General features: G+C 44.1%; 2 protein-coding genes across 2 annotated transcripts; one reads left to right on the forward strand and one right to left on the reverse strand.

Moving 5' to 3' along the window:
• The first annotated feature begins 307 nt into the window (after positions 1-307).
• TMEM200A (transmembrane protein 200A) lies at positions 308-75,672 on the forward strand. Its single transcript, XM_060239257.1, has 2 exons — positions 308-691; positions 72,952-75,672. The coding sequence occupies exon 2, from the start codon at positions 72,968-72,970 to the stop codon at positions 74,435-74,437; it is 1,470 nt and encodes a 489-aa protein (XP_060095240.1). The 5' UTR covers positions 308-691; positions 72,952-72,967; the 3' UTR covers positions 74,438-75,672.
• Positions 75,673-138,044: 62,372 nt separating this feature from the next.
• LOC132586689 (uncharacterized protein K02A2.6-like) lies at positions 138,045-138,761 on the reverse strand (the record flags this gene model as incomplete). The annotated part of the gene is made up of 1 exon (XM_060258744.1): positions 138,045-138,761. A coding segment is annotated over one exon (717 nt), but the record flags the coding sequence as incomplete, so codon positions are not given.
• Between the last annotated feature and the right edge of the window lie 5,418 nt (positions 138,762-144,179).

The raw sequence follows: 144,179 nt of genomic DNA on the forward strand, positions 1-144,179 counted from the left end.
CAGCATGAGCTTACTGCCCTTTCAGGGAAGGAACTAGGGACACGGAGTTGGAACAGGAGCGCAAGTTGATTGACGCCACCCCCACGGCTGTGCCCTCTACAAACTGAAGTGTCTTTTTAGCGTGCAGGGAAAGAGAAGCAGCAAGCACGCTGGTGGCTTCAGTGAGGCAGTGAAAACTTTTTCGGGCTTGTTGGTCCCGCCCCTCCCCCCTCCCCTTTCTCCCCCGCCTCTCGACAGACACCTCCCATTCGCAGCAGCTGAGGAGGTGCCCGCTGGCCCCGCCCCAGCAAGGAGGGACTTCCACCAATGGCACGGATGCTTTCCCCACGGATGAGCTGGAGGCTGCAACATCTGGCTGGAGGTTAAAGCAGCAACATTTTCCTGTGCATCTCAAGACTTTTGCTAAAGCCAGAAATAAATGCCCTCTTCTCCTGCCGCCTTCTGTTCTTGGCTCTCACTCTTTCTTTCTTTAGGTCTTTGCATGTGCCTTTCTCCTTCTGGCCCCATATCGGTGCCCCCTTTATGGCTTTCTGCCTGAGACCCTCTGAGAACGAGGAGGGGAAAGGATGAAGAGATGCGATGCCGATCTGGCTCACATTGAGCCTCTTTCTTTGCGGTGAAGGAGCCCAAGAAGCAGACCAGTCTTCTGAGAACACAAAAGGGATCGTGAGGCATCGCACGCTTGCTACAGGTAACTCAAAGGGGTAGGAGATGAGCACAGCCTCCCCTCATTGTCAACCTTTCCCAGGTATTCTTAAGGAAACCTAAAATGCCATCAGTAGGAAGATTAGATGAGCAGAAATTGACACGATCTCATAATTTCATGTGGATGGTAAAAACAACTCTTTGTTCTTCCTCACCCTTCCCTTGTATCTTATGTGTATTCCAATTGACACGTGTCAGAAAAAAGAGAAAGTCAGTGCAATAGGCTTCAATGGGGAAGGGGAAAGTGAAAAAAACAGCTCCTAAAATAGGGCACTGCTGCCTTCTAAATAGGGTTAGTTAAGCATGTTAAGAGTCTGCCTGTCTCTTTGCAGCTGCTACACCCTCTTTTGTTTGGCTCAGAGAATTCTGAAAGTCTTAGCAACAATTCACTACTCGCCTCAAGAAATGGAAAGGGGGGGAGTGCTGGTGTTCTCCCATGAGCAGTTCCTGTCTATTTTTAAAGGAGCTTCATTTTTTTACATTGAGGTTTTATGACTTCTTTTGCACAAAAAAAAACAAAACACACCACTGTGTTTGCTGAATATTTGTTTGAATGAGAGGGACAGATGGAAACCATCAAGGGGGGAGGTGTATTTCTCATTCCCATGATAGAAATGACGATCAACGGCAATCACTCTGGCCCTAAATCCTATTAGGATTGAAGGCTGAATTGTTAATTAAAAAACAGACGGTTGTGAGAAAAGTGTCATACTCACATGACCTGTTAACAAAGATGAACTAGTTACAATTTCCAGTGCCTTGTTCACTTTACAAAGAATTCAGTTCATATGCTGCTGTGTAGAACTGAGAAAGAGACTTTCCCAGGAGGAGATTGACAGTGCAATCCTAGATAGAGTTACACCCTTCTGATTCTAGTCTAGGGTATAAAATCGTTTCGGATTGCCAGGGAAATACCTGATCTGCTGACATACATGGCTTAGTCCTTGTAGGTTATTGTAGAAAAATTATCAATTTGTGTTTATTTAGGATCTATATAAACTATACTCTGCAGAGTGAAATTCCAAAAAAGAACTGACGGTGAAACAAACCATGAAATTCCAAATGGTAAATACTGTCTACGTGGAAGTTATCCAAGTGCCACTTTTCTGCAAGGAACTAGAGTTCCTTGGTGCATCTTTTTCAGCAGTAACCATTGCTCAATGGAACTCTACAACAATGGAAAGGGCATTTTACTCATATCTCTTTGACTTTACTGTTGATGGCCCACAGCCTACCTGTGCAGAGTTGAAACCCAGGTGTTGAAAGCTGGAGCTATCTTGCTCAATAACTCTTTTTTAAAACAAAACGAAGTAGTTATTCAGTAATGGAATGTAGTTTGATATGGTGTACGTAAAGCACTCTGATTCTCTGCCTGTGGTGCCCCCTTTTCTGTACTTAAAAAAGTCTAGTCTAGAAAGAAACAATCTACATTCATATTAAATAGAAGTCTGAGTAGTTGAATGATTTGGCAATAGTGCTGTATCTTGTTTCTAAACAGGAACATTTTAACATCCACACCAGGCTGTCAGTAACATTTCTTTTCCAGCAAAATACTTGTTAGAGGATAATTAAGAGGCAATTTGAGTAATTTAGTACATGAGTAACAATTAGTCTTTTGTCCTGAGCAGAAAGCTGTGTTCGTGTAGGGGAAATGCTAAAGTGCAGATATATAGTAATTTGGAGAAAAAATCGTATGTAATTTAGATTGTGTTGGCATAGAAACATATTTTACTTGTTGCGTCTTTGTTGGCATCAGTATGATTCAGATGAAAGTGCAATGTGGGAAATGGTATACTGACACAAACTCACTCTTCCCTTTATTTGTGGAAAGTCTGACCAAGTGAGGACTCTTCCTATCCCTGTATGTAGACCTTGGTTTTATGGAGGAAATCTGGAAAGAGGATGCAGCTTCCATTCCTGAGAACAACCTCTGTGTACTAATAGGTACACCTGTTCACAACAGCATTTCCTCTTTGACAGCCATCTCTTTTTCTCATAGACACACCTCTGTCATAGGCAGAGTTACACCATGGACAACAGTGGACTTAGAAGGGTGTAACTCTGCTTAGGATGGCATTTGACGTAGGAGCTGCCACTTGTGGATTGCCTCAATGCAACTCAATTCACTTGCTTCTCCCCCCCCCCCATTCTCTCTCTCTCTCTCATTCATTCCTTCCCTCTCTATCAAGTCCAGCTCCCCTCATTGTTAACGACTGGAAATGACAAAAATCCTTGGTCTTCATCCAAGAATACAAGGGCTAACTGATGTGACATCAAATAAAATTAAGACACCTTTTTGTAATGCAGCCATTGTCTTTTTCTTACATGGAGATCAGATTATGAAACAGTGGTTTTTGTGTGGCAAAATGCGAAACTTCCACTGTAGAATAGGTATATCAATATGAATTATCTCCTAATACCATTGGCACATATGGTCACTGCTGGAACCTTTATAAAGGTAAATTATAACTGCTGCTGCCAGTACTTACAATTGTGTGAGTTAGTAAAGGCAGTTGAACTTGGGAGGAGAAGTACAGGGAACTGTGCAGGGCATCCCTTGTTTAGACAGTATCACCTCAACAACAACAGGGATAGGATAGGTAAGGAATCACTGCATTTCCTGTGTAGCTTAAAGAAAATTGTGTCAAAGCACTCTTCATTTGACATGACTCTACAAGTATCTCTCTAGAGCGGTTCCATGCTAGAACTTTGGATGACCGTTTCAGAATTTTTCTCAACTCGTTTATTTAAAAGTATTCACTTTTGAACTAAAATATTTGTAACTGGCTGTCTAGGGAAATGTACAAATGTTCACTTCAACCCTGACCATGACTTGGAAGTCTGAAGATTTCTTACAGTATGTAGAAGCCAAACATCTCATAATCTCCATGCAGCATACAATAAAAACACAAGTCATCACTTGTGTCCAGCCTGTGAGTGACACAAGAAAGGAAGACAGAGGGAGATCATAAGTGGAAGAGAATCCAGCATCAAGATTGATGTAGGGCTGATTTCATTATCTTAAGCTGCATGTATTACTATAATAATTCCTGAGTAACATCCCTATAACATTTCAAGGCCTTAGCTGGATAGCCCAAGTTAGCTTGATCTCATAACATTTCAGAAGTTAAGCAGGGTCGGCCCTTGTTTGTATATGGATGGGAGACCACCAACAAAGATCAGTGCTATAATATGGAGGCAGGCAATGGCAAACCACCCCTGAATGTCTCTTGCCTTGAAAACTTTATTGGAATGCATGTCAGATTGATGGGGCTATGTTTATGGTGCCGGTTTCAATTTCTGGCAGCTCCAGATAAGAGTTGTACATAGAAAATGCTGGGAAAGATATCTCTCTGCTTAAGACCCTGGAGAACCAGCGTCATTCAGAGTTGATGATATTTATAACGTCACCTTCACATGGTCATAAAACTTATAATGTTGACACAACATCATGGTTTGAAAGCTTTCCTGTGTTCTATATTTAATACACAGCACAGGTCTAACAGATTAAGGGTGCCCTCAGTTGTGGAACGACAGCCAAGATTTCCTCTCTTTGTGACCTTTCTGTGTGGACTTGAAACATGGCATAGTCAAAAAGGAATCGTTCAGGTCTAGTTATCAAGGGAAAGCAGTTTCTTTATTAATTCAAACATCCTGCCTTTCTCTAGAGAGTAAGACAGCTAACAAAATGCTGATTCAACAGAAACAATAAACATCAAATGAACACAACGCCAACAATAAATTCATTTCATTTAGAAGCTCAGTGGATCAAAAGTAAGTAGCAGCCTCAGCAAAAAGACCTATAAGAGAGGATGGTCTCGCACACTTCCTCTGCCTTTATACAACCTGCATAAATATACCTTTTCTCAAAGGGAAAAGGCTATCCAGAGACATTTACATTTCAAGATGAACACTTGTTCTGACAGAGGTCAAAAGTATAACTTGCTGTGATCTTGTCAGTCTAAAAAATAGTATAATAAAATGCTGGGGGGAAATGTGTTCAAGAGAAAAAGTTCTTTCTTTCCACTCTATCTCATGTATAATTGCACAAATCTCTGTCATGTCCCCTCTTAGTCGTCTCTTTTCAAAATGGAAAAGTCTCCAACTCTTCAGCCTTTCCACATAGGAAAGGTGCTCCAACTCCTTGATCATGTTGGTTGCCTTCTTCTATATGTCTTCCAGTTCTGTAGGGTTTTTTTTTGAGATGTGATAAGCAGAACCGTACACAGTAGAAGTATTATAATATTGGCTATTTTATTTCAATCCCTTTTCTAATACTCCCCAGCATAGATTCCTTTTCGTTCCTGTGGCACACAGTGTTGACATTTTTATCAAGCTAGGATCAGCCTCAAGGTTGCTTTCCTTCTCAGTCTCAGTTGATTGGGATTTTTTTTTTTGTTGTTCTAATGTGCAGCAATTTTCACCTACATGGAACTTTATTTGCCACGTTGTTGCTTACCTACCCAATTTGTGGAGATCCTCCTACAGCTCTTCACAGTCAGCCTTGGTTTTCACCTTCTTGAATAATTTTGTGTCATTTGCATACTTGACCACTACCCTGCTCATCCCCACTTCCAGATAATTTATGAATGAAATAAATAAAACCAGTCATGGACCCCACTGCTTCCTTCCCTTTTTTGAGAGAACTGTTATTTATAACTGCTCTCTACTTCCCATCATTAACCAATTTTTAATCCATAAGAGGATTCATCTTCTTATCCCGTTACTGCCAAGTTTATGCAGAAATCTTTGGTGAGGAACGTGACCAAAGCCTTTTGAAAGCCCAAGTATTTAATGTTTCCCAGGTCACTGTTATCTAATTGTTCACTTTCTCAAACTCCAAAAGCAGGTGAGGCACAACTTCCCTTTGCAGAAGCCATGCTGATTTTTCCTCAGTAGGCTTTGTTCCTCATTTGTTCCTTGGACAGATGTTATGCTGCTGGCGTGTAATTTCCTGGTTCCCTTCTGGACTTCTTTTTTAATTTACAAATTATCCTTCTATAATGACTCAAAATTGCATTATGATATGTTTTGTAGCAGAATAAATTGCAGTTAAGGTAATTACAGTTAAGCAACTTGATGATTTAAAAATGTTTCATGAAATCAAGAATTTTTCAATTTTGACTACGCTAAAGATGCCCTTAACTAAGAAAATGCCCCTCTCTCTGCAATTAATTAAATCTGGAGAAGGTTAATGTGTTTCTTAAAAAGATGGTGGTTCTACTGTGTTTGATGAAGAACATATACATAACATTTTATCTGATACTTTTGAAAAATTTAAAAGCATTTATTGTATTGCTATTGAATTAAAAGCTGGTTCTGAAATACAACCATGTATACAGTTGTATGGGGTAATCTCACTGCAGTGCGTAGAACTTCACTTTCCCAAGTGTAGGTATAGTACTGAAAGCTCACATGACTCCATGATCAGAAATAGGCCAGCTTTAATTCCATTTATGGTGGCATAGCATCTTGTAGTATTCCCATTATGCAAACTTTTTGTATTGGCTGTGTTCCTGTACCTTTGTCAATATTTCTAATTTAAAAAGGTTAATATTTCCTGATATAGAGATGAAGTGCTTGGAAAATTGTTACCTGGTTAAGTTTTGTATGTCAATTGCGAGGTTTTTTAAAAAAAATAAGTTAAGGGCAGGATATATAGTTAAGGGTACAAGAGCAGGACGCCAACCTTAATGAAATATGTGTTCTTTGGGTGCAGTAGTAATGTAAAAACAGATGTTTTGCTGCATAATTCCATCTGAAAGGTTTATATAACATGATGAGTTTATCTTAAAAAGACAAGAAACATATTTTAAATTGCCTGAACCAATTTTTGGTCCCTAAATTAAATGGATGCTTCCAAAAATAACTTTAAATTCTGTGTCAAGTAAGATGATGCAGTCCAGCTTTCCTTATGAAATGTTCTCTACAAACTATTTTTTTCCACACTGTGGGATTTAATTTTATGGGTTTCTTTCAAAGGGGGATTTGAAAAACTGCTGCTACTAAACCACAAGGGTAACACCAGTCTAATGAATACAAGATGTTTTGCTTAGCTATTTTGCATGTATGAGAATAGGGAAAAGAGGAGCTCGCCAATACAAATCATTACTAGAAGTCAGGGGCACCCAGTAAAGTTGATGAGCAATAGATTCAGGATGGACAAAATGGGGATACTTCTTTACTCATTGTGTAATTAAATTATGGAATTCACTGCTGGTGGACATCATGATGGCCACAAGCATAAATGACTTTAAAAACGGATTAGACAGACACATGGAGGATACATCCACTGGCCATGATGACTCCATATTCAGAAGGAGTAAACAGCTCAATAACAGCTGTAGGAGGCAACATTAAGGGAGGCCTTGACCTCTCTTTCCTTTCTGTTGGCCCTCTAAGGCAGTGTATTGGGTTTTGTGTGAAACAGGATGCTGGACCACTGGTCTGATGTTGCAAGTCTCTTATGATCTTATATGGTTTAAAGTCTATTGGGTGGTATAGACAGCTATCTAAGAATGTGAGCAAGGAAGTTCTGAGTTCAAATCAGATCTCAGCCAGGAGCTCATTGTTGTAAAGAAGCTTGTACCTGCAATAATAGTACTGACGGGTACTTGGCTATTATTAATTTGTGTCCGTGTGTATAAAATGGGTTTTTTGGATTGTTTATATTAGTCTCCTGCTTGTCTCACACACACATCTACACACATGCACTCACACACTCTCTGTACATAAAACCTGAGGGAAAAGGAAAGGTCCCCTGTGCAAGCACCAGTCGTTTCCGACTCTGGGGTGACGTTGCTTTCACAATGTTTTCACGGCAGACTTTTTACGGGGTGGTTTGCCATTGCCTTCCCCAGTCTTTTACACTTTCCCCCCAGCAAGCTGGGTACTAATTTTACCGACCTCGGAAGGATGGATGGCTGAGTCAAGCTTGGGCCGGCTACCTGAATCCAGCTTCTGCCGGAATCGAACAGGCCGTGAGCAGATCACAATACTACAGTACTGCTGCTTTACCACTCTGCACCACGGGGCCTTTTTACATAATACCTGAGGGGGAGACTAATATAAACAATCCAAATACCCCATTATATCATCAGCAACTGCAAACAAATAAAATAAACACAGTTAAACACAGCAGCATCTTAAGTACAAATCCGCTCCCAAAGGTCTTCTGACATAAGTATATCAAAAATAAACATTTAGAAAAAGAGTTAAGAGTCCAGGTGGACTCCCTAATCATATAGCTTATGTGAACCACTTTGTACACCTGAAGGGCATTGCATAAGTGCCTGTTTTTATTATTAGCCCAAGGAAACTAGGAGGAAAAGATATGTTGTCCAGTGGGCTTCAACAAGCCAGTTAATGGTAAGAACTTATATACATGTTGCTTTCCTTGAGAGGAGGAATATGATGGGTAATTCCCACTTCATTTCCTAATGAAGGTTCTCCAGAAATTGTCTTTGGATGGGGGCGAACTTGTCTCTTGCTTGTAGCCTACATCTACATCAGTAGAATAGCCTCAGACTTCATACAGGGCTTGAACAAGTTAGGTGATTTTTCTTTATGACTCCATGGACAAGAGGCCCTTATTGATGTGGAGAAGTCCTTGCATTCTCTTATTCCACTCTGCTGAGTCATCTTATGCCTGCTCGCTGGATCTTTATTGAAGAAGGGTTTCCCCTTATCAGCCACTTATAACTTCACTTCACTTATAATAAAAGAAATAATCACTTGGCACCTGTGAATACAGCAAATGACACTCTTCAGCAGAGCCTTTTCTTATATTTAATCTTACTGGAAGGACATGTAGGAAACAAACAGAAGTCATATGTTGTGACACATAAGGAGTTGGAGGAGATTTAAATTGTTGTTGGTTTTCTAGAACTAGGATCCTGTGAGGAAAACTGAGTTAGGATTTCTGTTAAATAAAACTTTCTTGTCCCAGCGGAAATGGAGCAGTAGCAGTAGGATGCCCTTCCATGACCTGGTATGCAAATGAAAAACTATCACAGCCAAAATGAAAGCACTAATCAGGTAAAACAAAACCATAATTTAACATTCTGTCTTTTAAAAAAACTGACATCTCTTAGGTCCTGAAATGGCCTTCCTATTCAAACAGTTAAAGCTTTTGGTGAGAATTTTGAGAGCAACATAGTACTTTGCCAAATTTATACTTTTCCTTCAGGACCAAACAAATGGAATTTTAAAATGTTGTCCTTTTAACAACTCTGTGAGAAAGCTTAGGCAGAAAGAAACTGTGACTGAATGGGGATTTGAATTTAGGATTCCCAAATCCAAGTCCAGCTACACACCAGGCCAGCTGTGCAGTCCTAAAAAGAATTACACCCTTATAAACCCATTGATTTCAATGCGTTTAGGTGGGGTATAACTGTGTTGGATTGCATTGTAAGCCTCCTAGCAGGAATGAAAAGAACTATAAATGAATGCGTTCGATAAGCATTCTTTTTAACATGTGCAGTTTCTAGAGCCTGTATATTTCGGTTACCTTTGCTTGAAGAGTTAAATCAGATGCAAAAAACTAGCTGAACTGAGGGATTTTGAGTCAGGATAATACTCTGAGACATCAGCTACTGGCTGTTTACTCCAGGGAGTGTGATGAAGCTGAGTCAACTGGAATTGACGTATTTTTTGTGCTAAATGAACTCTGTGCTGGTAGGGTTCAGCAAAGGATGCATTATAGTGTGATGGAGTATCTGTCTTTTCCACTACCATTGCAAACTTTTCTTTGCTGCCTACTTAACTGCTGAGCTTGTTCTCCAGATACAGTATGTCTGCTTGCATCTGCTCTAATGTAGGATCGGGCCTTGTAAACATCCTAATTTTTCTGTTTGCTTGGAATTGCAAAAACATGGACATTATCAAGTATCAAACTGGTCACAATAAATAGTATCATCTCATATAGCAATGCCCATCCCAAAGTGGATTGAACTAAATCATCTTTCTACTTTATGTATTTGGCATGTATACCTGCTCACATAACATAAGAGAAGCCATGCTGGATCAGGCCAATGGCCTATCCAGTCCAACACTCTGTGTCACACAGTGGCCAAAAAACCCAGGCGTCATCAGGAGGTCCATCAGTGGGGCCAGGACACTAGAGGCCCTCCCACTGTGCCTGCCCAAGCACCAAGAATACAGTCAGTATAGTATAGCAATTAGAGGGATGGACGATGACAGAGAAGATCCAGGTTCAAATCTGTAATGTATGTGGACTCAAGTGAAGACTTTGGGTGTGCCTGCCGGGGTCATTGGAGCCATACGGACTAAGCTTGGGGACTTGGGAACAAAGGGCTGCAGGATCCAAATCTCTGCAGCCCTTGACCAATTACAAGCCCTCACCGGTTTGAATGACCCAATGATGTGCTAGCGCGGGAATCCAGAGATGTATATAAGTTGGGCTGGTAGGCCCCATCCTCAGACTTGTAATGTAGCCCTATCCTATAGTATGTCTATTAAAGAGTTTGTGATCACTGAACTGGTGACTCGGATTACAGATGCACGATTAACAAGGCGCTGCAGGGCCATGCCTACCCAGTTTTGGTGGTGAGCCATGTCCTAGCATCATTAGCGGGGGCAAAGATTTTTGAGAAACTGGACCTGGCACAGGCATACCAACAGTTCCCTGTGGATGCTGCCACAGCAGAGGCGCAAACAATAGTTACACACCGGGGGGCCTTCAGAGTAAAGCGCTTGTAGTTCAGGGTCAGTGTGGCTCCGGGAATCTTTCAGAACCTGATGGACTTCCTTATTAAAGGTATTCCCGAGGTCCAGCCGTTCTTCGACAATGTGCTGATAGCTGCCTCCACTGAAGAGAATTTCGCCAGCCACCTCCGGGCTGTGTTGCAGAGGTTCAACGGGGCAGGGTTGAACGTGAAATGGGAGAAATGTGTGTTGGGAGTGCCCCCTATTGATTTCCTGGGGCATATGGTGGATGCGAGCAGCATTCACCCAGCCCAGGATAAAATAAAGGCTATTTGTGATGCACCGGCACCCACCAACAAGGCGGAATTACAGTCCTTCTTGGGAATCCTCAGTTTCTACCAAGCATTCCTCCCCCACAAGGTGGCGATAGCAGAGCCCTTACACAGACTGTTGGACAAACGAGCACCATGGGTTTGTGGTCGCTGGCAAGCTGCTGCGTTCCAGGCTGTAAAGGACATTCTAACTTCCAACAGCTTGCTGGCACACTTTGATGAGAGGCTGCCCGTCGTTTTAGCGTGCGATGCTTTGCCCTATAGTGTTGGTGCTGTTCTGGTGCATGTACTACCGGATGGCCATGAGGTTCCGGTAGCATACTACTCGAGGACTCTACAGAAACCGGAGCGAAATTACACTCAGATAGACAAAGAGGGCCTGGCCATTGTGGCAGGGGTTTAAAAATTCCATGATTTCTTGTATGGCCGGCCCTTCACCATCTTGACAGACCACAAGACCCTACTGGGCCTGTTTGCCCCTGACCGCCAAACGCCCCAAATGCTTTCACTGCAGGTGTTGAGGTGGTCTGTTTTCCTCGTGGGGTACCAGTACAACCTTAAGTTCTGCCCAGGGAAGGTGATGGGCCATGCCAACGCCCTGAGCCATCTGCTGCTGCCCTCGACGGACCCAGATCCAGCCCCAGTGTTTCAGATCATGTCACTAGAGTCCCTCCCAGACCGCCTGGTGGATACCAAAGACATTGCCTGCTGTTCCTCGAAGGACAAAACTCTATCTCAAGTTCTGGACTGGGTGTGGAGGGTGTGGCCGGAAGGCCGGGTGGGCTCAGAATTCTCGGTATTTGTGTTTCGCAGGAACAAACTGTGTGTGCATAAAGAGTGTCTGTTGTGGGGAAGTAAGGTGGTTGTGCCCCCGGTACTTTGGCAGTGAGTCCTAACAGCCCCGCACGAGACTCACCCGGAAATCATGCGCATGAAGGTGCTAGCCCACAGTTATGTGTGGTGGCCCAGGATAGATGAAGCAATCAAATCCTGGGTGGCCAGATGTCAGCTATGCAAGGAGACCTGACCAGCGCTGCCCCGTGCCCCAGCAGAACATTGGGAGTCCACTCGCAACCCCTGGTCCCGTTTGCGCCTCGACTTTGCAGGGCCATTCCAGGGACAGGTATTCTTCATTATTGTGGACTCCTACTCTAAGTGGATGGAGGTAATTCCAGTAGCATCCACATCCACGTGGGCAGCACTAGGGGCCTTCCGCAGGATTTTTGCCACACATGGCCTCCCAGATACGTTGGTATTGGACAACGGGACGGCTTTCACCTCGGCTGAGTTCCAGGATTTCTGTGGCTGGAACTTAATAAAACACATACGGTCAGCCCCCTTTCATCCTGCCACCAATGGTCAAGCAGAGAGGATGGTGGAGGTCACGAAAGAAACACTCCACCGCATCATACATTGATAGTGGGAAGTCCGCTTAGCCGAGTGCCTCCTGGCACAACATTCCACCCCCAGCACTGCCACTAGCCACAGTCCAGCCGAGCTGCTCATGGGTTGGCTGCTGACTACCCTGCTTGACCGTATGCACCCAGACCAAGCTCCTGACCTACAAGAGGTGCTGGATGTGGTCCAGGTGCCCCAGGGGTTTGACACAGGGCACTTAGTGTTTGCTAAAAACTTTGGGGGTGGGCCAGCATGGATACCAGCACAGGACTCCAGATTATTGGGTGCCGTTATGTACGAAATTACATCTGAGGGGGGTTTCATGGTGAGGCGGCACATCGACCAATTACGGACACATGACTCACCTGGAGGGGAGGGGGATGAGGGCATCCAACAGCCATGCCAGACGCCGCATCGTATGAGCTGGAGGAAGCAGAAAGACCAGCAGCAACACCCCTGCCGGCACCCGATACAGCACTGTTCTACTTATTTGTTTTAGGGAATGGGAAAGTCTCCTGGCTCCACCCCCAAAGTCCCCAGATATTTTCTGAGTTGGACCTGGCAACCCTAGTGAATTCTCTTGATTCTTCCTGACAAAGCACTCATGGCAAAACACATAGGGGCTTTTTATGATAACAAACAAGTCACCTATCACCGGGCCTTTTATCCACTTCTCATCTGTAATCTTAATCTTGTTCACTGTTGACACATCCTTACACTTAAGGATCTTTTCTAGCTCTTTTATGGCTGCCCTTCCCAGTCTTAGTGCTCTTCTGATTTTTGGTTGCAGTCTCCCTTTTGGTCAATGATTCATCTAAGGAATAGAGAATCTTTAACAATTTCAATTTCTTCATTGTCAACCTTGTGTAATTCCCCAGTAGTCATTACTTTTGTATTCTTGATGTTTCGCTGTAATCTAGTTTTGGTTTTCTGTTTTAATCTTCAAGTCTTCACAGTTTTCTGCCAGCAATGTGGAATCATCTGGATATCTCAGATTGTTAATGTTCCTTCCACCAGTTTTCACTTCACTTTCATCTAAATCTGATTCAGTTTTCCTTATGAGATGTTCTCTATATAGACAGATAAGGAGATAAAAATACCTTCTTGTCTGACTCCTTTGTAAACAGAAAACCATTGTGCTTCTCTGTATTCTGTCCCAACAGTAGCCTCTTATCCAGAGTATAAGTTTCACATCAAGACAATCACAACCAATTATTTTAAAACCAACCATAACTTTTCATGATCTATGCAGCCAAAATCTATGAAACACAAGTTGATTTTCACCTGAAATGTTCTTGTATGCTCCAGTAGCCAATGCAAATTTGCAATATGATCTCTAGTGCCTCTTCTTTTTCTGAACTCAGCCTGAATGAAGTATACAAGGTATCAGACCTAACTGACTCATGGCTGTGGATCTCTTTAGCAATGCAAAGCTTGTTGTGATGGTAAATTTCTTTCAGACTATGCATAAAAGCCCTAAATATCTGTCATGCCAGCAAACTAATCCAGGCATTCTCAATTTTCTTAATAGGATTAGGATCACCAAAACAAGGAGGATACTTGTGGAAAAGTAACTCTCTTTTTGGATTGCTGTTGAATGCAGCCTTTACAGGCATATCTTTGCAAGAATGCAAAGGATTGGCTCAAGAGGTCCTTGTTTCAGATAATAAACCTACAGTTCTGAAAATATTGGGATGTAATTTCATTAGAAGACTTATTGTAGTTTGTCTGTGTTATATATTTTTAAAAGTTTGAACATCTTTAATAGCCAATTTCATCCAAGTTTCACATTAGTACATGTCAACTCTAATACACTTGAGAATAAAGGGAAGATGTTCTTTCATTTTTCTAATGAGAAAGTTTAGCATATTAACTCCAGAATCAGAACCATTAATCAAACAGTGTCATTAGTTACTTATAGATCAGTGCAGTTTTTAAATTTCAAAAAAAATAAAAAGCTGTTAGCAAAGATGGGTGTGTTTGGGTTCCATTGTTTCTATACATTAACATACTCTTCTTGGCTGAGTACAGACGGGCAGCTCTGCACACTTGGGAGGTGTCACAATTTGCGCTACCCTAAAATGTTTAGCCTGGAGAGGAGGTGGCTGAGAGGTGATACGATCATCATCTGCAAGTACTTGAAGGGCTACCATATAGAGGATGGTGTGGAATTGTTTTCTGTGGCCCCAGAAGGTAGGACCAGAACCAATGGGTTGAAATTAAATCAAAATAGTTTCTGGCTCAACATTAGGAAGAACTTCCTGACTATTAGAGCAGTTCCTCAGTGGCAAAGGTTCCTCAGGAGGTGGTGGCCTCTCCTTCCTTGGAGGATTTTAAACAGGCTAGTTGGCCATCTGACAGCAATGAGAATCCTGTGACTTTAGAGAGAGGTATTGTGAGTTTCCTGCATTGTGCAGGGGGTTGGGCTAGATGACCCCAGAGGTCCCTTCCAACTCTATGATTCTATGAAAACGGAACTGACAAATCCTGATCACACTCGCCCACGTGAGGCACCCGTATATCACATGAGGGGTGCTTTGGTGCATTCACACAGTTCTTGCATATCATCCCCTTAGTGCAGTTTGGGTTTCTTTTTTTCCTTACATTTTTAGTAGCACTCATGCACTCCATGGCAGCCATTTTTAAAAAAAGCCGCCCTGAGCCACTTGTGGGAAGGGCGGGATATAAATCCCGAATAAATAAAAATAAATAAATAAATAAGCGCCTAGAGCAGATTGGTGGATTCACATCACCAATCTGTCTGCTTGCACATACCTGCAGTCAGATGCCAGGAAATGTGGGAGGAGTGCAGCAGAAGACTTTGCTACCACTTCCCAACTGGTAGCTATTTCATCCATCTCAGAGGTGTTGGAGGACGGGGTGAGTGTTAGAGCAGAGCAGGTAGCGGCTGTGCCTGTCTGACCTTAACTTTTTGATCCACCTGGAGGAAGTACCTATGTCGGCTCAAATTGTCCATCTGAATTCAGCAATCTTAATCTGCAGTATTCCTACAGTGTGTAGGGGGAACATGTCTGCCCCAATCCAAATCTGAACAAGGCACACATATATGCTTCAACCAACCTAGCATCTGGAGGAAGAAACATGGATTATGTGCAATGGATTGGCTGTTTTAGTTTATTCCCGGTTTTCCAGTACTGGAAATGCATTGCTACATTAGCCAGCATCTTTTGACAATCTGAGATATGCATTGCTTGAGACTCTTAATGAGCTGCTCCTGCATTCCTAATAGATAATTTTGACCCTAGGCTATGAATATCTGTGTTGTGCCTAGCCTTTAGCTTTTTTCGTGCTCCTTTCTGTTCCCAGCAGCAACCCAGTCAATTTAGCCAGATAGGTTACCAATAATTTACCATGTGCTTATATGCATATAATGAAAAGTTACCACTAGGTGGATGGCTATCTGTATCTACCCTCTTGTAAGATTTCAACTTCAGATTCCACTATTTAGAACCCAAGAGTGGAACTGTATTCAAAGACATGTGTTGTATTTGCCAAACCTGATCTGTATGAATTATTCAACTCCCTGTTTCTCCATTTCCTTTGCTGTTATTTTCATTTCTATTCTTTTTTCAGTAAGTACATGCCCAGAATCTGAGTAGAATCTGAACATCTGCTGACCCATTGGCTGCAGCTTTGAGACTGTAGTAATTTAGTTATGTTTCTAAATTAGAGGGTTTTAACTGTTTCAATTTTTAAATTATTGGTTTTAACCATTGTATTACATCTTGGTTGTAATCTGCCCTGAGCCAGTTTGTGGGGTAGGGCAGAATAAAAATCTGCTAAATAAATAAAATAAAATAAATATAATTAAACAGGGTTTGGGGTCCATGATGCTCTCAAAGTTTCCCAGCCTGCTTCATTCTCTTTTTCTTTGTATGGCTTAGCAGGAATGAATTTTTAAAAATCCTAAATATTATTTCCTATCAGTGAGATCAGATCCTGTCAACACTTCTCTCTATGATCCAAGCAGGCCCTTGATGGGAGGGGAACTAGGTTGTCAACCTTTTTACCAGCTGCTTTTTATGTTCTTTTAATAACAGCTTGACATACAGATATCAGCAGGTGGATAATGCTTATCTCCATAAGCTTCAGCTGCTGATTCCTGCATACTAAGCTACTGTTGAAATAGACTGTGCTGGTTTTCTTTTACTGGACAGTTGGAAACCCGAGCTGAAAAAGCAGCTGTTAAATTGGTGCATCTCTTTTTCTAAGACAGAGGAAGGTGGTCATGAGATGACAGAAAGAGGAGGAGGAACTGATAGGGAATGATAGGGGAAAAGATGTACAGATGGAAGGATGAGCAGGTGAGTTTTTCTCTTTTTTAGCCAATTGCATAAACCTGTTGCCAACCCACAGGCAGGATATCCAATTTTTGAACTGCCCTTGGGGCTGTGTTTTTAACCATAGCTTGAGGTAAAGCAATTAGCTGGTGATAACATTTTCCTCCATTGCCTGAAAAACTTCACAAGCTCATTCCTGCTTTCACAGTTACACAGTTACAGAAGAACAGTTGAGAAGCTGGCAGTTCTTCCCACACTACATTTGGTGCCTCCAAGTATCCTTAATGTGACGATAACAACAGTTGCATACATGCAGGAACGTGAACATAAATGCACTTTGATGGCCTTTTTGGGAAACTAAGGGCCAACTACCATGTGTATTTGGAGGGGAGCAAGCTGCCAGTTTTTGAAGCAAATTGCACATTGTTATAAGCAACATTTGGGGGCAGCAGCATGGCTTGCAAAGAGACAAGCAACAGTGTGTTTTTAAAAACCTATGCCAAATTGTAGATCACCATGTACACATTCCTCCAGTGAAATGCAACCCAAGCCATCCATCCTCCCATTTATAGTGTCTTCTTATGTCAACTTTACATACATTTTAGGTGATGAAACAGAGTCTATTCACCTGTACAGTTTCTCATTCACACTTTAGACTCCCTTGTGAGGCACTTTTGTTGTTGTCCATGGCTGCTGGAATTATTCAAAAACCTGCCGTCTTTGAGAAAATGGTGGTAGAAAGTGTGTGATCAAGGCACAGCTAACATAGGGTGACAACATGCCCGTTTTCAAGACAAGAGGTAAACACAGGTAGCTTGTAATTGCTTGACTCTGAGTAGCAACCCTGGACTTCCTTGGTGGTCTCCTATTGAAGTACTAACCAGAGTCAACCTGCCTAGTCTGATGATATTGGACTATCCTGGGCCAAATAGTGGTAAAAAAATTCCACTGTTGAGGCTTTTCTCTGTAACAGTACACTCATTCTGCAGAAAAGCTGCATCTGTAGACTTTCTACCTGCAGTGCATCAGTTAAAGCCACAGCACTCCTCTCAAGAAAGATGTGACAGCTACCAGTGGTCTCCTAGATTAGTTGTCTGTCTGTATAAACCTGCTCATAAGCAAAAGGCTTTAGTAACAAAAGATTTGCCATTGAGGGCTCCAGTATATTTTTCATTAAGCCAGCACAGCATGATGCCTGCCAGATACATCTTGCAACTCTTACTTTAGGGTCTGTTTCTAGGACAGCCAGATGTTAAGGAGGATGGAATGACTGTACTAAGGGTGTGCAAAAAAACAACCCTGGTATTTTCTGGGTTTGGATATACTGAACAACAAAAAAAATAGGCATTTCCCAATATTCCTGAATCCCAATTAGGGATTATAGGGACCATTATTGTCAATGGTCTCCATAGGGTATAATGGAAAATCTATCCAGGGGTATCTGGGGCTCTGACAGTCTTTTTAGGTAGAAGCATCAAATTTGCAGCATAGCTGTTGGTGTCCCTCCTAAGCCCACCCCCCAGTTTAAAAAGAGTGAAATGCCAGGTGTTTAAAGGACTCCAAAACAATCTCAAATGTTTTCAGGATTTTTCAGGCTCAACCATTTTGAATAACTGAAAAATTCCCAAAGAAAAATTCAGCTGAAAGAATATTCAGACAATACCAATAAGGTATTCTTTCGGGTATTTTTTCAGCTCAGAGTCAAGCAAATGCACACCCTTAGCCTGTATGGCAGAAATGACTACAGTAATTGTTTTTCTCTTCCTACATAGCAAGCTGTACCTGCATTTTTCCACACAGGTGTTGAAGCTACAGAAACCCTAGAATCCTGCTTTTGTGTAGAAAAAGGCCAGCAGGAACTCATTTGCATATCAGGCCAGACCCTGTGACCTCACCATTGTTTCACATAGGTTTTTTTTGTAGGAAAAGCCCAGTAGGAGGTCATTTGCATATTAGGTCACACCCCCTGACGCCAAGCCAGCTGGAACTGCATTCCTGTGCGCTCCTGCTCAAAAAAAGCCCTGGTTATGTCTAATTTAGAAATGTTCACTTTGGGATTCAGACATAATACACTAACCTGCTCATACTGCCAGTAAATAGATTTATCTCCACCTACTAAGAAACGTAGTTTAAATATTACAGAGTAGGCTATATTTATGTGCAAAAATATAGGAAATGTTACTTTTACATGAAAAAAACATCAACCTACAGAAGTGCTGAGAGCCCTTGAATCCCTGTGTCGGCGAGACAGCAGGTCAGCCACCGATGGTCGACCGTATCGAACCCCATCGATAGGTCCAACAACATCAGTACTGCTGAGCCGCCTGGATCCAGATGCCGCTGGAGGTCATCCACCAGGGCAACCGGCACTGTCTCCGTCCCATGGCCTGGGCGAAAGCCGGACTGGTGAGGGTCTAGGATGGAAGCGTCATCCAGAAAACTCTGTAACTGTAGCACTACTGCTCTCAATAATTTTACCCAAAAAGGGTAAATTCGAGACCAGCCAGTAATGTGCTAATTCGGCTGGGTCTAATTTTTTTTTCAAGAGAGGGCGAACCACAGCCTCTTTAAGAGGCATTGGAAAACGCCCTTCCATGAGGGATTTATTTACGATATCCTGTATAGGATATCTAAGCTCCCTCTGGCAAGCTTTAATTAGCCAGGGGGGGCAAGGGTCCAGATCACAAGTTGTTGGGTGTACGGTAGAGAGGATTCTATCAACTTCCTCCAGGCTGAGTGTATCAAAGCGATCCAGAGCTGAACCAGAAAACAGGCACAGGGCCTCAAGTTCACATACTGTCTCCAATGTGGCGGGGCCGGGGAGGTCGTGGCGGAGTGACGAGATTTTATCTACAAAAAAGTTTGCAAAAGCCTCACAGCCGATCTCCAGTTCCCTAAAATTTGGCCTGCCTTGTGGCAGTTTTGTAAGGGTCTGAATTGTGTTAAACAATTGTGCTGGGTGCAAAAAGCCCTGGACATAACCCAGGTGTTAACCCAAATGAGGTCAAAACTGATGGAGAAGTAGATAAAACAAGCCATTTCATGAGTGTGTCTAAATTTGACAACCACAAAAATGGGTGATTTTTTTAAAAAAACCCACCTGTTCTAAGGACAGTCAGTCACCTATTGCCACACATCATGATGCTGTGATGGTGCAGAGCTGATTGCAATGCTGCTATTGTTATTCATCAAGCAGTGTACTAAGTGGCATATGGAACACCATGTACGTAGAGTCTCTACCCAAGGGGTTTATAATCTCTATTAGGCAGACAAGACAGCAACAGCAGAGGGCCTCAGGGACTGACAGTGAATGGTGAGAAATTAAATAGGGATGCAGAAGGTCAGGTTGCTGTGGTGCTTAACATGTGCCTGAGGTACAGTCTCCTGACTGTTTAACCTGTGCTGGTGCATTAATTCTTCCAGTAAGGCTGTTCCCGTTGGTTTTAATTATGCAAGCGAATCCTGTGTGCAGTTACGCGGGAGTAAGTCTCATGGAATGTGGTGGAAATTACTTTGAGATAAACATGCCTAGAAGCAGGCTGCTTGCTGTAAAATAAAGAAATCTCATTTTGTTTGTTTGGGTTTTCTGTTGGCTTTTCCAATAGCAATATCTTCTGTGTGATAATTCTTTGCTTGGCATTCTGGGAACCTTCTATTATTTGTGTGTATGTGGTCAATACAAAACTAGCATGTTAGTCTGCAACAGGCTGCAGCATAAAATACAGGCAAGTGTCTTATTTTCTCTTGGCAATTCTAAACCAACAGTTATTCTCTTTACATAAATGCAACTCTCCTCTCTCACATTAGTTACATTTTTTAGTAATTTATATAAATTCTTATAAGACTGATAGTCCCATTCCACATTTTAGGAATGCCAGCCTCCAGATGGGACCTGGGGATTCTATGGAATTACAAGTCATCTCCAGACTAGAGAGATCAGTTCCTCTGGAGAAAATGGATGCTTTGAAGGGTAGTCTCTGTGGCTCCCCCCACCCCCAAATCTCCAGGAGTTTCCCAATCTGGATCTGACAACCCAACCTACCCATCCTTTTCAGTGGTCAGGGAGGACCTGGCAACTGTATCATGTATTAACAATGTATTCATAACCATTAATGTGTACAGAGGAATTTGGGGTTCTCAAGCAAACAGCTGGGGAATTATAACAATGGATAATGTTGCAATGAAAGGCACTAGCTGGTAATCTGATCAAAGGGGATATTTAATTGGATTTTAATCAGAATTCCAGAAGGGTGTGAATGCTAATGAAATTGTTTCCCTTCAGTTCTTCTAAACAACAAATGTTTATTCAAGTAAAACTGTCATCTTCATTGAGTGTCCTCAAAATACATTTTGCATTAGGATACTGTGAATTTTTTTTAACTTGAGAGGTTAAAACCTAAACACACCACCAACATTGCATGTCAGTTCTGGGTATTTAGGATTAAATCCCTCTTTGAATTATAACACCAAAGTAAGAGAGGAGAGGAGAGTCTATTCTTGTGAGCTATTCTATGGGTTCCAGGGCTCTGCAAGTTATTGATGGATCTTATTTTGGCAATTTAATTTATGGCTGGGCCAATACAAGCTCTTGCTCCTCCCCTTTCTCCTTCTTGGTCTTGCTCTATAATTTGTTTAAGCCAGGATGGTGCATGCGTGCACACACAGTGCCAGCAGAATAGTGGACTGAAAGAAGTCCGTGTTTCAACTATGAATTTAAAACTACAACCACAAGCAAGCAAGAAACAACAAGCAAATAGGCTTCCAATTGTTAAGCAGTTCTCTCTCCACTAGCTGATCTTCTGCTTACTTCTAGACTCCAGCCTGCAGGTAAGAATCCTTAAATACCCATGTGCAGAGAGGACAGCACTAGAATGTCTTGGCTGGGAAAGATTGGGCTCCTGGGATGAAGACATTGCCCGTCCTGTTTTCAGTTATCCCTTTTGACACCATTGCATGTTCCATGGTGGCTTTTTAAAGGACAAGGGAATCTTGAATGGCCAGAGTTGTACAGGTCAGGTGGGTAGACCTTGGAGAACTACCTCCTTAGGGTAACATTAGCCAACATTGATATACTAACCAGAATTTTTTTTTCTACTTAATAACTTGTTTCAGATATTGCATCACAAATTAATAATTTTAAAAAACGAAATGAAGTGAACTCATGTTCTAACAGTATTCCAGCACCGACTAGCCTGACCTTGGCTCCAGTTCTGGTGTCAAATCTTTGCATTTCTTTATTGGAAATATACCATACCCTTTGTGATATCTGTATTAAATAATCTGATTGCAATTTGCATAGTTTCTCTTGTATGGATGTAAGTGGTAATCATGGGAACTCTACATTAAATCTGTAGAACAAGATTAATGGAAATGAGCTGGTAAGATTTTCCTTCTTATGAATCTTTCTTGCAAAATACATATAATACTTTAATTTGAATAAGATTTTTTCTATCTGTATTCTTCCATGTAAAATCCCTCTGCAGAAAACTGTTGTATAGGATTTGGGTCAGTTTTCTTAGGTATATTGGGGACAGGATGATCCCATTCTTTTTCCTTAAGAACATAAGAGAAGCCATGTTGGATCAGGCCAATGGCCCATCCAATCCAACACTCTGTGTCACACAGTGGCCAATATATCTCTGTGTGTATACATACATACATACATACATACATATATATATATATATATACATACATATACACACACATACACACACATATATACTGGGCTAATAGCCACTGATGGACCTCTGCTCCATATTTTTATCCAAGCCCTTCTTAAAGTTGGCTATGCTTGTAGCCACCACCACCTCCTGTGGCAGTGAATTCCACATGTTAATCAACCTTTGGATGAAGTAGTACTTCCTTTTATCCGTTTTAACCTGACTGCTCAGCAATTTCATCGAATGCCCACGAGTTCTTGTATTGCAAGAAAGAGAGAAAAGCACTTCTTTCTCTACTTTCTCCATCCCATGCATAAACTTGTAAACCTCTATCATGCCACCCCGCAGTTGACGTTTCTCCAAGCTAAAGAGCTCCAAGCATTTTAACCTTTCTTCATAGGGAAAGTGTTCCAAACCTTTAATCATTCTAGTTGCCCTTTTCTGCACTTTTTCCAATGCTACAATATCCTTTTTGAGATGCGGTGACCAGAATTGTACACAGTATTCCAAATGAGACCGCACCATTAATTTATACAGGGGCATTATGATACTGGCTGATATGTTTTCAATTCCCTTCCTAATAATTCCCAGCATGGCGTTGGCCTTTTTTATTGCAATTGCACACAGTCTTGATATTAGCAGTGAGTTATCAACCACGACCCCAAGATCTCTCTTGGTCAGTCTCTGCAAGTTCCCAACCCATCAACTTGTATTTGTAGCTGGGATTCTTGGCCCCAATGTGCATTACTTTGCACTTGGCCACACTGAACCTCATCTGCCACATTGACGCCCACTCACCCAGCCTCAACAGATCCCTTTGGAGTGCCTCACAATCCCCTCTGGTTCTCACCACCCTGAACAATTTAGTGTAATCAGCAAACTTGGCCACTTCACTGCTTACTCCCAACTCCAGATCATTAATGAACAAGTTAAAGAGCATGGGACCCAGTACTGAGCCCTGCAGCACCCCACTGCTTACCGTCCTCCACTGTGAAGACTGCCCATTTATACTCACTCTCTGCTTCCTATTAATTAGCCAGTTTTTGATCCACAAGAGGACCTGTCCTTTTACTCCATGACTCTCGAGCTTACTAAGGAGCCTTTGATGAGGAACTTTATCAAAAGCTTTCTGGAAGTCAAGGTAAACAACATCTTTGTCCACATGTTTGTTCACCCCCTCAAAGAACTGTAACAGGTTAGTGAGGCAAGATCTTCCCAAACAGAACCCATGCTGAGTATTCCTCAGTAACTTGTGTTCATCAATGTGCCTACTCATTCTGTCCTTTATAATGGTTTCTACAAACTTTCTCAGTATTGAAGACAGACTGACTGGCCTGTAATTTCCCGGATCTCCTCTGGAACCCTTTTTAAAGATGGGGGTGACATTTGCTACCTTCCAGTCCTCAGGAACAGAGGCAGATATCAATGAAAGATTACATATTTTTGTCAGGAGATCCACAAGTTCAACTTTGAGTTCTTTCAGAACTTTTGGATGTATACCATCCAGACCTGGTGACTTATTAGTTTTTAATTCATCAATCAGTTGTAAGACCTCCTCTCTTGTCACCTCAATTTGACTCAGATCTTTCAACACCCTTTCCAAAATTAGTGGTTCTGGAGTGGGCAAACACTTCTCATCTTCCACAGTGAAGACTGAGGCAAAAAATGCATTCAGCTTCTCAGCCATTTCCCTATCTTCCTTCAGTAATCCTTTGACCCCATGGTCATCCAAGGGCCGCACTGCCTCCCTGGCTGGTTTCCTGCTTCTAATATATTTGAATAAATGTTTATTGTTGGTCTTTCTGTTTTTTGCAATATACTCCTCATACTCCCATTTTGCCTGCCTGATCAAGGTCTTGCATTTGATTTGCCACAGCCTGTGTTCCCTTTTATTAATCTCACTTGGACTAGCTTTCCACCGCTTAAAGGAGTCCTTCTTACCTTTTACAGCTTCCATTAGTTTGTTCGTTAACCATGCAGGCCTTTTCTTATACCTGTTTGTGCCTTTCCTAACTTGTGGTAGATATTTTATCTGAGCTTCTAGGACTGTAGTTTTAAATAGCCTCCAAGCTTCCCCAAGGGTTTTGACTGTATTTACCTTTCCTTTCAGTTTCCTCTTCACATGCCTACTCAGAGAAATTACCCCTTTTAAAGTTAAACATGGTTGTGCTGGTCTTTTGGGGCAACTCCCTATTTATACAAATGGTGAAATCAATAACGTTATGGCCATTGCTCCCAAGCGATGTGATCACTTTTACATCTCTCACCAAGTCTTGGGCATTACTTAGGACCAAATCCATGATCGCCCCACCCCTGGTAGGTTCTGTGACCATCTGCTCCATAGCACAGTCATTGAGAGCATCTAGAAACTCAATCTCTTTCTCTCGACCTGAACACATATTGACCCAATCAATCTGCGGGTAGTTAAAATCACCCATTACGACACAGTTTTTACGTTTAGCCGCTATCTTTAATCCTTCCATCATATTATAATCATCCTCTATCTTTTGATTTGGTGGGCGATAACAAACTCCCATAGTTAAATTTCCTTTTGGGCCCTGTATTTCAACCCAAAGCATTTCTAGAAGGGAATCTAATTCTTTGACCTCAGTCTTACTGGGACTGTATACCCTGTCTGACATACAGAGCCATCCCACCTCCATCCCTTCCCAACCTGTCCTTCCAATATAACTTATATCCAGGAATCACTGTGTCCCACTGATTCTCTTCATTCCACCAAGTTTCTGAAATTCCCACAATGTCTATGTTTTCCCCCAACACTAAACATTCCAATTTTACCAATTTTACTTCGAACACTTCTAGCATTTGTATACAAACATCTATAATTTCCCAGGCAAGTTAGGCCCGCAACCTTCCTCCTGCTGCCTCGAGACTTTGGCAGACACTCCATACTGTTTGTTACCATCTCAGTGGACAACTCTGATCCATTACACAGTAGAAAAGTAACAGCTAACGCTTCATCTCTTTGAGATGAGTCCTCCCGAACCAGAGACATTTCATCTCCTGTCGGCTTTCCCTCAAGATTTAGTTTAAAAACTGCTCTGCCACCTTTTTGATTTTAAGCACCAGCAGCTCGGTTCCATCTGGGGACAAGTGGAGACCGTCTCTTTTGTACAGCTTCCGCTTGTTCCAGAAAGCATCCCAGTGCCTAACAAACTTAAACCCTTCCTCCCCACACCATTGTCTCATCCACACATTGAGACTTCTAATTTGTGCCTGTCTCTCAAGCCCTGCACGTGAAACAGGTAGCACTTCTGAGAAGGCTACCTTGGAGGTCCTGGCCTTAAGTTTCCTGCCTAGCAGCCTAAATTTTTCCTCCAGGACCTCACGACTGCATTTCCCCACATCATTGGTGCCAACATGAACCATGACCACTGGCTCCTCCCCAGCACTGTCTATCAGCCTATCTACAACACGCGTAATGTCCACTACCTTCACACCAGGCAGGCAAGTCACCATACGGTCAGTATGCGGTTTTGCCACCCAGCTGTCTACTTGCCTAAGGATCGAATCACCAACTACCAAGACCCACCCCCCTTGCTCCCTGCCCAAGGATGGTTCCTTGGTGCGAAAGGATTCCCGCTCACCAACTGAAGAAGCTGTCCCTTCTGAGGTCACATTCCCCTTATCCTCAGCACGGTGCCCTGTTCCCTCTTGACCCTCATGCTCCCTGGCAGCAACAGGGCTGCTACGTTCAGAGTGGGGCTCATATAATACGTCCCCGAGAGTCTTCTCCGAGTGCCTAACTGATTGTCTCTGCTTCTCCAGGTCAGTTACCTTGGCCTCAAGGGTACGAACTTGTTCCCTGAGTACCAGGAGCTCCTTGCATCGAGCACACACCTAAGACTTCTGTCCTGTGGGCAGATAGTCATACATGTGACACTCAGTGCAAAACACTGGAAAGTCCCCACTCCGCTGCTGGCATTCTACCTTCATGATAGCTTTTTTAAAATATACAGTCCCCTTTTAAATTCTGTTTGTTTATGTGGCTCTCCTTCTTGAGGATCTATTTATCTTATTGGGAACACAATAAGGATCCGGGTTCCTGGTCCTTACACAGCCCCCAGGCTAAGAATCACAGGCCAAGAGCCCTTCAGCTCGCGCCTCTGGCAAGGCTCAGCTTAATAATGCAAAGAGGGTGGGACCTCAGTCTGCCCCAGGAACACAGCCACTCCTAATCAATCAGCAACAATCACCTTCAGCCCACTCTAACCAAACAAACAGCAGTTCCCCAGCAACCACAAACTCAGAATTTTCAGCAATCACACAGTCACACAAATTCAGAAATTCTCAGCAATTCCTCCAGCTGTTTAGAAAGCCAAACCTCACCCTTATAGCACTTTTTATCTGCTCTCTCTCAAAGCTCTCAGCCTCTGGCAAGGTGCAGCTTAAAAATTGATTTTGTACAGGCCCGTAGTGGTATAAGAATATTCATGCAACATGTGCAGTACAATACTAAATGGAGTTGCGCCCTTCTAAGCCCATTGACTTCAGTGAAAATAGAAATGTCTAACTGTGTTTAGGGTTGGACTATAATTCCTATAAATAAAATCAATAAAATCCATTGCAAGTCACTGTCACTCTAGTGTCTTTCAGCATAAGGCAAACATAAATTGATGAAAAAGACTCAGGTCCTGTGTGTGTACTAGGAATAAAATTGAGATTTTCGTTTACTCGCTGACCTGCACTTCAGTTCTGTAATAGGGCTAAGAATGTTTCAGGGCCCTTTCATGTAGAACAGCTGTTCTGTAGATTCTGCTTTAACTATTTCACATGTTTATTTGTTATTATGAGCTCATAGTATGCTTGCAGAGGTGATGTCCTTGTGTGCAGCAGCTCACCATGAGCACCACAGAAGTGTTAGGCTGGTCAGTGAAAATATTTCTTTAAGACCATTTGGTGTGATTTGAATTGCTTGAAGCACATATGTTGCACATTGCATGTAACAGCTACCGTATATAACTATTTAGCACAGACTACAGGTAGGGTAGTGTATCTGTAATGTGTTAACGTCCTCAGAACACATTGAGATCATATGACTTCAGATTTAGGGAGTTGATATCTTTCTTCTATATGATGTTTCTTTATATATATATGATGTTTCTTTATATATATATGACCAGGAGTGGTGGTCTTCTTGCTTGTGTAAATGGCTTTTCACAGTAAGTGTAGGTATACTCAGAAGAACTTCCTTTTCCCAGGATGCTCCTGGCTGTGTTTTACAGTTTCAGTCAGTGAGCATGGAAAGCTCCTGTTTGGAGATACTTCGGAAGAAATAGGAGGTAGCTGCCATCACAGCGCAATCTGTGGTCCCAAGCTGGAACTTCTGTGGGTATTCTAGGCCAAATGGGGAAATGAATCAGAAGTATCATTGTTATCTAGTGATGGCAGAAGAAGTGGCTAGACAAAATTGAATGTAAAATAACTTGTAGTTTGGGACAGCTGTTGCCTGTCCCAGTTATCTTTGAATATCACTGCCACTTTTGTGTATACACTGTATTGTCAGCAAAACACATAGGAGGAGACACAAACAGACCTAGCTCTGTTAGATTTTCTGTGGGGCTGTTCACACATTCAGTTAGATAATGGGAGGGAGGGCTCTTCAGTGATGCCAGTGCTTAAGATTCCATCCATTCAGACAGGGGCAATAGATGTAACTCACATCACCTGTCCAACCCCACCATGGAAACAAAAAACTTTCAGGAAGAAAAGACTATGGAAAAATGTAGGTAGTGTAATGAAATTAAAAAAGAGAACTATCTTTGGAAAATATATTCAAAAGGTGTTCGCAGGGAGCTTAGGGAGAAAGTGGCACATTAAGATAACGATTGCCTTCATTATACTACACATGAAAGCAGAATGTGCATGCTGTCTGACTTTTCTTTAAGGGACTGGAAGGGTTTCATTTTCCTTCAGTCTGTCTTGCTCACACTGTGCAGAAGGTCCCTAAGTGGAGCACATCTCTTCTTTTCTGGCAGACCATTAACAATAGTTACATTATCTTAAAATACTTAAGGCAGAAAAGCTGCTGCTTTTATGAGGGAGGACAGCATGTAGTCCTGCTATGATGTTTTCCATAAGTTTCAACAGGTTTAAAAATAAGCATTTTAGAGCCCTGCTGCTTTTTTCCCAAAAAATTATTTTCTTGCATTCATATTTGGCTTACTAGATACACCTGTTTGCATTTTTTTTTTGAATAATTTCTATCCCACTGCCTTTACCAAAGATGCTCAAAGTGGCCTACAGGTAATTTACAGGCAATATACACAATAATCATATAACAGAAACTTCACCTTTAAAAATATCACCAAAAAGCCTGGGCAAACAAGTTTTCATTTAGCTGGCTGCAGTGTATCTTTAGGGCTTTTGCAAATATATCAGGGGATCCAGTGTTTGAATCAGGAACCTTGCACCCTAAGGTTGAACCATGGCTAACCAGAACTATCTCGGCTCACCTCTCAGAGGTTGCTTCAAGCACACAAAGGAATAGGCAGTTTGGGCAAAATACTATGATAAAGGACTGTGCATTAGATCAGTGAGTCATGGAGCCAACTAGAGAAAATATGACCATATTCTGAATCCTGAGTTGTGCCCAGGATCTGGCATGAGATGCAAATGTTGCTGAACCTGTTGGAAACAGGCACCACATACAGATCAGTTGGAGAAAGAGAGTGTCATCATCTTATTAATAACTGTGGGCAGGGCCGGCTTGCCCACTAGGCAAACTTGGTGGTTGCCTAGAGAGCTGAGAGGAGGGGGGCACCAAATTGGGCTCCCCCCTCCCGGTGCCCGTGACAACCACCTACTTTGCCTGCCTGCCTTCCCCCCCACTGTGCCCCCCCACCGTGGCCTGCCTTCTCTCGCTCCCCAGTGCTGCAATGTAGCTGCGCTCTGTTCCCCCCCCCCCCCAGGACTCTGCAGCTGGGCCCTACCAGCTTCATTGTGACTGGCATGCCATCTAATACTTTGATGCCCATGTGGGAGAAGACTTTGCTCCCCCTCACTTCCGGTTCCAGGAAGGAGGGGGGAGAAGCCTTCTCCTGCGTGAGCTTCAAAGCAATAGATGGCACACTGGCCACATTAAAGCTGGTAGGGCCTAGCCTCGGTGCACCGCAGCTCAATGTGCTCGGGGGGGGGGCAACAGCACAGCTGTATTGCAGCGCCAGGGAGGGAGGGAAGGTGGGGGTGGTGGGGAGCCGAGCCTCATTGCACAGGGGGAGCCGCTGGAGTGCAGTGCTGTATTGCAGCACTGCGAGGGCCAGGGGGGGCAGTGGGTAGGAAGCTTGCCTAGGGTGCTATGCGCCCTCAGGCTGGCACTGACTGCAGGTCTCCAGAAGACCTGCCCCAGCTATTATAAACGGTATGGGAGACAAGTAGGATTGCCCCCAGGTCCCAGCACAGGATCTCCCAGTTTCGGGGGCTTCTCCTTGCCACAGATTAGCTGGCCTGTGAAGGAAACTCCTCCCTTAAACAGGGACATTGCATGGGGGATGCTCTGGTTTTGGTTTAACCATAGAATTTGCCCTAAAACCAGAGCATCACCTGTGTGATGTCCCCAATGCAATGACATCACTTCTGGGTGATATCATCAAATCAAGGTTGTTGTGTGACATCTCTGCCCAACCCTAGAATGCCCCTCCAAATTCCCCTGCTGAATGGGTGAGGAGACTTGACAACCCTAGAGACAAGACAGATTAATTTTTGCAAATGCATGATTCAGTAACCAAGGGGTAAGGCAGAATTCTCCCTGCACCATCATCTGAGATCTGCCTATGAAGTAGGGTTCAAGCCACTGTCTTCCAGGCAGTCTGAGGATACCATGGTTGATAGTATGGAAAGCCTAGAATGAAAACCAGGTCAAAATAGATGGAAAGCCTAGACTGAAAACCAGATTGAAATTGATCCCAGTAATCCATATAATCTAGATATACTTGAATCTGAGATGCCGCCATGCTTTAAGCACCCTACCCCAAAAGGAGAAGTTAGAGAATGTCCAAAAGTTATTTAGGATCCAAAAAATGTTTTTAAGGCAATGGCTTTACAATAGCCATTAATGAGTCATTGACATGCTCTGCCCATTTGGCTAGTCTTTCTCTTGTCCGTTTTCACCAGCCAGGACAGGCAAGGGTGGAGTAAACAAATGGCAGGTCTCTCTTTTTCATTTACAGCTTCAGGATGCCTTGACTGAAAAGTAGCCATATGAACATGACAAGTGGAAACCTCAGGAACATTAATCACATTGGTTATAAAAGGAGAGTTCAGGTCAGATCAAATATAATTGATTGTATCTGCAAAGTGCTTTGCAAATTGGTTACAGTGATTCATTAACTCCTCTTGGGACCATGATATAAAAGGTCCCCTTAGCCCTCAGAACCACTACTAGATGAAATTAAGCAGATGCAAGAATGGCAGAAGAGTATAGTTTCTTTGTTACAATTTTCATCACACAGGAGGCTCTAAAAATTACTTTTGCCTGTGCCCACTTACTATCCAGAAGAGTTTTCTTCCACATTTGCTCTTATGATTATTTCTGTCATATCACAGATAGTTAATTGGTTAAAAAAAGGAAGCAGTGTGGGTAATAAACAGAAAAATTCCACAATAGAGAAAGATAAGCAGTGGGGTCTCCAAAGGGTCTGTATTAGGTTGGGTGCTATTTATCTTAAAATTATCTGAAGAAAGAAACAAGGAAGAACAAGGACTGGTTTGATGAGAACAATCAAGAGATCCAAGATTTACTGGCGAAAAAGAGATCTGCCTACCAAGCACATCTTACTCAGCCCTCCTGTCCTGGGAAAAAAGCAACCTTTCGCGCTGTATGTAGCAACCTCCAGGGCAAGCTTCGAGACATTCAGAACGAGTGGTGGACCAAGCTTGCTGAGAGAACCCAGCTGTGTGCAGACACTGGTGATTTAAGAGGGTTCTACGAAGCCCTGAAGGCAGTATATGGTCCATCATATCAGACTCAGAGTCCCTTGCGTAGTGCAGACGGCCAAGTGCTCCTCACAGACAAGGCATCCATATCGAAACGGTGGTCGGAGTATTTTCAGGTTCTCTTCAGTGCCAACCGCGTAGTTCAAGATTCAGCAATTCACCTCACCCCACTTCAACCAGTGAAAACAGAGTTGGATGAGATCCCCACTCTAGAAGAGACTGTTAAAGCCATCAAGCAACTGAAAAGTGGCAAGGCAGCAGGAGTTGATGGAATCCCACCAGAGATCTGGAAGCATGGGGGCACAGTACTACATAGCACACTTCACAAAGTACTTGTCACCTGCTGGGAACAAGGCAAACTACCACAGGACTTTCGCGATGCAATCATCATCACTCTACACAAGAACAAAGGAGAAAAGTCAGACTGCTCCAACTACCGGGGGATAACCCTGCTCTCCATCGCAGGCAAAATCCTTGCCAGAATACTCCTGAACAGACTGGTGCCCGCCATTGCAGAAGAACTCCTCCCAGAGAGCCAGTGCGGCTTCAGAGCTAACAGGAGCACCACCGAAATGGTATTTGTTCTAAGGCAGCTCCAAGAGAAATGCAGGGAACAGAACAAGGCTCTGTATGTGACTTTTGTCGACCTTACCAAAGCTTTCGATACCGTTAGCAGGAAAGGCCTGTGGCAAATCTTGGAACGTTTAGGATGTCCCCCAAGGTTCCTCAGCATGATCATCCAGCTACATGAAGACCAGCGAGGCCAAGTCAGACACTGCAACGACCTCTCGGAGACCTTCCCAATAGGCACAGGTGTAAAGCAAGGCTGCGTTCTCGCGCCAACTCTCTTTACGATCTTCTTTAGCATGATGCTTCAAAGAGCCGCAGTAGATCTAGATGATGACGATGGTGTCTACATCCGCTATCGCACCGATGGCAGCCTGTTCAACCTGAGGCGACTAAAGGCCCACTCCAAGACAATGGAAAAACTTATCCGAGAGCTACTGTTTGCTGATGATGCTGCACTCGTCTCCCACTCGGTATCAGCTCTGCAGCATATGACGTCCTGCTTTGCAGAGGCTGCCAAGCTATTCGGTCTAGAAGTTAGTCTGAAGAAGACAGAAGTTCTCCACCAGCCTGCACCCCAGGAAGATTATCACCCTTCCTGCATCACTGTGGGTGAATCAGTTCTGAAGACAGTCCAGCAGTTCAGCTACCTGGGGTGCATCATCTCCTCAGATGCTAAGATCGACAAGGAGATTGACAACAGGCTGGCAAAGGCAAACCGTGCATTTGGCCGACTGCACAAAAGAGTGTGGAGCAACAAGCATCTGAAAAAAAGCACAAAGATCAATGTTTACAAAGCGGTTGTGATGACAACCCTAATCTACGGCTCCGAATCGTGGGTTTTATACCGTCATCACCTGCGACTCCTTGAGCGCTTTCATCAGCGCTGCCTTCGCACCATCCTCAACATCCACTGGAGTGACTTTGTGACCAACACTGAAGTTCTCAAGCGGGCAGAGGTTACCAGCATCGAAGCACTGCTGTTGAAGACGCAGCTGCGCTGGGCAGGGCATATTTCTAGGATGGAAAACCACTGCCTTCCCAAGATTGCCCTGTATGGCGAACTCTCCACCGGCCATCGAAATAGAGGGGCACCAAAGAAGAGGTACAAGGACTCCTTGAAGAAATCCCTTGGCACCTGTCGCATCAACCATCACCAGTGGTCTGACCTAGCCTCAGATCGCAAAGCATGGAGGCACACCATCCACCAGGCTGTCTCTTCTTTTGAGAACGCACGCATAGCTGGTCTTGAGGACAAAAGGAGATTGAGGAAGAATCGCACTGCTACAGCACCAACCCCAAATCAGACTTTTCCCTGCAGCCACTGTGGCCGGACCTGCCTGTCCCGCATTGGTCTTGTCAGCCACCAGCGAGCCTGCAGCAGACGTGGACTATTGCACCCTTCTTAAATCTTCGTTCGCGAAGCCAAGCCGAGAGAGAGAGAGATCTGAAGAAAGTGTAAGCAGTAAGATAGCCAATTCATGGATAAAACCATAGCAGAGAGCAAGCAGACTGAAGAAAAAAAAGAACTTGAAAACTGGGTCAATGGGCAACAAAACTGCAAATGAGATTTAGTGTAAGTAAGTGAAAAGTAATGTTCATTAGGGCATAAATCTAAACTATGTACATACATCTAATGAGGTCTAAACTGGCTGTTGCTACCCAGTAGACGTAGCTCGAGATCATAATGGGTAGCTCAACAAAAGTGCTAACTTAGTTTACAGCCTCAGAGACAAAGGCGAATTTCCTCTTTATTATTAGGAATGAGATTCAGAATAAAGCAGCCACCATCATAAAGTGTTTATATAAACTTGTGTTAGAGATACATAGGGAATATAGTGTCTATCTTGAATTTTCCCACCTGAAAAAGAATATTATAGCACTAGAAAAGGAGAGGGCAACCAAAATTATTTTGGAACACCTTCCTTACCAAGTGAGGTGGTTTAGAAAAAAAGATATCAAAGGAACCTGGGTTGTGTGAATGAAGGAAATATGACAGAAATTATGCATGACTTGAAGAAAGACTATTTGCCTTCTCACATACACATTAATTCAGTATTTGCAGTTTGTTGGTCTTTTGTCTCTTTGTTAACTTTAGCTTTTGTATATTACTGGTAGCAAGCTTAAGAATATAGCTTTCTGTCCTTGGCTATAAATAAGAACCTACTAGCCCCAACATCCATTCCAGACCTTTATGCAAAATATCATCCTGTGACCTAGACAGGAAACAGAGTTTGAATTCTGGCTAGAGTCTTCTGTTTTGGATTTTCAGAATGCCCTGTACTGTCACTGTATTTGTTTAGTTAGTTATATGCAAAACAAATACTAGCCATAATAGGGAGATGTGTTTGCAGATTTTTACTGCCCTTTGCTTCTTTTTGCACCTAGAGTTGCCACTTCCTAATGGGAAAGATGCAAGTGACAAGGTAAATAAGGAGCAATTATAATTTAATAAGTAAACCCCAGTGCATTTCAGCTGTCTTCATCAGAAGAATTTATGCGCTAATTAGATAGCCACAAAATTGCATTTCTGTCTAATGTCATCCTGTGATCATCAGTTATGTTTGGAGACACAAGTCTTCTACATACGGTATATTAGAATGAGATGTAACTGTTCAATAAATTTCCTGATGAAGTCAGGTGACATGTTAGTTACTTGTAAAATTATATACTTTACACCCTTGTGTCTTTTCCATTTTTGGAACTACTGCCTTTTATCTGATCTTTAAGCATGGCAAATTATTGATAGCCTAACCATTCAGTGTTTCAGGATATAGAATGAGTAGGCCTCAAGACCTCCCATGCTGCAGACTGCTCGGCAGCATCCAGATAGTCTGGATATATTCATTTATACAGATACACATTGCTTTTTCAAAGCTGCTGCCTCACCACCACCCACCTGCCACCACCTCCAATTTTAAAAAGGTACATGGTTTTTATTTTCAAGGTGTGAAATTTTAAAATTGAGACTTACTACTTTGATGTTTCAGTGATTCATCTGACACCATCACTTAGTGTTCACCAGTGAACCTAGGTGACTAAGCCTGCGATCAGTTCTTGCAGTCACTTCATGATAGAAGCTGCCTACTCTGCTTTGCAGGTACAAAAAGTAGGCACCATATCTTCTATAGGCTTACTTAAAAGATGCATCCAATTATTCATGCGGAGGGAGAGGTGTGAAGTGTGACTGATTCTGTGCTTTGTGAGTAGGTCACTTAAATAATCTAACCAAGACTCTGGGAATAGGTTTTGTGGTGACTGGAAAGATTTAGGTTACAGATGGGCTATGCAAAGACAAAAGCTGTAATACAAATACATTTTTATTAGATCCCAGTGAGTAGCCTTGTTGGTCTGAAGCAGCAGAACAAAGTTCTGCTTATACCCAGAATTATACTTTGTTGGTCTTAAAGGTGCCACTGGGCTCAAACTTTACATTACTTATTACTAAAGCACAGCATGGCTATTACTCTATAGTCAAAGATGCTACTGTTTAGTTGCCCAGCAGCTGCTGAATTTTCATATTCAAAAAGTCAAGGAACTCACCTTTGTTTTTAAGTGGAGAAGTGCAATGAAGGTACGTTTGCACAGCTATCATGTTCATGTCAGAGTTTTTAGCATCCTTGTTTATTTCTAGACTATATAATGTTTTATTATTCAAATGTCTAACATGCTTGACCTTAAATCCAAGGAAGCATACATAACATAATTCATTTAATATGATCATAAAGATCTATATAGAGGTTTTTTAAAAAAGATGCTTCTAGTTAAAAGCAAACCCCAACTCTGAAATATAGTACATCTTAGATCTCAAGTCGAGGTGGGGGAGACTCAGATGGAACCCTTCAAGCATTCCAGGCCATGAAAGGTTTTTAGAATTGCCTGCAACATGAACTGAGCTCATTAGCAAATGGAAAGCCTGTGGGACTAGCAGAAATTGAAAATATTCTCAATGCTTGGTTATCAATTGGGCAGCCACCTTCTGCACAAGCTGAAGTTTCTGAGTTATTTTCAAGGAATCTCCACTTAGAATGCACTGTAGTAATCAAGTGTCGAAGTCACTGTTTGCTTATTTCAGTTATTAAATTTGGTCATTTTTTTTTTACTATTTGAATTTTTTTTTTACTATTTTGGTTTGAATCCAGTTAGGTGTTTTGCTCAGTCTCAGCCTAATCTCATTATTATAGCCCTGTTCTACGACTACATGGCTTTTGTCTTTGCAGATCCCATGATTCCAAACAATTTTTATATCAAGGTTCACAGAGCTCTAAAAATTCCACCAAAATAATATGGTCATTTTCAAGTTATGGTCATTATGACATTATTATTGCTTCAGAGATGAGGCAGGTGGCAACCAGAGACAGGACTTTTCCAGCAGTGGCACCTCGCTTATTGGAAAGCCCTTGCCCTTGAGGCTCAACTGATTCCTGTCCTCCTCTCTTTTAGGCACCAGGTAGGGTTGCCAAGTCCAATTCAAGAAATATCTGGGGACTTTGGGGGTGGAGCCAGGAGACTTTGGGGGTGGAGCCAGGAGACATTAGGGGTGGAGCCAAGATCAAGGCTGTGACAAGCATAATTGAACTCCAAAGGTAGTTCTGGCCATCACTTTTAAAGGGACGGCACACCTTTTCAATTCCTTCCTTCCATAGGAAATAATGAAGGATAGGAGCACCTTCTTTTGGGGCTCATAGAATTGGACCCCCTGGTCCAATCTTTTTGAAACTTGGGGGGGTATTTTGGGGAGAGGCACTAGATGCTATACTGAAAATTTGGTGCCTCTACCCCAAAAAACAGCCCCACCAGAGTCCCAGATACCCGTGTATCAATTCTCCATGATTTTCTATGGGAATAAATCTCCATAGGGAATAACAGAGCTCCCAGCAGACATTTCCCTCCCCTCCCCCCGCTTTCTGACAAACCAGGGGATCTCCTGCCCCCACCTGAGGATTGGCAACCCTAGCACCAGGCCAAATTGTTCCTATTCTGTCACACTTTCAATTAAGAGGTTGATTTTTACCACTGTTTTAGTCTGATTTAGTGGGAGTGCTGCTGCATTTATATTTGGCAGAACCCCTTGAGGAAACTTGATGTGAAATGCATAGGGGTATTAATTTCCCACTGCACCATTGTTTTTTCCTCATCTCTTTGCTCCCTTTTAGGCACCAGGCCAAATGGTTTTTATTCACCCAGGCTTTCAATTAAGGGGCTGATTTTTTACACTGGTTTAGTCTGGATACTGTCAATGATCCATGTTTTCATGCTGGATTTTCATGGTTTTATTATTTTGTAAGCTGCCTCTGGCAGGTTTCTGAAAAGGCAGCATATTTTTTTTCTAAATAAATAAATATCCCAAATAGTAATTTTACATCTAAGAATAAGTACAACAAAAAATGATGATACACACACATTTTAAAAAAAAATACGCTTGCTGTTGCTTTCTATCAGGCCTTTATTTTTTTGTTTCAGATGCTGTTTTTGGAAATGAAGACAAGACTGATTAACATTCATTCAGGCACAATATTCTCACCTTAACAAAAATGCTATCTACTTTTTTAGATTTACAAGATTATGCATGGGATGGAGAAAGTAGAGAAAGAAGTACTTTTCTCCCTTTCTCACAATACAAGAACTCCTGGGCATTCAATGAAATTGCTTAGTAATCAGGTTAAAACGGATAAAAGGAAGTACTTCTTCACCCAAAGGGTGATTAATATGTGGAATTCACTGCCACAGGAGGTGGTGGCGGCTACAAGCATAACCAGCTTCAAGAGGGGGTTAGATAAAAATATGGAGCAGAGGTCCATCAGTGGCTATTAGCTACAGTGTGTATATATATATGTGTGTGTGTGTGTGTGTATAAATAATTTTTTTGGCCACTGTATGACACAAAGTGTTGGACTGGATGGGCCATTGGCCTGATTCAACATGGCTTCTCTTATGTTCTTATGTTTGCCTTTTAAATCTGGAATGGCTGTTTGCTTTTCCCTGTCGGTGATTTTGGAAAACAAACATGATAAAATTGTGGTTACTTTTATAGTGTAACAAAGTTCCCTCTGTATGTTCTCCTCAGTAAACACTACAGTGTATCACAATAAAAAAGGAGGTATATTTCACAAGGTGTCTCTGTTTTATGTCAGCAAGGAGGAAAGTGTGAATGTAAGGACTGAGGATGAGACCCTTTCATATCATCTGGTGACTGGAGAAAGCTTTCTCTGTTTTCTGTAGGGTTGCCAAGTCCAATTTAAGAAATATCTGGGGACTTTGGGGGTGGAGCCAGGAGACTTTGGGGGTGGAGCCAGGAGACATTAGGGGTGGAGCCAAGATCAAGGCTGTGACAAACATAATTGAACTGCAAAGGGAGTTTTGGCCCTTGCATTTAAAGGGATGGCACACTTTTTCAATTCCTCCCTTCCATAGGAAATAATGAAGGATAGGGGCACCTTCTTTTGGGGCTCATAGAATTGGACCCCCTGGTCCAATCTTTTTGAAACTTGGGGGTTATTTTGGGGAGAGGCACTAGATGCTATACTGAAAATTTGGTGCCTCTACCTCAAAAAACAGCCCCCCCCCGAGCCCCAGATACCCGTGGATCAATTCTCTATGATTTGCCTTGTAGTTAGCAACATTTTGCTCACTTCCCTCCCCCCCCCCTTTCCATATTCATCACCTTACATTTTAAATATGGTTTTTCTTTTTATGAATTTGGTGTTATCATGGTAACTTTGCACCCATGGACAAAACCTTCTTTTGGACTCCCCAAGGAAGGTCACTAAGAAAATCCAGGCGTTCTTAATATGTAGAAGAGTCTTTCAAGAGGCAGAAAAGATTGTTTAGTTTCCAGGGGAGGGAGGGAAGGGAAGGGAGTGAGTGAAGGGGAGCGGGGCCAATCACCTTCCTGGCTGGGCTTGGCAACATTCAAGGGCGGGCCGTCGGAGACCTTCGGGGTGGAGTCTTGGGGAGGGGGCGTCAGGATCCAGCCAGCCAGCCGTGCTGCCAGCAAGGAAGAGGCTCTGTCTGGCGGTAGGGTCTTCTCAGGAGGAGAGAGGGGGGGGCTGCCCAGGGAAGGGGTTGGGAGCGCGCTAGGACGGGGGCTGCTGCGCTTCTCCTGAGCTCTGGCGCCTTTGCCTTCCCCCCACCCCGACAGCTCCCTCCCTCCCGTCCCCTGCCCTCTTTGCCATTTGGGTTCGCCCTCCAGAGCGCCCCCCTCCGGCTGGTCTTGAGGAGAAGCGGGAGTCGCCCTCTCCCGTGGCTGGCTGCGCTCCACTCTGAAGAGTCTCAAAGCAGCTCACAATCACCTTTCCCTTCCTCCCCCACAACAGAGACCCTTACACTTAAGAGATCTGCACACTTAACCACTACACCAAACTGGCAGGGACTCCTTGGGAGGAGAGAGAGGGACTGCCTCTTTGGCGGCGGGCTGGCCAGGGGCGCTCCTGCTGGGCCATGTGTGTTTGTGTGCTGCCCTTCTCCGGTCCGGAGCTCCTGCACGTTGGCCTCCCCCGCCCCCACCGTGAAGGCTCCCTCCCTCCCGTTCCCTTCCCTCCTTGCCTTTTGGGGCCTTCTTGACCGAGAGGCCAGCGGGCTCCTGAGCGCCCCTCCAGCTGGCCTGGGGGAAAGGAAAGGGGGGGTTGCCCTTTGTGGCCGGCGGGGCCTTGGAGCGCAGCAGGGCGTGGAGGGGGGAGGAGCCAGCCAGCAAGTGCCCGGGCCATGCTGCGCTCAAGGCACAGCCTGTGCCTGGTGGTAGGGTCTCCTCGGGAGAAGCGAGAGGGGCTCCCTCCCGCACCGTTTCCTGAGGAATGGCTTGGGGTAGGGTTGCCGTTTCCCCCTTCTCCCCCCGCTTCCATTTTTTGGGGGAGCGGGAGAAGAGGGTGGAAATCCTGGGGTCCCCCGCCAGGGCAAGAGGGTTGGGACCCCTAGTTTTCTGGGGAAAGAGGTAGGGACTTTCCACCTCAAGGGAAGGGAAGATAATGACTCAGGGGAAAACATGTGAGGTAATAATAGATGATCTCTGAGCAGTAGTAAAGCACTTTTTCTATTCCCCAAGGGATCTATAAATCACTTTGCACCTCCACATTAGCTTCCAGGCTGCTGTGTCTTAAGGCAGTCACAGTTTTTGTTGCAAATACAAAGATCTCATCGGAGTGTATACCTTTTCTGCTCCAGGGCAACAGCAACAATAATAACCTTTTTCGCACACAGCTTACCTCGCAGTCACAATCCTGTTCCCTCCGCAGCATCTGTCGGATTTCCCACCATCTGAGCCGGAGTTACAGGAAGTGCCGCGGCTTTTGCATAGCAAACGTAAACTGGGTTTTAGCGGTTTACGTTTGCTACGCAAAAGCTGTGGCATTTCCTGTAACTTTGGCACAGATGGTGGGAAATCCGACCAGATGCTGCAGAGGGAACAGGATTGTGACTGCGAGGTGAGCTGTGTGCAAAAACGGTCAATATCAGAAATCAGGAGCTTTTTCAAACAACACACAGAAAATCCACAGACAAATCTTTGCTTTTTTCATAATTAACTGGACTTGATCTGTTCAAAAAGGAAGTACACTGTGGTGTTCTTTGTAAAGACAAAGCGAAATACTTGTAGTGGGAATTACTGGCCTAGTAATTGACAAATAGTCAATAAGGATTGATTTGAGCTTGTCCGATGATTTTTAAAAATCAAATGGCTAGCCACATGCTGGGAAAGTGCAGTAAATAAGGGATTCTGATTCACTTCCCAATTGCCTGGAGATGATTTCTAGTACCTGTGGTGGTAATGAGGGGGGTTGTTCATGACAACCTGGGCAACAAATGATGGCTGTTACTTTTCAAACTCTTCTTAAGAGCTTCCCAGAGGCTACAGGATGCTGGAAACAGATTACTGAATGGAGAATCCAGCAGAGACCTTGTGTAAGAGTGGATGTCAATTACTGATTCTTTGCTCCTTATGTTGTGAGAATGCTTAAAGAATTCATAAAGAGGATTCATAAAGAGAATCCATAAAGAATTCTCTCTTTATGGATTTGTTTCTCAGATTCCCTCTAATGTCATCTCAGATTTCCCCAAATTAATTTTCTCCCAAATTATTTTTTCTTCCAGATGCACCCTTCTAAAAATCCATCCTTCCAAATCCTTACTATCCCTTCTGCTTCATCCCTATTCAATAAGAGTAGATTCCCCCCACCCCAATTTGGTCATGGCAGCTATGCTTCTCCTTTTGGTGTGCACTGAAGATGCAGCAAGCAGTGTGATCCTCTGCACCTTTGATAGCTCTCCCAAATCCATTTTAATTGTAGAGGCAGAAGAGCAAAAGCACAAAGTTTTTTTTTTAATGGGTAGCTGCTGTTCAAAGATCAGCTGCCTGCCATGATGAACCCTCTTTCCTCTACTGTTCAGGACACTTCTATGATCCATGGCAGAACACTGGACCAATGCTGAGCATCAAATCATAAAAGGAGGCAGGAAGCAAATCCCTGCACCAGCATCTCGAGGCTTACAGCCTATTATATTCTATAACAGTAGGATTTGGTTTTATTATTCACTTAGGTAGGTAGCCCACAAACACTGCATATTTTGAACTTCTGGTTTCTAGCCCCCCACCCCCACTCCAACAGCATTAGAAGGCACTTGACAAGAAGACAATCTGGTTTGGTTCTAAAGGTTATTGTTCATTTACTAGCTTTTAAAATAAGCAAGTGATTAATAGGCAGGAATAGGCTTGCTAATCCCCAGTCCCAGCGGGAGTTCTCCCTCTTTCTCAGGCTCCTTCCCACCCCCAGTCAGCTGGCTAGCAGGGGGAAGCCCTGCCCCCACACCCACCATGTGCCTTTCGAACCTCTGCAGGCTTTAGTCTCCAATTGGAAAGGCTTCCTCTTGGGATGGTGTGTCTGTGTTACTTTGAAGAAATTGGCAGCAACTTGTGAGTAGAGATGCCAATCCCTCACTTCAGAGTCACCAGAAACGGGGGTGGGGGGGGGAGGGAAATGTCTGCTGGGCACTTCATTATTCCCTATGTGGAGATCGATTCTCATATGGTATAATGGGGAATTGATCTGGAGGTATGGGGTGCTCTGGGGGGTGGCTGTTTTTTGAGATAGAGGCACCAAATTTTCAGTATAGCATCTAGTGCCTCTCCCCAAAATACCCTCCCAAGTTTCAGAACGATTGGATCTGGGGGTCCAATTCTATGAGCCCCCAAAAAAGGTGCCCCTTCATTATTTCTTATGGAAGGAAGACATTTTAAAAGGTGTGCTGTCCCTTTAAATGTGATGGCCAGAACTCCCTTGGAGTTCAATTATGCTTGTCACACCCTTGCTCCTGGCTCTGCCCCCAGTGTCTCCTGGCTCCACCCCCAAAGTCCCCAGATATTTATTGGATTGGACTTGGCAACCCTAGGCAGACACAACAAACAGTAGCATTCTGATGGACAGATTGCATTCTGCATGGAATGGAAAACCTGCAGAAACCTTAATGACTTGGTCTGGTGTTGTGCATTTGTTTTCTAGCAAAAATTGCCTGCCCATGTCCTAGTTTAATAAAGTATTGTGCAAGACTGGCGTCCCAGAGAAATAAAAGCCAAGAGCCCTGATTCAGAGAACTATGGGAGTCAGAGAGTGGGGAGCTTAGGGCTTTTGAACCCCATTAGGGTTTCTCATTTCCTGACCCCCATATCAAATTAACAGTAGAAGGAGTTTCCTACGCAGAGCTAATGCCAATTAGCTGGATAGAAAAGGACCACGAGTGCAAGTCTAAGAGATACCTACTTCTATTGTTATCTTGACTTTAAAAAAAGATAAAAGAAAGCAATGTGATAGGCTCTCCTTGAACAGCTGCTGTGTTGAAGGTGTGGGCATGCAACTGAATGTGGACATTTTTCGTCCCCCACAACAGCTTGTTCTCCCCCAGCAGGTTTGCACAGGACAACGTGTTTCTGTCTGGAAACTGTTCACAGTGGGCTAATATTGGCAAACATTCCATCCATATGCCACAGGATCTCTACCCCTTCACAAGTAGCTCCACACCATATATTTTTCTTCTCTCTTACCTTGGGAAATGCAAAATACTTAGTATCCTTAAGGTTAATGACCTGATTTAACATTTCATATGCATTGTTAATATTAATATCAGCAAATTAATAGAATTTTACACACACTGAGAGGTGCAGGGAGAGAGATCCTCTCCCTCCTTTTGCACCCCAGTGGTGCAAAGGCAGGGAGATAGCCCCCACTGCCCGCACTTCTCAGGAGACTCGGAGAGGCATGGGGAGGGGAGATCCTCTCCTTGCAGCTTGCACCTCTTGGAAAACTCCTGAGAGGCACGGGGACTCCGAGAGGCAGCCACTGGGTAGCTGCCTCATGGAGTCACATGGGGATAGGCTTCCCAACCCTCCCGCCCTGACGGGGGATGCCAGGATTTCCACCCTCTTCCCCCGCTCCCCCAAAAAATGGAAGCGGGGGGAGAGGGGGAAACGGCGCCGAGCTGCCGGATCCTGGAGCCGGTGAGGCCGCCGCTGCCACCCCCTCCCCGCCCACCGCAGTTTCTCCTCCGAGATGGGCCCAGGCTGAGCCCATCTCGGAGGAGCAGCCAAGAGGCGGCAGCAGCGCAGGGGAAGGCGAGGCAGGCCAGGAGCATGGCGAGCCGCAAATCCGGGCCCTTCTAGGACCCGGACTTGCGGCTCGCCACGCTCCCGGCCCGCCTCCACCCCCCCCCCTCCGCTTCCGTCCCAGAGGCAGAGCGGGCGAGGCGGCTGCGGCGCGGCTGCCTCTTCTCTGCTTGCCGTGGCTGCTCCCATCTCGGAGGAACAGCCACGGCGAGCGGAGAAGAGGCCGTCGCGCCGCTGCCGCCTCTACTCTGCTCACCGTGCCTGCTCCTCCAAGATGGGCTCAGGCTGAGCCCATCTCAGAGGAGCAGCCATGGCGAGCGGAGCAGAGGCTGCAGCTGCGGGGCGGCTCGCCACACTCCCCTGCGCCGTTCCCCCCTCCCCCCTAGCTCCACCCCAGTGTCTCCTGGCTCCACCCCAACGTCTCCTGGCTCCACCCCCAAAGTCCCCAGATATTTCTGGGGTTGGATTTGGCAACCCTACGTGGGGAGCGCCCAATTTGGCGTCCCCAATCTGCCCGCATCCTAGTAGTAGCAGGGCTGACCCTGGTTGTGGTCTAATATGCAAATGAGTTCCTGCTGGGCTTTTTCTAAAAAAAAAAAGTCCTGTTAAAGTGACTTGGCCCCTGCATAGCTTAAAAGCCCATCACTACCGTGGTTTTCCAGCATCTTACATTCTAATAGCAAACTTGGCCAAATCTAAGGATGCTTAAATTTGCTGTCTGGTGCTGTGAACAGGCAAAAGGGAAAAACCATATATATATATATATATGATTTTTCTCTTTTGCCTGTTCAAAGTACACAGCACAGCACCAGCCTGTTCAACACCTCCATATATATATATATCCCTAGGTCTGGCAGCTATCACTGAGTGACCTGGTTTGCATGAATCAACTTGGCCTAGCTGTTTGCTGCTGTTCAGCATCATCCATCCTATGAAAACCAGTTAGAAATTCAGAGTACGGTCTGGGAGACCCAGGTTCAGATAGGCTTGCCAGGCCCAAAGTCCCAGTGGAGGATCCCCCAATTTTGCAAGCTCCTCCCTGCCACCAGCAAGATGGCCAGCACGGGGAAGCCCTGCCCCAACAGTCACAATGTGCCTTTCTATCTTGGAAGGCTTAGAAGAAGCTTGGAAACTTGGAAGGTGTGTGCCTTTAAATCTCAGTAGGAGCAAGGCTGCTGGATTGGGGCTGGGTGAGCCAGCAAGGCCACACGGTTGTGAGTCTGTGAAGCTTTGCGAAAGGAAGAGAAGCCAGTACAGTTCCTCCACTTGTTTTACATTCCTTTCAGAAGTTTTTTGCATAGTAATGAGTAAAGTAGAACCTTTCATTTCCTGTTTTAGTCTGAAGAAGTTGGTAGAAGTTGGGTAAATTGCCCCAATGAGATCACAGTGCTTTTGTCCCCATTGTGGGGAAAGACAAGGTATAAATGAAGAATATAAATAAATATAGCTGAAGATGGGAGGTAGAGAAAAGGTAGGTTGGTGAATGACTAAGAAGGAGAGAAAGGCAGGGAAAGGGGAAAGGATATTGTAGCTGCCAGGAGGAGGAAAAGAGAAATAATGTAGGGAACAGAATACTGGGGGAAGTGCCCAACAAGTTCCCTACCCTACCATGCAGATGGCCCTGGCCCAGCAGCTGATACACAACTTTACCATAGTTTTCCTAGGTAGAGCCTGCTGGTGGAGGGAAAGCTCAAGGCAGAGGAGCAGGAAAAGGTAGGTTGGCTATTGGATGGGAAAAGAAAAAAACAGAAAAGTGGAGAGGCTGTGGGTCCTTTCAGGAAAGGGACAGAAGAAATAGTGGAAGAAAGGCAATGAGATACTCCCCACAAGTCTTCGTGATTTTCCACTTGTAATCTCTAAAGTCAACCCAGTGCTCTCTTAAATAAGCCATCTGTGCATCAAGGAAGGACCATAAAGGGTAGGCCTTCACCTTTTGAATACTCTTCCTCTGAAAACTGATTGCCCAAATACATAGCCTCAAAGCGGTGTATGATGTTCTTTATTCAGACTTGCTTGTAGAGGATGAAAATAGAGAAGAATAGGGGAAATTTAGCCTATTCCCACTCTCAGATTTTTGAACTAGAACTGGCTCCAGTTAACAGAATATGAAAATATTAAAGTTGTGAAAGGGTTAGTATGAAGCTGATTCAGTTTGCCAGTTACAAAAAATGATTGCAGCTTATCTGCTTTTCATATGCAGGAAGGACAGAGTTGGTCTTTTTTGGCAGGGGGGGGGGGTGAGACTGGTGTTAATAGTTCCTTCAAATATAATAGCATTGCTCTTTCATGATTGTTGGAAAAATTCTGCAGCTGCACACATTAGCATCTTATCTGTTATAATCTTGATGATGGGAAGTGTTTTATAAGAGAGCATTTGGTTCCTTATTTGGTTTGCTATTCTTTCCCCATGAGAGCAGATGTTCAGACAGAATGCATGCGACCTGTAATGAAGCAGTGGATTTCATGCCAAATGGTTTGCAGATGTTATCTATTTGGATTTATCCTTGAATGCTGTCATTTTGATAATGATAAACAACATTCAAAGGTTGTGGGGAAGGTTTTCCCTTTTGCATTATTGAAAACCTGTTGTGAAATATTTAAAGTGAAATATTTAAATACATTAGTTATGAAGTCTTAATCACTGACACAAGTGCAGCTGACAACAAACATTAACCATAAAACTATACAAATTAGCTAAAACTTCAAAAGGATAAAATGTTCCATAAATGTTGAAAAAAAGCCTGTAATTGATATGACTGTCAAAAGAGTTGTAATGTTACTGCAGTAACCAATATTAAAGAATAGAGCATAGAGCTAGATTCCCTCTTTGTCATACAACAAAATGCTGTATAATAATATGTACTTTGGCTATTGACTGTGAGGCATTTGCAAATTATTTCACAAAGAAAGTCCTGCTGTCACTCTGCCAGGACCTCCCAATCACAATTGAGATAGTAGGGGAACTGGAAGCCCATTGTCCATCTTCAGGTCCAGTGCTGGACCGTTTGAATTGACTCTTCTGTGAAGAATCAACAAGATCCTGGCAGCTGTGAGGCCTCCCACTTGCCTCCTCATCCCATGCCATCCTGGCTGGTGAAAGCCTGCGGGGATAGCATTTGAGTCTCCCTGGGAGAAATCATCAATGTGTCCCTTTCCTCAGGGACATTCCCAGTAGGACTGAAGGATGCAGTGGTACATCTGCTTTTAAAAAACAAACGTTGTTAGACCTAGTGGCTTTACCTAACTACAGCCCAGTTTCAAACTTACTGTTCCTGGTAAAGGTAGTTGACAGGGTGGTGGGTGAACAGCTCCAGGTTTTCTTGTTTGATACTTCTATTCTTGATCCATTAGAGTCCGGTTTCTGCCCTGGCCATGGGACTGGCTGCCCTCACAGTTGACCTCTGGAGACAGCTGTTATTGTTAGACCGTATAACAGTGTTCAACATGGTCAACTATGACCTTATGACCCACTGCTTGTTGACATAGAAGTTTGAGGGACTGCTCTACAATGGTTTTCCTCCTTTCTCCATAGTCAAGGACAGAGGGTGGTGCTCAGTGAGGAGGTCTTCCCATGATACCACTGGAATGTGGGGTGCCACAAGGGGCTATCCTCTTGCCAATGCTGTTGGTCTGGGAGTTTGGGCTGGATTGCCATCAATATGCTAATGACACCCAGCTCTATCTGCGGTTGGATGGCTGCCCTAACTCTGCCCCAGAAAATTTGGACAGGACTCTGGCGGCTGTGGCTGGGTGGTTACAGCAGAGTTGATTGAAGCTAAATTCTTCATTGCAGGATGGTTGCTGTTAAACTGGTTGAAGCTTAATCCAACTGAGGTTCTGTACCTGAGCCCAGGGGGGGCTTAGATCAGACATCCGTCTCCCCACCCTGGATGGTGCTCCTCTTGTGCCATCCAAGAAAGTGAGGAGCTTGGGCATGACACTGGATGTCTCCCTTTCAATGGAGGCCCAGGTCACAGAAGTTGCATGATCTGCATTTCATCATCTTCGGCAGGTCAAACAGCTAGTGCCCTATCTGACCCCTCATGACTTAGCTACAGCGGTCCATGCAATGGTCACTTCCAGGTTGGACTACTATAACTCGCTTTATGCAGGCTTGCCTTTGGGGCTGATCTGGAAACTCCAGCTGGTGCAAAATGCGGCAGAATGGCTGGTAACTGGATTGCCTCTACGGGCAAGCAGTCAGCCGATGCTGTGCAGATTGCACTGGTTACCAATTGAGTACCAAATCCGCTTCAAGGTTTTAGTACTGACATTTAAAGCCTTACGCGGCCTGGGACCGACATACCTGCAGGACCGCCTCTCCCCATACGAGCCTCGAAGATTGCTGCGATCAGCCAACCAACACCTACTGGCCATCCCTAGCTCAAGGGATGTCTGACTTACCTCCCTAGCCCAAGGGACTTACTTACCAGCCTGGTGGAATCAACTCCCTGTGGAGATCCGGGCCCTACTGGATTTGCTGCCATTTTGTAGGGCCTGCAAGACAGAGCAGTTTCGCCAGGCCTTCGGTTGAGGCAAGCGAACGTCCTCTCATTCCACTGTCTTTACCATCTATTACCCTCCCCCACAATGGGCTAGAAAACTATAACGAGCCAAAATAATGTATTTTTTTCACCTGAAATATGTACCTGCCCACCTGTGGATATTTTTGAGTTATGTTTTTACTTATATATTATTATTGTACTTTAACTGTTTTATTATGACTGTGATCCGCCCTGTGCCCACATGGAAAAGGGCAGAATATAAATTAACCAAATAAAATAAAATAAATAAATTAGATTTCTATTGTGCAAATGAAGATTTGATGATCTGTTCAAGCAGATAAATACCTATTTATTTAAATTTTAATGTAATGCTTTTACAGTTTGCTCAGAGCAGTTTTCATAAATTGTCTATAAAGCTGCATACAATAAAACATGCCCTCACCATTTTTACAAATTCCAAAATACAATCAACATATTTACTAGGACCAAAATTAGCTGCAATCCTAAGAACACTGTCTTGGAACTAGACACCATTGAATAATGTTTAGAGTGGACCTGCTTATTTTGCTCTTGAAAATACTCAAGTGTCCTTTTAACAATTCTGCTCACATCTTTTATTAAACACCAGCAGAGATGACACTTCACACACTTCCTTTGGCAGACCATTTCTTGGGACTGGTGCTGACATCAAAGGAAGCTCTTGTTCAGGCAAAACAATTGTAAGTTGGAAGAACTGTGGAGTACAGTCGGCCATGAGCAGAGGGTAAGTGCCTTTTTAAAGCTGCCTAGAGGAAACAGGTCCAGATGGCTCAAGCAAGAAAACCAACACAAATACTACTGATGAAGCCAAAACAAGCTCACTGTGCTAAGCTGGCCAAGACATCAGTGGATGAGATCTGTCTAACAGCCCGACTCCCAACACATATTTTGAAATTTATAACCAAATGCTTTGTGTATTTCTGATTATACTTATGTGTTCCCTTTAAATGGCTTTTGCAAAGCCGCATAGCTTGTGAGTGATGGCCAAGCAGCAACTTCACCCATGTGAACGTGGGTAAAGTCATCACTCACCTTCACTCTACACAAAGGCCATTTAAATTTTAAATGTCTTTTTTATAGACCCAATGGACCACAACCCAATCTGTTAAACATGGAGGTTTCTGGTCCGGGTGCCCATAAACCCCTTGGACATTGAACCTCCATGGTCTGGGTTTTTTTCCTATTACTAGTACTACTTCTACTAGTAATACATTATTACTAGTAATTACTAGTAATACATGAGTACTTTTCTACTACTACTACTACTAGTAGTAGTAATACATTATACGATCTGATCTTCACACAGTCCAGTCCTCTCACTTCCCCTCCCCCCAATGTCCCATTTGTGAGCTCTTGAATGTGCATTTGTTTCTTCAATTTCAGGAGGGGGAGCCTTTGTCAACCATAACCATAGCAGTCAAGTTCCTTACTTGAGAAATCTCAGTTGCTTCTGTGGCATTACAGTAGAAGAATACATAGTATATCATCATAAAAGCCAAACATATGCTTGACATATGTTTATAACATTATCTTCCCCTTTTATCTAGAAAGCTGTTTCTGTAGGGGTGATTGAGATCAGAACAACAATAAGATACTTAATCTTTTCCCATTTTCTTACGATTTCCAAATGTGCCATTTAGATTGCACTGTCCAAAAGCTGCTTGGGACAGGAGTGATTGATTGATTGATTGATTGTATTGCTATCCCACCCTCCTCCACAAGCAGGCTCCGGATGGGTTACAACAGAATAAAACAGTTAAAAACATCACAGAATACTAAATTAAAACCAAGAAACCCCCACATAACATAATCCACAAAATGGCAGTTACAGTTCAATGAGAACTCCTGCATATGTGCCCAAGATGGACCAGAATGGTGGGCAAGTTTACATAACCACCATCAGTAGCACAGTTGAATTAGTGCAGGGGGGAAAGCAGTCAGGGAAAGGGTTAAACACTTCTCCCTCTGTTTGTCTCAGATCTCAAAAGACCTGGAAGTGATGCCATACCTCTCTAGGAATCACTGGAAACTCTTTGGTAAAATCACAGAATTTCAGGCGATTCCTAGAGAGGACTGACTTCATAGGACTTCTGGGTTTTACCTGGAAGTGTTGTCACACTGTCAACCCAACAGCATTTTTAAAAAATAGCACTAGCACTTGGAGCAGTGAAGGAAACAGGACCCAAGAGCTGTAGTCATGTCATATGTTCCAGAAAATGTCCCCCTAAGGTTGCCAATCCCCAGGTGGGGGCAGGGGATCCCCCGGTTTGGAGGCCCTCCTCCCGCTTCAGGGTCGTCAGAAAGCAGGGGGAGGGGAGGGAAATGTCTGCTGGGGACTCTGTTATTCCCTAGGGAGATTTATTCCCATAGAAAATAATGGAGAATTGATCTGCGGGTATCTGGGGCTCTGGGGGGGGGGCTGTTTTGGGGGGTAGAGGCACCAAATTTTCAGTATAGCATCTAGTGCCTCTCCCCAAAATACCCCCCAAGTTTCAAAAAAGATTGGACCAGGGGGTCCAATTCTATGAGCCCCAAAAGAAGGTGCCCCTATCCTTCATTATTTCTTGTGGAAGGAAGGAATTGAAAAGGTGCCGTCCCTTTAAATGTGATGGCCAGAACTCCCTTTGGAGTTCAATGATGCCTGTCACAGCCTTGATCTTGGTTCCACCCCTAATGTCTCCTGGCTCCACCCCCAAAGTCCCCAGATATTTCTTGAATTGGACTTGGCAACCCTATGTCCCCCACCCCCAAAAGACTGTATTGGAAATGGATTCATATTTTAGTCAAGGACAACACCCATTGTGCAGATATTGATCTCCTTTGTTTTGAAAATATGAACTTTATCTCAATTTAATCAATTGCCTAACAAGAGTGTGTTGCTACTTCACAGTGTTGTCTTAAACTGTCTTCCCAGGACAGGAACAAGTTTTATTTTATCCGTTATGTTTTTATGATGACCATCTAAAGCCAGAAAAATAGTGGCATGGTGTGACTTATGGAAAATTTATTGCACAGCCCAATCTTTTGTATACAAAAAACCAAACAACAAAAACAGGAGTTAAGTTGAGCATACAGAAAATCCCTAGAAGCTGGCAGCATCAAACAGAAGTAGGGGAGGAAAGGACTGAAATGTTAACAAATTTTGCCAAGATATAATGGGGTTTAAAAGAGTTGTAAAAATTTAGGCGTGATCCACATATAAAACAGTTGCTAAAACATACCTGAAGACAGGGATATTATCTTGGGCTGAGGATTCTATGAAGAGTAAGAAGCACTCTGGGAAATATGAAATGAACAAAAGCAACAAGAAGTAACTATGCTATTTCTAGGTTACTAGTAATTTCTTTTTCTTGTCCTGGAGCTCAAGCCATCATACTGGCAGACTGCCAGATTTTTTTACCAAACTCTCCCCCAATGGTAGGTAATGGACATTCTGAGCCCGCTTCGGCGGGGGAGGGCAGGATATAAGAATAAATTTATTATTATTATTGTTGTTGTTGTTGTTGTTGTTGATGCAGCTGGAATATGACAATAGCATCCTGGTGGAAGGACATGGCATGTTGTTGTCACTCAGGTTCCAAGTCAAGGCCAAACAAGGTTTATTTTTAATAAGCAAAACATATCCAGTATTGGCACAGCACTCACTGATGGCTAGGGTTGCCAAGTACAATTAAAGAAAAATCTGGGGACTTTGGGGGCGGAGCCAGGAGACATTGGGGGTGGAGCCAGGAACAAGGATGTGACAAGCATAATTGAACTCCAAGGGAGTTCTGGCCATCACATTTAAAGGGACAGCACACCTTTTTAAATGCCTTTATTCCATAGGAAATAATTAAGGATAGGGGCACCATCTTTTGGGGCTCATAGAATTGGACCCCCTGGTCCAATCGATTTGAAACTTGGGGGGTATTTTGGGGAGAGGCACTAGATGCTGTACTGAAAATCTGGTGCCTCTACCTCAAAACATAGCCCCCCAGAGCCCCCAATACGCACAGAACAATTCCCTATGGAAATAGTTCTCCATAGGGAATAATGGAGTGCCCAGTAGACATTTCCCCCCCCCACGCTTTCTAAAGGGGGGGAGGGCCTCCAAACCAGGGAATCCCTGCCCCCTCCCTCTCACACACACACAAATACTTACTAGATCTTCTTCCGGAGAACTCTACTTGCTGTGAAAACGAAAGGAAAAAAAGGGAGGGGCTGTTCTCCGAAGCCCTTCCTGTTTCCTGCTTCCTGCCCAGCCTTAAGGGGGCACACATTTTACAAACGACTCAGGAGCTCTACAACAATATGAAGCCTACACGTATGTTCTCCCCCCCTCCACACCCCACCCCCCCGCTTCCCAATTTTTAAAGAGCGGGAGATGAGGCTGCGAACCCAGGAGTCCCCCGCCAGGGCGGGGGGGGGGTTGGGAAGCCTACTGATGGCCAAAGTGGACATGTTGGAGATTAGAGAACTTTGTAGAAAGCAAATATTAAAGTCTCTTATATTACACATAAACAAAACTTTATATATTAAATACTAAACCCCCTTTGAAGTACTGATAAGAATATGGGTGAGAGGGAAGCTGGGTTTGATCACTGAAACTCTCCAAAATTGAAGGATTAAATCCACTCTCCCCTCCATAATTTGAATGAAGGCTACACACACTTGCAGCTTGCCATTTACAATAGAATGAATAGCTGTTTTAGCCTTGCATCAATGTGGGTTCCGGCTTCTTGTGCTTTGAAAATCCACTGTCCAGTAAGCAGTGTTCACAACTCTTATTTTGCTGGCAACACATACAGAAGAAGACCACCTAGGATTGCCAATCCCCAATTGGGTTAAATTAGTGCACAGAGAGAGGTCACTTTAAGGATACAGACTGAAACAACCAAAATGGTTATAGTGACCAAATAACTATGTATATTCATTGAATACAGTCCATAGGAAATGTAAATATACAATTCCCACACAATACAATTCCAACAAAGGAGTCCTGACGTGCAGGGATATAACTTGGTTGCTCCTACTTCAATCTTCTAGCATTGGGTGCTCCATAAATTACATTCTTACAAAAGGTACAACGCTCTGAATAATTCTGCAACACCTCACAAGGTACAATGCTCTAAATGGTTCTGCAACAATGTTTCTATTTTCCTTCAGAATCTCCAATGGATAAATGGGACAAAAAAGTCTCCGAAATAATTTCAAACCAGCACTTCACAGTTGGGGGCAGGGGATCCCCTGGTTTGGAGGCCCTCCCCCTGCTTCAGGGTTATCAGTAAGAGGCGGGGGGTTGAATGACTGCTGGACACTCCATTATACCCTATGGAGACTGGTCCCCATGCGGTATAATGGAGAATCAATCTGTGGGTATCTGAGGCACTGTTTTTTGAGGTAGAGGCACCAAATTTTCAGCATAGCATCTGGTTTCACCCCCCATTTAAAAAAGGTTGGACCAGGGGTCCAATTCTATGAGACCCAAAAGAAGGTGCCCCTATCCTCCATTATTTCCAAATTTCCAAAAGGAAGGCATTTAAAAGGAGCATGGTCCCTTTAACTATGGTGGCCAGAACTCAGTTTGGAGTTCAGTCATTCTTGTAACAACCTTTCTCCTGGATCCACCCCCAAAGCCTCCTGGCTGTACCCCCCAGATATTTCCTGAGTCAGACATGGCAGCCCTACATCACACATAACAATAGCTACATCCTTCAAAAAGTACATAAACAGCATCAGCACACTGGAACTCCAGCTGTGTGAGGATTAGAAATTGCTTAACCAAAAAGCTGTCTTCTTCTAATGCACCATGATGTGTTTTCAGTTGCAACCTCCTTGGCAAAAATGTGGAAATTTCAGAAGCAGGGGACATTGCTTGACTTTAGTTCTGAGAGTTTATCTTTGCTGTCTTTAAAGCGCAACACAATTTACATTCTTCATAAAAATTCTCTTCCTGACTTAGAGGTGAGTTTCCAGATAAATTTTCAGGACTCAATAGACAGCATTTCCTTTTATGGCATTTGAATATTTGGAGATGTATTCTCTAAAGTGAAGCTATGTGTAACTTAATTCACATATAGCACGAGTCATGTATATTGTGTAATTTCTAAATGCAAAGCAACTTCACTTTATATATATTAGCTGCAAAAAGTTTCTGACTTCTGGAAATATGGTTTCCTTTTCTTAGTCTCTCTGTTTTTTCAGTGTGCAAACCATTAAATTATGTAGGTTGATATATGCATTTTTGTTTCATGGGTCCAACTGAAATTATCAGGAGATGTCAAAAACAGTGTCCAGTAATTCCTAGATGTTCAGCTTTGTTTATTCATTTCCTTTTCCTTCTGTAGTAATCATATATCATTTACTGCTACTTTAAGAATGGGCATTTATTCTTGCTGAGTACTGTTTTCTAAATAAAGGAGGACAACTTGTTTGCTATAAAGGGATGTTTTGAAAATATGCTATGAGTTAGAAAGCCACAACCAATCCTCATATTTTATTTAAAAGTTTGCATTAAAACTGGAGATGAGCTGTGCTATTTGTGTACTGCTGAATGTAGGAGAATTCAGAATGTTTTGGAAACTAAGAGTGACCTAGTTTTGCTGCTTTCATCACTGGGATGAGCCACCCAATTTACTACTATAGTAAAAATAATGATACCTATAGTTTCCAGCATTCCACTGCATGCTGGTATGACTAAGAATTGGAATCCAGAATGAGTATATGGAGGTAGGAGTAAGCTTGGTTCTCTTGTACTCAAACCATTGGTTGTACACAGGACATAGAGTATGTTTAGCTGCCACTCCAGTGCTATCCCAGAAAATAATTGTTTTTCTTTCTTTCATGTAAGTTAATGGTTGCAATTCACTTCTGTGTAACTTCACTGCAACAGTGCAGTGCTTTTTGACATAAGTGAATTGCAACCATTAACTTATATGTAAGAAAGAAAAAAGAATTCTTCCCCCAACCCTGGTGCTAGGTGACCTGGCCATTTCACTGTTGGGCTGCTCTCACATAGATACAGGCTGCAATCAAACACACTAATGGTGTGATCCTAGGGATGCTTTCTGCAAGTAAGTCCCATTGAATAAACAGTAGTAGGATTCAGAGTAGACCTGTTTAGGATTGCTGTCTAAATAATGCACTTTCGATCCACTTTCAGTGCAATTTCCAACCGCATTTCACTGTGTGGACTGGCAAAATCCATTTGGAAAGTGCATTGAAAGTTGATTAAAAGTGCATTATTTAGTGTTTGTGATTGCATCCATAATATTTGTCTGTGCACAGAGACACCTTGCACTTGGGGATGCTTTCAGCATATGAGCACTCCACACATGCTATGCACAATCATTCTGCCTAGTAAATATGCACATAAGAAAGAAAAACAACCAGCCAGAGAAATTGCGGGGAAGGGTTGTTTCAGTCATTGCACTGCTTCAGTTAAATCTGGAATATATGACTGAGCTCAATGGTAATTATACTGCAAGGATCCACAGTAGTGCTTGGTAATAACTTATTTTCTGCTACCCAGCTATAAAGTCCCATCCATCACAATGTTACCTCTAACAATAGCATAATTTCTAGCCTAAGCAGGCATTATGCTGATGGTATATTTTTTTGCACTTATTTTAGTTTTGAAGCAGTACAGATGTGGATAGTTGCAAATATTCACTGTCAGCCAAACCTTCCTGGCAAGGTTGTTATGAGGAAAAATGGAGGGTTTTTTAAAAAAAAGTTTTATTCAGTAATTCAGCTCAGGAGTTACAAAGTATAGCACATGCCAAACAATCAGTAATTGCAAACATGATATGTAATATAACAGAATAATGTCCAAAAATACACAGGAGCAGTTCATATCTCCATGGATAGGGAAGGGACAGAAGGAAACATTAAGTTGACAAGATAAAATCTGGAAGATTAGGCCAAAATTTACTTAATATCAGGTGCCATTTCTCAACTAGGTCTATTCGAAACCTAGAATACCTGTGCTAAAGGATAGTATTTTTAATTTTGTCAAAGGTACAATATTCCCATCATTTGGATCGCCATTGCTGAATGGTAAGGATAATTTTTTTCCCAGTGTGAAGCCATGAGTGCTTTGGCAGCATTGTCATAACAAGTTCCTTATGGACTTTAGGACTCATTTTATCTTCCCGCATATTAAAAAGGATTGTTTCAAGTGTTTTTGGAACTTCATACCCCTTATGCTCTTTAATTTGTTCAACAGAACTTCTGGATTTCTGCACATTCCACCAGCTGTGGATGTAGGTGCCCCTTTTACCACAAGGTTTCCTGCAGGTTGGAGGACAGGATAAGGAGGCATGTGGGAGTGTGACTGGGGTTAAGTACAATCTAGAAATGAGTTTGAAGTTTAAAAGCTGTGTGTTGATACTGCGTATCATGGTGTGCTTCAAATTTGTGCCCATTGTGCATCAGACAGTTCCTTTCTGATGTCCGAATGCCAGGCTTTTTGACAAAATAACAATAGCGTTGTTTGGTTCCATCGGCAGCTTGTAAATTTTAGATGTGAGTCCCTTACTAGGAAGGTTGAATGATATGAGCTTTGAGGTTCTTCTGCTGCCTCTTTCCCCAAACCTAATGTATTAAAGGGATTCACAGAATCATAATCATAGAGTTGGAAGGGGCCTCTAGGGTCATCTAGTCCAACCCTTGCACAATACAAGAAACCCACAGATACCTCTCCCTAAATTCACAGGATCTTTATTGCTGTCAGATGGCCATCTAACATCTGTTTAAAAACCTCCAAGGAAGGAGAGCCCACCACCTCCTGAGGAAGCCTGTTCCACTGAGGATTGAAAATAGTCTGCTGTGGCAGCATGGATTTACTCCCCAGAGTGAAAAATATTGCTATGACTAGTATGTTGGTGATACGATTGCCAGCTCCAGGTTGGGAAATACCTAGAGATTTTGGGAGAGAAGCTTGAGGAGGGTGCAGTTTGAGAAGGAGAGGGACTTTAGTCGGATATAATGCCATAGAGTCCACCTTCCAAAGCAGGCATTTCATCCAGATGAACTGATCTCTGTTGCCTGGAGATCAGTTGTAACATCCACAGATCTCTCCAGCCACCACCTGTTAAGTTCAAGCACAGAAAATGAAAACTGTGCAAATTTTCATTCAACAATAATATTGAATGAATTTTTTTAAAAAACACCTTATTGTGTACTGAATGATTATTGATAGAAAAATAAACAAAGAACTACTGTAAACAACAATGTTGCAAATGAAGGGCAACTACAATTCAAAGCCAAAAATCAATCCACAGAAATCAATCCAAACACACTTATCACCATTACTCTGTATCACACAAAGAACATCAGAACATTAGTCCATATATCCACCTGGGATCACAGCACTGCTGAATATTCCAAGATTTTCATTTCATGCAGAATTTCAGTTAGAAGGTGACCCAATGTATATTGGTCCCAGTCTCTTGCAGGCAAACTAGTTAATAATGGCTACATTTCACCATGGCATTATCTAAGTTGGTGAATGTTTTTTGTGGAATGGTCTGAAGTTTGGAACAGCTAGGGCTTTTTTTAGCAGAAACGCACAGGAACATAGTTCCGGCTGGCTTGGTGTCTGGGGTGTGTGGCCTAATATGTAAATGAGTTCATGTTGGGCTTTTTCTACCAAAAAAGCCGTAGGAACAGCTATTAATTTTCATGCACCTTTGTTATGATGGAACTATATTCATCCTCTCCAAAGTTTGCCTCTGCCTATCTCTATAAGTCAAATGCTGATTTAGAAAAAGGGGGGGGGGGAGAGGGGGGGGATACTGATTTAGGCTGATAGTGCAGTTCTCCAGTATGTAGCTCAGGAAATGTTTCCTGTACTATAAAATGTAAACATTTCAGATGAGAGACAAAATTTTCTAACCACATTCCAGGATTCTTTTCTGTTTATAATACAGATGGGTTTCTGTTGCAACAGGATACTGTTGCACTAATGAAAGCACTTATGTATAAATGGAATTTGCAGTGTCTGGTATTATGAAATGATCCCTTTTAAGGGTTATGGAGGACATTTCTCTCATGTCTTTCATTGTTTTCTGATGGTGTCTGTATCTTCTCTGTTCTGAATAATTCTGTCTCGAGTTCATGGACAGATTTCTGTATTACAGAAAAACATACAGCTAGTTTTTGTTTGTTCAACCCTTCTGTTATTTCCAAACATCTTAGACTTGGATAATTATTTTTTAAATTCATTTCAGAGACAAAGCTGAGATAGTAGTGGAAGGGGGGAACCAAATGAAAACTACAGAAGTGTAAAAATTATGACACAATTCAGAATTTTTAAGCAGTTGAACTGAGGCTGCTTTAAAGAATTGTACGAAAATACAATTCATTTTTAATCAAATATCGTTGCTAAGGAATTCACCAAGATTACAACTAAACTGCATGATTGTTTTAATCTATCAAATATCCAGACTATCAGTAAGCATTAAAATCCTGTTTTAAAATGGAATGGCTCAGATCCTAATTCCTTAAAGCTGGGCTTGTAATTCCATGAATCTTTTATAGGGTGTTATTCAGCAGAATTTACCTGCTGATATTTCAGTGGAAGCCAACATGTCCTGTTCTCAGCACTTAAAAGCTTGTTGAATGCAATATACACCAGAAGCAAGCAAATGGAAACAAGCAGCAAAATCATGTCTTTTTTCTGATTGTATAAGACCAAACATGATCTCAGGTTTTACAGTTACTACCAGATCATCGCATTATGATCTAAGTGGGGATGCCAAATGTGAATCACCTCTGAAGCTGGTTTGCTAGCACAGTCCTTGTGAAACCACTGTTTGTCAGTTATGTTCAAATGATGAAATTATGGCATCTGAGGATTCTGCTAGGAGGCTAGCAAGGAGGCAAGATAGGTAAAGCAAGGGCTCAATTCAGATGGCAGACTTCACCATAAGTTAAAATGTGCTTTAAACTGGTTTGTCGTTGGGCTTGTATGCATGCCACACTCACTGTCCCCCCTTGGTATGGAGCATGGTGAAGGGATCCTGGTAAGAAACTAACTCCAGCTACCTATGATGTATGAATGCAGGATACCCAGAACTGGATTTTGTGTCAGTGACCACGATCCTAAACCAGGATCAGATTCAAGAAGAGCTGTAGCTAAAGATCACTCAAGCCTGTCAAATGACAGTGACCTATCTGTGCTGTTCTGTTATGTGAAATATTCACTCTAGAGCTGAAGGGTATTTCTGCTGATTCCAGCTTCCTGCTGCAGACACTGCTTGTGACCTTCCTTGGGGTCCTCTGTGCCGTAGGAGCAGTGCTTCATACAAGATCAGTGGGCAGCTATGTGAGGGACGAGGCAAGAAATTTTCATTCTCTCACTGGAAAATTTCGTCTGGATCCAACCCATTAGATAATAAGGACCAACTATGGTTTTCCTTGTCAAATGTACACTCACTGGCATATCCATTTTGTTGCTGTGCAATGTGAGAGAGATGTGTGAGTTCAATTCAGTGTAAAAGGCAAAATATTCTTATAGTGAATGGGAAGGGGAGGGAGGGAGCAATGGGAAGGGGAAGTGCATGACTTCCACTAACTCTATGACTTCTATCCAAACAGTTTATCAAAAGGCCTCTCTCTTAATGATTGATGCACAGCCTTTCATTAAAAATGGTACAGAAGTCTGTACAACTGCTTATGGAGTACAATGCAGGCTGACCCATCTTCTTGTACAACAATTGCTAGCAGATGATGCCAGAATAAATCCCACACTTGTATGTGGGCCCACCTTGCTTTCTGTTTGTGTCTGTGCAACAGCTAGGACTGCTTTAAGCAATTCATACTGCCTTATATAGAGCCTTGACTTCCTGAAAGTGAATTTGAATGAATGCAAAGCACGCAAGTGAGCAGCTTGTAAGTTACAGGCTTTATTTTTTAAAAAATGTAAACATGTGCTAGTGGTGATTATTAGTATACTTAACTTGGCCATAAAACATTCTGACATTTAAAGGAATGGCAAAGAGAAACTCCTAATAAAGGGTAGTTGAATAGCAGACAAATGGGGAGTCTGTAGCTGGTTGCCAAGGTGTGTTCTTCGGTTGACCCAGTTCTGTTTATTCTGTCACAATAATATTGGTGTCTGTATTACTAAGAAGGCTAATAATATAAATTGTGCTTCTTCTGGCATTGCTGTTCCTGCTTAGAAAGAGCTATTATTATTGCTCTTTATGTCACTGTATTGTACTGCCAATCTGTCTACCTCTCTACTCCTCCTCTGCTCATTTGCTGTGAATATAGTTCTTGAGTTTTGAAGTGCATTGTGAGTTCCCATTTTTAAAGCAAGATTAAAGGATTTCTGTAATAGCAAGCAATTGCCCTCTTAGCAAAGAAGGCGGTTGCAGCTTCAGCAGCAGCCCCCCCCCAAAAAAAACCCCTTTCCCTTTCAAACACTTCTTGCATAAGAAGGGGAAACGTTATTTTCTCAGTGATCTAATTGGCCTATAAAGGCAATGTTGCTAAAAGATTTCTAGCCACAGAAAATGATCTTTTTGAACATTTTAAATTTTTGTTTTGATTCTTTCAGGCAAAACATTGGAAACAGATTGCAATGTGAAAATCAGGATAAAGAAACCAAAGATTATATCTCAAAATAGAAACAAGAGTGACAGTATAAACAGTTTAGGATAGTATGTAGCCCAGCTTGGACTTCTTACAGAATGGTTTTATATTGTTTTTGTCTATTTGCCTTGCCCAGATAACAGCTAAATAGTAAAACCAGCATTCTGTGGGCTCTGAAATGTGATTTTAGCTACAGGCAGGATTGGCTACTTTGGAACAGAATCTTTTTATAGTTACAGAGCTGCTTAACATCATGGTATGGAACTTAGCACCAAAACTGTTTAAAAAATTTGTTCAATATTTAAAGTGCAATTGTTAATTTTAATTGATCTTACTGTAATTGTTTTTATTGTATGGTTTTATTGTTTTATTGTGGATTTAATGTCGTTGTTAGCCACCCTGAGCCTGCTTCGGTGGGGAGGGCGGGATCTAAATGTGAAAAATAAATAAATAAATAGTTGATATGTGGGGATAGATGCAACAAAGGAAAGTGTTAGAAAGTAGAAGAGTCACAACATTTTTAGGTTTCAGAGCGGTAACACGCTATGGACTTTCATTTGCCAAAAGAGAAGATACAGGGTGCTTTCACTCTTTGCAAGCGGATTTTGTTATTCTTGCACATTAAAAATCCAGTTGCAAAGTGCATTATTTAAGTTCTGCACTAGATCTTTAATCCTGGTTCAGCCCTGTTTCCAAACTGTTATTCTACACTTGAATCATGGAATCATAGAAATCAACTCTAGGAGTTTATGATTCTATGATTCTAGAGTAGAAAATCAGTTTGGGGACAGTGCTGAACCAGGATTAAAGGTCTAGTGAGGAATAGTGTGTATGAATGCACCCACAGTGAAATTTTCCTGAAGGTCGCTCTTTGACCTTTTGATCTTGTCTTCCACTCTGAGATGAGCAGAGCCTAGTTTGGGCAACTCAGATCCAGGAACAGAACTCTCACTTTATTGAACTTCTCTAAATAGCTCCTCTATAGTGGCTCAAGTTGGATTTTGAACATGGTGCTGAGCAAGCATGGATGTGTAAAAAAACCCTTCCTGACATGCTCAGTATGAACAAGGGTCTTGGCCCTGCTGTTTGCTCTGATACAAGAAACATATGCTACTCTTAGCTGTCCATGTTAAGAGCCATTTTCTTCTTTGAAGTTCATACTCACAGGACAATGGAGGTGTGGTCCACAGATGGCCCTTGCAGAAATTAACCCTGTCAGCAAAGATATTTAGACAAGGTCAATAATGTCAGTTCTCATTTGAAACTGTCATTCTAACAGCAAGGTCACAAGAATTCCAGTATGAAGTAGTCTGGTACAGAGCGAGGGATTCCCATTGCTCCCAGCAGTTATGTATAATTTGGACAGAGCATACAGACCAGAATTTGCATGTCCTTGCCCTCAAAGTTCAACCCCCTTGGCAAAATGTAGTGCCCTTATCATGAGAATTAAGACTGGGCCATATCCAATGCCACCACTGCTAAGCTTTTTGTCATTTCCCACATGCCACTCATGATCTGACCTGCACACAGGGATGAATGCAAAGGAGGACTCAGATGGACACATGAGCTGGAGCTCTGTTTGCTTCCTCACTCTCAGTTTTCTGACCATGGCAAAATTCTCAGCACCTGTCATCACATAGAAGCAAATGGTGCACGTTCACTTCTGTGTTTAAAGAGAACGAAGCTGGGATTGCTAAGACTGCAGATGCTGAGGCTAAAGTTTGCTAAATTAACTGACAAATAACCCTGTTGTTTGTCACACTTCTCCTTAGCTATTTTCATACAAATGAACACTTAACTACATAATATCATATACCTATATGTGAAAATATTTTTCAAAGATGCAAAAAGAGTACTGGAAGGTAAGATAGAAATCTGCCTTATATAAATCTGTATAGAAGAATATAAAAGACTGCATGACTGGAACCATCAAGTTGCATCAATTCTCAGTTGTGACTACTGACTAGGGTTGCCAAGTCCAATTCAAGAAATATCTGGGGACTTTGGGGGTGGAGTCAGGAGACATTGGGGGCGGAGTCAGGAGCAAGGGTGTGACAAGCATAATTGAACTTCAAGGGAGTTCTGGCCATCACGTTTAAAGGGATTGCACATCTTTTAAATCTCTTCCCTCCATAGGAAATAATGAAGGATAGGGGAACCTTCTTTTGGGGCTCATAGAATTGGACCTCCTGGTCCAATCTTTTTGAAACTTGGGGGTATTTTGGGGAGAGGTACTGGATGCTATGCTGCAACTCTGGTGCCTCTACCTCAAAAAACAGCCCCCCCCCCAAGCCCCAGATACCCTCAGATCAATTCTCCATTATTTCCTATGAGAATAAGTGTCCATAGGGAATAATAGGGTCCCCTCCCCTCCCCCTGTTTTCTCTCTCTCACTCACACACACGCTTAACTGTCTGTGGTGCAAGTGGGCAGCCGTGTTGGTCTGAAGCAGTAGAACAAAGCAGGAGTCTCTGCTGCCTCCACAACGAGGTCTGGAAAGTACAGGGGCTACGCTGCTCTTTTACACACACACTCACTTGTCCGAAATGAAAGCAAAACAAACGCAGGGGCTGCACTCTCATGAGGTATGCTGTTGCTAACCCTTCCCCATGAAGTACTTCCTGCTCCAATTTAAAGGCACACACACATTTTAAAACCGGACATGTTTGCAGGTCCTGCCCAAGATCTAGAGGTACATGGTGGCTGTGGGGGAGCTGGATGGGGGCTGGGGGAAGCCTGTAAAACTGGAGAATCCCCCGCTGGGACCTGGGGATTGGGAAGCCTACTACTGACTACTTTTAGGATGATAAATTCCTTTTACAATTACAGCTGAAATGTTTCATGGCTGATTTCCAGTACAGCGATATTGTCCTGAGAAAGAACTTTGGATCTAGTGAAAGCTGAGGCGGGGGCAAGGGAGAGCTCAGGGATGATCCCAGGGCTTTTTTTTTTTTTTAGCAGGAACGCACTGAAGCACTGTTCCGGCTTGTTTGGCATCAGGGGGTATGGCCTAATATGAAAATGAGTACCTGCCGGGCTTTTTCTACAAAAAAGCCCTGTGTGAAACAATTGTGATGTCAGTGGTGTGGCCTAATATGCAAATGAGTTCTACAAAAAAAAGTCCTGGATAATCCTATCTATTCTTTTCATCCCACCCTTACTCATGGCAGCACACATCGTAGGCTGAGAGAAAGGGCTTGGCTTAAAGTCATTCAGTGAGTTTTTATGACTGAGTGGGGGTCTAAGTGTCCAGGCATCTTCATTTGTTGTTCTGCACTGTAACCACTATACTGTGTGGGCCCACAACACAGTTGACTAGGAGCAAACAACAAGAACAGATAAAGGAAAGAAGATAATGCTAGGATGATAAGACAGAGGAGCTCCAAAAGTAGACAAGTCAGCCAACATACTTTTAACAATTCAGTGTTCTCATATTGAGAAATAATGCCTGAGCCATATCCAAAGCCACCGCTGCTAAGCCGGATAAGCAAAAAAAAAAAAAATTGGTGCCAGCTATGATAGCCTGGATTGCATAAAAGGCACCAATAGAGGTTCTGATGAGGGTTGGCCATTGTTATTTGTATTTGGATGGGAGACCAAGGAATTGTATACAGAGGAAGGCAAGGGAAACCACCTCTCCTTGAAACCCCTATGGGAGGGGTGTCAAACATGCAGTTTGGGGGCCTAATCAGGCCCCCGGAGGGCTCCTATCAGGCTCCTGAGCAACTGGTTATCATCTGCTTCCTTCTCTCTCTTTCTTGTTTCCTTCTGCATAACAGCTTGCTTTGCCAGGCTTCCTCAATTGCACAGAAGCTACAGAGCAAAACCTCTGTTTTCTCCATTGGCTGAGGCTCCTCCCTTGGGGAGGAAGGGGGAGGAATAGCTTGCTTTGCCAGGCTCTCTCAATCGCACAGCAGAGCTACTGAGCCAAGCCTCTCTTCCTTCTATTGGCTGAGGTCCCTCCCCTCAATCCCTGGGGAAGGATCCAGTTCCCTGGATCCCATGGAAGAAATACAAAGAAAGCACCTTTAAGACCAATGAGTGCTAACATTTTAAGCATGTTCTAAGTTTTTAAAAATATATATTTGTTTTTGTACCATATAAAAATGTATATCTCTGCTACCTAATCTTAAATAGGTGCACACATGGCTTGGCCTGAGATGGCTCAGCCCAACCCGACATGGCCCGACCCCTCAAGGTCTCATTTATGTCAGATCCAGCCCTCATAACAAATGAGCTCGACACCCCTGCTTTATGGGGTCACCATAAGTGAATTGATGGCATTTTCACACACACACACAGAGGTGTAAAGAATTTCACTGCAGGGGACAGAAGATAGGATATGAAAGGTCCTCAGTAAGTATTATACAGTGATAATGCTTTTGTGGGCTTAGTAGAAAAATCTCAGACTCCAGGTTTGTTTATTAAGTTGCAGTAAAATAGCATGTGATAGGAGTATAGATTATAAGAATATAAGACTGGATTTAAATGTTTCAGTAAATACATTCAGAAGTGGGGGCAGCACTGATTATTGTTGCCTCTAATTAGCACACAACCAAGTATTATAAAAATGAGCCAAGTTCTTCAGCCTACGAAGATGAAAATGTACTTTGTCACATAATTCAGAGTTCTAGCATTACAATCCAATTCTATGTATACTCTCCTGGGAAAGGAAGCTCCCTCAACTTCAGACAAAGTTTCTACCTTGGTTAAGAGTGGTGGACTCTAATCTGGAAAACTAGGTTTGATTCCCCACTCCTCCACATGAAGCCAGCTGGGGGACCTTGAGTCAGTCACAGCTCTCTCAGCCCCACCTACCTCACAGGGTGTCTGTTGTGGGGAGAGGAAGATGATTGTAAACCATTCCAAGACTATTTTGGGTAGTGACGGGTGGGGTATAAAACCAATTCTTATTCTTCTTCCCTGATTTCAGTAGACCTTTCTTCTAGGCATAACCTTGGAACACTTCTCTTCTCGCTAGTTTGTCATCTACTCCTTCATAATCAGAAGGCAAAAAGTAAGAACACAGTAGCAATTTAAAAGAGTACCAATTTAAAAGGGGGAAAGAATACTTAATAATATACATGTATATGAAGTGAGAAACTAACAGACCATCCAACTCCTGTGGTTCCAGATCTTGTTAAATGTAATTGTCTGTGGGTGAGAAGAAAGCAATACTGAATGGGAAAATTATACTAAAGAAACCTTTTGAATTCAGGCCTTATGCATGAAAATAACACTGTAATTTTCTTTCCACCTACACTTTGCCCTTATCTGTCCTGTTCTCTGTTTAACTTTTATTGTGCATACTGTATACACAGTATTTTTTAAAAAAATTAGACCTTCATAAAACTGAGCTTGCTGAAAGCAGAGCAAGAGATAGGCTAAAGAAAGAGACACACCCTTGCAGCCCCAGAACATAACCTACATTTGAATAAAGTTTTGGCTAGCAGTGCTAAAGAAAAGATGAACAGAACTTCAGAATTGCTTGCAACCCAAAATATCTAAGTAAACATAATAGGACAATAAATTATGAGCATTTGCTTGCCAGAGAGAGGAGAGGTGAATACTGATATACCACATTCACCATGAATGTAAGATGATTCCCCTCTTTAAAAAGGAGGTTATACATAAAAAAAGCACATGACCCTGAATTTAAAATGACCCCTTCTTTTTGAGAGCCAGTTTGGTGTAGTGGTTAAGTGCGTTGACTCATATCTGGGAGAACCGGGTTTGATTCCTCACTCCTCCACTTGCACCTGCTGGAATGGCCTTGGGTCAGCCATAGCTCTGGCAGAGATTGTCCTTGAAAAGGCAGCTGCTGTGAGAGCCCTCTCAGCCCTACTCACCTCACAGGGTGTTTTTTGTGGGGGAGGAAGATAAAGGAGATTGTGAGCCTCTCTGAGATTCGGAGTGGAGGGTGGAATATAAATCCAATATCATCTTCATTATCTTCTTCTTCTTTTAAAAAGGTAGCAGTATAAACACAATTTTATTACAATATATAATAAATAATGTAGACCACAGGAGAAATATTACTTTCAGTTTTTGCACCTCTTTACATGGCAACTGTTCACAATTCGTACTGGATCCCACAGTTTCAAATGTAAAAAGGTTTTTTATCTCCCCTCCCCAGTTGAACTACTAGACAAAGACTCAGATAAATTGACCAACTGGCAGTGCAATAAACAGAATTTCATCCTTCTAAATCCATGGAAATCAGTAGGCTTAAAGGGATGTAACTCATTAGGGACATTTAGATTTTAGTCCAGGAGCACCTTAGAGACCAAAAAGAGTTCCAGGGTGTGAGCTTTCAAGATGTCAAAACTCCATCAGACATAGAATCGAATCTAGCTGTTCAACTGCAGACCCTCATGGTGACCACCTGAAGCTATTTCTTTAGGCATGCACTGTTAATCCTGCCCCCTTCCCCCCCTCTGCCAGTTCACAATGCTTTCTATAGACTAGGAAGTCACACTTTTGCAACAGATAGTTTTGTATCTCCAATCTAGCAGGATGTTTAAAATTAACCACTTTCCTTATCCTTCCCTATCTACAATGCCCACAGACTCATAATAATAAGAAGATGATATTGGATTTATATCCTGCCCTATACTCTGAATCTCAGCGCGATCACAATCTACTTTACCTCCCCCCCCCCCCACAACAGACAGCCGGTGAGGTGGGTGGGGCTGAGAGGGCTCTTACAGCAGCTGCCCTTTCAAGGACAACTCCTACAAGAGCTATGGCTGACTCGAGGCCATTCCAGCAGGAGGAGTGGGGAATCGAACCCAGATAAGAGTTCATGCACTTAACCACTACACCAAACTGGCTACTGCTAATGTGTGACTCATTAATGTGCTACTTGTATCCCCAGAATTGAACCCAAACCATATAACTAAGTTTATTGTTCCTGTTTGACCCTTGAGAATACCAGTTGTTTCTCTTTCTCTTTCTTGGGACAAAAAGAATCCAGCTACTAGACATCTTTGGCCTGAAGCATAGGGGAAGAAGCAAAAGCTGGTGTGAAGTACTAGTCTTAGTCAGAAACATGGGTCAGTAGAGGTGGAAAATCACCTCCATCATTCCCACAGCTTCTTAACATTTAGAAACTGAAGTTTCTAAAGGTAATCAATGACTCCACCAGACTCCTCTCTTGTCTTGAAACTCAAAGCAGATAGAAAAGATAGTACTTGCAGACTCAGCTTTGCTTTCACAGGCTTTCCTCTTTGCTGGTGAATCATCTCCCATACTCAGTATATCTATATGCATGAGTGGAAGACACACACTCCCCTTTCTAGGAAGCCAAAAAAGTTAAAGCAACGTCATCTTCCTCTTGTGTAAATATGGTACTTGTGCTGCAAAGAGAAGCTTTCCAGTTTACTTGAAGACAAAACGTGAATATTTAGAGCTCAGAAAGTTTATTGTGGAGAGCATCAAAGTATTCTCTGAAATACTGTGGATGTATACTGCGTGGCCCCGTGGCACAGAGTGGTAAAGCTGCAGTACTGCAGTCAAACTCTCTGCTCATGAACTGAGTTTGATCCCAGCAGAAGCTGGGTTCAGGTAGTCAGCTCGAGGTTGACTCAGCCTTCCATCCTTCTGAGGTCAGAAAAATGAGTACCCAGCTTGCTGGGGGGAAAGTGTAGATGACTGGGGAAGGCAATGGCAAACCACCCTGTAAAAAGTCTGCTGTGAAATGTTGTGATGCAACGTCACCCCAGAGTCGGAAATGACAGAGTCGGAAATCAGACCATTGGTCCATCTGGATTAGTACCGTCTACTGCAACTGGCAGCAGTCTTTAAGAACTTGGGCAGAGAATGGACATTCCCATTGCTATTTGATATTCTTATATCAAACCAGAGACCTCCTGTATGCAAAGTATGCCGATTCCGCTAAGCCTCAACACCTATGCATTTTATGTTTGCTATTGCATACCCCAGTTAATTGCTGGTTGGTGTACTTGTGTTGCAGCATGAAATATTCATTGGCCCTGATATATCATAGTAGGCATTTCTGTGGCTCTCTTATTTTAGTTCTGTTTAGTTATTTTTTCAGAAACTCAGTAAATATGCAACATGTGTACCAAGTTCTGATTCTGTGCCCCTACTGTGAGGCTGTCCAGCAGCAGTAAACTTGTTCTTATGTGACTGCTGCCATGGCAACATGATGTACCACCATTCCTACTGAGAGGTCTGTAGGCTCAATGTTGGAGCTTTCTTGTTGCTAAGCAGCTATAATACTTGCTCCAGGCTGGATTTGTTGCATCTTAACAGATCATGAACAGCAACATCATATCCACCTCACTGAAACTACTATATTTTAGAACTTTACAAATAAATTTGGTTTTTATCCATGTGAAAATATTATACATATGTGTGTATGCACATATATGTAGTGTGTGTGTGTCTTCATTTTGCTTTTTGCATTATGTTTATCACAGGACAGAATACAAAGGCAACTGCTATTTAAAATGGGAGGCTGACCATGGTCCAAGTATAATTTGGTGGTGGGGAGAAGGTATGTACTTTCCCTACATTCACAATCTCATCCAATGATAAAAACAGATTAGGGACTGGCATTCAGCCAGTGGTTCAGTTAGGTAATTTTAGTCTTTTGTTAGGCTGCTTTCACACATGTTGGATAATGCACTTTCAATGTACTTTAGTGATCATTTGCAAGTGGCTTTTTGTGTGTGGAACAGGAAAATCCACTTGTAGATGATCAATGAAGTGCATCTATTTTTATTTTATTTATTCAAAACATTTACTAGCTGCCTGTCTCCCTTGTGGAACTCAAGGTTTTTTACAAGGTCTATAAAATACATAAAATAGAATACATAAAATACATTTTAAAAATTAAAATCACAATTTAGGACTGCTGGTAACTTAATCAAATTAGATCCTGGGTAAAACAGTCTTCAGCTGCCTACTAAAGATCAAAAGTGAGGGGGCCTGGAGAGGTTGTCACTGAAAGACCCTCTTTTGTAAACACCCCCCCCCCAAAAAATGGGCTTCTTTGATTGATGGGACAGTCAGGTGGGCCTTTCCCCATAATCTTAATTCCCAGGCAGGTCTGCAGATCCATCCCTTAAGTGCATGCTGTAGCCATCTGCATGATGCTGATCACAAAAGGAAGAGCTCTGCAGCTGCTACTGCTCCATCTACTGCATAGGGCCCTTATCCTGCAGGCCAATGGGTTCCATGGTTGCTTGGCCAGCTGATCAACAGAGCACAGTGGGGAAGCTGCCAGGCACCCCAAACCACAGTTGTGCCCTTGGGAGTGGGAAGCAGAGGACACCCTGGCAAAGGAGTGTGCTAATATCCCAGTATGCGGCTGCCAGTACCCCTCCCCCCCCCTGCTTTATAGGCAGCTTTTCTGGGTACACTTCCTTGAAAGTATGCCTAGAGTTGCCAGCTCCCCCCAAAGAGGTGGGAATCTCACAGTACCAGCCCCCATCCCTCACTACCAATCAGCTGGATGGTGGGGGAACTTACCAAGAGAGAGAGGAAGGTTCAGGCGATTTCACCAGTAATGTGGTGACAGCACTTCTGATGCACTGATGCTTTGGTATTAGGGCAAAACTCCATGGTAGAAGCCGTTTTTACCATAGAGTTTTTGCCAAAATACCAGTGTTGTGCAATGTCACAGAGTGATGACATCACTCACTATGCATGCTGGAAGTGACACCACTTCTCTCCTGGTAAATCCACCCCCATCTCCTGGGTTGCCGGAAGGGATGCAAACTACAACAAATACCATGAATAAATAATAAAAACTGCATTCATATACAATCTCAAACGTCATACCAAATATATCGAAAATTGTCTGAGTATGTTTCATAAATTTACAGTAACAAGAAACGTATAGAACACCAAGTGAATTCACCACAATTTGTATATATAGATAGATACTCATCCAGTCTTTACAAAGGGCACATATGTTCATCTTTGAAAACATAAGTTGATTAGTAGCGTGCATAAAGCTTTGATCATGAAAAAGTGCTTGCGCAGATAATTTCAAGTATGGGCAGATCGGACTCCTCATTGCCACCTCTAACGAGCCCTGCCAGCTTACATAGATGCACCATTTCCAATATTTTAGCAAAAAGGGGTCCAAGCAGTACTACATATACACCATCTAGAACAGAATTCAAAAAAAGGCTTTCTATATAAAGAATAGCAATAGCTTAATTTGAACAATTACACAATTTCACTAGCAAGCACATGCCTTCAGAGTGTATCGTCTCAGTAACCAAGCATAATGCTCAAATATTTAAACACACAGCTTCGCTAATTAATTGCACCTGTTATAACATTTAAAGCCATACAGAAGTCAGAATATATAGCAGAACAGGCCAAACTCATAATTATTTTAGAAACAATTCTTTTACAGAAACATGTTTACAAGAAAGCAAGTGTAGTCAATGGAGTTATTTAAATCCCTGGCTGCTAGTGACTGTAAACAAAAAATCCAGTATGTCCCTTCTCTTGATTTTTTTGGTATGTCCTGTGATCTTCCATGCTGTCCAGAATATTTAAATAACACTATGAACTGCATATCCTCAAGAGAATAATTTGTCTCAGCATAATGGGCAGCCAGCAGTGCCTCCATATTTTTGGACAGAAACATAAAATGACATAGATGACATTAGAAGAGTTACAGTTACTGAAAGATTTCAATGGCACATTAAATTTTAAAGCTGGAGGTTCAAAAACTTTAGTTCCAATAGCTAACAAACATATCAGGCAGCCATCAGTGCCCAACCACAGTAGGTGTAGACTGTAACTCTTCTAATGTCATCTGTGATTTTATGTTCCTAGCCAAAAATGTACATGGGTAGTACCACACAACCAGTGAAAGTCAGAATATTGGAACATTGTTCAAGAATTAGACTAAAAAATGTGGATCTCTGAGAGTCTTCTGTACCACATGCCTTGCCTTCCAAACTATGGGGAGCCCTGGCTGAGATTTCTGTAGTGCTGCATGGGAGGGGGCTATGATTGGGTGTGGGCAAGGGAGATTAGCTGCTGCTGTGGAGGGGGTGATTGGTTAGTGCTGTGGTCAGAATCCGGTGCTCCACCAGAACTTTTGGGTGGGATTGTGTGTGGGGTGTGTGTGAGTGTGTGCTTGGCCTGTCCAACTGTATGGGTGCCCATGGGCTACACCATGGTTTTTTACCTTTCAGTGCTTGGGGTGGTCATTCCCTGGCTGGGGTGGCTTAGGGAGCTGACTAACTCCTGCCATGACCTTGGTTAACCCCTTTCTCTGCTTACACCACACATTGCCACATCAGCCTGGGGCAGAGATCTCAAGAGATGTACTGGCAGAGCACCTTGTTGGGTCCCTGGGTGCTTTCACCACCACCTTGGATTGTGCTGTACATGTCCCGCGTTTTTGAACCAAGTGCAGCAGAAATTTTTTTGGTATACTACCAACTGGAGAAGACACCTTGTGTGGTTTGTGTGTGTGTGTGTGTGGTTTTACTTTGTTTAAAAATATCCCACAATATAAATAAAACTATTAGACCAGGTATGGCTGACAAGCAGTAAGCCTACTAGCAAGATAGCAAATACTTGCTCAGCAGTCTGTTGTAGAGTAAGGGATAGTCCAAACAGCCTCTCAGCTATGTATTGTGCAATGTAAGTTGTGAGTGATCATAAAGGTTTTCCTATAAAAATAAGTTAATTCTGATTTAGCTAAGGCAATTTCCCCCCACCATAGAAATAGCCATTGCAGAGCAACATAGAGCAAGTGGATGATGACCTACATATAAGCACCTGAAGTGCATGCACAGTGAACAGATGGCTGCTGCTGTTGGCACTGACAGTGCCAATAATATGCTAGGGAATGCAATTAATGGATCCAGGTGTGCCCTTCTCCACTCACGTGTTTGTTGAGCAGACAGTTCTAACCATCTGCTAAGCCCAGGAAATCCTTGCAAAAAGTTATGCGTGCATAGGTGTTTATGAAGACCTCTGGATCAAATGGCTCAGTCTAGCCTGATATGTACTGCTCTTCACAGTTCTTCAGAAGAGTAATGCGAAAATATGCAAAGTCTTTTCAGTTATTAATTCCCCATTCCAGATACATTAGTAATGACCAAGCATTTACACAGTGGTGCAGCCCAATAACTCTTAACTGCATTGAAAGTACATTTACTGCTGTCTGAAACTTACAACTGGAGATAACAATACAATGCAGTACAAGAGTCAGTTTGGTGTAGTGGTGATGAGCCGTGGACTCTAATCTGGAGAACCAAGTTTGATTCCCCACTCCTCCCCCTGAGGCCAGCTGGGTGACCTCGGGTCAGTCACAATTCTCCTAGAGCTGTTCTCTCAAGATCAGTTCTCTCAAAGTTCTTTCAACGCCACCTAATCCCAGGGTGTCTGGTGGGGGGGAGAGAAGGGAAGAAGACTGTACGCTGCTCTGAAACGGAGTAAAGGGCGGGGTATAAATCCAAACCTTTTTCTTCCTTAATCAATTTCAAACAAATATTTTACGGATGTAATGGAGAACACTAGTTTAGTTATACTTTTATGGGGCTTGTGGGCTGGAAGGCAGGTCACAAATGTATAAATAAAAAAGTAAATAATATTGAATTCCTGCTAAAGGCTTTTTATAACTTTTGTCATTTTTTCTCCCAAACCCAGACCAATAAACAAAACTATGATAGCAACTGGTGGAGTTATAACAGGACTGGCTGCCTTAAAAAGGCAAGACTCTGCCAGATCTCAGCATCACCTAAACCTGACAGCCTCACCTGCTGCTGAAGAACCAAAGCCAGTCAAGCGCCGACCCCGGGCAGATGTAGTCGTTGTTCGTGGCAAAATCCGACTTTATTCCCCATCAGGATTTTTCCTTGTTCTAGGTGTGCTCATTGCCTTCCTGGGGATTGCTATGGCAATCCTTGGATACTGGCCTCAAAAGGATCCTTTTCTAGAGCCCGGAAACAGCTTGTCACTAAATGAGACTCAAGTAATAGAAAGAGGAATTATCATTCGTTTCTTTGAACAGCATTTACACTCCGATAAGATGAAAATGCTGGGGCCTTTCACTATGGGGATTGGAATCTTTATTTTCATTTGTGCAAATGCTATGCTCCACGAGAACCGCGACAAGGAGACAAAAATCATACACATGAGAGACATCTATTCCACTGTCATTGACATACATACTCTGAGGATCACTGAACAAAAGCAGCTCAATGTAGCTTACACAGGCTTTGTGGGAGAGCCTGAAATCAAGCACAGTGGAAACTCCTGTGCTTCACGGCTGGCTGCCAATACAATTGCACCTTTCTCAAATTTTGCAAGCAACTTTCGAGTGGACAGCAATCCTGAGGAAGATGAAATATCCGTGAGTGACAGAAAAAATGCCACTCATCTTTTACCCCCTTTGCTGACTGAGCGTTCTGGGTCAGTCTTTGGCCTGTATGCTCACCCTGGGAAAGTAAAGGAGGATAGGAACAGTGGCTCTCTGAAATGTGAAACAAAGTCTATTGTGTCATCCTCCATTAATGCTTTTACATTACCTGTAATTAAACTAAATAACTGTGTTATTGATGAACCCAGTATAGACAACATCTCTGAGGATTCTGCAAGCACCAGAGGCCAGCCTAGAAATTTATCCATGGACTCTCTAGCTGTCCCATTAACTGATACCAATGACCATTACAAACCTGCCTGTGGGCTGCTACCAAGGAACAATTTATATGGAGACTCTTTGCCCACTCAGTCCAAATCATCCATGACTCTTGGGCCTAGTACTGGAAAGCTTTTATCACCTGGTGCAGCCAGAAAGCAGTTTGGATCAAACACATCTTTGCATCTTTTATCTGCACATTCAAAATCCCTAGACTTAGATAGGGGACCCTCAACCCTCACTGTCCAAGTGGAACAAAGAAAACATCCCAGTTGGCCAAGACTGGATCGGAACAACAGTAAAGGTTATATGAAACTAGAAAACAAAGAGGATCCAATGGACCGGCTGCTTGTACCACCAGCCTCAGGCAAGAAGGACTTCACCAATAAAGAGAAGCTTCTTATGATTTCCAGATCTCATAATAATTTAAGTTTTGAACATGATGAGTTTTTGAGTAACAATCTAAAGCGTGGAACCTCTGAGACAAGGTTTTGACAGTCAGTTAATCAAGTGTTTGCCAGTATTTTTTTTAAAGGAAACAATATTGACAGGTGACTTTTTTGGTCTTTTTTCTCTGTTCCAGTGAAACTGGTGCAAATCTGTTTTTACCAGATGTTTCTATCAGATTAAAATTGCCTTGTGTTAGCAAAGGTTGTTTCCACCTCTGCAATGCCAAGTGTTTAATGTCAAGCAGCTTGTTCATCCAAACACCTAACAGTAGCATAATGCCGACTAGATGGTTTTTGTGCTGAGAGGATGGCTTGAGAATTGATGTCTTCTTGATTGACAATTGCAATACTGTACATTATTGCCACTAAACATGTATGGGTGCCTCAGATCCTGTTTCCAACTAGTCTCATTGTTCTTTTGTTTCTGCTTCAGCATGCTGTCCTCCATTACTACAAGATTACAATAAGAGCTGCCTGGATAAGCTTCTGTGTTCAGATCTATCAATGATAGCAACTTTTTGGCAATAGTACTTTTAGTTGGAGATAGAGAGGGATTTAAGGTTTCCAGTGGGAAAGCAAAATTTAATCCTTCTATTCTATATTAAAAACAACTTTTGAAGCTGTTTAGAAGTTTGCCATGAAATATGAGGTTGTGCTGTCTGAGAAACAGGTGTCCAAATCTCCTTTAGGAGTGAGGAATTAGTTGTCTGGCTCTCCAGATCCAGGCAATAATGTAGATAAGATCTTGGAAATCTTTCTCTTGTGCAATTGAAACAAATATAGAATTAAGTGGTATCTATATGTAGTAGCAACTTGTATTTATTCCAGTAGTACTCCAGTACTTGCACACAACAGGATCACAATAGGTCATGCCTATTGGATAGTATTTGATTTTTAAAAACAAATATTTATTAAATTTTAATGAAAAAAGAGTAAACTAAAAACCTGTTTTGCTGTCATTGATAATGTTAAATACGGATGTCATGTTGAGTAGTTCTGTTTTGATAATGATGCAAGGGCAAGAGAATGAAATTAATGGGGAATCTGGGGAGATGAGCTGTGGAACTGAGGAGAGACACGTGACTAAGGCCCAGTTCTAGCCAACAAGAACACTTTCTAATAAAATGGGCTTTTTAACTGTCATGGTGTAGTGCTTAGAATGTTGGACTCGGGGGACCCAGGTTCAGATCCGCACTCTGCCATGGAAGCTCGCTGGATGACCTTAGGCCATTCACACTGTCTCAGCCTAACCTACCTCACAGAGTTGTTGTGAGATATAATGGAAGAGAGGAAAATTATGTAAGCCCCTTTGGGTCTCCATTGGGGAAATGTTCGGCATAAATGAAGTGAATAAATAAATAAATATTTAAGAATTAATAAAGGCCCTGAACGGAAGAGAGGTGGGATATAAATGAAGTGAATAAATGAATAAATAAATGTTTAGAATGTATTAGGAATTAATAATGGAGTGGAATATGGTAGAATTATACCTATTAGTTCAGATCCGTTTTGAGTGTTGGTTTGTATAGGGCTGTTTAACACAGAACTACCTGTCAGGACTGGGATCACAGGAAAGTCAAACAGTACATTTTAAAAAGAGATGTGTAAAGAAGGGGAATTCTTCTTATACAACAGTTGCTAATTAACACCTTTTGCTGATGATGGTACAGAGTGAAATTGCAAACACTGCAGTTTAGCAGCTGTGCCAGTGTTAAATATGAAGTTGCTGTGGACCATATTTTGATTATTATGAAATAATTTAATAAAGAAATAAACAATATTATGAATGCCGCAAAGATGATGACCTGAAAATCAAGCATATGTCCTCCAAACAGGTCACCAGGGAAGAAAGCTATGACAAAGAAATTAATAATTTGAATTGGTTGACTCAGAAAGTTCCTTGTGTTTCATGCAGACCCTGCTCTCATTGGCAGTCCACTGTAGTCCAGTCCACCTTGTGGCTTCACCAATAGGATCATCCTATTATGGTCATTTTAGCAGTTGTTTCATATTCTTACTTAAATAACTCAGGAATTATTTTAATAGCTTATCCCAAAATAATCAGTTATGTCAAAATGTTATACTTCAGTTGATGATAAAATAATAAAAAAAACTTTTGTACTGATTTCAACTTTCATATCCTACCAATGCAATGTTTCTGTTTCCAATAGCATTATTTGCCCAGTGAATTAAGGCATAGTGTTAGACTTTCAAGCCTATAGTAACAAAGTTGGCTAAATATTTTGCTATGAAGCTTTTAATAACTTTCTGGTTGGTGTTCTGAATACATTTGTTATTTTTGCTAAATAAAAACCAAATGTATAATTTGCGTGTACTTTTTTAGTATTTAGCAATGCTGCTAATTATCATTTCATGAGGGTTAAGGAGAAGCTCATTTTTCTTGACCAGGGGCAAACTGGCCACTTAACTTTCAGGGAACATTCCCAGTGCGCCACTGCTCTAGAGGACCACTGGTGGGCAGGAATAAGCAGAGGCAAGCCCCAGCAACTTCAGGGGCACTTGGCCTTCACTGCTTCCATCTGGGGGATGATGCAGTGAGTGAGCTAATGCCTACTGTCAGCCCCACTAAGCTGAATGACCCTGCAGTGTTATCTTCTTTGAGAGATAACCTTGAGAACTCTCTGAATACTGAATATGCATGTATTTGACCTAACTGAAGATAGAGTGCAATTCTAAAAACACTTTTTGTTAAGTAATATTGAATGCACCTGAGGAGGATTCTGAGTAGCCCTGCTTAGGCTTGCTCTCTGGTTGTGCAACCTGAAACAGAGTTATAACCCATCTAAGACCATTTGCTAAAACATTTTATGCTGCCTTTCCACTCAACTTAGAGTTGCCAAGGCAATCAAAACATTAAAAGCGGCTTTAAAATATGTATAAAAAAACAAATAAAAGCAACAATTAAGCATTGTTACTCTGATTAGGCTTTTACTGATTAGTCTGCATCTGTCTCCAACTCATCTCATAGTTCTATTTTTACTGATTCCAAAAATATAGGCAAAACTGGCAATTGTGGTCACTAAGGGGGGAAGAGAGGAGACTTTTGAGGCAACTGCCTGTTGGACTGAAGAACTTCCAGTCTCCCATTCTAGCTTCTCTTATAGATTCTTCAAAGTCCAACTGCCCACAATCAGGTAAAAAAGGGGACACACTTTGATTAAAGGGTTGGTTGCATGCAAGCTATGTGCTTCCTAAAGGTCTCTGTTTTCATAAGCTGCTAGAACACAGCTATAATTATTTATATGGTAGTAGAGATCTCTTTTTGTAGATACTTGACAGATAAGACACAAAAGGTGATGAATAACAAATATTTATTTAACTGAAAATAAAGTATTTAACAGGATAAGGATCTTGTGTGGAAACGCTTCAGTATATTAAGTAAACTGCTTCTCAGCTTCACCCCCTAGTAGGTTACAAGCTTCCTCCAATGAGAGTAATCACTTTGTAACTAACCTCAGTTATGATGAATGAACCCTGAATAGGGATGTCAAGTCCAATTCAAGAAATATCTAGGGACTCTGGGAGTGGAGCCAGGAAACTTTGGGGGTGGAGCCAGGAACAAGCATAATTGAACTCCAAGGGAGTTCTGGCCATCACATTTAAAGGGACACCACACCTTTTTAAATGCCTTCCTTCCATAGGAAATAATGAAGGCTAGGGGCACCTTCTTTGGGGGCTCATAGAATCAGACCCCCTGGTCCAATCGTTTTGAAACTTGGAGGGTATTTCAAGGAGAGGCACTAAATACTATACTGAAAATTTGGTGCCTCTACCTCAAAAAAACAGCCCCCCCCCCGAGCCCCTGATACCAGCGGATCAATTCCCTATTATTTCCTATGGGAATCATTCTCCATAGGGAATAATTGCCCAGTAGACATTTCCCTCCCCACCCCGCCGCTTTCTGACAACCCTAAGGCGGGGGGGAGGGCCTCCAAACCTAGGGATTGGCAACCCTCTCTCTCTCACTCACACACACACACACACACACACACACTTACCAAACCTGGGGATTGGTAACCCTCTCTTTCTCACTCACACACACACACACACCGGTTGGTTCCTCCACAAGGACATCTGAAAAGAACAGGGGCTACGCTGCTCTCTCTCTCTCTCACACACACACACACACACACACACTTAGGTCCTCTGAAACAAAAGCAAAACAAACCAAGGGACTGTATTGCTGACCCTTCCCATGAAGTACTTCCTTCTCAACTTCAAAGGCACACAGACATACACACATTTTGAAATGGACCTGTTTGCAGGTTTCTAAACCTGCCGGAGATCTAGAGCTGCATGGTGGCTGTGGGGGCGGGGCTTTTCTCGCCGGCCAGCTGTCTGGGGGCAGGGGGAAGCCTGTAAAAACCTGGGGACTCCCTGCTGGGACCTGGGGATTGGGAAGCCTAACCCTGAAAAGAGATTTCATTTCCCTTCCTCAAGGCAAATTACCTCAACTGACAAGGTTTCACTGACTGGAACCTAATACCACAATGACTGTGAGGAAAAGCCCCCTTACAGAACATCGTGATTACCAGCTTGGTTGCCAGAGCACCTGGAGAAGTGACTCGCACACATCTGGCCAGAGAGTGTGGGTAAACCTATCCAGGGGCAAAAGGGACTTATGCAGTACTAGCATAAGTACTAGCCATAACGCTACAAAGGCGCTCTAGACCGGTACAAGAGTGCCCACCAGGAGATCGGCTTCCTGTCATTCCGTATGACATCCATCCCAGCATTGGAGCGAAGGAAACTGTGCAGCCAGGAGCTATCCAGGCGAACAGTTATGAAGTTCTGACCATGGAATCCACTGTGGAGGGCTAACACCACACAGCCATCTTCCTACCAGGCTCGACTCCATTCCAGTGAAGCGGACAGCTCACATACACACCAGATGTCACCTTTGGCCTACAAGCAATCTACCCACCCCAGGAGTGGTTAATTATCCAACCACCACTTTCTTTGTTTAACGGAACTCTAGACAAAGACTGGTGCCCAGGAGAAGGCAGAAGAAGAGGAAGACTATCTTCAGCCAGAGTCAAGTTCCTTTGTACAAACTGGGTGTTACCTAGGCCATGATTTGACTCTCTATTGTCACCCTTTTAGATAAGTCTATTTAGTCTTAAGTATTCCCCACCCAGTAATCACTTCTATTATTCTCCCCAACTTCCCCCCTGGTCCATTTCAACCTGAAAGTTCTCTCAGACAAGTCCATGGGTCAAGAGCGGGCACCCAATTAGGTGCCGCCAATGAACTTTCTATTGGTTGTCACAGTAGTCCAGCCCTTATGGTCGCTGCAAAACCTCCCCTTTTCGTGAGGTCATGCACCAGCTGACCACCTTTCTCCTCCCTCATACCTCCCATCCCCTAAGGGCTCAAGAGAATCCTTATAATCTGTGGACTAGCTACCCACAGGTGTGCTTCAAGCAGTATCCCAACTTCCGCTGCATAGATCCATCCCTGATTCTTGATGAGTTTCGGGTCCTTCTCCCACTTCCTCGCTTGTTGTCATTGGAGCCTTCCTTGAAGACTACGATAGGTAAATATCGCCCTGTTTGTCTACCCATGTGTTCCCCTATCTATCTATATTTCCTAGGACTGAATGTGTGATTTTATGAGTATTTTATCTTGTATGGAAGCCTATATTTTTTCTTAATAAATTTTAATTGATTTTACTAAATTAGAGTCCCTAATATTCTTAAGCATTACTTTTCTGGACGGTTAATCTTGTATACACAGATAAAAGATCCTGAGTGAGCCAGGTGCCCACCTGGCTAATTCCCCAACCTCGTTTTGAGGGCATTTTGGCTTACATGACAACCTTCTTCCCAGGTTCAAAGTTGTTCTTTTTACACCTGTCTACAGAATCTGTACATACAAGTTAGGTATGCTGGGCCTTTAACAGGATGTTTATTTTATTAAGCTCACTTCTGGTTGGACTTTGATGGTATTTAAATGCATTCTGAGCCTGCAAAACCCTCCTCAAACCTCATCCGTGGTTTGTGAAGTTCAGGGAGGATTGATGGGAGGCACTCCTCAACCCCTGGTTTGGGAATCACGAACTGCCTTGGTTCATGCTCAAACTATGGTTTGTGGTTTGGTTCATGCCCATGCCTAGTTCAGAGCCCTGGAGGAGAGGTGGGACTTTGGGGGGAATGATTGCCACAGCAATCTTATACTAAACTCATCTCACCCAGCCTTGTCATTTATTTTGGACATTTCTATATGCCCATATAGTTTGTAAAAGAAATCAAAGAGGCCTACTAAACATAAGGACAACAATGAATGTCACATTTAAAAAATTCAATGTACTAAAATAAAAAATACATTTCTATAATAAAAAACCCACAGCGGCCACTAATATGCCCATTACAAATCATATGATAATTTATGTTTATAATCTGTATTATATATGAAATTTTAATAAAAGTTATTTATTGTTAAATCGGTCCACCCAACATACTCCTGCATAAATAGAAACTATGGAAGAAAACGAATCAGGAAGAGGCTTTCTAGCAGGAAAGGGACTTCCTATAGCCAATTATATCTTTTGCCAAACACTCCAGGAACTTGAGCCAAATACTTTGGAAGGGATCTCATGCCAGCTCTGCTATGCAATTCATCTATTTTATATTTGTGTTTCATTTGTAGAAACACTTTTCTGCATTGCACTGAAAAATATTTGGATTCCTCAGGGGAAGAATTTTGTATCTCATTTACCAGTATTCCTTTTCAGACCTTTCAGCCCTCTTTAAAAAAAAGCTCAACACTACCAGGTTAATCTGACAGTCTTTTAATACCTGTTGATCCAGGCTAGTTAGCTTGATACATAATTAATGGGTGCTTTTCATATCTGTTAACCTCTATTCTATATTGGCACTTTAAAAAAAATGTGGTTTTAATGATGGATGTCACTTTGTGTCCCATATATGATATAGATATTTTAAATAAACACCAGATTAGTATAGTCTGCTGTATAATTTATTATTAATTATTTTAATAATTAATTTATTATTAATAATTATATTTATTATCCTTTTGAAGCATTTATATTTGGCTTTTCCAAACTTATTCAACATGGATTGTAAAGAATTCATTAATACTTTTAAAGTTGAATAAATGCTTTTATTGAAAGAGCATGAGCTTTTGAAAGCAATTGAGTACATCATATACTCGAGTGAAAGTAAACTGGTACATGCTGCTAAGGAGTACCAGTAGAAGAAGAAGAAGAAGAAGAAGAAGATATTGGATTTCTATCCCGCCCTCCACTCCTAAGAGTCTCAGAGCGGCTCACAATCTCCTTTACCTTCCTCCCCCACAACAGACACCCTGTGAGGTGGGTGGGGCTGGAGAGGGCTCTCACAGCAGCTGCCCTTTCAAGGACAACCTCTGCCAGAGCTATGGCGGACCCAAGGCCATGCTAGCAGGTGCAAGTGGAGGAGTGGGGAATCAAACCCGGTTCTCCCAGATAAGAGTCCGCACACTTAACCACTACACCAAACTGGCTCTCCAGTGAGAAACGGCTGGTGCTTTGTATCTTCTGCTTCTAGTGTCCCGAAGAGTACTGGTTGTTGCAGATACTGGAGTGGATTAGTGAGTTGGTATGGCAGACAGAGAGAGAGAATACAAAAAGAGAGAGAGAGAATACAAAAAGAGTCTGTGTCCAGAATGGACCAGTCTGGATAGTAAGAAGCCTGGAATTTCATTGGGTCTAATCTGGTGCATGTCAATACTTTGAAAAAATGGGGAAATAAAGCAGAGTCTCTGTGAATTGCTAAATTGATTTGTACACACCATTCTCTTCCTCTATAATTTTAGGAAGAAGATAATTTATTATTCCATCATCCTGAGGTGAAGTATTACTTTTGTTTGTGTCCTCTTCATTGTGCTTCTTTGCACTCAAAAAAGCAAGTTACCTATGCTATGAACAGTATACTAGATGATTTAGGTGGTCACCTATGAATGCTATCACAATCCTCAGAAGCAAAATTAGATACTTCTAATAAGTTTTTAAAAGAAAGATTGCCATGGTTTTACTTTGCCTGTTTTTGAAAGTTCACACTTCCAGCATCTTGAACATTAATGTTTGGTCTTGGCATCTTTTAAAAAACTTTGTTCTAGAAATCAGATAAACACACACATAACCCTTTGATAATAGTTCAAATTTATGTCATAAAGAAGAAGAAGATGATGATGATATTGGATTTATATCCCGCCCTCCACTCCGAAGAGTCTCAGAGCGGCTCACAATCTCCTTTACCTTCCTCCCCCACAACAGACACCCTGTGAGGTGGGTGGGGCTGGAGAGGGCTCTCACAGCAGCTGCCCTTTCGAGGACAACCTCTGCCAGAGCTATGGCTGACCCAAGGCCATTCTAGCAGGTGCAAGTGGAGGAGTGGGGAATCAAACGCGGTTCTCCCAGATAAGAGTCCGCACACTTAACCACTACACCAAACTGGCTCTCCATAGCTGTATTAGCTCTCTCTCCTTTTGTATATGGAGTCCATTACAATTTGCAGAAGCTAAAGTCAATCCATTTAGCAGAATAATTTGACAATGAATTATTTCTAGTCACAAAAGTGATATTCCCTTTTTGTTCAACTAGACCAATAAAAGATGACAATTTTGATACCACCAAAAGCCTTACCCTTTAAAATTCCTACTGTGCTTTAATATTTGCCTACAGTTTTGCACACAGACTATTAAAATGTGTGGACTTTAATCAGCTTTAAATTGATTGACTTTTATTTCATTGTACATTTTACCAATTGCTCTATACAAAAGCGAGTGATAGAAACAACTGCTTTACATAAGATTGAGGTTGTTGTGATATGTCTTTGATATAACCTTTATTAATTTATTTCTTCAAAGTTAAAAATCTTGGAACCCCTATTTAAAGTTATATATATATATATATATATATATATATATATATATATATATATATATATATATATATATATATATATATATATATATATATATATATATATATATATATAACTTTAGATAGGAGTTCCAAGATTATTTAGCTTCTTTCCAGAGCCTCTGATATTTGCAGTCATTTTAATAGATGGGGGAATACAAACTGAACAGTGGATTACAAGTGATTAATCCATTGATCAATGACGCAATAGACCTAATCTTACAGAGATGATATACAGCTGCATAGTTCAAACTTTATGCAGGGGCTTATTTGATAAATTGTTTGCCATGCACACTAAAAAAAAAGAGAATAATTTTGTCCATAGAAAGCCAGCATATCAGGGGAAAGCCTAGGTTAGAACACTTACCCCTTGCATGTACTTTTCAATATGGATAGGTCTTTAAAAGAGCATGCAGTTGTGAGCCCCTCATCTGTACCCAAGAGCCCCATGGTGCAGAGTGTTAAAGCTGCAGTACTGCAGTCCTAAGCTCTGCTCATGACCTGAGTTCGATCCCCGGAGGTTGACTCAGCCTTCCATCCTTCCGAGGTCAGTAAAATGAGTACCCAGCTTGCTGAGGGGAAAGTGTAGATGTCTGGGGAAGGTAATGGCAAACCACCCCATAAAAAGTCTGCCGTGAAAACGTTGTGACAGCAATGTCACCCCAGAGTCGGAAACGACTGGTGCTTGCACAGGGGACCTTTCCTTTCCTTTCATCTGTACCCAGAAGCCACATAGCCTACACTTAATTATCACCTCAGTGAAAACTGTGTCATTGTCTCCCAAGTGATAAGTAGCTGGAGGGGAGAGGTCTCTTATAGTGTTAATGTAGCTTCAGACAGTAATTGAATGAATTCCCCAAGTATTGAAAGGAACAGGGTAGACAGAAGGGTGCCTGAACACCATTGGCTGAACTGTCCCAATAATACGGAGAAGTCTTCAGTCTTTCCAGACTAGTGACCTACATTTAACCCCTAAGCTGAAACCATTGGATCACTGAGCTGCAACCACATGACACGAAATCATGTGCTATCCCAATTATATGACAAGAAGAAAGAGAATCAGTGGTCTTCAGCATTTTCAGACCAGCCGTCTTCAAATCTTCCAGACCAGTGACCTAATTTGAACCCCTAAGTCAGGGGTGGGGAACCTTTTTTCTTCTAAGGGCCATTTGGATATTTATAACATAATTTATGGGCTATACAAAATTATCAGCTTAAAAAACAGTGCTCTGCCGAGGGAGAACAATTCAGGGAAGTAAAATTAATGTAAATAATTGTTTTTCTATTTGAAGTAATGTGAGGAAAGCTTAATATGGCACACACACACACCCTGACCTGCCACCCTAGGCAAATGCCTAGGTCCAGGGCTTTTTTGTAGAAAAATCCTGGCAGGAACTCATTAACATATTAGACCACATCCCCTAATATTAGCATATTAGGTCACACCTTCATTAGCATATTAGCTAATATACCATTTGGTATAATCAAGTGCAAACTGAACTGGTGGTAGCTCCCACCAGCCAGGCCCCAGGGGAAGCTGCTGCACAGCATGGCTGGGCCCCACGATCTTCTCCGGCCAGCCGGGCCCCGGGGAGCCACCACATGGCTTGGCTCAGTCCAGCAATCCCTGAGGGCCAGACCAAGTGATCTCAAGGGCTGTAAACGGCCCTCAGGCAGTGTTCCTCACCCCTGCCCTAAGTGAAAGCATGGGATTGCTAAACTACAACCACATGACAGGAAGTCATGTTTCTCTCAGAATGTTTGGTGTAGTGGTTAAGAGTGGTAGACTCTAATCTGGAGAACTGGGTTCAATTCCCCACTCCTCCGCATGAAACCAGCTGGGTGACCTAGGATCAGTCACAGTTCTTTCAGAGCTCTCTTAGACCCTGAAAACAAATCTAGCTTGCCACTAGCATAAAGCTAAGAGCTAAAACTTGCAGCTGCCAGACAATCTTAGGGCCTCCTGGCTATTCTACACACAATGCGATACAATAATTAATTAATTAACTACATACAACTGTAGAAGACATGTTGCTGTGCCCTCTGTACATCTGCACTAAGAGCAGATCCTTCCAAAAAGCAACAAAGAATATGGTTGATATGTAGGGGCTCATGACCAAAAGATGGGGTTCTGTGATCTGCCTAAGAGTCATAACCTATGGAGTACATCCAGATGAGTTAGTCAGGTTAGTTGGTTACTGCAAAATAGTAGAGAGTCCAGTAGCACCTTCAAAGCTAACTAATTTTATTGTAGCATAAGCTTTTGAGAAACACAGCTCTCTTTGTCAGATGCAACCCATGGACTGAAGGCCACAATTTTGACAAGCACAGTGGATCTCTTTGGTGGAATTTACTGAACGTGCTGATAGAAGCAGAGGTTTAGGAAAGAAAATGGCACAGTGACCCATTAAGGCAATATCCTGTATGAAGCCAAGCTGAAAGAAGCAGCAGCACGAAGGCATTATAGTATAAGGAGAACGTAGAGGCAAGTCTGAATGAGGAATGGGAGATGAGAAGGCACTGTGAACAGAAAAGAAAGGTGAAAATGACTAGAACCCGGAGAACTGAGGAGAACCGAAGTTGATTCAAGTAATTTGCCAGATCATGCTGTTTTTCTTGTTACTCTTGTTTTCTGAGTAATTTTGTTTTCCAATAGAAAAACTTTGTTAAGCACTTCTAAACAGTGAGTCAATGTTATCTTTTAACTACTCCCCCTGCAAAAAAAAAAACAACTAATGGAAATAGTTTTTAAAAAATTACTATTCATTTGGCTCTTATGGAAATAATTTCAAGCATTCCTTAGAAATAGCATGTTCATCATGTTTCAGTGTTGTGATGACCATTGACCAGTGTTATTAGCATCTAATTTTTTCAGTCATGAAGTCAATTTGAGTGAGCAAAGAATGTCACATGATTTGGGATACAGGTTCATCCTCAAAGTGAGGTATAATTAATAAAACACACACATACACACCAAGACTTCATAAGTTTAACAGAGAGATCACTCTGATACACTGCACGTGAATTATATCCTTGCCAGTCATTAGGCATTATCTGAACATCAACAGGAAGTGGTAGTTTATCAGTGATGAGTATTCCTACAAAATGGGAAGCATTCCAGAAGGACATGATCAGGCCTCAGATTCAGCAGGAGCTCACAGGAACATAGCTCCTGAATCTTTCTGAGGGTTCCCCCTCCTCCTCCCCACCTTGTCCATTGAACAGTAGGTGCAGCTGCATAACAATCCCTGGATGAGCTCCACCACCTATTTTTCTACAAAGCGACCCCTGGACATGATTACAAAAAAGCATTGCCATTGAGCCAAAAAACCCTCATAAAACTTCCCTCTCACTGTACCTTTGCTGAAAAGAAAGACTTTGAGAGGCCAATTGTCCTTGAAATATGCATTCTTTTTGATCAGTAAATAAAGATTTGGAAACCAATTTTGAATTTGAAACAGCCAATGGACATGTGAGCCTCTGTGGTGTCACTGGAGTTGGCAAGGGGTGACATATCCTCTAAGGTCTCACTAGTTTGGGCTTCAACGGGCCTCAGTTCTGAGAAACAGTTCCAATCACCTATGCCAGGGGTGGCCAATGGTAGCTCTCCAGATGTTTTTTGCCTACAATTCCCATCAGCCCCAGCCATTGGCCATGCTAGCTGGGGCTGATGGGAGTTGTAGGCAAAAAACATCTGGAGAGCTACCGTTGGCCACCCCTGATTATGCTCTTCTGTCAGAACTCAAGAACTTCAAACGGATCCCATACTCAGTTACAAAGCTAGGATTTTATTGAAGAGAACTAGGTGCTGGAAAAGGCAAGATAACAGTAATGGCGAGAGCCAGCATCAGCTTGATTTTATACACGTAAAGCAAACATCTCACAAAGCCACAATTCACATTGTAGGGCGCAGCTGTCTTCTCACCATCACTATCAGTAGAGAGGATGCCTCCCTACTCCGAAGGCCATGCTGTTCGGCTTCAAAGGGCCCCAGTGTGAGAATGTGCAGAGACAAGACATAATTCATTCTACAGCCCCAAATATTTTGGATACCAGTGGGGCAAGGTTAATTACTACTCAGGCACTCTGGGTTAAGCAGAGGTTACAACATGGAGTCAGTTTGGTTCAGTAACAATACAGCTCTAAGCCACAATAAAACTACCATACAGCTTTGGTCACATTATAGAGGACCAGCAGCAAAGATACAAGTTCTGACATACTGCCCCCCCTAAGCGCCCCCTCCCGCGGGGCCGGCCTTGGGCTTGTGCGGGTACAGTAGGTGAAACTTTTTCAGCAGTTGCGGAGCCACTACATTCTGAGATTCGACCCACTCGTCACAGCTCGGGGGGAAGTGTTTCCACCTGATCAAATAATACAGTTTCCCCCGTTTGACTCTGGAGTCCAGGATCTCCTGGACTTCATGGTGACTCTGACCCCTCACTGTCGTCGGAGGGGGCGGTGGGGCCCTGGGATGGAAGGACGTAGCACCAGGGTCTTTCCGAAGCAAGCTGCAATGAAAAACAGGATGGATCTTACTTAGCGATTTGGGTAGTTCGAGTTCCACCGTTACTTTATTTATCACCCTTTTGATTTTGAAAGGTCCGAGGAACTTCAGTGCCAGTTTGCGGCAGGACTGGGGAAGGGGGAGATTTTTTGTTGACAGGAAAACTGTATCCCCCACCTTTAGATCCCACTCCGGAGAGTGTTTTTTGTCAAACTGTTTTTTGTAGGCTTTTTTCGCTTCCTCCAGGTTTTCCTGGATTCCCTTCCAGCCTTCACGAAGTCCCTCCCACCACTGTTGGCATGATGTTGGTTGGGATGGGTTGGCTGGGAGGGCGAGCGTGGGGAACGGCTTGCCCTCGTAACCATTGATGATTTGAAAAGGGGAGGTTTTGGTTGAGCTATGGAGGCTATTGTTGTAGCCGTATTCTGCAAAGGGGAGGAGGTCTACCCAGTTGGACTGTTGGAAATTAATGAAACAGCGGAGGTATTGTTCTAGAAGGCCATTAACCCTCTCCGTCTGTCCGTCCGACTGGGGGTGGTAGGCAGAACTCAATCCTTGCTCAATGCCAGCTAGTTTGCAGAACTCCCGCCAGAAGTTGGCAACGAACTGTGTTCCGCGGTCACTAATGACCTTGTCTGGGAATGAGTGTAGGCGTACAATGTGAGTGAAAAAGAGCTGGGCAAGTTTTTTGGCGGTAGGTAACTGTTTGCAAGGAATGAAGTGAGCCTGCTTTGAAAAGGTATCGACTACGACCAAGATGACTGTTTTGCCCTGCGAAGGCGGGAGCTCTACAATGAAGTCCATGGAGACTACCGACCAAGGTCGGGTGGCCGTAGGGAGGGGGACTAGGTGGCCCGGAGGTTTGCCCCCCCTCCGTTTTGCCATGAGGCACGTGGGACATGATAGTACAAATTCTGAAACATCTTTTTTCATTTTCGGCCACCAAAATTGGCGGGTGAGCAAGTTGAGGGTTTTAACATAGCCAAAGTGGCCGGCCAAGCGACTTGAGTGGCAGCGGTCCAAAACCTCCTTCCTGAGGGGATCGGGCACATAGATTTTTTCATTATGTAACCAGAGCCCGTTCTCGAGTTTGAGCAGGTTGGGGGGGCGGTCAGCTTCTTGTTTGTACTCCGAGAGGAACCGAGAAAGTAATTCTAAGTCTGGAGGGTTGGTTTGTTTACCGGAGCGGGTGGTGACCCCCCCCCGCAATGGCTGAGGGGGAAATTAGTGAGTCCACCACCTCTTCCCTGAGACTGTCATGTTGGGGCAGACGGGAAAGGGCGTCCGCTAAAAAGTTCTTCGAGCCTGGGATGTGTTTTAACACAAAATCAAACTTAGCAAAGAAGCCTGCCCACCGGATCTGTTTTGCAGTCATTTTGCGACGCCCAGTGAGGGCTTCCAGGTTTTTGTGATCGGTCCAAATTTCGAAGGGGACTCTCGCTCCTTCAAGCCAGGAGCGCCAGGTTTTTAAGGCAAACATGACTGCAAACGCTTCTTTGTCCCAGACCGACCAGTTTCTTTGTTCATTGGAAAATTTCCTGGAAATATAGGCACATGGTCGGAGCACCCCATTTTCCCCCCTCTGCATTAATATGGCTCCTACAGCGGCGTCGGAGGCGTCGCATTGGACCACGAAGGGCTTTAGTTCGTCAGGATGAGCCAGCACGGGTTCGGAGGTGAAGAGGCGTTTTAGCTCAGTGAAAGCTTTTTGACAGTCAGGCGTCCACGTTAGGCGTGCGCCGGGTTTTTTAGCCTCGTCACCCTTCCCTTTAGTTTTGAGGAGTTCTGTAAGAGGGAGCATGACCGTGGCGAACCCCTTTATGAAGTCGCGGTAAAAGTTAGCGAACCCGATAAAACTTTGTAACTGCTTGCGGGTCCGAGGGGGTTCCCAGTCTAACACCGCTTGGACCTTTGCGGGGTCCATGGACAATCCCTCCCCCGACACCCGGAAGCCCAAGTAATCCAGTTCGGTCTTGTGGAATTCACATTTCGACAGTTTGGCATACAGTTTGTGTTTACAAAGGGTGCTTAACACTTTTCTGACCAAAGGCACATGAGACTTTAGATCTTGTGAATAGATAATGATGTCATCAAGGTACACTACCACCCCCTTGAACAGGAAGTCCCGCAGCACTTCATTGATAAAGTTCATAAAAACGCCCGGGGCCCCCTGTAGCCCAAACGGCATGACAAGGTACTCAAATTGTCCCAGTGGGGTGTTGAAGGCTGTCTTCCACTCGTCCCCCTCTTTGATGCGGACGCGGAAGTATGCGTCTCGGAGGTCGAGCTTGGTAAATATTTTCCCCTTGGCTACAGTGTTTAATAAGTCCTTTATCAACGGGATCGGGTAGGCGTTGGACATGGAAATCCCGTTTATCGCACGAAAATCTGTGCAAAGCCTAAGAGACCCGTCCTTTTTCTTTCGGAATAAGACGGGGGCGGCATGGGGAGCTGTGGCTGGTCGAATAAAACCACGCTTTAGATTTTTGTCCAAAAACTTTCGGAGTTCAGCCTTCTCCGCCCAACCCATGGAGTACAGTTTCGCTTTGGGAAGCTGCTGCCCTGGGATTAGCTCAATGGCACAGTCTGTAGGGCGGTGGGGCGGTAGCTCATCCGCTTCCTTCTCGCTAAATGCCAGCTTTAAGTCTCGGTACTCCTTGGGGATGGAGGCGACTTCCTCAAGTGTGAGGCACGCCCGCATGTTTTGGGGGGGAGCGTGCGGCCCCCACTCGGGGCGCCAGTGGTGATGCTCGCACCTCCAATCCGGGAACCGGACGATCTGTTCTTCCCACCTTATGTCGGGTTGGTGGCGGGCGAGCCAAGCTGAGCCTACTACCACGTCGAAAGAGCAGGAGGGGGCGATTACAAAAGTCTCAATTCCCCAATGCTCCTCGGTCCCTACCGGGACCGCCTGAGTTTCTAAAATACATGGTTCCCCTCTCATGGGCCCCTCGTCCATTTGCTGGAACTGCATCGGTTGTGGCAGGGGCGAAGTGGCTAATCCCAGCGCCTCAACTAGGCGGGGGGTGATCAAGTCCCTGTTACACCCTGAGTCGATTAGTGCTCGGGCGTGCATGAATCTCTTTAGGTTCGGGTTAAGGAGGGTAACGGCCATAAAAAGTAAACCCCCAGTTGCTCTCACCGTGAGGAGTGCCGGCTGTTGTTGGACCTGCTTTGCGGCACCCATTAAAGCAGGTCGCTGTCGTTTCCCGCCGACTCGGTATCGTCCGACTCCTCGGTCGATTCTTCGACTGCCGCCAGGCTGGTGGTAAAATCCTCGTCAGTCGCCAAGGAAGTGGCGACGGAGCCCCGACTGGGCTCCTTCGATCGGCTGCTCTTCTTCTTCTTCGGGCCCGGGGTGGTTGGCCGCGCCGTGGGTGGTGTGGATCCCGCTTTCCCAGGGCAGTTAGCAGCAAGGTGATTTGGGTCCCCGCATTGGAAGCATTTGCGGGCGGGAGACGGGGTGGAGGTCGTCGGAGCCTTCTTCCCTTCGGATTTAGTTGGGGTGTGTTTGGCTCCCTTCCTCGCTAGTTGCTGTCTCCTCATCCCCACGTGTTGGAGGTTGGTCTCCACCTCCCCGGCCAGTTGGATCCAGCCGACCAGCGTGTCGGGCCTTCCCTGACTGTAACAGCGGTCGAGGATGCTCGGATTCAACCCATTGATGAACGCGGTGTATTTCATGACCTCGTTCCATCCCCTCGCTGCCGCACAGTACCCCAGGAATTCGGTGGCGTACTCGCGGGTGGAGCGGTTGCCCTGTTCGATGCGTTGGAGGGCAGCGACCGCCTTCTCCTCCCGTAAGGGATCTCCATACTGGCGGAGCATCGCGTGCAGGAACCCTGCCACGGTAGCTAATTCGGGCTTTCTCCCCATGAAAAGCCCCACATACCACTTGCGGGCCGCCCCTCTCAGTCGAGACGCGATGTGGTACACTCGGCTGGCCTCGGTAGGGTAGTCGGCACCCCAGTGGGTGAAAAACGTGTCGCACTGAATAGTAAAGTATTCCACGTCCTCCGGATTCCCATCGAACGTAATCTTCAACTCTCTTCCCCGTCCCTCGGCCCCTCCTGGCGCTCGCGGCGCCCCAGGTGGCGGTGCTGGGCCCGGTAGGGCCGGCGGGATCGGGACGGGTGGTGCAGGCGGCGCCGGGGCGGCCGGGGCCCCTGGTGCAGGTGGCGCCGGCGGTGCCGGGGCGGCCGGAGCCGGCAGAGCCGGAGGTGCCGGGGCTGCTGGGACCGCTGGGGCCGGCGGCGCCGGGGCAGCCGGAGCTTGCGGGGCGGGGGCCGGCGGGGCAACGGGCGGTTGCCCCAGTGGCAACACTCCATACGGTATCCCCAGGACCGCGGTTTGCAAAGTGCGGAGCTGGTCGTGGATAGCGCCCAGGTTCTGCTGCATCTCCTCGGCCATCGTCACGCGGGAACGGTGCACATCGCCGTGGATTTCCCGCACCCAATCGAATAATTCGTTGCGGAGGGTCCGGATCGGGTCTTCCCCCCCTCGGGGCTCCGTGCCCTCCGCCTGGCCCTCGTCGTCGTCTCCTGCCCCTCCTTCGCCCAACATGCTTCGGTACCGCTGCTCCGCGGCGTCGATTGCTGCCGTGGACTTCCGCGGGCTCCAGGTTCGCGGGGCCGGGAAAGCGGCGTCGACCGAGAAGGGCGCTGGAACCTTAATTTTGCGTCGGACCCCCGTCACGTTTGGGTCGAGCGGCGGGTCCTCTGATGGGGTGGTGGGCTCTCCGTCGTCTGGTACTTTTGCCGCCATCGAGCCAAGCCTCCAGTACAGATAAGCCACGAACAATGGGATTACTGTTATAATGTCAGAACTCAAGAACTTCAAACGGATCCCATACTCAGTTACAAAGCTAGGATTTTATTGAAGAGAACTAGGTGCTGGAAAAGGCAAGATAACAGTAATGGCGAGAGCCAGCATCAGCTTGATTTTATACACGTAAAGCAAACATCTCACAAAGCCACAATTCACATTGTAGGGCGCAGCTGTCTTCTCACCATCACTATCAGTAGAGAGGATGCCTCCCTACTCCGAAGGCCATGCTGTTCGGCTTCAAAGGGCCCCAGTGTGAGAATGTGCAGAGACAAGACATAATTCATTCTACAGCCCCAAATATTTTGGATACCAGTGGGGCAAGGTTAATTACTACTCAGGCACTCTGGGTTAAGCAGAGGTTACAACATGGAGTCAGTTTGGTTCAGTAACAATACAGCTCTAAGCCACAATAAAACTACCATACAGCTTTGGTCACATTATAGAGGACCAGCAGCAAAGATACAAGTTCTGACATCTTCCCACTTTCCCCACATTGCTTTTCCCTCCAGCCAGTTAGATGCAGGGAAAGTTGGAGGAGATCATTCTTGGCCTTTATAAAACCACCCCTCTCAGCTATGCCCACCCCTCACCTGTCCCTGCTTTCTGTGGAATTAGTTCTACTCACAGCAAAGGGATAGCAAAGTTGCCAGATGTACATAGTCTTTATTATGGCCAGCCTGACTTGCCTGTTCTAGTTCTTCCCTTCCCTGGAGTTTGCCTGGTTAGTGTTGAAAACTTCCAGGTGGGACCTGTAGTTCTCACGGATTTATAACTGATTAATTCCCCTGAAGAAAATGCCAGTTTCTGAGGACAGATTCTATGGTATATGCGAGAGTGGTAACAATGGCTGCCATAATTGTGTCAACCAGTTTTCAACCATTCCAATTTTTAAAGACATCCTTGCTTCTACTGACTCCTAAATCTAAACCTTTAGTTAGAAAATTAATTGTGATGCCTTTGCAAAAAAAAAATTTTTTTTTTCTTCAGCATGCTCTAATCTGGATATTGGTTGTAATATGGATCAGACAGAATAAATATCTAACATTTTGTCTGGTCTGTTTATGAATCATTTTGACCCAGTTATCTTAATGGATGTTGACAGAATCCTGGATTTGTGAAGGTAGGGTTGCCAGTGGAGGACTTTGGGGACATTCTGGGGATCGGCAGTGACATCGTGCAACATCCTTGACATGATAACATCACCCAGAAGTAACATCATGACATCAGGGATGTTGTGCGGGGGTGCTCTGGTGTTTGGGTGAAACTCTATGATATTTTGCCTTCAAAACCATAGTGTTTGACCAGATACTGGAGTGTCCCCGCACAATGTCACTATCAGGTGATATCATCACATCAGGGACATTATGCAGCAATGTCCCTGGTTAGAAGAGGGGCTTCCCCCATCTGCCAACTGAAGACACCCCCAAAACCAGGAGATCCCCTGCCCAGACCTGGAGGCTGGTAAGCCTCTGTGAAGTTTACTGTTTGTGTTCTGGATCCTCGTCCTTCCTGGTTGCTAAAATCTAAGGACCATTAAAGTAGACATTTCTGTCTATCATGAATTAATCACTGACTCAGGGCACCTTCCTTCTGCTACTCAAATAGGTGTTCATCTATCCCCTACTTTAACAACTATCCTTACTGAAAAGTAATACACTCCTAATTAGCCTGTTCTGAAGTGACTAAGATAGCAATGGTGGACCAGCTCTAGGGCTGCCAAGCTCCTGGTCCGAGTGGGGGGTTCTCCTGCCTGGGAGGTTCCTAACACACCGGCCCATACTGTGCTGGTGGGAGGAACCTCCCCTGATATCGCCGGCATGATGATGTCACCCGCAAGTCGCCACAGCCAGCTCCCCCCCGCCCCACCCCAAAGCTCGCCCTGCCGCTGCTGCAGCCAGCTCCTGCCTGCCCCCCAAAGTTCATGCTGGCACCACCACAACCAGCTCCTGCCTGCCCCCTGAAGCTCGCCCTGCCGCCACCAGCTCTCGCCCCCCAAAGCTCACCCTGCTGCCACTGCAGTCAGCTCCCACCTGCCCCCCAAAGCTTGCCCTGCTGCTTCCACAGCCAACTCCTGCCTGTCCCCTGAGAAGCATGCCGCGAGGACTCTAAGCCATACCGGGTTCTAGGTCTGTGCATGTTTTGACGAGACCTCTGGAGGAAGTTTCTCCCTTCCTTTCATAAAGCTAAATATTTACCAATGCAATCCTAAACAGAGTTATACCCTTCTAAGCTAGGGCTGCTAAGCCTCCAGGTTCCATTGCCCTAGAGTTGCCAGACCCCCGGTCCGAATCCCCCAATCTGGGGGGCTCCAATCTGCCACACCTGAGCTGGCTGGCAGGGGAAACCCCACCCTCAAACAGGGACATTGTGGTATGATATCCCTGACACAATGATGTCATTTCTGATGTCACACAATGATGCTGTGGGTTTTGGGCAGACTGTATGGTTTTGTAACAAAAAAAAAATAGTGGTTTTGCCCCAAATCTAGAGCAGCATGCATGACATAGGCAACACAATGACATCAGTTCCAAGTGATGTCATTGCACCATGCATCACTTCTGGCATGCAAAGTGCATGCCAGAAGACTCCCAGAGGAGTGCCAGGATCCCCCCACCGGCAGGCAGGTAGGATCTTGCAATCCTACATTGCCCTCAATCACTGGAAGTGGCAGGATAATTTTTTAAAGTAGTCTAGTAGACTTCTTCCTGGAAGTGACAAAGGGTAGCACTAGGAATTGAGCAGTTAGTAGAGCTACCTTTGTCACTTCCACAGTAGCTCTGGAAATTGCCAGAAACTCTATGGTTGTTTCCCCTTGTCACTTCTGATAAGAACTTCCAGTAAGTACATGGGTGAACAAAGAGCCCCCACTGCCCAACGTCATAGTCACCCATTTGGTTGCCAGGCTGCCTGGAGACTAAATTTGCACACGTCTGCCAGGAACTTTGGAATATAAAGGGACTTATATGAGTACTAAATAGCCATAATGTTGCAGCAGCACTCCGTGCTTGGGAGGAGTGCTAAGCAGGAGAACAGATGGTTTCCAGTCGCTCTGCGCGATCCCCATCTCGGCCATTGTAGCGGAAGAAGTTGCGCTGCCAGGAGCTGTCCAAGCAAGCGGTTTTCAGCCTCAACCACAGAATTGCTAGGGAAAGGCTAACAGCCCCAGCAACTATCTTTCTGCACCGCCAGACTCCATAATAGCGAAGCGGGAGGCTCACGTACTCAACGGATGTCACCTGTGCATAAGGCAATCAAGCTCACTCCAGGAGGGGACCCTGTCAGACTGCCTAAACCTTTGTCCCACGGAACCCAAAACAAAGGAAGGTGCCAGCAGAGGAGCAACATCTTTACCTAAAAGCCAAGTATCTTTGTGTAGGCCTGGTGTCACCTAGGTAGCAATTTGGCTATCCATTGTCACCTTTTAGACATGTTTAACTGCTTTCAATCATCCTCACCCCAGGAGTTTCCCTCCCCATTCTTTCCATTAATGGTCATCCTGGAGCCTCCCCCCTGGCCCATTGTTACCTGGTAGTCCAATCAGATAACTAAGGCCAAGTCTCCTCATTGGCTAGCTATGAGCATCCAATCAGGGGTTGCCAATTAATTGGCTATTGGCTACTGCGTAAGTCCAGCCCTTATGGTCACTGCAGAGCCTCCCCTTTTTCTGAGGTCATGCACCAGCTGACCACCTGTCATCCGCCCCTGCACCTCCCATCCCCTAAGGGCTCAGGAGAAGCTTCATAACCTCTGACCCAACTTTTTACATTTGTGCATTACCCCAATTCCACTGTCTAGGTACATCCCCGATTCTTGGCCAATTGTGGGTCCCTTCCCCCTAATCCTCATTTTTTCTGCAATTGGAGCCTTCCTTGGAGACTACGATTGGTAATTATCACCCTGTTTGTACATCCCTATGTTATCTCTATATTCTTCTCTCTATTTTTATTAGGACTGTATGTGTGCTGTATAAATTCATGACCTTGTATGTGTGTGTTCTATATTTTTTCTGTAATAAAGTTTTGATGGTTTCTCTTAGTTAGTGTCCTTGGTAAATTTAAGCAATAATTTCTGGAAGTGGAATCCTGTATACATAGATTCAAAGATCCTTTTTAAGCCAAGTGCCCACCTGTCAATTCCCCAACCTCGTTTTGAGGGCATTTTGGCTTACACATGAGGCTGCATTTAAAAAAAAAAATCTCCCTCTTCACCCTCTTACCAGTTGCCAAGAACTGCTTGGCAATCCTATTCTAAACCCATTGAGTTCAATGGATTTAGAAGGGAGTTAACTCTGCTATGATTTGCACAGTCAGTCTCTTAATATGCTTGCTGGGGACATTATGCTGAAGTATATTTTACTGGAGGGGTGTATACACGCATGTATATTAGATTGGAAAATTATGACATGGAAGACCATTTTAAACATTCTTTTGTTTTATACTGCATGGACAGGCATAAGATCCAGTGCCATGCAGCAGAAGTGACTACAAGCAAAGGAAGGGAAGGCATTTAGTCACTGTGATTCCTTCATGCCTCTTCTCTTTTCTGCCCCTTGGACCATCTTGGACAAGCTTCTGCATCAGAGGCAATTTCTTTCCCTGCCATTCTGTACTAACAGCACACAGGGGGATGACTGAGCTGCTAATGAGAAGCAAAATTATTCAGCCTCAGCATTTCCAGTCCTAATGACTCAGGACACAAACAAAAAAATTGACTGCATAGTTCAAATAAATAAATAATTTTTCATTTGATTAAAAAACTGAAAAAAATCCAGAGTCCTTCCTCTCAGAATTCAGATTTATATAATACCTTTTGTTGTTCCACCAGTGTGATCAAACCATCTGTTGCTGAATAACCCTTTTCTACCTTCACAGGTTGTTTTTTTAAAAATCAGTTCCTTTCCTCAGGGCATAATTTTTATGAGGGATTTTTATTTCTCCATTAGCTCCTTATTAATAAAGAAATAAGAAGCTTGTTTGTATGATGATAACCAGGGCTTTTTTTTTTTTTTTTTTTTAGCAGGAACGCACAGGAACGCAGTTCCGGCTGGCTTGGTGCCAGGGGTGTGTGGCCTAATATGCAAATGAGATGATGCTGAGCTTTTTCTACAAAAAGCCTTATGTGAAACAATGGTGATGTCAGGGGGTGTGGCCTAATATGCCAATGAGTTCCTGCTGGGCTTTTTCTACAAAGAAAGTCCTGATAACACTTTTGATGCTTGAAATTCCAACATTCAGGCTCTGACTCAGGGCTAGCAGACTTTGTGATATGCAATGATAGAAAATACAGAGGACAACATTGATCAGATGGGAAATAGGCTGCCATTTGTAATTTTTACTAGAAATATAGAGCTGAAAGGACCTGCAAGAGTCATCTAGTCCAACCCCCCACCACCACACTCCCCCAGTCACCCCTGCTCTATGCCCAGAGTGAGATCTCCAATAGCCCTGGGCTGTATTGCATACCAACAAAAAATATTTCTTTAGAATATTTCTATTATCCCTCTCAAGAACTTATAATAGGTCAATCAGATCTGCTTTAAAGGGTGTACTTGCCACAAGGATTTTTATTTTTTTATTTATTCACATTATTTATAGTTCATTTTTCTCATTGGGACTCAAAGCAAATTGCACAGTGTGAGTCAATACAACTAACAAGATGGGACATTCAATAGAGAGTGAATTAGGATTTGGGTTGTGGAACCAACCAGGTGCATTCTACTGAGCATGTCTTGCCATATCACTTAAAAAATTCATATAACCTGCGTCAGGGGCACATGGAGAGAGGGGGACTGGGGAACTAATACGGGGAGGCCCAGTGTAAGTTTGAGAAGCCTCAGCTGGGGCTCTCTGACAGCCAACACAGCACAGTTTAGCTTCCCTTGGAATGCCTCTGCTCTGCTTTTTCTGCTGTGATCTATCTTCTCTCCAACACACACCTACCCACCCACAACAAAGAGTGAGAATGGGAGATGGATACTGGGGGTTGGTTCAGTTTCTTCTCCTTGCTCCCTTGCTGCGCCTACATAGCCAACCTGCCTCACACTCTGCATGCTGGAAAGGCAGCATGTGCTGCTCCTTCTCCCATGTACAGACAGTCCCTCATCGTTGTCATCCTCCTCCTTGCATGATTTGCCTTCAGCCCACCTTCTGCTCCATTCCTTGTCTCATTTCCTGTGCTGAACAGAGAAGCTTCTCAATCACAAGAACAGGATTGTCATCTGGTAAATTAGCCCTTAGCTGGAAGCAGTGGAAGAGGTGGGGGAAGGGGAACTTCTCAATTATCTCATGCCCCAGAGAAGAATATGATGAGGCAGAGCTGTTAAAATTCACATTGTGATGCTAGAGTAGACAGACAAAAAAGTTTCCAGGCAGTTGCTCAGAATGAGCATCACAGGGAAAAGATCAGTGTCTTAAAAATCACTGGGAGTTTTAGATAAGGTTGCCAACAGACCAACAGACCAAGAAATAGAGTTGATTTGCTCCAGTGCCTGTAATAGTAGCATGAGCTATAGATATTTATGGTGGGGGCGGGGGGACATATGGTGTTGGTTAATGGAAAGAGAGTGATGCTGGATGAATTTAGGAGTCAGGAGCCAGGGAGAAGTGAGGGAGAGAATTTAAGGATACAGTTCTGCTATGTGTATTTAAATATAAGTGAACCCCATCACATTCACACTTCGGGTTAACAAGGACAGGATCCAGCTAACTGGTTCAAGGCCTATGGAATGTGCTTGTATGTGACAGATTGTCAAGGGTTAATATTTAACAAAGTCTGAGAATCTTTGAGTAACAGGCTGTTTCAATGGAATTCTGTTGAGAGAGTCAGTTAAGGAACTGACACTTGAACAAGAGTTAGTGAACTGAGAAGGAGACCAAGAGAGTGAGTGAATCAAGGAGGATTCAAGCAAAAAAAAAAAAGAGGAGATAGCTTCTTATAAAGAGAAGTGATCCCAGCCCAGTTAAAAAGGGATATAGTTTATAGAAAAGAAGAGTGATCCCTCATCTGTGTATAAAGAAGGATTTTAGTTGTATGTCACTGGTTTCTAATTTTTACATGTTGGTGAAACTGAGAAACCTATGAAATAGAAAGCCTCTCTCATCAAAGTTTTAAATGCTTTGTTGAATAGCAGAAACACTTGTTGACTGCAAAATATCTCATATTTTAGTCAGGGGTCTTTTTGTAGAAAAAAAACAGCAGTAACTCATTTGCACATTAGGCCACACCCTTGATGTCACTATTGTTTCACACAGGGCTTTTTTGTAGAAAAAGCCAGCAAGAACTCATTTGCATATGAGGTCACCCCCCCCCCGACACCAAGCCAGCCAGAACAGCATTCCTGTGTATTCCTGCTCAAAAAAAGCCCTCGTTTTAGTGAATACAAAGTTACCTCAGTTTTATTATCTGTTCACCTCATACATCCTACACCTGATTCCACCTGATCTTTTCTCCTTATTTTGTTTATTTTGAACTTTCAAAAACCTCTTGTGTGTCACACACACACACACATATACCTAACTTCAAAGTACCATGCATGTTTTGGCCTTATTGATCACTGAGGAATGCCCTTAAATCCAAAATGCATTTTGATATATTCATCAACTATGTATGTGAAATCATCAACTGTTTATATAAAATGATTGTAGCTTATGTAAAGCTCATGTTGTTGATGTTCTATGTAGCCTGATCCACAGACTATTTGTTTTCAATCTTTGCCATTGTGTACACCATATTTATTTTGACGTTAGCTTGACCCTTTTAATATTGACTGCGAACAGCTCCAAGAAGACCTCCACAAACTGCATAAGTGGGTGACAATGGTGAATGAAGTTCAAAGTTGGTAAGTGTAAGGTTATACACATTGGGACAAAAATCCCAGTTGCCAGGATGGATTTGGCAATCCAAACTGTTCCTTTTTCTTTCTGTCTAGGACTCAGTCACTGCTGCCAACATGTTTCAAAGTGTGTTCTTTCTATCTTCATTTTAAAAAAGCAATAAACACCTTGCAATGTTACTTGAATAACTTATTTACAGAGTTCTCTCAGCCTGGGCCTTCTCACACTCTACCAAGGAGAACCAGAAAGTGAGAGCTGATCTTGCCTAATTCCTGGTTCCTCTCAGGAATTACAATATAAGGAGTCTTTTCTTACATACACTTCAACCTGGAATCCTACTATACATGTACTTACTGAATCAGATTGGTATGGAAAAAATGATAAATTCATATGCTTGTAAAAAAATGTTGGAATACATCTGCCAGTGATAATGTTAATGGATCTTTCATATATTCTCCTTCTTGTAGCCCACTGTGGTCCTTAAATGGTATAGTTGAGGATGCACACACAGGAATAATGTAAGGTATAAGATGTGAGGTTCTTCAGAAATCTGGGAAATTAGTGAAAATTGCCCCCTCCTCTTCTCTCTGCAGAATTACCTTTTATGAGAATAGAAGCCAGCATTGGATTCATATCCTTTCCTTTTCTTTTATACCCTTAAAAGGCTAATTGATTCACAGAAGATAGTTGTTTATTTCTCTTTTCTTTTTTTGAAGAAGGAGATTGGATTTATACTACCTGAAGGAGTCTCAGAGGAGTTTACAATCTCCTTTCCCTTCCCCTCACCACAAAAGACACCTTGTGAGTTGGTGGGGCTGAAAAAGCTCTGACAGAAACCGCTCTTTCCAGAACAGCTCTGACAGAGTTATGATTGACCCAAGGTCACTCCAGCAGTTGCATGTGGAGGAATGGGGAATCAAACCCAGCTCTCCCAGATAACCACTACACCACTTAACCACAACACCAAACTAGCTCTCTCTTTCTTTAATGCAAGGGCTAAAGGACAGAGACAAATTTTGCAGTTGCTAAACTTAGGATCCTTATCACTGAGCAAGAGTCAGGATTTCCAGAGTGTAGGGGGATAGTTGGTTGATTAAAAGCTTAATATAGTGATCCCTTATATTCTCAAAGAACATGCATTCAGGCAGGGCATGGAAGGATGTAAGGCCACAAGGGCAGATTCTGTCAGAATAGGGTCTATTCAAAAATCTCCCCTGTAAGATCATTGTAGGTATAATATTCAAACTTCCAAACAAAAAAGCTCTACAGAAATGTGGGATGGTAAAATCGTACAAATGGGTAGGGGGGTAAAGATTTTGGGAATGAAAGGCTAAAGGATAAGGGTGAGCAAAGTCTGCAGGCTCTTAGGATCAGACTACTATAATTGATTTCTAGGACATGCTTTTTTATAAGAGAAAATGCTTTGGATTTGCCCATCTCAAAAATATAATTAATTGATGTATGTCATAGAGTTGCCAGGTCCAACTCAGAAAATATCTGGAGACTTTGGGGGTGGAGCCCCATTCCCTAAAATAAATAAAAACACAGCAGTGCAGTTCCCCTGAATACAGTCTTCATTTCCTCATCCCCCAGCAGCTTAACTTCCATTAAATGAAAGTGAACACACACTCTCTCACTAAGCAGCCAAAATAAACATAGTTAGCAAGAACACACTTTTGTAATCTCACTTGGTCAATTTACTCATGTTGCTTTTAACGATCACTGAAAGGATATATAATCTGAATCTTCACCATTGTGTATCACTTTCAACACTACTTGGCAATGAGTCAGTGTCAGTGTATCCAAATCCTTACAATAAACACTTACCTAATTCCATGGGGAGTCATCATTATTGAAGGAAATTTGGGAACCTGACACTTTCCTTCCTATCAGCAGCTCTTGATTCTGAAATACTTATTCTACAAAAGCAGAGATCAGAAATAGCATTCAAAACTGCATTAAAGCAAGTAACCTGTTTAGATACAAACTGTAGCTGTGCTTATGCATAGATTTTTATCATGCTTTTCTGGTACAACCTGTATGGTCATTTCTCTTGTTCAGATTGCATCTCTTTGTGAATAATCAGGAGTCTGTTGTTTTGAACTGTTAAGCTAGTTGGAAGAAAAGTTAAAATACCTTGAGGCAGTAAGTGTGGAGTTGAGAGGGATAAAATATTGGAGGGTGGGGAGAGAGTATATTAAACATGTGTTTACTACCAAAAGAGTTATTCTATGGAATAACTCCCTAATGGAATGGAATTCCCTAATCTTCTTCCTTGGCATCTAGGACAACACATCTCATGTCCTAATGCCAAGTCATCATGCACACCCATCCTGCCAGAAGCATCCAGTTATTGTGCTATCAGGATACAAGTAGAATACTGTAGAATCGGTGTTACAAAAGAAGAGCAGGAATTCAACACACGGTCCCTCTAGTCAACAGCAACTTCATGTTTTGAGGTTTAGCCGGCAGTTGTCCTAAGGGGAGCTGAATGCATTGCCATATTTTCCTAGTGAATACTACTTGGCCCAATGCAGAATCATGCACTTTGAAGTGATCATATTCACTAGTATGAGATAAAAGCTTCCTTTTGTTGTTGCATGCTGATTGTGATGGGGCAGAGTTAAAATATCATGAGTCGTCACTGGGGTTTGTATAGATTGCTAAATTATATTTGATACATTTTTACAGCGCGGGATGGACACATGTAGGACTGCCTGCTGCTTTCTGCCATTGTTGGAGAGGCAAATTTGCATTTCTGAAATTCTGACATCACTGAGCTTGCAAGCTCTTTCACTCTGAATGCCTCATGCTGCATTTTAAGGAAAACTCTTTTAATTTTTTTTGTTTTCAAAAGTTTAAATGTTTAAAGTGAATATTGTCAGCTCTAGTGCTGTGTTTTTGCCAGGAGCAAACTAACTGAACAGTGGATTTTGTGCAACTTTGCAGATCATTAGATGCGGGGGGGTGGGAAGCTGAATACAATTCTTTGGCATGGTAGAAGCACAGATCCAGTAGGTTTTAAAATATATGAGAAAAAAGTGAGTTATGTAACCTGAATTTTGTATCCAGAACTAATCATAAGTGCAAACAGGACCCTGTTACTCAGAGGAATTTTGTTTTTGATCATATGCTGATCTCCACAGAAGCCAGCTCTACATTTGGATTGAATTGCAAAGGAGGTCACAGAACTATTGCAAAGAGAATATTGTAATTGCCATGGGAACATGTAAATTGATGTTCCTTTTCCTTGTATTAAAAAACCCACAAAGAAGTACTGAGTGTCCACTTTCATTGTCGTATGTATAATTCATGGCGAAGAAGCGGAGAAACATTATTTCCTCTCAGCAGTGTCCAGACTCACAAATGGTTTGGTTTTCATGGTGCAGGTTTCAGAAATTTCATGTTCAGAATCAGGGCCGGATCTGGGGGGCGGGGCAGAGGGGGGATGCCAAATTGGGCATGGAGTCCATTCTATCTATGGGCCCATAAGATAGAATGGGCCCATAAGGCGGCATCATTTTTTAATCTGTCCCCTCTCAAAAAACATGGGCCGTTTTCCCACTAGCGTTTGCTCCGGCGTAGCGCCCCATTTACCTCCGGATCTTCTCTTGGATTTCGCACATGTTGCTCCGGCGCTGCGCTTTGCTCCGGCGCTTCAGGGATTTTACGCCGGAGTATGTTTTTCAGCAAGTTGCCGGAGTTTCCGAAAACCTCCGGATCCACTCCGGATCCACTCAGCGGAGTTTCCTGTGCGAAATCCATCCACGCCGGATCGACTGCTTTGGGGGCGTCACCCTCTCCCTTTCCGTCCTCCCACCCCATCCACCCGCTTGGCCAATCATCAGCATTTCGCGGCGCTTCCCCAAAGTGCCGGCACGGCCATTTTTTTTTTTTTTAAACTTCACAGTTTTGCGTAATAGCGATATTTCGAAATTAACAAATAGAAAAAAAAAACCCTCCTGGAATAGCCTCAATTGGCACTTCAATTGGTTTCGTTAGAATTTTTTTTTATTATTGACTTTAGTTGCGTTATTCCGCTGTTGCGTTATCTCGATAATGCGAAAACGACCATTGCTGGGGGGGGGGGGGAATGTAGTGCCGGTGCGGGCCAAAGCGTCCATGTGTGTGTGTTTTAAGAAGGGAATGCCTCCCTCAGCTGTGCCACCAGGATTTCTGGACCTGCACAAAATCGCCATGTATAAAATGGGAAGTTGGAGTCCTGCATTCTTCTCCCTGGCTACATTCCGCTCGGTTAGAAAGTAGACGCGACCGAGCTCCTCACACGCGCCACAGAAGGGGAAGGAGAGAATGGAGCGGGGGGGGGGAGCTCTGGCAGCAGGAATCAGTCAGGTCCCCGTTGCAAGCGCCAGCCGGGGAGGGGAAAGAGAGTGGAGGAAATTTGGGGGGGGGGGGATCTAGTGCTTCAGAATTTGGGGGGGGGGAATCTAGTGCTAGGATTCTCCACTGTGAATGCTTCCGTTAATACATAAAGGGCTGTGGAGGATTCTACAGCTGCAGCCAATCCATAAGCAGCAGCAGCACACGTGATGCGGTTTGTCCAAGAAATGAAGGGGAGGCAGCAGCTCGATGTTACGTTAGTACGTTAGTACGTCATTACGCAACCAGACTTGCGCTTAACAAAAAAATGATTGACAGGGCATCGGACTCAAGCCGATGCCAGTGGGAAAACGATTTGAGCCGGGGCTTCAGGGAAGGCGACTCCGCAAAGAGTCACTAGTGGGAAAACGAGAAAAATGCTCTGGACATAATTGCGCCGCGGAAAAAGGGGAGCAAACGCTAAGTGCGAAAACGGCCATGTAGATCCAGTCCTGTTCAGAATAAACACTACAGCAATTTCTAGGTATCTGCTTTAAATAAAAGTTGAATTATATGCTGTTTTAGAACTGTGAGTTGGGCTTTTTAATATCCTATACAAAGCTAAGCACATTAGGAATCAATCTGATCACTATTTTAATTAGCCTTAAGGGGATGCACATATTGGAGTGTTAACCCCCGAGCCCCAATCTGGGATGAGAGTCTTAGGAGCTGTATCTCATATGAAATAGTATCTCCATCCCAGGTAGATATGAGACAGCATTTCCAGTATCTAAAATTTTCAGCTGCAATAAGACATGGGTAGGCATGAATTAGCAAATGAGTGAGCTTTTCCCTCCTTCCTCAGGATCCTCAAGTGGCAGTGGGGATGTCTTTTCTTTAATAAACAATTTAAAAGGATTTTGACAGTGCTTCCCCCCTGCCTTGCCTCACTGTTCTTCTCTTTTTTGCACTATTTGCCTCCTAATCCTACTGACTTCTTGTAGCAGAGCCTGGACCACACAAATTTTGCTTCAAACACTGGAATGTGATGCAGGATATATCAGAGCTTAGTCCCCCCAAGCTTCATACTCCCGGGGGGGGGGGGGGGGAGGGAATAGAACTTCCAGCCCTGCTTTCTCTACAATTAAACGCCAACCCATAATGTTGTCTGTATATCCCTTCTATTACAGCTCATAGCAGTTAAGGAAGAAGGGTTTGTTTGGGAGGGATGGAAAACAATTGCTTTTTGCTTTTCAGTAAAATGACAAACAATGAAAGGTCTTTGATTCTGAAGCAGGAATTTATTTAACATATAGAGATGATCTAATCCTCCCTCAAGAGGGTTGTCAGGCCATAGCCAGCAACCCCTGCGAGCCTTTTTGGGGTGGAGACAGGTGCACCAGTGTGGTGCCAGGATGCTGAAGTCAATTCCATCCAGTGTAATAAGTAATGTCATGGCACTGAGGGAAGCTAAAGAATTCGTGTCTCCTAACTTCCTGACATCACTTCTGGTTTTCAATGGAGCACATTATAGTTTTTCTGCAGTTCCTTGCCAGTGGGCAATGGGGCTTACAGAGAGGTTTCCCGCTATAGTACTAGATATGTTTGTCATCTTTGATCTCTGACCCCTTGTCTGTTTTTGGCATGTGTGTGATTTTACTGGGCAGGGGGCAGGAACAAAAGCTGTTCCTCTATTTATACTATAAATCAAATAAAGTAATCTAATAGGCATCCTATCTGTCTGCAGAGCAGGTGGGCAGCATATTGCCTATTCACTCCTCCTCCCTTAGTCTGTACAGTCCTGCATGCCCTGTCTAAGAAACTGAAGGGATTCTTCTGGCTCCTCAAGTGCTTAATAGTGCTTTCAGTAACAGCTGTGGGAAACAGACCCTGCAGCTTTGCCTATTATCCAATATGCCCTGCCTGTAACCCTAAAATGCCATAGAATGAAAGTTTCATGTACTGATATGTAGTTGTAGTTGTAAGACCCTGTGACTGTGTTCATAAACCAAGTGGCAGCTGTATTAACAATACTTTCCTGCTCAAAAGGACAAAAAGTATTCCTACAGAAAGACAGTTCTCCAGTTCTAAAAGCATCTGCAATAGCAAAACTGCTACATTTTGATATGAGACGACTCTGTGCTGGAAAATGGAGCCAAGCAGATAGTCAAATCATGTCTACATTACAACTTCCTATCAATTTCAGTGCCAGATTAAATCCTGTGGAGGCCCCTAGGCAGTCAAAATATCAGGGACTCCCTCACAAATTATTTCAGAGCTGGAGCACCCACCACACTGTCTGTGGCCCCTGCTGTAGCCTGCAGGCACCGGTGGCTAAAAAGGCAAATGCAATTTTGGGTTGTAACAGAAGTATAGTGTCCAGATCACGTGAAGTGATGGTATCACTTTACTCTGCTCTGGTAAGACCTCACCTGGAGTATTGTGTTCAGTTTTCGGCATCACATTTTAAGAAGGATATAGACAAGCTGGAATGGGTCCAGAGGAGGGCAACAAAGATGGTGAGGGGTCTGGAGACCAAGTCCTATGAAGAAAGGTTGATTGAGGTGGGCATGTTTAGCCTGGAGAGGAGGCGACTGAGAGATTATATGATCACCATCTTCAAGTATTTGAAGGGCTGTCATATAGAGGATGGTGCAGAATTGTTTTCTGTTGCCCCAGAAGGTAGGACCAGAACCAATGGGTTGAAATTAAATCAAAAGAATTTCCTGCTCAACATTAGGAAGAACTTCCTGACAGAGCGGTTCCTCAGTATAACAGGCTTTCTTGGGAGGTGGTGGGCTCTCCTTCCTTGGAGGTTTTTAAACAGAGGCTGGATGCCATTTGACAGCAATGTGGATCCTGTGAATTTAGGGGGAGGTATTTGTGAATTTCCTGCATTGTGCAGGAGGTTGGACTAGATGACCTTGGATGTACCTTCCAACTCTATGATATGGCTGGTAAGGACTGGGAAAGTTATTTTAAAATTTGCCATTTGCCACATATATGAGAATATCCTTACATTTCATGTTGAAGGTGAAAAGTGAGCACATAGTGACTAATGCAGAACAGAATTCACAGTATCTGGCATGCACTGGAAAGCAAGTGTGGAAGAGGGAGCATCAACCATTTGGTGACTCTTTAACTACCCTGATTGCAACTGCAAGCAGAAATAACCTTCAATAGATATGCATACTATTTAAGTTAAGCATGCATACATATTCTATAGGAAGGAGGTACTCTAAAACTGCACTGTGCACTGGTTCTCATATTGGTATGGGTCACATGTGCCCCATTTCTTGTTAAAGGTGGCTCATATTCAAATGAGACTATTCTTTATACTACATGGTACTTTCTGTTTCTATTTTAAAACATTTATATCCTACCTTTCCTTCTAAGGCAATCAGTAACATATTTCTAAAGACACCTTACATAAAATCTGTCAGAAGTCAAAACACACACAAAAAAACTTCATTTAAAATGTCCACAGAAACAAAACAATTGTGTTCTTCTGAAGACCAACAGCAATGTGATCCTTATTAGTTCCACAAGGAGCTTATTCCACAGAAAGGAACCTATCGAACTCCACCCCCACCTCCTGGAATCCATTTTAAAAGCCATTCTTGCAAAGTGAGATGCACCCTGCCCTGCATAGGCACTAAATAGAAATCCACTATGGAAGGAGGGAACCTTTGAACTAGGTGACAATCCTCATCTAGGATGCAAAAACAATAACCACATTATACTTTTTATTAGGTTCAACCCAAATGACTCCCAATATTGCTCAAGCTTTCTCCAGAATTCTTCATCAGTGAACCTCAAAAGCTGACACATTGTTTTGTATCATCTGTTTGCTTAAGTTATATCCCATCTTTCTCCCCAGTAGAGACCCGAAGCAGCTTACATAATTCTTCTCTTCTCCATTTTATCCTTACAACAATCCTGAGAATGTGTGTGCAACTGGGCCAAGCCAAGGTCACCCAGCAGGCTTCCATGGCAGAGTGGAGATTTGAACCCGGGCCTCCCACAGCCTAGCTTGACTCTCCTAACCACTACACCACACTTGCAGTAAATAAAAATAGATAAAGGAAGGAAGAATGCACAACGGCAATGCTTTCCGCCTCTCCATGCCTTTGCAAACAAGCACCCAATTCTCACAAGCACACATTTTAAAGGTGTGGCAAACAATCTTCATGGCTACCCAGCCTGGATCAACCTTAGAGGCAATTCCTCCCCTTGGAGATGCTTACAAATACAAAGGAGACTTTCCAGGAGGAGGCATGGAAATTTGGGGAGAGTCACTCACATTGCTGCTGAGATCTTGGAGCGCCACATTCTTGCTGGTGATCATGGGCGACAAGAGGACCTGGCACCACCTCTTAGTGCCAGACTGGCAGCCAGGGATGAAGTGGGTGGCTGCTGGGGCCAGCCTGTACCACACCACCGGGGGGGGGGGCTGCCTAAAATCATGAGTGAAAGCAAGGGGGAAGCGGCTGCAGGGCAGGTTGGCTGGAGCAGGTGAGCCGCCTTCTGGAAAGGCAGGATAATAAACAGTAAATTTTAAGAAGTTTTTGCATTCAGGAGAGGCATAGGACTAGCCTGCTTAAAATCATACACTTAAGTGGCTTTGAGCTAAATTGCTGTCAAAAGAATGGCTTGCTTGAAATTAAAATTAAGAATGAACAATTAATTATAAAGAGTATAAGAGCAACTGGCCATCTAAAGAACATTTTGCCTTTAATAATATATTGTAGAAAGCTATAGGCCAGCAAACTCCAGAAGGCTTGTGCATCTGATTAAAAAAATAAGTTTGGACTGGCTCAAGTTCCTTAAACAAATATATGCACTTAAGTATCATTGAGTGAATGAGAGAGAAGATGTTGCAGAAGTACTTAAACATTGGGTTGGTACTAGAGGCTGGTAAATCTGGAAGAAACATAAGAAGGATTACTCCTGAGGAAGTCCATTGATGAAATGAGCCTACATCCAGGTGCTCATGGGACTTTTTTTGTAATATGGGAATGTGAGAATGGACCTTTGTTAAAATATGAAGTATAAAAAGATATGAAGGTTTATAAATGGTTTTATTAAACATTGTTAGTCAGTATATCACAGTAGTTGTTTCTTTTGTTGCTTGCCTTCTGGAAAGGCAACAGGGGGTGGGCTCTGCACCCCCTTGGCTGCTTTCCTCTCCCTGCTTACCCTCCCCCCCCCCCCCCCCCGCATACACATTCTCTCTTTCTCTCCAATATCATCTTCTCTCTCTCTGTCTGTCTCATACACACACATGCTGGGAAGGAGGCCACCGGGTGCTGTTGCAGAGGCAGCAAGGAGCTCTGCTTGGCTGAGGAAAGAGGCATGAGGAACACACTGGCCATGAAAATTGGCGGGGGGCGGGGTCTGGTTCAGGGCCTCTAAAGCCATGGGACCCGTAGGCAGGTGCCTAGTTTGTCTTATGGTTAATCTGGCTCTGATCGATGTGTCTGTGTGGGAAAGGACTGCATGAAAAAAGAGAAACAAATTGGGGTTTCACTGCTTTTTCCTAAGTTGGCAGAGATCAGCTCCCCTTGAGGTGGGGGAGGGGAGTGAATGCCTTCGATTGGGTGGGTGGGAAGACAGCAAGGGTGGGGGGAACTCAACCAGAGGCCTTTAATGATACCTTTCCAGGGTGGTGAGAAATTCCTGGAGATTCTGTGGTAGAGTTTGAGGAGGGCATATGAGTTAGGGCTTCAAAGTGGGGTCTGCCATCTGGAAAGGTTTGTGCTGTGGAAGCTGACTGGGCAATTTCATACCAGTCACAGACTTCCAGCCTGACCTGCCTCACAGGGTTGTTGTTCATCAAAGTGGGGAGAGAAGAATGATGTAAGCTGCTTTGGTCCCCACCACCACTCTGGAGAAAGACTGTCCTTTTCCTATATAGAGGCTGCAGGGAGGGAGAAGGTGATGGAAATCTGGAATAAGAGGGGCAGATAAAGGAAAGGAGATATTGTTGCCAACTCCAGGTTAGGAAGTTCATGGAGATTTAAGGTGGGGGGCCTGGAGAGGGTGGGGTTTGAGGAGGGATGGGACCTCAGACAGGTACAATGCCATTTCCTCCTGGGGCACCATTGTTGCCAATCTCCAGGTGAGTGCTGGGGATCATTCATAATTACAACTGCTCTCCAGATGACAGACATCGGCTCCACTGAAGGTGGAGGGGGGAGTAAATGCCTTCACTTGGGTGGGTAAGAAGACAGCACGGGAGGGCAGGGCACTCACCCAGAGTTTCTTTCTAGAGCCTGTTGCATTTTCCTTCACAATGGGCCTTACTCCTAGTCTTTTAGAAAGTTCATATATCTGCTACCTGGCATTACATTTTATGACACACATAGCCCAGCCCGACCAGGTCTCATTTATGTCAGATCTAGCCCTCACAATAAATGAGTTCAACACCCCTGTGCTAAAACTTTCTGAAAAGCTTCAACTGTCCTACAAAAATTATTTTGTTTCCCCTCAAAAGTTCTACAGAGTTCTAACCAGGATCTCAAGTTTGCTTTGGTAAAATGTAGTACTAATTTTACATGCTGACATAATTTCTAACAGCAGTAAAACTTCACAATGCTATATGAGGTAAAGAGGCTTTAATTAAAAGGAAATAATCAGAAATATTATCTTGGGGAACAATGTTTTTTTAAATGAAAGACAGAAATAAATAAGCTGTTTTTCAATCACATGGTACAGGGCATAAAAGAAAAACAAAGAACTCTAAGTATAGTTTGTGCAATTCATATAAGGGGACACAATAAGCATAAGATCTTTGCTATCCTATGGGGAGAACTACTTATTGCCTAGGTAGGGTACTAGTTTGCTAGAGAACAATCACATTCAAAGATATGCTTCATCATGAGGTGTAGTTGTTTGTTTGTTTTTAAAGGCAGTGTTGGATGGATTTTCACACCCAACTGTTACCCAGAGGTAGCCTGCCAGTAGAGTGATATGCTGTCATTGACCTTTACATAGATGAATGGATGTTTCATTGGAATAGTGATGGGTAAAAAGTGTTACTTCCATTAAGCTGTGGGGATTGTCCCTTGCTGTTTTAGGCTGAAAAGGTTTTGTGCAATTATAGTTGTAATTAAACATGTGCCAACACTAATTACTTGCTACCCTTCTCCTGTTTTAAGGGCAATAGGGGGGACTATTGACAGTTATTTCTACCCCCTAATTACAAATAAAAAGGTTTAGGCAGAACAGTGGGCCTCAATCTCATACTAGCCTTCTAGTCCTTACTGGTTAGAGTTGCTTCTTCCAGGTTATCACTGGTTCTCAAAATGTATGTTCATATCTAGCCATAAGGTGAATAGATACAGATATATAGCCAGTGATGCTTTGTTTAGTCTTTTTTGCTGCACAAAATAGCATGTACTTTAAACACTAGAGCCTAGTTTTTTATGTTTCAGACACAGAGTATAACTCCCATGAACAGAAAGCCACCAGAGTGTTCCTGCAATCAGGAGGATGCATCACATTTATCTCAATTTTTTCCAGGACTTGCTCTCATTTAATTCTTCATTTAAATTGTCAGTGCATTATGTTTTAAAGTTCAGGGGTTGAGATAGATGCTTCCTCTGGCCCCTGATTGGGCACATCTCACTGTTATGTGGTAATGCCACCACAATTCAAAATCCCTTTGATAAGCAACAAGATTTAAGTCAATCATGACATACTTGTTCCATCAGCTTCAACAAGCATAAGGAGCAAATCTAAGCAGGTGTAGTTAGAAGTAAGACATGTTATTCAGTGAAGCTTACCTCCAGGAAAGCATCCTTAGAATTGCTGTCTTAGTTACTTTAACTGGATCACAGGGCCGCAAACCACTTTAACAGGTTTGGGTTGCCAACAGGCATGGAGAAAAATGTCCTTTCCTTTTAATAGAAGTTGAATATTTGGCAATGAGAAGCTGAAGTTTTTATTAGCACGGAAGAAAATATTTTTTAAAAATGTTAAATGTTATTTTAAATAATACCACATTTCATGAATCACCTATTAAAAGGACAGAACATTCTTTCTCTAAGCAGTTGGCAACCTGAGTTATGATACAGTAATGTTGCTGCATGAGTTTGAACCTATTGTCTAAATTCAGGGTCCCATCTTCATGTTTGCAAACCTACTCATGACCGCTCATCTGAAGTCCCCCAATATTTTCTTGCCCTCTATTTTTCTTTTCAAATATGTGTCAAGTCGGCTGAATTCAATAACGAGTCTCTTGTTAAAACAGAGTTGCAAGTTTATTGTAATCAGAACTGAAGACCATGGCAGAGATTGAAGGACTGAGATATACAAGCATTAAACCAGCATTTAAGGTATAGATCAAAGGATTCCTACGGGGAGGGCAATCTAGGCAATACATTTTCGCACTCGGATGTTACTCCCTTCATTCCCAGCCTGAGACCTTGCCGCCCCATCCTCCCACAGACATCCAGGCTGGGAAGGTGCCACTATCTTGTTCACATGTTAGCATTTCAAAGTAGACTACACAACAAAGACCTCTCTATGGAGGGGGGGTAGGGAAGTTAGCTAGCAGCATTTAGAGTTCAGTGAAAACTCCCAGACTCCCTCACTTCAGAACCAAACTTAATATTTTAGTTAAGAAATTCATAGCAGACTTGACATACTGCCCCCCTAGGCCACCCCTGCAGGGCGGGCCCATGGAGAGGGCGGTTCGCATTTATGGCTCAGCAACTTGGGCCCCGAAAGGCTCCGGCACTCCCCCTTCGGGAGGAGGGTTGGCGAATCTTGTGAGTGCCATTTGGACGGCTCCGGGCAGCGGCGCAGCAGGCTGCAATGAAAAACAGGGTGGACTTTACCAAGAGCAGGGGGGAGGTCGAGTTCTACCGTCACTGGATTAATTACCCGCTTGATCTTAAACGGCCCCAGGAACTTGAAAGCCAGTTTTCTAGACGGTTGTGCCAGGGGCAGGTTTTTTGTTGACAGAAACACGGAATCCCCCACCTTCAAGTCCCACACTGCACATGGTTTTTATCGTACTGCTTTTTATATGTCTCTTTGGCCAGCTTCAGGTTTTCTTGTATAGCCGGCCAACACTGGCTAGGACCTTGCCACCACTGCTCGAAACTTGAGCCCGTCAACCCCTCCCCTCCTGGTAACATGGGGATCGGCTTCCCCTCATACCCAAAGACGGTTGCAAAGGGAGACGCTTTAGTGGAGCTATGGGCGCTGTTGTTGTAAGCGTATTCAGCAAAGGGGAGGAGGTCCACCCAGTCGGATTGGCGTAGGCTGACGAAGCACCGTAGGTATTGTTCTAGCACCCCGTTCACTCTCTCCGTCTGTCCGTCCGTCTGGGGGTGATAGGCGGAGCTCAACCCTTGTTCCATCCCTAACAGTTTACAAAACTCCCGCCAGAAGGTGGCAACGAACTGAGGCCCCCTGTCGCTTATGACCTTGTCTGGGATGGAGTGGTGTTTGGCCACGTGATCGAAAAATAAGGCCGCTAGCTTCTTGGCCGTGGGCAACTGGCTGCAGGGGATGAAGTGGGCTTGTTTTGAAAACGTGTCCACTACCACGAGTATGACTGTTTTCCCCCGGGAGGATGGCAGCTCGACTATGAAGTCCATAGACACTATGGCCCATGGTCGTTTCGCTGTTTCTAACGGTTGTAGGAGCCCCGGGGTTTCCCCCCCCCCTCTTTTTTGCCATTACACACACAGGGCAACTGGCCACAAACTCCGAGACATCTTTCTTTAGGGACGGCCACCAAAACTGCCGGTGCACTAAGTGCAAGGTTTTGACGTAGCCGAAGTGCCCCGCCAGTTTGGAACAGTGACACAGTTGAAGAATTTCCTTTCTTAACGATTCCGGGATGTACAGTTTCTCCCCCTTGTACCAAAGGCCGTCTTTTTTCTTTTGCACCCCCTCTGGCCGCCCACCTCCCTCCCGTTCGGCCTCTAGGGCGATGCGTTCCTTACTTAGCCCGCTCAATTCTTTTTTCCTCTGTGAGCGGGTGGTGACCATAGCTGCTACTTGTGTGGGGGGGATCAGGGAGTCTACTACCTCCTCCCTCTGGCTTTCATGCTGTGGGAGCCTGGACAGGGCGTCTGCTAAAAAATTTCGGGTCCCCGGGATGTGCTTCAGGGTGAAGTCAAACTTGGAGAAGAACCCCGCCCACCTGATCTGTTTTTCACTCAATTTCCTTTTCCCCGTTAGCGCCTCCAAATTCTTGTGGTCCGTCCAGATCTCAAAGGGCACCCTGGCTCCCTCCAACCAAGACCTCCAAGTCTTTAATGCAAACATGACAGCGAAAGCCTCTTTGTCCCACACCGACCAGTTCCTCTGTTCCTCCGAGAACTTTCGCGAGATGTAGGCGCAGGGTCTTAGTTTCCCCTCCCCATCTTTCTGCATGAGAATGGCTCCTACGGCGACATCGGAGGCGTCGCATTGGACCACGAACCCCTTACGCTCGTCTGGGTGGCTTAGCACCGGCTCGCTTGTGAATAGTTGTTTGAGCCGGTCGAAAGCCGCCTGACAGGTCGGTGTCCAATTCAGCCGGGCCCCGGGTCGCTTCGCTTCCTCCCCTTTTCCCTTCGTCTTTAGGAGGTCGGTCAGGGGTAGGGCGATTTGGGCGAACCCCTCAATGAATCCTCTATAAAAATTCGCGAATCCGAGGAAACTTTGGAGCTGTCTACGTGTCCTCGGGGGGGCCCACTCTAGGACTTCCTGCACTTTGGCTGGGTCCATGGCCAGCCTGTCCCCAGATACCCAGAAGCCCAGATAGTCTAGTTCTGTGCGGAGGAACTCGCATTTGGACAGTTTGGCATAAAGCTGGTGCTCCAGCAGGGTGGTCAACACTTCCCTCACTAGTTTTACATGGGACTGCTCATCTTGAGAATAAATAATGATGTCATCAAGGTACACCACCACCCCCTTGTACAGGAACTTCCGCAATACATCATTTATGAAATTCATAAACACCCCCGGTGCCCCCTGCAGTCCAAACGGCATGACCAAGTATTCAAATTGTCCCATCGGTGTGTTAAACGCCGTTTTCCACTCATCCCCCTCTTTGATGCTCACTCGGAAGTACGCGTCCCGCAGGTCCAGCTTTGTGAAAATCTTCCCCCCCGCCACCGTGCCTAACAAGTCCTTGATGAGGGGGATGGGGTAGGCATTGGACATGGAAATCGTGTTAATCCCGCGAAAGTCAGTGCAAAGCCTAAGACTATTGTCCTTCTTCTTTCTAAACAACACTGGGGCTGCGTGGGGGGCCGTCGCGGGTCTGATGAACCCCCTTTTCAAGTTTAAGTCCAGAAACTTGCGCAGCTCCTTCTTTTCGGCCCACCCCATTTGGTAAAGTTTGGCTTTGGGAAGGTTTTCCCCCGGAATCAGTTCTATCGCACAGTCTGTGCTCCGGTGGGGGGGCAGCTGGTTGGCCTCCCGCTCACTAAATACCTCCATCAAGTCGCGGTAAGCGTCCGGAACGTGGTGCACCTCTTCCACTAGGACGCACGCTCTCTCTCGAGCGACCGGCGCTCGCGGCCCCCACGCCGCTTGCCAAAGATGTTGGCTGCAGCCTGGGTCGGGGAATCTGATGGTCTGGGCTCTCCAGCGAATGAGGGGCTCGTGCTTCTCCAACCACCCCACTCCCAGGACCACAGGGTAGCCGCAGGCGGGCGCAATCACAAACGTCTCTGAGTCCCAGTAGTCCTCAATCCCCAGTGGGCACGGCTCAGTTTCTTGCATGCAGGGTTCCCCCCCCATCACTGACTCGTCCATCTGTTCGAAATGCATGGGATGGGGCAGCCGCAAGAGTTCCAACCCCAGGGCCTCCACCACCTTAGGGGAGATTAGCTCCCTATTACAGCCCGAGTCTATGAGGGCTCGGATTTGCAGGAACCTTTTTAGTTTTGGGTTCAACAGCTTGACCATTATAAAATATAGTCTTCCCGTGGGTATCACCGTTAGTGGTGCCTCCTCCCAGTCGACCTGCTGGTTGGCACCGTTCAAAGCAGGTCGGCATCATTTCCCGCCGGCTCCTCTTCCCACGCCAGCTCGGCCAGCTCCGCGGACAGACGCACCTCTTCCTCTTGCAGGTCCTCTTGCACCAGGAGCACGCTGCCCTTCGCCGCATCCTTAGGGCGGCCTGCGGTTTTCTTGGGCTCGGGGGTGCCCGGACGTGTTGCGCCCTGCGCCGGGGCGGCCCCGGTGGCGGGCTGGGGGCAACTGGAAGCCAGATGGTTGGGGTCTCTGCATCGGAAACAACGGCGGGGCCCTGCCGGGGTAGCCGCCGCCGGCTTATTAGCTTTGGGTGGCTCGGTTTTCCCTGGGGCGGCTTTAGGCGCCCCCTTCCCAGCGGCTAGGGCATGGCGCAGCATCGCTACTCGTTTCAGGTTGGTCTCCACCTCCCCCGCCAGCTGGATCCACCCCACCAGGGTGTCGGGGCTGGCTTGCGTGAGCGCCCGATCCAGGATGCTCGGGTTCAGCTCGTTGGTGAAGTGCTCAATCTTCATCACCTCGTTCCAGTTCCGAGCCCTGGCAGCGTTGGCCTGAAAGTTGGCCGCGTACTCTCGGATGGATCGGGCCCCTTGCTTCATGTTCCGCAGCGCCGCCAGCGCCCGGGCCTCTTGCAGGGGGTCCTCATACTGGGTTAGTAGAGCTTGCACGAATGTGTTTACGAAGTGGAGGACCGGCCTGTTGGTCTCGCACAGGCTCACATACCACTTTTTCGCGGCGCCCCGTAGCTTCGACCCCAGGTAGTCCACTCGGCTCATCTCGTCGGGGAACAGGTCCCCCCAGTAGTACATATAGCTGTTCACCTGGATCGTGAAGTAGTTCACTTCCTCCGGATCTCCGTCGAACGTGGCATCCAGCTCCCGACTTCCCCCCCGGTCTCTTTGCCTGACCAGAGCAGGGGGGCGCCGCCGGGGCGCCCGGGACTTGCGGGGCCGCTCCAGGCGCCGGGGTGGCGGGGCCCGGCAGATTCGGGGGTCCCCGGGGTCCCGTCGGGGCGGGTTGCTGCTGGCGGGCCCCGGTCACCCCCAGCGCCCTTCCCAGCTGTGCGGTCAGCGTTTGCATCTGGTCCTTGAGGTCTTTCACCGCCCCGTCGATTTCCCGGCGGACCATCACCCGAAATGCCTGGTAGTCCTCATCGGCCTGGTCCTTGGGCCTCGCCCCTCCATCCTCTGATCCGCACTCGGCCCCCTCGCCTTCACTCCCGGGGTTCTGAGTCCCCGCGGCTCCGACCCCGTCGCTCGTTTCGCCCGGGTTGGCTGCGGCGGCCTCGGCCAACTGGACCCGCTTGGTGTGGCGGGTCATGATCGCCTCCCGTCGGACCGGGGCTTGATCCATCAGCGTGGTGGAGGTCCTTGGCTGGTATTGCTGCGGGGTCACCACCAGCTGGAACTGTGGAGGGGAGGCCGCGGTCCTTCTGGCAGTATGGATGTGCCAGGGTGTCTCGGCCCCCTCCACTCTGGTCGGGAGTTCTCCGTTCTCCGGAGACTGTTCGGACATCGCCTTTTCAGTTGCCGGAAAGGTTGAACTCCGAGATAGGGAGTCCTTCAAAATGTCAAGTCGGCTGAATTCAATAACGAGTCTCTTGTTAAAACAGAGTTGCAAGTTTATTGTAATCAGAACTGAAGACCATGGCATAGATTGAAGGACTGAGATATACAAGCATTAAACCAGCATTTAAGGTATAGATCAAAGGATTCCTACGGGGAGGGCAATCTAGGCAATACATTTTCGCACTCGGATGTTACTCCCTTCATTCCCAGCCTGAGACCTTGCCGCCCCATCCTCCCACAGACATCCAGGCTGGGAAGGTGCCACTATCTTGTTCACATGTTAGCATTTCAAAGTAGACTACACAACAAAGACCTCTCTATGGAGGGGCGGTAGGGAAGTTAGCTAGCAGCATTTAGAGTTCAGTGAAAACTCCCAGACTCCTTCACTTCAGAACCAAACTTAATATTTTAGTTAAGAAATTCATAGCAGACTTGACAATATGGACCTTGATTTAGAGAACTGCATCTTAAAACATAGCTATTTCAATGGGTTTTTTCCCTTTTCAGATCTACTTCTTGCTCTAGAATTTAGTATATCCATAAGATTTTTCTCAATCCATTAAAGAAAAAAAATCTGACCTCTTAAAAATAAGAACCGTAAATACAGGTTTTGGCATTCTTTGAATTTTTTTAACTTCTGAAAGAGTAGGAAATACAATATCATGGCTTTCCTAATGCTAAATGAAGTTTTAATATGTCCTTACTTTAAATATGCTTCATTCACTCACAGAAATGTTGTTTGCTGTTGCTACTGTTTTCATTATTTGTTTTACTAGTTTTAGGTAGTGATTTGCTTTTTTTTAAAATGCTCTTTTATTATAAATTTAATGTCCCGTTTCTAATTTTTGTGTGTTTTTATAATAATAGAGAGGTGAAACAGACATTTTCTAAAATAAGTATTTTAACTACTTTCTCTACTCCACATGCACACAAAGTCTTCTACTAGCCATGCAGTAACAACACTGATAGCCCAGAATGTATGTTACATACCAAGGGGCTCTGGGAAGCATATTTAGTTGTCCTTCTCTTTTTAACCTCACTCCAGTCCTGTGAGGTAGATTAGGCTGAAAGAAAATGATTGGCCACATGCCAACCAGTTTGTTTCATGGCTGAGTGGGGTTCTGGCTTTCCCTTGTTCAACAATACACCCCATAAGCTGCCTACCGCTTCTGCTTTCCCATCTTTCCTGCTGCATTGTTATCACCACTAGTAGCACTACACAATCTTTTAACACATGGCAGGAAAAATAGCATGTAACCGAGGATGTCAGAATCTAGCTATCTGGAGACTAAACTTTTTAAAAGAATGCAGCATAGGACTCATCTTTTCCAGAATTTTACTTGACTATATGTGATTCCTCAAGTTTGATTCAAGTCCCATCATTATTCATCTACTGCTTTTCTTCATTATGGATAAGGAAGGATCTCCTCTCAAATGAGTCCTGGAAATCTCTGACAATCTGCTGTATATAAAATTTGGCTGCATGATTAGGGAGTAACCCAAATATCTCCACTGACATTTTCATACAGCATCCTGATAATGAGTTTCCCCCTTTGAATTTTTCCTTTGATTTATGGCATGCTCAGTGTGACAAAGAATGGTAATTATGTCTGACTTGATCACATCTACATGAATGACTCATACACAGTGCTTACATTTGAAGCTGTTCTACTTGCATTGTTAGACTTACCTTAGAAATAAACAGATGCAGCCCTTTTGGTATTTCTTTGATGTATGCAATCACAGCTCAGCTGAACCAGGACTGAAAAGTCCATTTGAGATTTCTGAACAAGCTGCCTGGTCCCAAATTACGCTTTTTGAAAAGCTTCATTTAAAATACATGCCTTTCACTTGCGTATTGTACTTTGGAAATTAAACTGAACTCAAGGAAGAACACCCAAGGCTTTGTTCTACTCAATCTGTATTTCAATACTTTTCAGAGTGCTGTTAATCTTGCAGATTGGAAATCAAAGCAGTAGTAACACAGTCTTTCATTTTGTACAACAATAGCATAAAGAATTTTTAGGAGAATACACATTTAACACCCTGGATGTCTTTTCCTGTGCAAATCAACAATATGGTGTGCTGGAGGGGCAGTGTTGAGAGACTTGCAGTGCCACCTTAAGCAGAATTACATCTTTCTAAATCTAGTCAAATCAACGAGCTTAGAAGGGAGTAAATTTGCTTAGGGTGGTGCTCTTAGAGTTGTTTTTGTGATCTGTATTCATGAGGATTTCTGTTTGTATTAATGATTAGCTGGAAACCCATGCTTGGCTATGGTTTTTAACTACCTTTAATCCAGTTGTAATACTGAATTCTGAATGATCTCCATCCCTTATCTGGAGATTGGCAACAATGATTCCTCTGGAGAAAGTGGCTGGTTTGGAGGGTGGAGCCTATGGCATTGTACCTGTCTGAGGCTCCATCCCTCCTCAAACTTCACCCTCTCTATGCTCCACCCCTCAAATCTCCAGGAATTTCCCAACCTGAAGTTGGCAACCCTATCTCCTTCCCAGCCAACAAGCAACCTACTTTGATCTGGCCCTTTGACTTCAGCTTTTCATCTTCTTCCTGTTCCCTGCAGCCTTTACCTAGGAAAAGGACAGTCTTTCTCCACAGTGAGGACCAAAGCAGTTTACATCATTCTCCTCTCTCCCTTTTGATCTGCACAACAACCCTGTGAGCTAGATTAGGCTGAAAGTCTGTGACTGGTCTGAAATCATAGTGTGGAGTTAAGCAGAAAGAAAGCAACCTCAGCAGGATATAGTGACACAGAGTCCAGCCTGCAAAACAGCCATTTTCTTCAAGGGAACTGATCTGTGCCTTCTGGAAAACAGCTGTAATTCTGAATAATCTCAGCCCTCACTTGGAGAGTGGCAACAATGGTTCCCCAGGAGGAAGTGGCTGGTTTGGAGGGTGGAGTCTATAGCATTGTACCTGTCTGAGGCCCCATCCCTCCTCAATCTCCACTCTCTCCAGCATCCACCCCTGAAATCTCTGGGAATTTCCCAACCAAAAGTTGGCAACCCTATCTCCTTCCCAGCAACAGTAGCAATGTTATTACACAGGTCCAGGGGTTTGGGCTGGTAACTGATGAGTCAGTCAGGACACTTGTTCTACTGTCTACAGTCTCTGTTAACTGATTTTCACCTCAGAACACAGAGCTCTGCAGCTGACCAATCAGAGAGAGGGGTGTGGAAGCAGGCAGCAGCCTGCCAGGCATACAGCACAGCTTTACCCCTTAGGGAAAACATATATATATTTTAAATTTTATACGATTTTATTGAGACATGAAGGTAACTTACAATCCATAAAACTGAGAAGTTTACAATTAGAGTCAACAGAAATAGCATCGCAAGCATAGTAATCAAAGTTCATAACAAAAACAACATTTAAAAACAAAATACAGACTAAAAATAATAATATTTAAAATTGTTACAACACAATAATTAAAAATAAAATAAAATCGGGAGAAGAAACAAAATAATGTGATACACTTGTAGGTAGCTTGTTAGAAAATTATCTATAACAAAAGGAAATCCTTGTACATTTTGTTTTTGGTATAGGAATTAACATAAAATGGATCGCTGTCGAGCTTTTCCAAAATGGGAAGCCAGGTTGCCAAGTACTTAGAGTAGGCTTGGTATGGGTCTTTATGATCTATGGCTGCCTGAATTTTATCCATTACAATGTGTTCCCATACTTTAAGTAGCCAATTATCAAGTGTCAAGTTAAACGAGTTTTTCCAAGACTGCGCAATCGTGGTTTTAGCAGCCGTCAGAAGTTTAACAACCAAGGATTTCTTAGAAGAAGACAATCGAGTATCGGACCAGTGATTAAGAAGTATCATTATTGGGTTATCAGGGATCAAAACCCCTGTCAGGGAAGAAAGATGGGCACAGATGGAAGTCCAGAATGGTCTAATTTTAGGGCAGTCCCACCAGCAGTGAAAATAAGAGGCTTTGAGCCCACAGTTTCTCCAGCAGTCCGAAGAGCCTAACTGAGTCATGTGGGAGAACTGATTAGGAGTGAGATACCAACGTGCCATTAGTTTGAAATTTTGTTGAGATATATTTATTATGTTAGATTGAAGGGTGTCACTGGCCCATATAGAATCCCATTGGTTGGGAGAAAGTATGGTGCCACAGTCCTTATGCCATTGAGTGGTGTAGGAAGGTAGGGAAGCTTCAAGTTTAGACAATAGGATTCGATAAAGTCGTGAAATAATACTTTTAGGTGTTTTTTCTTCATGAAAATGAAGAACCAGGTGTTCATAGTCAGACGAAGGGCGAGAGAAGGAAGAGATCACTTTAGGGTCCTGAAGGAAGTGCCTGATTTGAAAGTATTCAAACCAAGGTATTAACTTAGTCGATTCTTGGTCTAGCTCGTTTTTAGGTAGAAGTTGTTTAGAGGGTGAAAGAAGGTTAAAGAAAAAGACTTTTGAAGAGTCCCTCCAGACCTTGAAAGAAGAGGGTAGTTGGGCAGGAGGGAAATATTTTTGACCTATATAGGAGGAAATAATAGAAAGTCCAGGAGCCAGAATCCCATACTGACAAGAGCGCCCTGAGGAATGGGTTTTTGAGTTGCCACGGTGGGCGTTCATTTTTCTTAAGCCATAATAGTTCATAATATTTCAGTGGGGTGAAGTGAGCTTCCTCTAAGGGCGTCCATGGCGGCGGAGGATGTTGATACAGTATTTTGGTCATCTGAGACAGAATAGCTGCTTTATAATACTTAGTAATGTCAGGGACGGCTAGGCCACCTTTTAGTCTTGATCGACATAGAGTTGATACTTTAATTCTTGCTTTTTTATACTGCCAGATAAAAGAGGTCAATACTTGTTGCCAGGATTTTAATGTGGGCTGAGGGATCTCAATAGGGAGAGCCCGAAACAGATATAAAAACTTGGGAAAAATAAAGGATTTTATTTTGTGGATTCTTTCCATCCAGGATAGTTGTAACATCCCATTGCTTTAACGTGGCAATAATCTCGGCTACAATAGCCTTGTGGTTGGTTTTTAATAAGCCAGCTATATTTAAGGGGATTTTCAGCCCTAAATAAGACCAGGAATCAGAAACCCAATGGAAAGGGTAATTTGCAACTATGTCTTTTTTGGAAGTGTCAGAGAGTTTTATCGGGTAGAGAATTGATTTCGAATGGTTGACAGTAAGGCCTGAGAGTTTACCATAATCAGATAGGAGAGAAGAGACGGCTTTTATAGACTGTAATGGGTTTGTGATGTATAAAACTATATCATCGGCAAGTAGACTTATTTTAAAAGTAGAATTTTGAACAGAGACGCCAGGGATCTCTGGGGAAAGCCGTATCGAGTTTGCAAAGGGCTCTATGACAATGGCAAATAGCAGTGGTGATAGGGGGCACCCTTGGCGAGTTCCTCTTTCTAGAATAAGCGGAGGGGACTGTTGACCATTAATTTGTATAAACGCGGATGGACGGGAGTACAAAGAATCTATGACCGTCTTAAACCTTGGTCCAAAACCCATGTAATGTAAGACTTTTTTAAGGAAGAGAGGTTCTACACTATCAAAGGCCTTCTCTATATCTAAGGCAAGAATACAGGAATCATATGGCTGAAAAGTGCAATATTGTATTAAATTAACTGTTTGTCTAGTATTATCCGTGATATCACGATTCGGGATGAATCCTGATTGGTTGGTATGAATATAAAACCCTATGATTTTATTTAATCTAGCAGTCAAAATAGAAGTAAATAGTTTATAATCATTATTTAATAAAGAAATGGGGCGGTAAGATTTGACATTTAGTGGGTCCTTGTCCTTTTTAGGAATCATAACTATTTTCGCCTGAGACCAAGAGGGGGGCATACGGCCGGAGTCCAGAACAAGATTACAAACAGTGGTAAGGTGGGGTACCAGGGAAAGGTTGAATTTTTAAAAAAATTCCGAAGGTAGTCCGTCCCTACCTGGGGTTTTATTAATTTTGGAAGCCTTAATAGCGTCAGCGACTTCAAGAGGGGAAATCGGAGAATCTAAAAAGACTTGATGTTCATATGAGAGTTGGGTAAGGACCTTCTGGCTTTGGAAGAAGTGATCTATTAGGTGAGAAGGAGGATTGGACGAGGTATATAGCTGTTGAAAAAACTGATGGAAGGTGTCCAGGATTTTTTTATTTGATGAATGTATTTTACCTGAGTTATCTCTGACACAATTTTACCCCTTTTCACCCCCTTAGGGGTCAAATTTCTAAAAATCCCTTCAGAGTGTGCAATTACATTTTGGAAGGAATGCACTCCCTGAATTTTGGGTTTTTAGGTCCAGGGGTTTGGGCTAGGCATTGATGAGTCAGTCAGGACACTTGCTTTTTTATATATAGATGAAGAGCGATTTATAGGACCTAGAACCCAGCTGCCACTTACCTCAATGTACATGCCCTAGAGTGAGAGAAGACCAGTTTAACACCTGATCCTCCATAAAACACAAGTGCTAGCCTAGGACAACCCCATATGAGCAATGGGACAGAACTAGATGGATTTATTTATTTATTTATATTTGAATGTGATAACATAAAGGAACAACCAAACACTTTCAGGAGGCTTTTCAAGTAACTATAGAAAAGTATCCCAACCATGATCACTGTTTCTGGCCTTTCATTGCTTCTTAAGAGTTGCCAAATCGCAACACTGCAGTGACAGCAGATATAGCCCAGAGGGTCTCCTGATCTTAAGTACTGTAAGGCCTCCTCAATTTATTTATTTGTATTTACATTATTTATAGTCTGCTTTTCTCAATAGGACTCAAGGCAAATACAATCAACAGAACAGAACATTCAATAAACAGTGAGAAAGGAGGATTAGAATTGTAGAAGTTTGGAACTAATCAGAAATCTTAAAATCAGAACTGAAATAAAGCATAAGTATCAACATGACACATTAAACAGTTTAAAAATTATACAATAGGATCCTCCTTACAAACCACAGTCCCTAACAATTTAAAGTATAGACCCAGTCCCTAATCATTTATCCAAATAAACCATTTTCTACAATGCAGCCTGTGCAGAAAGGCCTTCTTGAACAACTCAGTTTTGCATGGTTCACAGAAGGTCAGGAGAATGTGAGCCTTCCTGACCTCAGTCAGGCCATTCTGTAAGCTGGAGGCCACAACAGAAAAAGCACATGTATGGGCAGTTCTTGATTTTGCCCATTTGAAGGCTGGCACTTGCAGAAAACTCTGTTCCTGCAACGATAAAAGCAGGCAACAGTGCTTACACTTTCCCAGACTGCTTAAGTCATGTAACAATGGAAGCTGTACCTAACAATGATAGGGAAAGCTCTGCCTGTTATTCTGCTGCCTGTCATGCAGCAGTCAAAGCCAGAGAAGACCCACCAGAACAAAAGCCTGCTTCAGTGGGGAGGGCAGGATATAAATCAAATAAACCAAACTAAACTGAAAGGCGGGCAACCTCATTCATCTGCTTTCAACATTCTGTTCTCTTGATGTTTAATGAAAATGGTTCACTTATGTCTCTGTGTTAATTGGAGACTGAACCTGGGATCTTGTGTATGCCAAGCAGATGCTCTACCACTGAGCCACAGCCCCATCCCTTGGTAATTACTGCTCCATCTTGAAGACAGCTGAGGTGAATAACAAGGTGGGAATTGGGAAGGGCCCCTAATTGCTAAAGCCCATTTACAGTGCCTTTGCAGCTGCACCAAAAGGCCAAGGGTTGAGCTGCCTCTACCTATCACAGTATGCCTGAGTAGGGTGGCTGTGCCAGATGGGTGGTTGTCTGGGTAGCCAAAGATGCTGCAGATAGATACAACAAGGATTACGGAATGTACAAACTCACAAGAAAAAATACTGTAATGGTGCTCAATAATGCAATCCATATATTTAAAAATTCAAAAAAAAATTCAGAGTAATATTTGCAAAAGACATAGCAACTCATAATTCAACTCTATGTAATACGTACAGATATAATGCTTATGCTACATGCTGCATTAATCCACAAGTCAAAGAGCATACAATGAAAATTCACAATAAAGTGTAGCCTTTATAATTTGCATATATCAGAAGAATCAAGACAAGGATTCTGGAGGGTCAGTTATCCTCAAACGTGCAGTTCACATTCAAATCACACAAGAAATCCCAGGTACAAGTCTCGTTCTGATAACCTTCATCAGTGAACCCACTGGATATACAAGGTAGCAAATGACCATCAAAACTATGCAGAGTTCTGTGTTGTCAATCCACAGGAAAAAGCAATTTATTTTCTATTGGGCACCATCACACCTTCAAAGCTTGACTAAAACACTATTTTCAGCATAGTATAGCCTGGAGCTCAAAGACTTACCAGAACAGTTTCACTTCTGTGCTAACAGCTTTTCTGCTGTTGTGGAGACTAGTCTTGAGTTCAGGAGTAGGGATGTGATCCCTTAAATGAGACCTCTGCCTTGGGTGACAGACTGATATCATCTGGTATTGAGGATACCCCTCAGGGGTTGGGGAAGGTGGGCCTTGGTATATTGGGTGATTTGAGCATTAGGAATATAGTGGGGTCTATGACCAACGTTTTGACCGCATGACGACCTGCCTGCCTGGTGCAAAGGTTGTGGACATCACACGATGTCTAGATACATTAATAGGTAGTGCTGGGGATAAGTCAGCAGTCATGGTGCAAGTTGGCACTAATGACATTGGAAAATGTAGTCATGTGGTCATGAAGGAAAAATGTAGGTTACTAGGCAGAAAGTTAAACGTCAGGACCTCAAAGTTAACATTCTCAGAAATGCTGCCAGTTCCACACAGAGGGCCAGCTAGACAGGCAGAGGCCTCAATGCATGGATGAAAAAGTGATGCTAAGAAGAAGGGTTTAGATTTGTTAGGCACTGGGGAACTTTTGGGGACAAGCCGATCCTGTAAAAAAAGAGACAAACTTCACTTAGCTACAGTAATCCATGCAATAGTCACTTCCAGACTTGATTATTGTAACTCACTTTATAGAGGCTGCCCTTGACCTGGAAACTACAGCTGGTGCAGGATGCAGTGGCAGATGTGCTGATCATGACGCCTGTGCAGGCTCGCATTCAGCCAGTGCTCTGTCAACTGCACTGGCTGCCTATAGTGTATCAGTTTCAGTTCAAGGTTCTATTGCTGACTTTTAAAACCCTTTGTGGCCAGGGACCTGCATATCTCAGGGACCATCTCCCTCCACATGTGTCCCAAACAGCCTTGTGGTCAGTGGACAAAACATCTCCTGGTTATCCCAGGTCTAAAGGACATCTGACTTGCCTCAACTAGGGCCAGGGCCTTTTCAGCCCTTGCCCCAGCCTGGTGAAACAAGCTATCAATTGAGATCAGGGCCTTTCAGAATCTATTACAATTCCACAGGGCCTGCAAGATGGAAGTGTTCCACCAGACTTTTAGATGAGGCAGCAGGCATCCAAATTCTTCCAACTCTTGGCCTTCCCTTACCAGTAGCCCTGACCTGTGGTCAGCAGCCATCCTCCATCAGTGCCACTCAGAGCATTGCTACCAAGGCAATGCCTCATGTTGGTTTTTCATTACCACTTCAGTTTTAACTTTCTGATTTTATATAGTAATTGTGATACTGCTTTATTGTCATGATTTATGTGACCTTGTAACCCGCCCCTAGCCTGCTTGCGGGAAGGGTGGGATATAAGTCGAATAAAATATAAATGAATAAAGTCTGAGGCTGGGGAAGACTGTTTGCTGAAGCGAATATCTTTTGAAGCAGTGTTTCAGTTCTAGAAGGGATGATGTCTAAAGGACAGTAAACAACCAGCACCACTGCAGCAACTCAGTCTACCAGAAATGTTGTGAATAATCCTGTCCAGCACAGTATGACTGTCCAGTTCTCCCCTTGAGCAAATTCCTGTTTTGAATGCCCACAATTATTGCTTGTGGTCAGCACAAGTAAAATGCATGCTGAGGATGCAGAAGTGTGAAGATGCTATCTTTGGAAAGCACCCACAGCAAGTTGAAGACATTGCTGATAAAGATGCTAAGGCACAATTATTATCTTGAGCTCTATATGTGATCAAGAAGACCCTTTAATTGCCGCTTGTGAAATGCTCATGAAATGTTACAGTTATTAGAGAGTCAATATGCAAAGGGATCAAAGTCAGACCATGTTTCTCAGGGAGAAACTCTATAGGTTTAAAATGGATGAAGGAGATGCTATGTTCAATAAAATTATGGAAGTTGTTTCTGTATTTAAAAAAGCTGGAGTGGTCTTTGGCATAGACGAGACAAAACCAATAATTTTATTTGAGGACAATGAAGTTTGCATAACAATTTGTAAAGGTGAAAGTACCAAATTGGAAAGTAGAAGTATCACCATCAAATGTAAGCTTGTAAAAGATTTGCAGTGGAAAGGACTGACTGAAGTAGAACATTGTCCAGCTGAAGAGATGATCGCAGACATCTTAAAACCACTTGCCAGAGACAAATGTGTGTACCTGCATGAGGAGCTAAAGTTACATAACTTACATATTGTAACTTGAGAAGGGGTGTTGGAGGTTGCAAGTTAACAATACTCCAGTTATTATAGAGTTAAACCATTGTTGTTAGCAAAAAGGAAGTTATCTAAATAAACTGTAACTAAGTAGAAATAGAGAAAACTGAGAGTGGAGTTAATGTAATGAAGGAGCATTTGACCTGTTTATTGGCTGGTCTGAATGTTGGTCATTTGCATTTCCTGGATATTCTTTTTTGTTTGTGAACATTGGTTTTTTTCTTGCCTATCAGCTGAGAACATGTAGTTTGTTAGTTAAGTCAGTATTTTTATTTCCTTTTCTGCTATGTAATTCTTTCTTATGTTTTTCTAGTCAAAGATATTTATTTATTGTTTTAAAGTTCATACTACACACAGAGTCTATTTTGTCTACTCAGCTAGTTTACTCTAGATTCTCCTTGCTTATTGTTTAGAAATAACTAATAATATGCTAGTGCTAGAACTCTCTGAGCTAAGATGGGAGAGCTAAAGGGCTTGGTGCTCAATGAAATTTTAGATATAGTAGGTATCTCAGAAACATGGTGGAATGGCTATGGGATACAGTCATTTCTGGGTATAAGCTCTATAGGCAGGCCAGGGAGGAACGGGTTGGGGAGGAATTGCACTATACATCAAAGAAGACATAGAATCCAATATGTTAGAAAACATTAGAGGGATTAACTCCACCAACAGAACTGTTATGGATAGAAATACTGGGCCCTACAGGTTACATAACACTGGGGTGTACTATCATCCACATTGAGGCTGATCTTGAGATGGAGAAGGAAATAAGGGAGGAGACTAAAGCAGATACTATTATTATACTAGGAGATTTCAACTACCCTCACATTGCCTGGGTAAATATGTGCTTGAGTCATGCTGTAGAAATAGGCTTGCCAGCTCCCAGATCCTGGTGGGAGATTCCCTGGTTTTGCAGGCTCCTCCCTGCTGCCATCCAGCTAGTCAGTGAGGGGAAGCCCTGCCCCAACAGCCGCAGTGTGCCTTTAAACCTCAATAGGCTTAAAAGAACCTTGAAAATTGCTTATGTTTTGAACTGTGTATGTATCTTTAAATCTCAGCAGGAGAAAAGCTGCATGGATGGGGTGAGCAAGCAGAGCCATGTGGCTCTTCCAAATGAATGTGTGAAGCATGTGAGAAAGGAAAAGAAGCCCTCTGTTTGTTTTGCATTGGGTTCAATTGTATGTATAGTAAAATGGAGTACACTAGAACCTGATTATGAAATGGAAGAAAACTCCACCCCCTAGGCTCTTCTTCGTTCATTTTCCTCTTAGTCTGAAGAAGCTGGTTGAAATACAGCAGATGGTTACATTCAGCAACTCCTGTGAGTAAATTACCACAGTGAGATCACAAAAGTGTGTTCTTGCAAATTGTTTATTTTGGCTGCTTTGTGTGTGTGTGTTCACTTTTATTTAGCGAAAGTGCAGTTGCTGGGGGTGAGGAAATGAAGACTGTATTCAGGGAAACTGCAATGCCATATTTTTATTTCATTTTAGGGAACTGCAAAGTCTTCTGGCTCCACCCCCAAAGTTCCCAGATTTTTTTTGGATGGACCTGGCAACCCTATGAAAAAATTAGATTCCTAGACATAAATGACTGGGCAGTACATCCAGGATGGACAAAAGAAAATACTTCTTTACAGAGAAAAGGAGAAATTTGCAGCTGAAGGATGTAGTGATGGACACAGGACTAAACAGCTTTAAAAGGGAATTAGATGTATGGAAGACAGGTCTACCAGTGTCTACTTGCCATGGTGACTAGGGAGAACATCTGCATTCAAAGGCACTAAACCTCTGAATCCCAGAGTCAGGAGGCAACATCAGGGAAACATCTTGGCACACATAGCCCTCTCACCTCCCCACAGTATGAGGGGATGCAGATGTTTGGTGTCCCACATCCCTGTGGCATGGCTGGGGGTGATGAGGGCAGGTGGGCAGTTCTTCTGCCCTGCCCTAGGGGGCCCTGAAATAGTTGGGCTGTCTCTGCTAACACCCCCTATTTTTTACTCAAATACTATGCACTATTACCCCCAGCATAAATATACTGAGTAGAAAAATTCATTCCTTAACTACATTAACAGTGAAGGTGTGCAAAATGATTGAGGGGTGTTCAAACAATTTGAAGTGGTAATGAATCTTTACTAACTGTAATTCTGTTGGTGCCCTTACATTTCATTCTCCTTACAAGAGGACAGGAACAGATTTAGTACAGAGAATTTCCCATCTAAGCACAGAATATGACTTATTATTTAGTCATTATTCTTGTAAATGATAGACTCATCCTGACAGCTACAATGAAACATTCATGATGGAGACTTAATGTTTTTAATCAGCTGGATTTCTTTCTGTAGGCTTCCAAACTTCCAGGACCTAGCCAGAATTCAGAAGACAAACAAACAACAGCATTGCCATGGCAACACAGATCACCTTGGAGATTATTAATACCATTCTGATTTAGGTGTGTGTATGTGGGGGGAGGGGGTTGTAGAAATCTTATTTTAAGGCTTTAATCAAGATCTCATACAATATAACTCAGTGATGAAATATGAAAGGAGATCCCTGAGGATGCACTTGTTCTTTGATTTATTTACATGTTCCTCAGCAAGAGAAAATCCAGTAGATTACATATTTACCGTACCCATAATGATACTAATGAACATTACACAGATTCTTCATTTCAACTGATGCATGCAAGACATTATTCTATCATAATAAGGTTTCATTATATCATGTCTTGTGAAGAGTGCTCAGAATTTATTTTTAAGCTTCTTAAACATTCATGGCTAAACAAGAAGTTATGCTTCTCTTCACAAGTTTAGAGGATGTTTTTAAAATTATTACAGAAATAATACTTCTAAGCATAACAATACAGTGGAAAACCCAAAGAAGTGTATGGAAGTTGTGTGAGAGCATTTCAAAGTGATTTGTACAGCAAAACGTCCCAGTCAATTGTGCCCCATGCTGGAAAGTCATAATACATAAAGTAGGGATAAGCACCTATATACATCTCGTTCGACTATAGACTTATTATCCAGAGCAGTATCTGAGACTCTTAGTAATATTGGTATCCAGGTCCAGGAAATATTTGGGAATATCCAAAGATATTTCCAGAAATGTTTGGCAATATCTGGGAGCATCATTTTAAGGGTTGTAAACCTATTCTGTATAAAATATTCACTATAGTAAGATTGTTTCCCCCTAAAAATCAAAAATTTCAATACCAACTAGAGATGGGCCTGAACCATATTTTTGTAGTTCAGTTTGTGGTTTCTGGTTAAATACAAACCAGGAGGGTGGTTTGTGAATCGACCCAGTTCATATCAATCCATGAACCATTTAAAGTTTAAGCCCCTGCTTTTTGCTCAGTGTGTTTTCTCATGGGTAGCAGAAAGCAGCTGTCACGGCTCAGCCAGGCTTTGCCAACCATGGGAAGGCAGAGGACTTGTTACTGAGAAGTGCTGCCTGATATAAACGGAGTACGCCAGTGCAAATAGAGAGAGAGAGGGTCTCCTATTCTTGGTAAACAAAATGGAGTCTGACCAAAGACAGGCCAAGACAACACTCCATCTGAACGGGTGGAGTGGTCCCAGTAGAGAGCCTGGTTTGGTTGGCGCCTGCAGTCTGTGTCTCAGCACAATCTCACCCATTCCGCCCCCCTCCAGCGTCCCCACCTAAATGGGATGCATAATGACATGGGAACTACGGGTAAGTAGTACTCTCACTCTGATCTTCTGGAATTTGCCAAATGTCTTTTCCTCCAGTCTATCACCTCTACCTTGCTAAAATCCAATCTATGCATAACTTGACTGATCCTACCTTTAAGTCTTTGATCCCTTTTCCGAGTGTCAGACAAAACCCAGTAACAAATTATGCATTTCCTCCAAACTTATCATCCTAGCGAAATGTGCGAAGTTTCCCAACATAGCTATGCAAGATAACCATCCATGAAACATCAAAGACCCTTTTCATAACTACCGACCCCCATCCTCGTACCCCTATAAAGTGTGGGTCAGAACCCCACCTCTGTGTGCATTCTGTAGGGCGCCATTTGCAGTCTGTACAACCCGTTACTCTTGTAATTGGGTCTATAGGGCACGATACGCTGGTCGTTCACATTCCTCTCCATGCATTTTTCCTTTGGATGGACGTCTGCTCTTCTGGATCAGGTGAATATTACCTGCTTCAACAACCCTTGAATTCTCTATCGATAACCTCTATTTTTCTTAGACTCTTGTTTGCTTGTACAACGTATGTGTGTCTGTATAAATTCTTTTGATACATACTCTATAAAAAATACTATTGCTTGGTCTATTCTTGGCTGAAAACCTGAACTCTGTATTATTGAAAGCAAAAATCTTCGCTCTTAATTAGCTCTACCAAGTCTCTTAGCTAATTTCCCCAATAAAATAAGAGACTTAAAGCACTGCCTGTAACAAACTCTGGGGAAAAGGAGCAGGCAGGCAAAGGAGGACCCAGCTCACAGTCAGTTACTGATAATCTACTACAAGAAGCTATGGCTAGCCACCCAAGTGAAAATTCTGACAGTAGCATCCCAGCTATTCAGGCCCAGGGCTCTGTCCATGCTGTACTGGTTTGACCCTTTACCTCACCTAGTTTGCATTCCGACTGTGCAATCCTGCCCCACACCCAGCCTCGTCCAGGACAACGGCTGAGTGGCATGAGCTCCCCACTGCTCAGCTGTTTTTTGTGTAGAGGGTTTAAACCCCTGCTTTCTGCTCTTTATGAACTACCACAAACTGTATCAAAATTTGTGGAAGTTCAGGATGGTTCTTCAGTTCACAGACATTGCTTCACGAACCACAAACCAGGCAAAATTCATGAAGAACTTTAGTTCATCTGCCAGTTCATGCCCATCCCTAATATCACCATAACATGAATATTCTAAATACCAAGTATTACAGTTTGTCCAAATCCACTGGTAAGAGTTCTAACCACTATATAATCCTCTCACTTTGAAATGAAATTATATTAGAATGGATCAGGACAAAATTGTTTATTTACACCAATTCCCCCTTCCTTCTGCAGATTCCCCCTCCATGTCATTCCTCCAGGTCCCCTATCTTCCCAGAGCAGCATTTCACAGAGATTAGTGGGCTGCAGTGGAAGCAAGGAGGTAGGGAAGTTCAATTATGCCACTGAAAAGTTTAGCCTGGATCCAATTGTTATCCCTCAGTAAGCCTTCCTGTGCTCCTACCAACATGAAGTGACAAGGTCTTTGCTCAGAGGTGAGCTACTTATATGAACAATGGTGGCTTGCAGGACTTTTTTTTTTGCACAGAAACACACAGGAATGCAGTTCCAGATGGCTTGGCATTAAGGGGTGTGGTGTAATATGTAAATGAGTTCTTGCTGGGCCTTTTCTACAAAAAAAGCCCTGTGTGGAACAATGGTGACATCAGGGTGTGTGGCCTAATATACAAATGAGTTCCTGCTGGGCTTGTTCCACCAAAAAAGCCCTGGTGGCTTAGATCCAGCTGCTTGTACAAGTATCATAGGTCTTTCCTGCACTCACTTCCCCACAGTAGTCCTTTCCATCCTCAGAAAACTTATTCACAGGCAGAGTAGTGGGTGGCAAGGTCAGGCATAATTTGACTTGTTGCTTCCACAGCCCGTTTATTCACATGAATAAATGGGAATAAAATTGACCCATTCTGAATCAATAGCCTTTTGGGTCTATGAGTACAGTGAGGAAAGGAATAGTGGTGGTGATGCAATCATCCCTTCTCATGTCCAAAAAACTCCAGATTGCTGGTTACAGCCTTGCATTTTTAGTATATCCATCCTTATTCACTAAAATAGCAGCAGCTTTGTGCACACAACATTATCACAGAAAAAAAGTCTGGAAGAGTTACATTAGCACATCGCACTGGGAACACATTGTACCTATATTTATCAGAGCTCTCATATACCTTTTGATCAGGACAGTGCATTTTAATCTTTGAGTCCAGTGGTACCTTTAAGACCAACAGAGTTCACTCAGTTCTCGTTTCTACCCAAGAATTAAACTTTGTTGGTCTTTAAGGTACCACTTAGTTCTTACATCTGTTTGTTAACTCTTTTATTTGTATGCTAATTTGTTGCTATTCACAGGTCTTACCAACTGCTTTAATCCAATCTTAGCTATGCTTATTGCTCAGTTACTTATGCATTTTGATTCTAACTAGTCCTTCCTGTCAACTAGTCTCCCCACCCTCTCTCTGAGAAAGTCTGTTTCAATGAAGTTCTCAGGCATCATATATTTAAGGAGTTCCATGTAATTTTGAAGTATACATGATTTTCATGACCAAAATATTTTTGATCCACAGCTATCAAAATGTTTTAAGATTAAAGTTTGAGTCCGGTGGCACCTTTAAGACAAACAAAGTTTAATTCTGGGTATAAGCTTTCGTGTGCATGCCCAAGGAACTTCAGTGGAGGAAGATCTTTAAAGGCTTTCCCCATCTATTCATGTCAATAAGGAAGCTGTGTCCCTCTGAGTCCTATTTCTGAAGCAAATAGCTAGATTAATCATTTTTCTACAGTCTTACCATTTAACTGATTAATGCTTTTATGTCAGTAATACAAATTATACACGGCTGGGGTACGAATCGAAATATGAGCTGGTTATACTTTTTGAAATCAGTGTCAGTAGATTAATGTGCTTCTCAATTAGAAATGGTTCACATGTGAAATATTTCATTATTAACAACACAAATCTGATGGTTTTATCAGCATTATACAGAACAAATTAATTTTGGGTAACATTTCCAAGCACTTCTTGGTTTAAATTTGCTTGCACAGCAATAAATATATCATTTTCTAATTCATTTTTCCCACCCAGCGTTATCAGTGAGTAACACAATAAGTATCAGAGGAGAGTGCTTTAGATATATTTGATTTAGGAAGCAGATCTTACAAACATTATCCAAAAACAAACATTATCCTAAAAATTTCAGGACATGATCTCTCCTTCTATAAATGTGTGTTTGTTCAAGTTGAGATTTCCACAGAGTTATTGATGCAGCTTCATTCAAAAGATAACTCAGATGCATTACAGCCTGGTGCTTATTATTCCAAGGTGGCATATGTCCTCTAGCTACATATTGTCAAGCAGATCTTCTGTGGTTGTAGTACCCTGGGACGATATTCTTAAACTCTTGAAAATAATCATAATTCTCTCTGTGTTTTGGACAGAAAATGGCTTCTTGCTTTAACAAGTCTACATTGGTACAGTTATTAAAGCACTTTCCCTCCTGGCTGGCATAGTAACATATCTGGCCATTAACTGCTATAGATAGCTTAAGTACAAATCCTACATACAGCTCATACCAATCCTATTTACCACCAGGACCATAAGTACTTGACTGGGAAGAATAAGTAACATGTGTGTGCAGTCCTAGAAAAGAATGAACTCTCTGGATCTACATTTGGGAATCACAAGCTGTTATCCTATGGATGGTGATAGAAAGGCACTTGTGGGGAGATAACCTGCACCATAAGCCTTTTAAAACCTTGTCAGCCTTCAGGAGAAAGGCTATGCAACTGGAATACCAGGAAAATACAGCCTATTCTGTTACACTTCTCTCTCTCTCTCTCGGCTTGACTTCGCAAACGAAGATTTAAGAAGGGTGCAGTAGTCCACGTCTGCTGCAGGCTCGCTCGTGGCTGACAAGACCAATGCGGGACAGGCAGATCCGGCCACAGTGGCTGCAGGGAAAAGTCTGATTTGGGGTTGGTGCTGTAGCAGTGCGATTCTTCCTCAGTCTCCTTTTGTCCTCAAGACCAGCTATGTGTGCGTTCTCAAAGGAAGAGACAGCCTGGTGGATGGTGTGCCTCCATGCTTTGCGATCTGAGGCTAGGTCAGACCACTGGTGATGGTTGATGCGACAGATGCCAAGGGATTTCTTCAAGGAGTCCTTGTACCTCTTCTTTGGTGCCCCTCTATTTCGATGGCCGGTGGAAAGTTCGCCATACAGAGCAATCTTGGGAAGGCGGTGGTTTTCCATCCTAGAAATATGCCCTGCCCAGCGCAGCTGCGTCTTCAACAGCAGTGCCTCGATGCTTGTAACCTCCGCCCTCTTGAGGACTTCAGTGTTGGTCACAAAGTCACTCCAGTGGATGTTGAGGATGGTGCGAAGGCAGCGCTGATGAAAGTGTTCAAGGAGTCACAGGTGATGACAGTATAAAATCCACGTTTCGGAGCCGTAGATGAGGGTTGTTGTTATGTACCAGTCAGAGAGACGCACGTAGGGCAACATAGTTTATTGCATGGTACAAACACGAGGTAAGAGAGAGAACACGCGGGCCGGGTCCCGCATATATACAGGTCCGGAACTATTCACCCTGCTGGCCAGTCCAATGCTGGCCAGCCATATTTCCCGCCACTCGCTGTGATTGGCGGATGACCAGCGCTCTTCGCGGAGGCGTCGGGTTGTCATCTTTGCCTCCGCGGCTTTAGCGGACTAACGCTTTATCGATGGTACGTTATAACGAAATGGTTGCGCTGTCAGGAATGATGGCGTTCTACGAACGCCATACACTACACCCCTCCCCCCTTAGTTAGTAACATAGTCCTGTAGGTAGGTGGGAGGCCGGCGCTCTCGAGTCGAACGTCGTGGGGTGGCTTGCGGAGTCGTGATGACTTCGGGCCCCGGCGTCTCCTCGGGAGCCTGAGCATCCGAGGGTTGCGGGGCGAGTTCGGGGGCTTGGTTGGCCCCTGTAGGAGGTGGCAGCGTCATGGATGGCGGCGGGGTTGTGGTAGGCTCCTCGGGTTGGGCTGCCCCTCTTGTTTCTGTGGGTGCTTCGGGTAGGGTTCTGCGGCGCATCTGGTCGATGTGCCGGCGCAGGATCAGGCCCCCCTCAGTGGATACTTCATAGTGACGGGAGCCCACGACTCGTAGCACCCGCCCAGCCACCCATTCGGGTCCCGCGGCGTAGTTGCGGGCGAACACTGGATCCCCGGCAAAGAACCCCCTGGCTGCCTCGCGGACCTCGGGGGACCCTCTTGTGTCAGCTGCACGGTCGGGGTGCAGCCTGTCAAGCCTTGTGGTGAGCTTGCGCCCCATGAGGAGCTCAGCTGGACTGACCCCTGTGGCTGGGTTTGGGATGACCCTGTTGTCAAAAAGGAATGCGGCCAGCCTGTGATCCCAGTCACCCTGCACGATCCTGCCCAGGGCCTCTTTGGTGGTGCGGACCATCCGCTCGGCCTGGCCGTTGGTGGCGGGGTGAAAGGGGGCCGACCTGATGTGCCTTATGAGGTACCTCTGAAGGAAAGCCTGGAACTCTCCCGAGGTGAAGGCGGCCCCGTTGTCCGAGACCAGGGTGTCTGGGATGCCGTGGGTGCATAGGACCCGGCGCAGGGCTCGGATGGCGGCTGCTGAGGAGGTGGATGCTACAGGGAGGACCTCCAACCATTTTGTGTATGCATCCACGATTATAAGGAATATCTGCCCCTGGAACGGCCCCGCGAAGTCTATGTGGAGCCTGGACCAGGGTTTCCTAGTGGTTTCCCACCTTGTGGCCGGGGCGCTGGGTGGGTCCGGCCGCGATTCCTGGCACGCACTGCATCTCCGGACCCAGTCCTCTATTTCTCCGTCCATTCCCGGCCACCACACATAGCTCCTGGCTAGGGCCTTCATCCTCACCATGCCCGGGTGCGTTTCATGTAGTGATGCAAGGACCCTTTTCTGAAGGGAAGGGGGAACCACCACCCGGCTCCCCCATAGCAGGCACCCCTTGTGGGCCGCGAGTTCCTCCCGCCTCATTTTGTACGGTTTGAACTCTCCCCCCAGGTCCCTCTCTGGCCACCCCCTCACCACCCAGTCGAGCACCCTCGCTAGGGTTTTGTCTTTCCCTGTGGCCTTTGCCACTTCGGCAGCGTGTATGGGCTGGTCAGGGAGTGCCTCTATTGACATCACCTGGTGGGCTGGTGCTGGGTCGGGCCCCGTGTCTGGCAGCGGTAAACGACTGAGTGCATCGGCGTGGCCCATTGCCTTGCCCGCCCTGTGTACCAGTGTGTAGGTGTATGAATTTAAAAATTGGTTCCATCTCAGCACCCTCTGAGACAGGATTTGGGGGGTTTGCCGGTCGGGGGCTAGCAGACCCAAGAGAGGCTTGTGGTCGGTCGCTATCGTGAACTTGCGACCGTACAAATAATCGTTAAATTTGTGAACCCCCGCTACTATCGCCAGGGCTTCCTTATCTATTTGAGCGTAATTACGCTCCGCTGACGTTAAGGTGCGGGAATAGTAGGCGACCGGTACCTCCCGGCCGTCCGATAGTTGGTGCCCCAGAACAGCGCCCACCCCGTACGGCGATGCATCGCATGCCAGAATGACTGGAAGGCGCTCATCAAAGTGGTGCAGCACCGCGTTAGAGACCAGGACGTCCTTCACTGCCTGGAACGCAGCGGCTTGCTTCTTCCCCCACACCCAAGGAGCTTTTTTGTCCAGTAACCGGTGTAGGGGTTCCGCGATGGCCGCTTTGTGGGGTATGAATGTGTGATAAAAGTTGAGCACCCCCAGGAAGCTCTGTAGCTCCGCTTTACTCGTGGGGGCTGGGGCTTGTACGATGGCCCTGGTTTTCTCCTCGGTCGGGTGGATTCCCTCTGCGTCCACGGCGAATCCTAGGAACTCCACCCGCGGTACCCCCAGCAAACACTTCTCCCTCTTCACCTTGAGTCCAGCGGTTTGGAAACGACGGAGCACCTCCCTGAGACGGTTGCTGAACTCCTCAGGGTTCGGGGCGGCGATTAAAACGTCGTCGAAAAAGGGCTGGACTCCTGGGATCCCTTTGAGGAGAGCGTCCATTATACTTTGGAAGATCCCCGGAGCTACGCTGACCCCAAACTGTAGCCGGTTCACCTTGAACGCCCCCCTAAGGGTCACTATCGTCTGTGCCTCGGCCGTTTTGGCGTCCACCGGAAGCTGCTGGTAGGCTTGTGCCAAGTCCAGCTTCCCGAAAATTTTGGACCCCGCAAGGGCGGCCAGGACGTGGCTGACAACCGGCACCGGGTAGGGGTTATCCTGGAGCGCCTTGTTGATTGTGCACTTGTAGTCGGCACAAATCCTCACGTCCCCATTCGGTTTGACCGGAGTCACTATGGGGGTTTCCCACATGGCGTAATCGACCGGCTCTAGGACCCCTTGTGCTACTAGGCGGTCCAGCTCAGCCTCGATTTTAGGTTTTAGGGCGAAGGGGACTCTCCTTGCCTTAAGCCGGGTTGGTCTGACCGTGGGGTCGAGCGGCAGGGAGATGGCCGGGCCCTTGTAGCTACCCAACGACCCGTCAAAAACCTCTGGGAATTCTCGGCACACCTCCCCGAACCCCCCGGCCATGGTCGTTTGTGACACCTCAACTCTGATTCCTAAGGGGCCGAACCACGTGAGGCCCAACAGGGTCGCCAGTGGTCGCTTGACTACCAGGACATCTAGCGGGCCTCTGAAAGACCCTCGCTCCACGCGCACCCTCGCCCACCCCGCGATCTGGACCGGGTTTTTCTGGAAGTCCCGCAGTACAAAGTCGGCCGGCCGCAGCAGTCTCTTGTAGCCGGGGTGTAACCGCCTCAGGGTCTCCTCCGCAATTATGGAGATGGAGGAGCCCGAGTCCACCTCCATGAGGCAGGGGGCCCCCTCTATGCGGACCGACACTTTAATCTTGTTGGGGGTGGCTAGGGGCAGGTTCAGTACCTGTAGCGTGGTGGAGGCCGTGGAGGGGAACTCAGCGGCCTCGTGGTGCGTGGTTGGCCGCGGGCGGTGGGGCTTGGCTCGGCAAGCCCGCGCTATGTGACCGGTCTTCCCGCAGCTCCTGCAGTCCCAGGTCCTGTACTTGCAGTCCCGCCGGTCGTGGGGGTCGCCGCAACTGGCGCAGTTCGCTCCTTCGTTGTTGCGTTGGTTCGATCTTTCGTTCGCCCGGGGCCGCTGTGGGGCTCGGGAGGCTGGTCTTGCAGAGCGGTGCATCTGGAGCGCTTCTCCTTCGTCCGGGTGATGGGGGTCCAGCTCCTCGTGGTGGACGGCTTCCGACTTGGCCCTGGAGAATGTCCGGGAGGCGCGCTCGAAGGCCACGGCCTCGCTGAAAGCGCCCTGAAGCGTGAGCTCTTCCTTTGCGAAGAGCTTTTGCTGGAGCCTCTCGTCGCGGAGGCCCCAAGCGAACCGGTCGGCCAAGGTCTCTTCCAATTTCGGGAAGTTGCAGCTTCCGGCGATCTGGCGCAGGGTGGCCAGGTAGTCTGCAGCAGATTCTCCCTGGGCCTGGTCCCTCTTGTGGAAGAGGAACCGTCGGGCCACCCGCGACGGCTGCAGCAGGAAATGGCCCGTGAGGAGGCGGACGACCTCCGTGTACGTTTTCTCCGTGAGGCGGGCGGGCGCCGAGAGACCCTTTGCGATCTCAAAGGTGGCGGCCCCGCAGACGCTCAGGAGCACGTCCCGCTTCATGCTGTCCTCGGTTACTCGATTCGCCCTCAGGTAGCAATCGACTCTCTCCGAATAGGATTCCCATCCCTCGGGTTTCATGTGGTCGAAAGCTTCGATGTGACCGGTGTTCCCGCTGGTACTGGCCATGGCGGCGGTCGTTGCGAAGTAGCGATACAGCGATGAAGCGAGGGGACGACGAGTTGCCCGGGCGTCTCCTTCGTAGCCCTTGTCGAAGGACTAAGATCCCATCCTCGTCGCCACTGTTATGTACCAGTCAGAGAGACGCACGTAGGGCAACATAGTTTATTGCATGGTACAAACACGAGGTAAGAGAGAGAACACGCGGGCCGGGTCCCGCATATATACAGGTCCGGAACTATTCACCCTGCTGGCCAGTCCAATGCTGGCCAGCCATATTTCCCGCCACTCGCTGTGATTGGCGGATGACCAGCGCTCTTCACGGAGGCATCGGGTTGTCATCTTTGCCTCCGCGGCTTTAGCGGACTAACGCTTTATCGATGGTACGTTATAACGAAATGGTTGCGCTGTCAGGAATGATGGCGTTCTACGAACGCCATGCACTACAGTTGTAATCACAACCGCTTTGTAAACATTGACCTTTGTGCCTTTTTTCAGATGCTTGTTGCTCCACACTCTTTTGTGCAGTCGGTCAAATGCACGGTTTGCCTTTGCCAGCCTGTTGTCAATCTCCTTGTCGATCTTGGCATCTGAGGAGATGATGCACCCCAGGTAGCTGAACTGCTGGACTGTCTTCAGAACTGATTCACCCACAGTGACGCAGGGAGGGTGATAATCTTTCTGGGGTGCAGGCTGGTGGAGAACTTCTGTCTTCTTCAGACTAACTTCTAGGCCGAATAGCTTGGCAGCCTCTGCAAAGCAGGACGTCATATGCTGCAGAGCTGATACTGAGTGGGAGACGAGTGCAGCATCATCAGCAAACAGTAGCTCTCGGATAAGTTTTTCCATTGTCTTGGAGAGAGCCTTTAGTTGCCTCAGGTTGAACAGGCTGCCATCAGTGCGATAGCGGATGTAGACACCATCGTCATCATCTAGATCTACTGTGGCTCTTTGACGCATCATGCTAAAGAAGATCGTAAAGAGAGTTGGCGCAAGAACACAGCCTTGCTTTACACCTGTGCCTATTGGGAAGGGCTCCGAGAGGTCGTTGCAGTGTCTGACTTGGCCTCGCTGGTCTTCATGTAGCTGGATGATCATGCTGAGGAACCTTGGGGGACATCCTAAATGTTCCAAAATTTGCCACAGGCCTTTCCTGCTAATGGTATCAAAAGCTTTGGTAAGGTCGACAAAAGTCACATATAGACCCTTGTTCTGTTCCCTGCATTTCTTTTGGAGCTGCCTGAGAACAAATACCATGTCGGTGGTGCTCTGAAGCCACACTGGCTCTCTGGGAGGAGTTCTTCTGCAATGGCGGGCACCAGTCTGTTCAGGAGTATTCTGGCAAGGATTTTGCCTGCGATGGAGAGCAGGGTTATCCCCCGGTAGTTGGAGCAGTCTGACTTTTCCCCTTTTCCACTCAAGAGATTATAACATCCATATAGTTTGCCATAGGATGGGTTGGTACATGCAATAAGACAAACAGCCAATATCCCCCATTTGAGTATGTCAGTACAAAAAAACAAATACTCAAATGGGGGATATTGGCTGTTTGTCTTATTGCATATACCAACCCATCCTATGGCAAACTAAATGGATGTTATAATCTCTTGAGTAAACATGCCCTCTATTTAAACTAACAAAGCCAGAATGTTACCCAGATTTATAGCACCCCTACAACAGCAGTCTGCTTTTTATCACCTAGTGTTTTTTCAGCCCTGCTTTGTCCTATACTAACAAACACTGATCCTATTTGTGAGTCTTTTAATCTGCTAAAAACTTTCCCATGATTACACACTGCATACTTGTATTAAGAATTGCGGGGTCCATTCCCATTTGTCTGATGAAGTCTGCTTAAGAGCATACGAAAGCTTACATTCTGAATAAAACTTAGTTGGTCTTAAAGGTGCACTTGTCTATTGCTTTGTTCTATTGCTTCAGACCAACACAGCTGCCTACTGGGATCTTTATACTGAGTAAGCGCTCATATTCTACTCTTAATGTTTCGCCTCAAACATATGAGAAGAAAGTAATAGAAATGTGGTATACAGTTATTACATATCTAACGATATCATACTTACTAATCCCTTATTTAAAATATGATATACTTTTAAGCTTGTTAAGAATATTATTTGTTGTATGGGTAAACAGTGTTGTCAAATCAACATGATTCCAATAAACTTTGTTTAAAGCACCCCCCCACCCCCCAAGCACATATCATCTTCAATAGAGAAAAGCTCTCCATTTTGCTGATTGCTGAAATTGGCCTGGAATAAGAACCATGAAGCTTGCCATGACTACAATGCTAATTTAATATACCAAATGCCTCTCTTCCAGTTTCTGTTCTGTCTGAGCCTTGATAGGACATTTATTTATTTAAGCTAGTTATTCTCCTCTTTTCCTATTCAGTGAGAATCCAAAGCAGTTTACAACATTGTTCTTCCCTCTTCCTTCTCCTCACAATAATCCTGTGAGGTAAATCAGGCTAAGAGTATGCAATTGGCCCAAAGTTACCCAGCAAGTTTTTGTGGCAGAGTAGGGATGTGAATCTGGTGCTCAAGCTTTTTTTCCTGGGAACTTCCACAGTATGATGTTCGGGGGGGGGGGGGGGTTGTAGCAAGAACTCCTTTGCATATTAGGCCACACACCCCTGATGCAGTCAGTCCTCCTGGAGCTTACAGTAGGCCCTGTACTAAGAGCCTTTTGCCCACATTGTGGAAAATTTACAAGTATTCAGGGTTTTTGTAGAAAAAGCCA

Source organism: Heteronotia binoei, chromosome 1 (genome assembly GCF_032191835.1).
Source record: "Heteronotia binoei isolate CCM8104 ecotype False Entrance Well chromosome 1, APGP_CSIRO_Hbin_v1, whole genome shotgun sequence".
NCBI lineage: Eukaryota > Metazoa > Chordata > Lepidosauria > Squamata > Gekkonidae > Heteronotia > Heteronotia binoei.

Coding starts and splice junctions, on each gene's coding strand:
- TMEM200A (XM_060239257.1), top strand. CDS start 72,968: ATGATAGCAACTGGTGGAGTTATAACAGGACTGGCTGCCTTAAAAAGG.